General features: G+C 38.2%; 12 protein-coding genes, 1 long non-coding RNA gene, 1 other non-coding gene and 2 pseudogenes across 17 annotated transcripts; 9 read left to right on the top strand and 7 right to left on the bottom strand.

The window, feature by feature from the left end:
• Positions 1–6,950: 6,950 nt before the first annotated feature.
• Positions 6,951–9,899, top strand: LOC131792491 (zinc finger protein ZIC 4). Its single transcript, XM_059109861.2, has one exon. It carries the CDS (start codon positions 7,419–7,421, stop codon positions 8,739–8,741), a length of 1,323 nt encoding a protein of 440 aa, XP_058965844.1. The 5' UTR covers positions 6,951–7,418; the 3' UTR covers positions 8,742–9,899.
• Positions 9,900–23,014: 13,115 nt separating this feature from the next.
• Positions 23,015–23,122, bottom strand: LOC131792551 (U6 spliceosomal RNA). The gene has a single exon (XR_009340857.2). It is a non-coding gene; the product is annotated as a U6 spliceosomal RNA (small nuclear RNA).
• A 12,362-nt stretch (positions 23,123–35,484) lies between these two features.
• Positions 35,485–38,115, top strand: LOC131799700 (zinc finger protein ZIC 4). The gene has a single exon (XM_059117401.2). It carries the CDS (start codon positions 35,983–35,985, stop codon positions 37,357–37,359), a length of 1,377 nt encoding a protein of 458 aa, XP_058973384.1. The 5' UTR covers positions 35,485–35,982; the 3' UTR covers positions 37,360–38,115.
• A 4,464-nt stretch (positions 38,116–42,579) lies between these two features.
• LOC131799697 (probable ethanolamine kinase) lies at positions 42,580–48,569 on the top strand. Its single transcript, XM_059117397.2, has 7 exons — positions 42,580–43,172; positions 43,784–43,926; positions 44,502–44,585; positions 45,457–45,549; positions 46,146–46,216; positions 47,027–47,100; positions 47,376–48,569. Exons 1-7 carry the CDS (start codon positions 42,646–42,648, stop codon positions 47,443–47,445), a joined length of 1,062 nt encoding a protein of 353 aa, XP_058973380.1. The 5' UTR covers positions 42,580–42,645; the 3' UTR covers positions 47,446–48,569.
• Positions 47,706–52,408, bottom strand: LOC131799696 (ER membrane protein complex subunit 10-like). Its single transcript, XM_059117396.2, has 10 exons — positions 52,323–52,408; positions 52,124–52,187; positions 51,934–51,958; positions 51,554–51,644; positions 50,886–50,987; positions 50,588–50,645; positions 50,305–50,369; positions 49,629–49,696; positions 49,332–49,428; positions 47,706–48,674 (listed from the first exon to the last, which is right to left on the bottom strand). Exons 1-10 carry the CDS (start codon positions 52,389–52,391, stop codon positions 48,591–48,593), a joined length of 723 nt encoding a protein of 240 aa, XP_058973379.2. The 5' UTR covers positions 52,392–52,408; the 3' UTR covers positions 47,706–48,590.
• A 45-nt stretch (positions 52,409–52,453) lies between these two features.
• On the top strand, positions 52,454–54,952 carry LOC131799703 (uncharacterized). Its single transcript, XM_059117405.2, has one exon. It carries the CDS (start codon positions 52,598–52,600, stop codon positions 53,714–53,716), a length of 1,119 nt encoding a protein of 372 aa, XP_058973388.2. The 5' UTR covers positions 52,454–52,597; the 3' UTR covers positions 53,717–54,952.
• A 350-nt stretch (positions 54,953–55,302) lies between these two features.
• Positions 55,303–59,480, bottom strand: LOC131799709 (melatonin receptor type 1B-B). The gene is made up of 2 exons (XM_059117410.2): positions 59,430–59,480; positions 55,303–57,187 (listed from the first exon to the last, which is right to left on the bottom strand). The coding sequence occupies exon 2, from the start codon at positions 57,183–57,185 to the stop codon at positions 55,971–55,973; it is 1,215 nt and encodes a 404-aa protein (XP_058973393.2). The 5' UTR covers positions 57,186–57,187; positions 59,430–59,480; the 3' UTR covers positions 55,303–55,970.
• A 2,566-nt stretch (positions 59,481–62,046) lies between these two features.
• Positions 62,047–88,198, bottom strand: LOC131799693 (uncharacterized). 4 transcript variants are annotated; one of them, XM_059117391.2, is made up of 43 exons: positions 88,135–88,198; positions 86,935–87,012; positions 86,282–86,459; positions 85,553–85,791; positions 85,044–85,238; positions 84,521–84,930; positions 83,906–84,065; positions 83,489–83,674; positions 82,565–82,974; positions 81,858–82,017; positions 81,490–81,695; positions 80,798–80,938; positions 79,940–80,081; positions 79,027–79,370; positions 78,205–78,346; positions 77,786–77,902; positions 77,255–77,371; positions 76,529–76,912; positions 76,082–76,192; positions 75,466–75,582; positions 75,138–75,254; positions 74,823–74,942; positions 73,923–74,306; positions 73,187–73,297; positions 72,449–72,562; positions 71,831–71,947; positions 71,624–71,743; positions 70,960–71,343; positions 70,575–70,685; positions 69,516–69,629; positions 69,004–69,120; positions 68,785–68,904; positions 68,127–68,510; positions 67,461–67,574; positions 66,879–67,034; positions 66,436–66,549; positions 66,092–66,208; positions 65,478–65,861; positions 64,833–65,260; positions 64,369–64,531; positions 63,393–63,817; positions 62,714–62,884; positions 62,047–62,155 (listed from the first exon to the last, which is right to left on the bottom strand). In XM_059117391.2, the coding sequence occupies exons 2-42, from the start codon at positions 86,990–86,992 to the stop codon at positions 62,717–62,719; spliced, it is 8,199 nt and encodes a 2,732-aa protein (XP_058973374.2). In that variant the 5' UTR covers positions 86,993–87,012; positions 88,135–88,198; the 3' UTR covers positions 62,047–62,155; positions 62,714–62,716. The 4 variants fall into 4 exon arrangements, with proteins under 4 accessions (XP_058973374.2, XP_058973375.2, XP_066027150.1 ...); XM_059117392.2 differs by having other exon boundaries at positions 86,282–86,456; positions 88,135–88,193; XM_066171053.1 differs by having other exon boundaries at positions 86,935–87,031; positions 88,135–88,178.
• A 3,746-nt stretch (positions 88,199–91,944) lies between these two features.
• Positions 91,945–93,650, top strand: LOC131799705 (adenosine receptor A3-like). The gene has a single exon (XM_066171089.1). The coding sequence runs from the start codon at positions 92,237–92,239 to the stop codon at positions 93,185–93,187; it is 951 nt and encodes a 316-aa protein (XP_066027186.1). The 5' UTR covers positions 91,945–92,236; the 3' UTR covers positions 93,188–93,650.
• Positions 93,651–98,289: 4,639 nt separating this feature from the next.
• On the top strand, positions 98,290–99,937 carry LOC136283061 (adrenocorticotropic hormone receptor-like; annotated as a pseudogene).
• Positions 99,938–102,024: 2,087 nt separating this feature from the next.
• On the bottom strand, positions 102,025–103,047 carry LOC131799692 (beta-2 adrenergic receptor-like). The gene has a single exon (XM_059117390.2). The coding sequence runs from the start codon at positions 103,045–103,047 to the stop codon at positions 102,025–102,027; it is 1,023 nt and encodes a 340-aa protein (XP_058973373.2).
• Positions 103,048–107,467: 4,420 nt separating this feature from the next.
• On the top strand, positions 107,468–118,052 carry LOC131799694 (hexosaminidase D). Its single transcript, XM_059117394.2, has 16 exons — positions 107,468–107,699; positions 108,312–108,483; positions 109,018–109,087; positions 109,541–109,650; positions 110,425–110,512; positions 110,988–111,066; positions 111,187–111,272; positions 111,722–111,887; positions 112,282–112,350; positions 112,817–112,876; positions 113,288–113,420; positions 114,282–114,364; positions 114,968–115,058; positions 115,621–115,719; positions 116,409–116,495; positions 116,841–118,052. The coding sequence occupies exons 1-16, from the start codon at positions 107,549–107,551 to the stop codon at positions 117,052–117,054; spliced, it is 1,758 nt and encodes a 585-aa protein (XP_058973377.2). The 5' UTR covers positions 107,468–107,548; the 3' UTR covers positions 117,055–118,052.
• Positions 118,053–118,798: 746 nt separating this feature from the next.
• LOC131799695 (uncharacterized) lies at positions 118,799–120,348 on the bottom strand (annotated as a pseudogene).
• A 1,849-nt stretch (positions 120,349–122,197) lies between these two features.
• On the bottom strand, positions 122,198–126,411 carry LOC131799699 (ELMO domain-containing protein 3-like). The gene is made up of 5 exons (XM_059117400.2): positions 126,081–126,411; positions 124,974–125,203; positions 123,869–124,207; positions 123,301–123,508; positions 122,198–122,935 (listed from the first exon to the last, which is right to left on the bottom strand). The coding sequence occupies exons 1-5, from the start codon at positions 126,356–126,358 to the stop codon at positions 122,611–122,613; spliced, it is 1,380 nt and encodes a 459-aa protein (XP_058973383.1). The 5' UTR covers positions 126,359–126,411; the 3' UTR covers positions 122,198–122,610.
• Positions 126,412–126,722: 311 nt separating this feature from the next.
• LOC131799701 (uncharacterized) lies at positions 126,723–134,389 on the top strand. The gene is made up of 5 exons (XM_059117403.2): positions 126,723–127,170; positions 129,705–129,828; positions 130,641–130,883; positions 131,470–131,619; positions 132,537–134,389. The coding sequence occupies exons 1-5, from the start codon at positions 126,791–126,793 to the stop codon at positions 132,765–132,767; spliced, it is 1,128 nt and encodes a 375-aa protein (XP_058973386.2). The 5' UTR covers positions 126,723–126,790; the 3' UTR covers positions 132,768–134,389.
• Positions 134,390–135,119: 730 nt separating this feature from the next.
• Positions 135,120–139,991, top strand: LOC136283187 (uncharacterized). Its single transcript, XR_010718613.1, has 4 exons — positions 135,120–135,152; positions 136,670–136,759; positions 137,425–137,718; positions 138,885–139,991. It is a non-coding gene; the product is annotated as an uncharacterized lncRNA (long non-coding RNA).
• Positions 139,992–142,382: the final 2,391 nt, after the last annotated feature.

Below are 142,382 nucleotides of genomic sequence, written 5' to 3'. Positions count from 1 at the left end.
GAGTGTCCAGCAACAAGATTGTTCAGAAAAATACGAAACTCGCAATTCAAAATATACGAATTTAGGACACTCACAATTGCAAATAATAGGAAAATTATTGAAAAAGTTGGAAAATGGGAACTTTATTCCCAAAACTAGGATAACATAGGAAACCAATACCACTATGAAGGACAAAGATTAGATATTTACACCTTTTCTTTGAAAGACGACTTGGAATTCCATATTAAATTAATCAATGCAAATTCCCTGGTTTTAAAAAATACCCGCTGAACTACTCCAGTTTCAAATTATGTGCTGTCTTTTCAATCTTTTAACATCAAACCAGCAGACAACACTGAGCAAACATAATAGATCCTCGATGAAGTTTTAAAGCCACATTTCACTCTAAACTTGACATAAAACGACCAAAGTTCACTCTTAATTGAACTTGGAAACGATAATTCCCCTTTAGCATGACTTAGCGACGACACTTTACCCTTTATTTGGCTTTCTTTTCTTTGATGAGGAAGCATAAACACTCGTTGACAGGGCTTTTTCCAGTGGTTTCTGATTCTTTGTGTAATTGACTTCCTTATAATCCTGATCGTCATAGTAGCTTACTGCTGTAGGAACTTGGCTTTCTTGACTTTGATGAAGAGGAAGCACAAACACTAGTTGATAGAGCTTTTTCCAGTGGTTTCATGTTCTTTGTGTAATTGATTTCCTTTTGCTCTTCTCTCACTGTTTCAAGCTTCCTCTTTGCCTTTTCTTCATTTGATTTCGCTCTACCAATCATGAGACGCCCATATGTTAGGAGAACGTACCGCAGCTAAAAGGCCATCCGTAAGGGGAATTTTCTCTTGTTTGCAATTCCTTGGATCGTCAAACTCCCGAGCGTCTTTAACAACTCTTAGGCCAATGATGGTCCTCTCTTCAAAGAGTGTCCTTCCTTGTGTCACAACGCAGGCATTGCGAAAGACTCCTTCCTGATTCAGCATTTGTCCGTGCAAGAATAAGCTTCACTTTGACAATATATGCTCCACATACTATTAGGAGACTTAAGATTGAATACGAAGGGCCATAAATGGTCAACTGACTGATCTATTTAACTGCTCAACATCTTCATCGACAGAATAAGCCTACCACTCATCTTGAAGAATGCGGACATCCAACTGAAGCTGCTATGTTTTTGCCAGACTTGCAATTGCCCTCACACCACTTGCACTTTCCTTCTTCAGGGGTTTTTAACATGGGAGGTAAGACTGCAGATATGCAATTGATTTGCTATATAACGTACGCATGCCGCGAAGTAGAGCCTTTCGATGCTCTGATTTATCCCTACAGTCAATACTTACAAGGCCACTTACAAACTTTTTGCATGGGCCTCTTTCTTTAAAAATCCAGTTACAACCCAACGTAAGATTTTACTACACTTTGAAAAGCCTGCAGACAGCTTACTTTTTACATAACAACCAACTTTCGATGAACTCTTGCAGAGTATTTTCCTTCTGCTGACTTCAACAGTCACATGAAGTACAATATCATATAACTTTTCTAGGGACAAAAGATGCAGTGGGAAATCTTTGAGAAAAAATTTGGAAACAATACATCGTAAGCTAGGAACAGAAGTACCGGCAACAGTGAACAAATAAATAATTGCAGCAACTTCACCTAACTTTTAGATTCATTTAAAAAATCATGGTCATGAAACAGCTTGCTTTATGCTACATCTACACCTTAGACTATAAAATAAATTTTCAATTCTGTAACGCATGTTGCTCAATCAGCTAAAATATTGAGAGAAAAGTGTGTAACAGGAGAAAGGAATCTGTTGATAAAATAAGAAAAAATAAGACCAGAGAAATTGGACACTAAATCCTTCTCTGCTTAGCTAAATGATCATAAAACATCAGGGCTCAAATTACCTTTACCAGTCTACTCGTCTAGAATTTGTTCAACCCATGAGATTGAATGAATCACATCTACCTGTGTCTGAAATAGTCTCTCCACTGCGATTCTACTCAACGTTATCTAATGTTCCTTTATCTTACGTAAACTCGCATTTTATACCCTATTCACACCAGCAAAACACGTTTTGTTAAATTGACTTTTACCGAATGAAAATCACAAAGAGAGAACTGGAAAAATTTAATTTTGCGTAGGATTCAAGTACTTGCTAACTTGCATTTCCAATGTGCTATATTTTAAGTAGGAAATATTAGGTAAAGATGGCCCTACTAGTATAACAAAACAACTTTAAAACATGTTTAAGCTTTGGTGTGAATGGGGTATTAGAGAAAATTGGCAGTTTATATCATTTGTAAGAGAGCTCCCTTAATTCGCTTTTCCGACGCCCCTTTCCATCCATGCACTGGGAAATGACACACCATTCGTTTTAAAGAAAGTTACTGCTGACTTGATTGATCACCCAACTTATTACAAGAAAACAAAATTTACCGCTGTGAATTTAACCCCTCGCAGTGCTGCGTCATTTTCTTTACAAACTTGCCCTCTCAGTACCTTAATCATGCTTGCTATTATGGGCTCGAGGAACAAGTAGAACTTTTCCATGAAGAAGGCCGTGTCACATTTTCGTGTTGTGGGACACTTCGTCAAAAAGAAAACAGAAAGTTTAGCTTTTTGATAACTGATCCCTACTTTATTACTTACAGAACTTTATTACTTACAGAGAGACAAAAAAAAGTTGTCCTCACATGGCTTTGGCCTGAGGTGGCCTAGTAAAATTGCAGAGAAGAAATACTGAAAGCAATGTGACAGGTTTACATTCACCAAAAAAGCACAACGGTTAACCACCAACAAGGCGTGTAAAGAGCGTTGTCAATTGGGTTCCGTGACTATTGTGAAGGTAGTGTTCACGAAGGCTTGATATCACAAGTACTTTCACTATTCGATTGAAAATTGTTCAATGGACAAACTTTGCAAGTTTATCGTAATAGAATGAGAGCTCTAAATCTCTTTATCGTGAGAAAAGCGAATATATGTTGTGCAATGTACAGGATTCAATGATTTTGTTATTACTTGGGGAGGGGAGAGGTTTAACCCTTTCTTTTTTTCTTTCATTGCGATAGCACGCTTGTTTCCTGTATTTCATTAAGTTTTATTTGCCACTGTTACTGATTGTTGTTTAGCTTGCCTTTGTATGCCTCGGCTATAATAGCAACAAAGAACCTGAGTAACGCTTTGTACAGCCTAAAATTTTCCGCTCAATTTTCCGGTTTGTTTTTCGCAATCTCCATCCTCAGCCAACGTTATTTCGTAATAGTCTGCCCATAAGCTCTTTTGAGTATTTCCATCCGACAGAACTAACACTTGATAGTCTCCTGCTAGCTGAAGGTAGTTTGGCACATTATAAATAATGACATACGCACGAAACTCCTTTAAAAGGTCCTCGAAAGGAGATTAATAAATACAACGATATTAAGACACCGAAGGCGAAACTCTTGATAATAGTTAACGTTACCTAGATCTCCTGCTGGGAGAAAAGTGGAAGATACACTTTCTACCGACAACTTGAGTAAATGCTGCAATCACATTAGAATAAACATTGCATCGATCATGTCGATGGAAAGAATAAATGAAAGCTTTGGTACTGTGATTTCCTGTAAACGCTATCCAATCTTGGCGGGATATATCAGTAAATTTACAACGAAAGAGATGGACATCTCTCTCGACAAATCTTACCATTAAAAACGACAAAGTATTGTAAAATTGATGCCTGCCATTTAGTTTACATTTGAATACTCTTGAAAAGTAAAAAGAAAACAGAAAAAAACGAATCAAGCTTTTCGACAAGACATATGCATGACTTGGTAAATAGGTCTAATACCTATTATACAGTTAATGCATCATTTACGATTCTGCCACACAATGCCTCATAAAAGAGTCTTTCAAGAAACTATTAAAAGGAACTGAAGCACGCAACCCATTGGAAAAGAAAACACTTATGGTTTTCTATGTTTTTTAATTATGGGTTTCAACCCGTCGTAACTCAACAATGTCGGTCCAAAATAAGCAGATGGGTATTCTTTCTAGATTCCTCAAGGCTGCTTTAAAAACTGTTCAGACACCGCTTAAATTTCTGTCTCCATGTGAAATTACGTCACCCACCGTGAAACAGTAGTTGACCACTGAGAGATATAGAGACACCTGGTCAGGTGTGGCTATGAATGCAGTATGAAGCGAAAGGGAATTCTGGCCTTGGCCCCCATGCGCCAGTCAATGTCTTCTATTTCTATTGTTACGTGTATTTTTGGCCATTACTCCAAATTTCGCCTTTTAAATAATGCGGTGTATTCAATAAATGTCGGCATTTAATCACAACACAAGAGGAATCGGTTGAAGGCGTGTAATGTTCCGGTAAATCTATTTTCTTTGTGGTGAACCGACTACAGTATTTTTTCCGTTGCGGTCTATGTGAACTTTAATTACTAAAAATAGAAATTTAACTCTGCACGGATCCGTGATTTCCATAAAATGAGGAGATTTGAAAAACAACACTTAAGAGCGTGACTGAAAATGAAGCAAGTTAATGGTTTCATAAAAAGGAAAGGAACCTCGAGATTCGTCGAGACAGTGAAGTCTACAAGTTTATTAGACAAACATTCGGCTTTGTTTTCCTAATTTTTAACATAAGTATTATTTCTTTTGTTTTCTCTTTTCAATTCTGAGACTCCTGATGGCAAACTTCGGTAACTTTACATAAAAGTCGTTGCGTTATTTTTTTTTTTTTAAAAGGATGGTCGTGGGTCATGTTTGTTTTGAAGTTTAGCATAGATTTAGGTCTAAGAGAAAAAGCATATTTTACGATGAATGCAAACAATAAACACAGCAAATCAAGACACGTGTGTATTATCAGTCACGACATGCCTGTCATGTATGATCGATTAGAAATCAAAAACAAAAAACACAATTCAGGATCCACCGTCCCTTGTGTTTTACATAATGGTCGAAGAGTTTAAAATGTCGTTGATTTTTTGAGTTGACACTCATTAACCTTGAGAAAGATTAAAGGGATTTCCCAAAGAAAGGTTCGGCTGTGAAATGGCGCCGGCACAAAACTCAACCTCACTTGTTTATTTTGTAGCTCGGATCTAAACATCCCTGTGAGACTAATTCCTTTCAACGACTAAATTACCTGCCGTAATCGAGAGGAAATTGTATCACAAAATTGATGAGGCTGTACAAGGAATAACGCATATGAACAGGTGAACGAACCTTTATTCAACTGGATATTTTGCGCAACAAAAGTTGCAGTGCAAGGCATTAAAAAAGGAAAAACGTCATTTCCCAACCGCAAATCAATCAGACACGTTGAAGTGTCATTTGGTTGGTGTTTGACCAGGCTTAGACAGGTCCTTCACCCTTAGACAAGGGATTAGCGATGTAAGTAATCCCCAACACCACTGTGCTCCCGCCGAGATTCTGTCGTCGTAATCAAACAGATGAACGATTAAACGCGAAAAAACTCTTTTAAGTTTCTCGCACCTGTCGCTCTTTTTCCCAAAGAAAGTATTTTGCTTCGTCTATGTTTAGAAAAGGGATAACAGCTTCCGTGCATCGATTGTGAGTAATGGTAAGCATCAATAACTAAGAGCTCTTTACGGATTTATCTGATCGGTAATGGGATTAATACTCGTGCATTTTGATCTGTGTCATCACACCAAAACCTAAGAAAGCTCACCAAATTTCACCACTAAAACCCAGCTCAAGTGAAGCAATTAAAAACAAACCCACAATACCATACAAATTGGCTTTACCTTTCTCGCATAAAGCTCTCTATGTTTATATACAATTTGCGATTTTTTGATAAATGGAAAGACCCTAAAAATTTCATAGGTCTTTGTAACCTCAGCATTACCGGAAATGGAAAGTCTGGCCAGAGAGAAAAATGTCCGGAAGTATTAAAATTTAGTGAACGGGAAAAGACGGACAGATGGCTAGCAGATTGGGCAAACTTGTATTTACACAAGCAGTTTTAGTGCGTTAATATCTTCATTTGGCATAAAACGCAATAAAATCTTGACCCCAGGTAATGAGAATTGACAGAGCTTTCAAAAACTTTTCGGACTTAGTTGTTGCGGTCTTAATTTCTAAGGCGGATTCCATATTTTGATTTCCGAACACTACGAATAATTCAATAGACTGGGCGAGCAGATTGCTTATTAAATCAAACTTTCTCGTTAAACTGTTGTTTTTTTTATTAAATCAATTTTGAGGACGAAAACTGCAGGCTTAAAGTACTTAAATGGTTATCACGACCTCAGGAAGATATTTGAGATTGATTTCGTTGTTAGCCCAAAACAAACATTTCCCACAGCGACTGAAGATACGTCGAGTGGGTACTGAATTGACGCGGTTTCTGTTCGGAAAAGCGTTCAACATACCTTCCAAATAGTTTACATTCAACGAAAATTGCGGGTTCGTCTTGATTGAATGTTGAACACATCTTTCGTGACATACGAGATAAGATCTTAATGAGGGCGGGGCGCACCAATTAGTCACTTTAACGTGCCTGTCAGCACTTTCTCGGAAGCCTTGCATGAGTATCGAAATAAATAAGACGGGCACGAAAAAAGGGATTCCATTAAAAAACAAAGCATTGAAAAGAAAATAAGACTATAACAACAGACGGGAATCTTAAAAACTATTAAGGTATAGTTAATCACCGAATAAAATAAATAGCCCGTGGAAATGAAAAGCGATCGATATCTCGTTATCTCGCGACCCTGATCCGCTTAAGTCCAGTTTGGGATTTACAGTACAAACCAGAGAGCTCCTTAGAGAGACATAACGAAGAATAGCAGGAAGATAATTGATGATCTTATATAGCTGAATTATAAGATGACCTAAGGTGAGGTAGAATAAAGGTTTAACGCCCCCTAGAACGCTTGTCAATGAATCCAATACACCACATACCCGTGCGTAAGAGCTGCCACCACTGCGATACGACGCGGTGTGGTTACCCCTTAAAAGAAGCAAAAGCACTAAATTGAGTCTAATTCACACTAATGGATTTTAGAGAGTCTGTTGATGTGTTTTGCATTGGACTGAAATATTCTAGGGTAATCTCCGAACGTCAACAAAAGCGAGTCTGACCACAGCAGTCGACAACGACAACTGACGCCTACGGGATCAGTGTCGGAGCATGCGTGTGAAAAGCCTGTTCGATGAATGATTGGCCCGTAAAGCTGCTTCGAAAACAAATTATGCAAGGACCAATCGATTGATAATGCAAGCATCAAGCTGTGATTGAACTCAAAAACACAGATGCAGACGGCCCAGTCAACAGCGTTGGGGCAAATAATCATTTACCATCAATCTAGTCTGGATAGTCTCGTCAAAGAAACCACCACAATCTCGGAAGCAAAATATTTTACGAGGTATAGGGAAACAGCAAATTCTTACCCGACATTGATGTTATGGACAATCTTTCGATGTTTAGTCAGAGCGCTTCTGTTGGCCATCCGACCGTAGCTGACTTCATCGAGCCCGGTAAAGATTCTCCATATGTTGGCAATTCGTTCATGGAGCCCAGCCACGGTATGCTCGCGCGAACAGCCTTCAGCTTGGCTCATAGAATTCCCGAACCTATCGCCGACACCAAGGCAGTGTTTAGCTCTCAAACCACCGGCTATCCATTTACCCCACACACCAGTCAAGTAAGAGCTGCGTGTGCCGCTCAAAATCTGAGTAACAGAGATTACCCGATTCATCGTCAAGACCATCTGCCCGGTTCTAGCTCTTTAGCTCACGGTCCCCACGGACATCCTCTCTACGATCCTGTAGCACCGGGAACGGGTAGATTTCCTCAATGCCAAGGTCCTTCGATACATTCCAATTTCAGCCCTCTGGCACTGCATCAGGCAAGACCAGACGTTAAACGACACAACTTCTATCCAACAATGAACGGTCCGCCAGATCCTGAGACTTCTCAAAGGCCAGCCTTCGCTTTTCCACCGCCAGGCGACATGTACTCGCGAGTAGACATGTACTCGCAGTCACCGTACAGTTACGACCATCACCGCCCTCTCAATTATGCTCAGGTTCACTTCACTCAATTCATGAGCCAGCCACCTAACAAAATCATGACTTGTGAATGGATTGATCCTCAAAACTACCCCAAGAACAAGATCTGTGGCAAGCAATACACCAGTATCCATGAAATAGTAAGGCATATTAATGACGAACATGTTAGCCAAAACGACTCTCCACTACATGTTTGCTTTTGGAGAAACTGTGGACGTAACGGACTTCCGTTTAAAGCTAAGTACAAGCTGGTAAACCACATCAGAGTGCATACGGGAGAAAAGCCATTCCCTTGTCCTTTCCCTGGATGTGGCAAGCTTTTCGCAAGGTCTGAGAATTTGAAAATTCACAAACGAACTCATACTGGCGAAAAGCCTTTTGTATGCGAGTTCCCCGGGTGCGATCGCCGTTTCGCCAACTCAAGCGATAGGAAAAAGCACTCCCATGTCCATACGTCAGATAAGCCATACAACTGTAAATATCAAGGCTGCAACAAAAGCTACACACATCCAAGCTCTCTTCGTAAACACATGAAGTTGCACGGAATATCGCCTTCACCGCCGCCATTAATCGACTCAAGCGGACAAGACAGGAGTCATTTAAGTACCCCCTCACCGTCGGAACACATTCGTCTCTCGATCAGTTCGTCAAATAGCCAAAGCTGCTCGAGTTCACAAAGCGAACGTGAAGTCAACACCAACTGGTACTCGTGTTAGAGGTGGAAGAAAAAAGAGACAACTTATACACAACAACTTCCCTCAAGGTCAGTCCTGTTGTCAGTAAACCACAATGAGACAAACAAAGCGGTTACATTTTAAGGCCACGGTCGATCTCGACAAAGTAACGGACATTCTGTATGTAGAATAATGAGTTGTAGGTTTGATATTGTAGCTCTGTTAGAGATTCTATCAATAGTAGGCGTCATGGCTTGAATACATGACAATAATAATGTACCGATTGAGAATATCCATATGACTTAAGTTCCTGTGGTGTAGAGTGAGTTAAGCTACCTCAGTTAGCTGTGATTCGGCTAACTACAGGAATCATCGCAAAACAAAATTATCTGAAAGTCATTCAGATATGGGAACTTTCTTTAGGTGGGGCAAAAATTGAAACAAAAAAACGATCATTCATGTTTGTTCGTTCCTTTAATTATGACCGTTAAACGTTTTGTAAGGGACGTCAAAATTATTCACCTAATATTCTAATCTGTTTTTGCAAATGTAGCTCCTCTTCAAGAATGACTAGTTTTTGCTTTGTTTTTCTTCTATGTGTAAAAAAGGAAGGATAATAATTAAAATCCACCATTGTTTTCAATGCGACATACAGATGCTCAAAGACAAACCAATACTTTTAACTTACGCTAAATTAATATACCAAAACTACTTGCAGTCAACCTTCAACTATACAGAGATCCAAGAAATTATTGCACTCGCTACTCAATGTTTCTTTACCAAAGTGTATGCTCAGAAAAAGCAGTGCTTGCTCTAGAAGATCAGCATGCACCCATGCGAACTGGCAAACTCTACCCGCTTCCTCAACACAAAATTTTTTGTACTTAACGGAGCAATGTTTCCAGTTTTTCTTTCAGTGGAACTTATGTGGTTAAACACGACATTTTGTTTCTTAGGGTTCGTTTTTAATTAAGCAACGAGAGCCTTTCGCTGATTTATTTCATTCGCTATTCTATTCCAGTCTTATTCTCTGATGCTAACTTATCAATGTATCGATACATTGTCAACTTTAACTCCGTTTGTTAAACTTTACTACACTATTTGCTCTTCTCAAAACACTGTTAGCTGCAGAACAAACTGTTAAGGAAATTAGAACTACTGATAAAAAAAAAAAAGACAAATAAAACAATTGTGAATGGAGCCGTGGGATAGTGTGTCAACCTCACTTGAAGCGATCCATCACGGATTTAAAGAATTACAGTCGTGTGGGAGAAAGTGTGATGGTAAGCCACCAATATGTTTTCCTCAGAGGAATATAACGAATATTTTGTTATTTTTGTGTGTCTGTGTGTGTTCACAAGACGCTAAGCGTTGTCCTTGTGAGTAAGAAAAATACATCTAGCACATTGAACAGGGAGGTCGAACTCAATAGGAACGGAAATTCCCTACGCGCTCCATTGATTGAAACAAAGGCTCTTCATTTTCAACTTTTGTTCGGTTAAAACTAGGATTATAAAATACCTGAATCCCTAAACATTATAGATTACAGCTTAAATGGATGTTTGATTTCGGTATATTTTTGACTGAACTTGTTATCAAGTTAGATAACTTGTTAGTTTCTTTGAAATGAGGTCGGATCACAACGCCCGGCTCTGTTATGTGTAGGTGGGGTCAATTCAAAGCCTGCCGCATAGAATTCATCGCTAACTCCTTAGCAATTCAGTCGGAAAAACGACGCTATGTTTTCCCACTGACAAGCACACGTTGCTATGCAAGATAACAGGTTACCTCTTGAATGACCAAATCGATCAAACCATTTGATTTATTGTCAAACGACTAGGCACATTCAACCTCCTGAAACTGTCATTGGACGTAGCACATTCAGAAACTTCTCGTCTCGCAAATCACGTTGAGAAACCTAAAAGTAATTTAAAGATTTTTATCTCTCAAATAGGGCACGCACTGATACGAAAAAACTATTTAATGACTGTGATGATAATCATCTCTAGGCCTAAGGCCGCAAAATCTCGTGGAGACTGTCAACTCGAGTGCCTTGTTTGGGTACTTCTAAACATCCTTGATCTCCCTTCTTGTGATTCTCGTCCAACGTTCGTAAGGAAGCAGTTATCCACGTAATCCAAAGTCAAACTGAAGGACCATTATAACCAAACGTTCGAAGCTCGAAAGACACAGCAGTATTTTTTAGAGGTCAGTATGTACAATAAAATAGTTCGGACTGCTATCGGACTGCTTCCTTCAACAACAGGCAGAATAATGCTCTATGCAGATTGGTAATTTGAGGGGCTACAATGAACGCCCTGCCTTTCCTTTAGACCGGTTTAAAGAGGAAACCCTTCTTTTTACAATCACAAACACTACTCTCCTAAAATAACGGGCTAACAGACGTTATGATAAGCTTTACAACTACGCCGCGACTTTCTTTTGCCGCATGGAGCCAGACAGGTTTTGTTTTCTTTTTTCCCAAGACGTAATGTTTGGCACTTACCAAGTATGTGCGTACGCTAAGCTAAGGGCAAAACTCATTCCGGTAACGATTTGGATCTGAACTGGTGACTTGTTTTCTGAGAACTATTCTATAAAATAACACGAGAGGGACACGTAAGAGTTAACATCTTAGACCAGACAGGCTGTTTTTTTCGAAGATCATAGCAGTACAACTACGTTTAAAAAACGATCGCATTTCTACTTCATACGAAGTGTCAACACACAATTTTGGAGTTAAAGCCTTAGTCTTTTATAAAACTGAATATTTTTAGAATTTTTTAGCGTACTAATGAACGCTTTCTCGTTTGATACCACTGACAGTGACAACATTCGCTCAACAGTTCACGGTGGGAATTTATTAAGCACATTCTCAAACCAGCAGTTTTTTGCATTGTCTTTTCCCTTTGACTTTACCGTTTTCTTTGTACAGAAGGACAAATCTCACAGCGTTGGCTTAAAAAGAGCATGTGACTTATTGTCCTGTAGATGAATGCAAAACGGAAGGCAAGGTTTGTTAGAATAATCCCTTTTTTTGGATCTGTCGTTTGCGGTCAAATGAATTTTTAATATGCCCAACGCCTCTTGAAGGAACGCCATGATACAAACTTAATCACTTCATTTCCGAGAGGAATTACATCTCGAACACTAAGATCTGTACACCGATTTTATTGTTGTAGCTTACCAGAATACAACCAGCGAGAAGTGCGCGCAAATTTAAGAAAGCTTGCTTCGTGTACTCGCCGTTTAAATCGCCGCAGGATTTCAAGTGTCTCACAGAAAGATGGAATATAAATACAGGAAGCGGTTGACAATTGAGGCACGATCCAGCCTGCGACTAAACAGAGCTTCCTTCTAAGAGGATTAGTCCCTTTATTTTAAGAAACTTATTTTGATCCGATTTCTAGACCTTTATAACATTACTGATATACATGTTGGAGAAAAAACTATATATCACTCTCTATCTGTTCTCGAAAAAAAAAAATGAACTTTCTAATTCCAATGCCGTCAACGCCGCAGGTTAGGATTGCATCTTGGCCTTCACAACGATTCAGATGTCTTTGATTCAATTTTCAGACATGGCCCTGGCTTTACACGTGAAGTTGTTCTTTTTAATTTCAATCATAAGGCAAAAGCACGAAAGAAGGAATGAAAAGGCCACCGGGATATGCTACAAAATAACTCTCTTTGCGCTTATTAGACTTAAACTTGAAACAAATTTAGTTTGACCTGGTTAAGAAGAAATTATGGCTGCCCTTTTCATCCGTATTATAACGCTATTGCTAAAAGGATGGCAATCAGAAACGTTTTAATCCGACCATGTGAAAATAATTACTCTCAAGGCAACAACACCCTTTATTAGGAAACTAACATGCAACCCTTTCAAAGCTATGAAATTCTCCATCAAGTTTCAAAGTGGTTATTTTTCCTTAGTGAGTTTTCTATTTTGGGTCTTACTAAGTGGATAAACTGTCTGGGTCTTTGCAAGACAAGTGCTGGGGGTTTGTCATCATGTGGCTTGACGGCCTCGTTGAACCACGAGAAAGAGCAGAGTACAATAAAGAACTTTCAAACTAAAAGGTTTCATCGGTTTGGGCCACTTTTAATTGCAATTGATAAACCTCTGAGCAGAAAATACTGATAAGAGAATCGCTAAAAGTGGTTGAACATGATGGCGAATGATTCCGTGAGTTAAATTTAAATCCTGTGTAGAAAGAAAAGGCGCGAGGAACGAGAGAAACGATTGTTATTTTCGCCTGCGCGGCTGTTTGTGGCCTTTAGCTTTTTTCCGATTTGAATTCACGGAACGCCGTTTGAAAAGGAACAATGGCAAATTGTCGACCCTTCCAAGTGGCTTATAATAGAAATCACAGCATGTAGTAACGGGCTAAATGCAAAACCGTGTTGTTTAGACGTAATTTCAATCCATGGCCTTTGGACCTTAGCCGCTTTGTGAAGGTATCGAGATTAAACAACTCGAGCGAAACAAAGGAAGTGGGAGATGATTTTTAATTAATTTTTGTAAAAGAGGTTATGCTTGAGGGAAGAGTGTTGTAAACCTTTCCCACAACAAAACAACATGTCGACGATTTTCAAAACGTGAAGTGCAACAAAGCTGATAAAATCATTTGGCTAGGAAAAAAAATGGGCTCTGTTGAACGGTTTCTTGTATTTTTCGTGATAGCGCAAGCAGAGTTGCAGTTAACTAGCCTACGCATTCGTGATCCATCGTTTCACAACCCTTTGAACTTATTTCCTATGAGGGGAAATTAGCCCCTTAAAGATCCATCCTGAACTGTCTCATTAATCGAATCATGCCTGGAGAGGTCCTCTAACCTAATTACTGACCATACTTTGATACATCTTTTTTAGTGAGACAATGGTGAAAGAAATAAAACTATTATTTCGTATTTCTGATCATACAACCAACGTCATCACAAGTTTTCTATTGTGCGATCTACAAATATCATTATAGAAAGGAAGCGGCCACTAACGCTTTGGTAAAATGTACCCTTGGAAAATAATGCCACTTTTGACGAAGAACCTCTTCTAAACAAGGAAATATACTTCTTTTTTTTTTTCCCAGTCAAGAGGAAATAGATTTCGTGGTTTACATACATATATAACCTCGCTAACTCGGTGCTCTCGAGTTCGAGATAACCGATGATGTAAGTCTGACCATATTGTTTGAGTGTAAAAGCCTTAAGAACTACAATAATCTATGAATGCTTTCTAATTTACAAGGATTAATTTAACTAGGTTATTTATATTTTTTTTAGTCCTTGATTGTTTAAATGCATCTGCTCTCGGCTTCGTTTCAACTCAAAGCCGTTGTACCTCGCGATTGTTTACGCGAGACAATGACTACAAGCTGCTACCCAAAGGCCATTTCGACTCTGACCATGATGTAACAAACATCCATGGAATAATGACTGTAATAACCAATCGATCGTTAATTCTTCATCATCATTAAGTGTAAATAAATTGGATAGTGGTGAACTAGAATGAAGAAAACTCCGTCCCAAGCCCATTTTTTCGCCGTAAACTGTCCAATAAGAAGCGAGCTTAACCAAGTCTGATCATAAATGATCCACACTTCCGTAGTTCTCGGTTTGAAGGCAAGAATATTTCAAGGTTTTGTATTTCAACTGGGTCCAGAAGAGATTTTATAAGAAGGAAGATAAAATCAAATAGAGAGGTTTGCTTCAAGCTGATACCTCCTGAAAACTGAACAGGAATTAAATCCATCCAGAAGTATAGTAAAAAACATTGAAAAAATCTACGAAATCCTCAATTCAGAGTCCGTATTCAACTTTAGATACGGGAACTGTAGACCTAAACTTGGCTATATTATTATCAGAAACTTTCTCTATGGTGATCATATTTTTTGGAGTATGGGCTAAACTGCACGTCATACTACTGTCAAAGGATATAAGACATAAGAAACACTTTGAAAGTAGATCAGTAGCCAGTGATTTTTGAAGCAATTTTCTTACTTCTCCTGAACGTTTTTAAATTCTCTTTAAATCTGAGAGTCCGATGGTAAAACAGGTCAGACGTGCCATTCAACCGGCGGCGAGAGCTCTCAGTATCTCTCATTTTCAAAGGCTTTATGCTAATGCACGATAGTGATAATAACTTACAGGATTAAGTTACGATACAAACATCGGAGCATAAGGTAACTACAAGACCTCCTTATTTGTCTACTGACAAACCATCTGTAGTGCAATCTCGTAGGATGTTTGTAAAACTTTTTTTCTTTAAAACCTTTAGCTACCTACTTGAGAAGCTTTTGTTGGACATTATTAGATGCTATTTTTCGTTAGACAGAAACAAACTGTAGTGTCACACTTTAATAGGAACAGAAGTTAAAGAAGAGAGCAGGCATTAACAAAAAATAAACCGAGGGTGGTCTAGGCTTAGGAAAAGAGAGCACAAAATGCTGACCGCATCAGACCTACCTGAAAGAAAATGATCGCTTGTTCCACTCTAAGACTTTTGAGACGGATCTCCTTACATGTAGGAGTAACTACATTGCATTCTATACAAGTCAATTCCTCTTAAAGGAAAAGAAAAACAATTTTCGATTCCTATTCATGCTTGTCATCAGACAGGCATGATGAAAGGCAAAACACTCGGCTAGAATTTGACAAGCTAAAAAAGTTGAAATGTAAGCTGCATACTTTCCGAGTGCTGCAAAGTGACAACGCAATTAGGGAACCTTGGGACACCATGGGAAGATGACGGATCTACTCTACAGATACGTTGATTTAACTGATGGCCACAATTTACTAACTCAAATACAGGGATTCGAAACGAAAAGAAGGAATTCACCTCTTATTCGTCCTATAACAATGAAAAAACCTGATTGTTTTCACTATACTTTACTCCATAAGACAACTAATAAGCTGTGATAAATTCTGATTTTGTAAAATCCTCAATAAGATCGTAGACAAAACAATTATTCACACATCTTTCCCTGGCTGACAAAAGATTGCGTTCAGTTACCGCCAACAGAACATGGCGAATATCAGGTCAAAAAAAAGAACACACGCCGGATATTTTGAAAAACAATAGGCTTAAATAGCGAGCGGTTTATCCGTCCTAGTAAATCTGTACAAACTAAACACAAACGCCGCCACACGTTAAAATTATATAAACATTATAACTAGACTTCATCTAACTGAAGTCGTGTTTCGCCGCACGACAATGTCAGAACCTGACTAACACTGGGATCTAAATGAACAATGCGATTTTATAAGCAAAAACAATGCAGATTTGTAGTTGTGTTTTCTCACTTCACTCATCGTTCATTAGTTTTTTTTTTCCCTTAGTATTCGTCTCTACAATTTAGATTGTTCAGTTGGAGATCTGTTGAACTTCTCCCCCTTGGTGCATAAAATGTTATGATTAAAGCTGACGAACATGACACGTTATATTGAAAAGAGAATCTTCCTTCAAATGAATGTTGTCAAACAGCTCAATGAACGATTTAGAGTTTTAGGTAGATACAAGAACTAGACTAAAATATCTTGAGCTGTTTTGCTGCGAAAAGCAAAACCCGGGCGAGCCTGCGGGGGGGGGGGGGGGGGCGGAGGGCATTACCCCGAGAAAGCTATTTAAGTATGTCCCCCACCCTCTTCCCCCCCCCCCCAAAAAAAAAGGTAAATGACGGAGAAAGAAAGTAATCAAAACATATCAGTTGCGCTGAATTCTCGAGTTCAGCAATATGTGAACTTATCTAAGAGAAGGGAGAGGATTCGCAATTTCTGAACAACTTTAAAAAGCCGGGTCTGAAATCAAGTGTGGATTAAGTAAAAGAAGCCTCTCGTGAAGAAGTGTGGAAGAGATGCTGTTATTATGGACCTGCCCTTCCCAAGGGTCATAACGACCTTGGCACACGAGGGCAAGTCCAAAAATGTCACATGGGTGAGTTAAAAAGCAAGAATATGAAAACTGATGAAAACAGCCGAAAGTATCACCTGAAAGGTGTCGTCAAGACAAAACACCAATTTCTCACGGCTAGTTTAAAAGGAAATGTATGGAAGCGAAAAGTGAAATTTCCATGATGTTTTGAGAGTTAAAGGGTTACTTGAATGAAACTTGAATGCCACCGTGAGGACATTCATTTTTACATCAAGATAGAGCTTCTATCTCATAGTATCCACCAAAAGATTGCTCTTTTACATAAGTGCGTCAATATGGGTTATTTTATGATAAAAGTCGGCTCAAGAAAGAAGCTGTATCACCTGAGAACATTTGGAATACTTTCAAACTGAAACTCCATAACAAAGATAACAATGTTTTCCATACAAGATTATCATCACACGGAAAGAGAACGCACTAGGAGGATGGCTAGATGTTTTCATGCGCGCCACGGATGACAAAGCCCGCAAGCTTACCCCTTAGAAATCTCCGATTTACAGCCTCTTATTCCTTACAAAAACCACTTCGTCAAGCTATAAAATGAAAACCAAACTGAGTTTGGACACAACAGCAAAAAAACGTCCGGCAAAGTACAAGCTTTGGTGTAAGGGTGCAAAGGCGCGAGTAATATTACACAAAGCAACGTTTCTCCTCACTCGTCTGCCAAATGACAGAAAGCTGGCTGCTCTTTTGTCAGAAGATAATTAGAGTAAACCAGACCAACTAAGCAATCTAGGATTACTTTCGACACTCTATTAAATATCTCATCATATACCTGCACAGCTTTCATCCACAGACGACTCCATCCTGGTGTTGCTCAATAAAGCTTTTCTCGCCTTTGATTATGTTCAGACTAACCTTCAGAGACAGACGGCTGTTTTGATGTCCTCTATTATGTTCGGGGGGGATTCAGAAACGGAGGCGCCAAGGTGACACGATCGTCTTCTCAGACGACTTTTTTTTTCCTTTAAGTCTTATCTGTGAACAAGAAAACAAAACAAAGAAAAACTTAACCCAAACATAGTTCGTTGTCTGATGCTAATCAAATTACTAGAATTCTAATTGAAGGTCAAACAGATTAAAATAACGAGGTCATTTTTCTGCCGTTAGGTTCATTCCCAGACAAATGATACGAGACAAATGTTGTGCTAACTACCTGATCCTTGCAAGGGAATAAAGAAAGTAGGGAACGGAGAAAGCTTAGGTACACGTTTGAGGGTTAAGGAAAAATTAACTTTAATTAGTGAGGTTTAATTGCCTCTCTAGACCTGAGCGTTTGTAGATGCTAAGCAATGCCGTGAATGTTTCATGTTACCTTTAAAGCCAATTATTCAACAAAAGTCTGTAACACTCAAGCGTCGGCTCCATAGGAATTATGTAGCAGTGAAACACTCTTTCCATGTACATGGTTTGTGAGACACACTGACAATGATGCACACAAAAAAGGGTAGAATCGGATAACTTGATGAGAAAATTGCTGGTTCGATGAAGGAGGTAATCCTCTTTTTTCACGCAAAGACATTTAGCTGCAACTTATCTCGATTCACGCATTTTAACCCCTCATTAAGCTTAGAAAAATTGTACTGGCAGAATTTCGTACACAATTCCCTAAAAAGCCGCATTCCACTATGAGAGTTCTGGCCTCACATTCGAAAAATAATTTGAGATTTTAAAAATTGAGTTGGTTGAAAAGTTAAAACTAACCTCTAGGATGCCCCGCGATAACCTTATGATTTAAACATCGGATCTTTGAGCATAAGCTAGGTAAGCTTACAGCCTTTATCATAATCTTAGCAGAATTACTTTCTCAGTGTAAAGGCAAGCACGTGGTACAGCCTGTTGCGCTACAAGGGAAAACTTTCCATAAAGCATATACAATTATTGATGGAGAGCTCTACCGAGCAGAAGTGGCGAAGGATTCTCAGCAGAAAAAGAGGTTTCACAAAAAGGGGTCGGATGTCGTTTGAGTCTAACCCGTTCACAATAGAACACATTATCCCTTAGTTTTGCCTTTAATATCACGAGCGTTTCGCGAGGTGATATCTAATGAACATTGACACCTTCTCCTTCTGACTCGAGCTCGTTGGAGAGATACATAGTCACATTCTCGATTCAAAGTAAGTAAGGCGACTAATGATCATCATTATTCATATTTTCTTTTTTTCAAATTTATTAAGTATTTTTTCAACAGATCCATTTTGTTACATCGTTGGCTGATATTTATGGAATTTATCTTTTTGGCCGATAACCTTCATGGTGAAATGCTCTAATCTGGGTATGTTATGTCTCTCCACAAAAACTCCTGATATAAGTAAAAAAAAAGAATTTCAACTCATACATGTATGTTTCGATGTGTCTTAGAACTTGAAATGAAACATAAGTGTTGTCCATTTAGATATCAGCTGTCTCAAATGAACCAAGGTAAATAAAAAACAATTTTGTGAAAGGATGTCCTTTTAAAGTGACTACTCAACTGAGCCTTTCTCATTGCTATCTATTTCCATCAGTATCCAATCTGATAATATCAGACGAGTATAAATTTCAGTATAAAAATCACCATTAGCTTAAGTAATTTAGATTTATCTTTAATAGTGTGAGGTTTCATGCATAAAAGAGGCCCTGGCTGGTTAAACTGCAGACCTTCACCCAACAGATGTTAGGGTGTAAAGAGTTTAAAGACAGACGTGGGCTAATTTCTCAAACATCTGCTGCTTTCAACTCCTACCCTCCTCCCTTTTCACAACTGACCTTCATAATTAGCTACACCCCTTGTTAAATCTCCCTCAATACAAATCCCACTGAAAAATACAAATCCTTGTCAAGATTTGAGCAATCATACAATTTTGAGGGTGAATGACCACACCTCTTATTTTCCTGAATTCCACTCATTCCAAAACAGTTATCTCCCCCAAAACTTTTCAGAAACTAGAAGAAGCAAACTTCAAATGATGTCAAAATGAATTTGATAACTAAATTATATCTTTGAAACTAAACCACTTGAAAACTGTCCAGTTTCACCAAATTTAGTTTAATTAGCCTCCAGGAATACCTTAAATGAGACCTCTCACATCAACATTTCTGTTACTAACTAGGAATGTCTTTCTGGCTTCTCTTGAAAATAATCTGAAAAATAGTCTAATTGAAGAGATACATGTCTAAGTAATTGTAAAGTAGCATTCTATTTATTAAAATGTTTGGGTTTAAATCCAAATTGTAATAAGTGAACCCTCAAAGAGATATGAGTTTGTTTATTATCATTATCACAATCATTATTATCATGGTAATCATCGCTGTTATCACCATCATCACAATGGTCATTTTCAATTCCACCATCACTGTAATCAACTGCTGTGCATGTCTCTATTACCATTATTGCAAGAATCATCAGTTAAGGAAAGTAGTCCATCGGGCTATCATTATGCATTTACCCACCATTCTCACAAATGAGAGTTGTGATTCATAGATACATAAATAATTAGCTGATGAAGTACACCATATAATTGTGTGATAGTTTTCACAAACTTTTTTGAGAATTGGGAGTACAGTGCTTTCATTTAGATGATCATTAATCTCCTTTACTTACCAGAAGTTTATTGGGTTCAGATCTTTATGAATTTGTTGTACAGATACATCCTCAAAAGAAAATGTTAATTACTATGTTGAGCAAAACCCATGAGTCTTCTTCTCTCTCCACTCCAGCTCTGTACAGGACCTTCTCCCTTCATAACTCAACATTGATTTCAGTTTCTAGCTATGATCCAATAACAAAAACCTTTTAGGACTCATGATTCCCAGAAAGCAACTTACTAACACATTACAGCTCTACGCTCTACGTTGCGTGACGCCCGACAAGTGTGTGACATGTCAGTCACGAAAGCATCCCGTGGTGTGATACACCTTTGAGGCCGGACTTTCGACTGTCTTCTCTAGAATTACCGCCAAAATAATGCGTAAAATCCGTTTGCCTCAGCTGCATAACCGTTTCCTTTTTCCTACGTACATAATTCTAACCAGACAAAATAGCAAGTATAAAGATGGACCGCGTGAGTACACGTATAGTAAGTGGAAGGCAAGAAAGTTTCCCAATATCGTGTTTTGGGCCAGAACCCTACATTTGTAAAGTAGAAAAAAAAACCTATTTCCTTTCCTCTCCTTCTTTGTACCGTTTTCCAGCCCTCGAAATCGCAAGAAACCCAGAAAATGTTTTGACTTCGACAACTTGGCAACATTAACCTTACAATGCTTTGCAATTAATCTGAATGAATGACTTCTTCGCCGGCAGAAACAAATCATCGAAATACACAGCAGGCCTTATCACGTCGTACAAACAATAAATGCTATGTTCTAAAATCATATTTAAATTTAAAGTACCTCTTCTGAAAACATCAACTTGAATAAAACACTTCAACTTCGTGCATAAAGCAAGCGTATTTTATGAAATCGTAAAATCATCTCACGTGACCCAACAACAATCGCTTACCACTGACCAGTTCACGTACTCACCATTCGAAAATTTGTCACGCAGTTTTTAAAAACCCACGCGAAAGTGCTTACGAACCTTGAGAGCATAATGGATCATCTCTATGATTTAAAGCAATCCTTAATGACAGGTTTTTATATCCTTAAAGGACTTCATGAACAGCAAACCTCATCACATGCGGACGCATAAAACCTACTTAGAAATAGCTGTCAAATGTCTGTCAACTTTGTGTGACGTACACTTCCTTTAAAGGTTAGGAATAATTCGGGCGACACCACGCGGAGCCACGTGGAGTAGGTGGCTTTGCGTTGCAATTCAAGGCTGATCTCATAAAATTACAAGTCTTCTCTTTTCCATCGACAATTGCTCCAACGATGTAGAACGACCATTTCTGTGTCAGAATGTTTGAGTTGCCTGCGTAGCTGGCGGTTTTGTTTGTACCAGAAACAATAAGTGGCAAAGCTGCGAGAAGTTTAGGACTGATGCAGATTGGAGCTTATAACTTTACGCATTCACAAAACCTTAGAGCAGAAAACTGCCAACTACGTAGTTTATAGGTTGGCGAGAGAGGAAAATTTCTACGGAAAGGTCTGTCGATCGGCCTGCTTTCAACCCAACTTTCCACGACTCCTTTTCCCGCCTCTTTTACCTAAGTCAACCCCGGCGGCCTGGCAGACGATTGCAAGCTATTTCAAAGACCAATGAACAAAGGGGGTAAGTTTCTAAAGAAACTGCGCTGCCGCGTCGGTGGGATTATATAACAGGTAATTTAGTGTTATCAATTGAGTTGAAAACGTAATTTAGCCACCGTAAAGAGTTTGAAGGCTGACGTTTCACGCTTTAGCCCCCCCTCACAGCGATAGATGCATTGCTCTGACGAAGGGCTAACACTCGAAACGTCAGCCTTTAAACTCTCTACGGTGGCTAATTTACGTTTTCAACTCAGTTGTTAACACTTAATTATCTCATATGTTGTTTAAAAAACAACTAACTTAAAAAGGTAAGAGGTCCGTCATGATTGCATGGCCAACAGCCTTTTGTTGGTCCGGCCAATGAGATGGATGAAAGTTTGCCAAAGTACGCACCACCTGACCATTGTTGTAATTCAGTTTGTCGGAGGAACTTCACAACCCTACATTTCTTGATATTATTTTAATTTTTCCATGAAAAACTGCCGTGGGAACAATTTACTAACAACTAGAGAGGAGGGCCTCACGAGCATGTGATGGTGCAGATAACGACTCGTCCGAGTTCGCCGCAGTACCTCCTTAGGCAGCGCATAAAAATTTCAAGGAGGTACGGCTAGTACAGGAAACCTGAATTAAGTGGGAACTAGCAGACACTGAAATAAAACAGCAGAGCTTATGTTCACGGGAATGAATCTGTTTTAGGCCCGACCCAGAGTGATTTTATCTCGAGCCATCAGGCGAGAATCGAGAAGTAAAATTATTCTAACTGAGGGCCCTTACAACAGCCTGAACAATCACACGAGCGTGCAAGCGTGCTAAAATAGCCCACCAAATGTGCTGCAATACCTGCCAAAGTGATAATAATCCTTAGTTTCACACAATTAATAATATGCTAGATCGAGAGTCCCTTGGTTTTCCATGCGTTTATCACAACCAAAGCCTCCTGTTGTGATTAGAGCCTTTGTTACCCTTGGCCATAATCACCATAACACACTAGCCAACGAGAGGTCCTCTGGGAGTCGAGTTCTCCATCAAACACCTGTGGAAACAAACATGAGTAACTTCTGAAAGCAAACTGAAGTGAAATAGGCCATTATAAATATCGAATTTAGTTTGGAATGAAGTTGGGCCGAGTTCTGCACTTATTTGGAAAGAAATTGGAACTACGAGCTGACCAGCAGGTGTTTCGAGGGAATACTAGATAATTACAAATTTAAAAAAATTTGGAACGCTTCACGAATTTGCGTGTCATCCTTGCGCAGGGGCCATGCTAATCTTCTCTGTATCGTTCCAATTTTAGATATGTGCTGCCGTTAAGCGAGCACGTTTACAAGAGAGCTATCGCCACCTATATATTCGCATTGACCCTTTAGAGCGTTAACTTGTGGTCCGGTTCAAAGTAGCTCAATGAATATTCATGCATCTTTAATTGTACCCTACGCATGCTCTAGGGCCGGTCTTGAACCCTCCACAGAAACGAAATATATATGTCGTTCAACGTCGTAAAGAAATGACCAAAAGATAGTTTAAAAATCATGGCCGAAGTATTGAAAAATTGAAAGGGTTGATATCAATATTTGTTTACAAAGCAGTCCCTGAGTCGAGGGAGACCAAAGAATCTTTTAAGCTTCGATTTTGCGTGGCGTCGTTTGATAGGATTTCCACTTGGGAGACTTGGACGTTCAAAGCCATGACCTCAAAACAAAAATAAGCAACGTTTTGGCCCCAAACATTTTGAAAAATCCGCCATCTGCCGTTATATCTGCAAAAGGACTGAAAACTAATGCTTAGTCTCCCCAAAACCTCAAACCCAACACTCTCGCAACTTCTTATGACTAAAGATGGCGGAGAAGTTGTTTGATTCCACGATGTGAAGGACGAGAATGCAGCCGAACGTCAAGGGAAATCTGCTTTCAGGTTCGAAATCTGTATTTGAGATCTTACTCCCACTTATCTTGGGTTCAGAACAGTTAGAATTCCCACGATTGCCCGTTAAATCGCGCCATTGCGTGACATGGCCTTCTTAAATTTAGTCAGCTTCAACGATCGACGACGTTATAATCTCTGATTTTGCAACACATCCCACCATCTTTAAATACATCCTGTAAAAAGATCGCGGTAAAATTTCCGCACAGCCCCATACTATTTTTAAACAAATATGTTTTCTCAATGGCAATGTATTGTTTTTGTCATTTTTTTCTCTATTCAAGAACTGAATGCATAATGTAGTATGGGGCTGAGCGGAAATTTTACCGATATATATATATTTCTCTCTCATTATAGTCATATCGTTCCACTGAAAATGTGAATGGACATTAAGATGCAAGGGTGTAGCCAGCCCTTCGACTTGTTGTAGGCTTGTTCCCTAACAAAGTTCAATTTTTGTCGTTACATATTTTGTAAAAGTCGTATTATAAAGTGCAAGCGGGCGGAAAGAATATTAAAGGTCCGGGCTTACAGGCTTGGAAGCTGGCTACATCCATCAAGTTGAATGCTTATACATGCTTACATGTTATCAGTGGTTCAATTTTATTCTTGGATTAACCTTTCTTATCATTTTTGCCATTTTTGGTATATTACTGTGGAAAGAAATTGAAGCATTGAGAAATAGATTTTGAACCTTGGATTGGATTGAATCACAACACATGTGCCACTTCCCAAGTGTGGTCCGAGAATTTTCAGTACTTGGGTCTGTTGGCAAAGTGCATGTTATGTATAACAACTGGTAATGAAATATAAATTTCCTTACAAGCAGGCTGCAATTTTAGCAATTAAAGTTAGGTAAAAGAACCTGAAAAATTTAGGCTTCAACAGATTTTGAATCTGTGCCTCCCTGATAGTAGTTGGGCACTACTAGAAACTGAGTAACAAAACCACATTTTGAGAGCAAGGCAAATTTTAGAGGGTCAATTTAAATAGAATTTTCTCAGGCATTTCTTTATAGTTCTTAAAGTTGCTGTCCACCTGCTAGGATTTTTCTTTGCTTGATAGTAATATATTTTAGAAGGCCTTCACTTGTGTAATCAGGTCCCACAAGAGTTTTAATTGTTGTTGGTGTCAATATCTTTCATCAATGATGATAATGTTAGCATAATTACCAAGGGAGGTATATCAACTGAGATTCCACTACTGTACAGGTAACTTAACCTCATTTTAATCATGCTATTTGCAAATTTAAACTCTAATCTCAGGTCAGTTTTCCCTTCCCAGTTTCTAGTTAATGTTTTGATCCCAAGAGTATCATTAATTGTAAATATAATAAAAATAATAATTTATAATAAGGGAACCCAACTCGCCAAAGTGGTTTTTCAATGGGGCTCTCAAATTTTGTAGTCTGATTTTCCAGGAAATCCTGCATAAACTGGAAGATGATAATGAATTTTGTTAAGGTTGTCTGACCATCAGTCAACAATAATACGAACTGTCCTTGTGAAGGTAGAGTAGAGAACAGCTTTTTTTATAGAGAATCCCTGACTTTTTGAGAAGTCATTAACATAGTTTTCTTGAAATTTGTAATTATTTATGTTTTTTATTTGAAAAAAAATCCAAGAACAGTTAACATGGAATGAAAATGATTGCTATTATATAATTTAATTCTTGTTTGTGTCAACAAATTTAATGAAGTATTGAATTCACTCTATTTGGTAAAGAATGTCACCTGATTTTGATAGTGCCATAAAGTTACTACTCCTTTTTTTCAAAAGGAAGAAAGGTTCTATTGTTTCTGATGCATGCAAAGGATGCTACAAGAAATGGGCTTTTGCAGAGTAGGTTATTTCTGCAAGATAAAGTGCAAACCTACAAGTAGGGGTTAAGGTGTATTTCTGCTTTTCAAATAATGGTGCTCCCTCAAAATTGAGTAAAAAATTTTAGGGGAGTACCTGCCTTGGACCCATAGATTGTTGTTGTGCCCATAGTTTGAATTGTCCTTTATTTGTGATCATTTGGGGATTTTCAGAGGTATCATTTCGTGATGATGACTGACTCTCCTACATAACGGCAGGATATGACAAGAAGTAAGGATTTAAATCACTTTTTCAAAGGTTTAGTCACTGCAGGTGATGAAGGTGGTAAGTGGAATGATGGAGCTCACAGAAAACATTTAAATCAGGGGAAAATTCATACTGAATGAAAGCACATGAATAAGATCATGAATACTAATGTTTTGCTGTATTTAATTTTAAGCAAGGATAGATTGACATTACAGGGTGTGAAATTGCACCCAATACAGGCACCAATGTGACTAAATTTTTCACTTTGGCAACCAAAGCCTGAAAATTAGCAGCCAAATTGGCAACTAGAATGTTCCATCAAAACTTTACTTAGAGATATAGTGAATTAAAGATAATTGCAAAGATAAATCTGCAGCAAACTTCCTCATTAAGTTTGTTTCCAAAACATAGCACATGCATCTCGATCGATAACTTGACGCTATCTTGGATTTAGAGTGTAGGTGAGCTTGAAAGTTGTATATCCTCCATCCTAGTGTCCACATTGTAGCAGGTTAGAGATCTTTTTCCTAACTTAATTTTGGAGAGTCCATCTAGAGCACTGACAGCATAAAAAAAGGGTTTTTTTTGTCTTTGAAAATGGTGACCAACCCTTTTTTGAATTGGCTACCACTTTGAAGAATTTAGGAGCCAAGTGGCTATCAGAAAAAACAAATTAATTTCATGCCCTGCATCATTCTTCATAATCATCCTGTATTTGATTATTTGTAAGTCTGCTTATGTATATATGTGATGAATGTGAATTTACAAAAAAGTACCTTATTCCATGTTACATTTTTTTATTTAGGTAGAGCGAAAGACTAAAAGAGAAAATCCTTTCAGTGAGTCTGCCCAAACTGGTAGTTATGGAGTCAAGGAAATCTTTGCCTTCAGCACAGAGCCTGCTTTCAAAGCTGCACTACTCAACAACCAATGAGTACCAATCCAGTCAGAAGCCACACCCTGTAGGTAAACAGAACTAGCAGCAAAAAGCATACAACAACCCCTCCAAAATTAATTTCAATACTCACATCAACCCACTGTAGTCAGGTGGATGGTGCAGCCAATTCTACCTCTGACCCTGGAAAGAGTGTTAACACTTCCAAGCCAAGCTTAAGTGTCAGCAAAGGCTGCTACCCACTGTTAACAGTTGGCAACAGGCAGGCATGATATGTGGGGGAATATTGACATTTTTCATCTGAAAGTGGAGACCAAAGAATTCTCAAGTAAAGAACACTTGAAAAGGAAAATGCCAAAACTATACAATTCTGTATTTATATATTTGTTTGTCAAGCAATAAAAACATGCTAAAGTTATTTAAACAAGAAAAAGAAGTGACTGATGTGGAAAATAAGGACAAATTAAAATAAATCAAGCAGGATTCTCCTTTGAGAATTTTTTTTGAACAGGAATTTTTCAGGGTTACCTAAACTTAGGAATTCATTTTCATCTTCTGAATTGGATTTTCCCATTCATGTCCACTGAAGCTTCTCTCCATTTCCTCTTAGTTTCCCAAGGCAGTTTTGACTATTAACCCTTAAAATCCCAAGATCTCATGAGTAATTCTCCTTACTGTCTGCCAAATGATTCTCATTTTGTAAGTTTAGAGAATTTGGTATCGGATCAATTAGCAATCCTATTATTGACATTTTTCTTTATTCTCATCACGTGTCTGCATGATATTGTATAGATATAGTAAGGAGAAATTCTGTCTTGATCACTCACGGGAATTAAAGGGTTTACCCGTGATTTTGTGGTGATACATTGCAAGTTAATCGCAAATCTAATAAGATAAGTTTTTCTACAGCTCTTCCATTGCTGAATTTCCATGATTTCCTATTCTTGACCCGTTAAGTTTTATTTTAAAAATGACATTACAACTTAACTATTTTTTTCTGATAATTTTAAAAACGCTTTCTATTAATACATTTTCCTTTCCTCTCTGCAACTGTCCTTTCGAAGCAATGGTTGGATTGATGTCCTTTGGAATTTCCATTACATTGGTGTAAGACACAGCCTTTATTGACTCAGAGAGAATTTCACAGTTTTTCATCACTCATGGCCGTATGGAGTTTTGGTAAGCCAACTCAGATGATACCAGAAAAATTTTTGACTATCTTCACAATCCCCATGTCTGGGTCAATGCACTGCTGGAGTTATCCTTTGGCTCTCCCAATAAGTGTGAAAATGAAAGGGAAATTTTGAGGAAGAAAGTTGGAAAATGAAGGGAGAGTAAGGTACATTATTGCATATCGAAACTCAACGAAAATGGAAAAGACTAAATGAGATTTTAAAATTAGATTAAAACCTTTTCACTGCAAAATTATTTAAGAGACGAGATACCTCAACTATAGACTGAAATAACTCGAGAGAATTTTCTTATGGAATGAACCTTTTATGAGGTGGTCCTTCTCCAAGGTTGATTCTCTCCCGTTGGAAATCGAGTTTATGTTGGCGGTAGCTTCAGGTTCCACTGTCCTTCACTGCCTAAAAGAGATCTCTAGCAGTAAGTTCTAACAAAGTTCCTTGGGCCTCTTCTATTTTTGCCACAAAAAGCTTTTAGATTACCAAGGTCATGCAGTTTGACATGAGCACACGAGGACCTGCACCCGCAAGTCTGAGTACCTGCGTTGCTGGGATGATATGGTCCTACAGTTGTTGTGGCCATGATTTAAGTCTACGTTTCGTCTTTTGTTCCGCAAAGAAAAAAAAAGAGCTTTTGTCCTTGCTAAGAGACAAAAAAACAGCGGAAAGGTAAACACTTTGATTACTGAGCACTGACATAAAAGAAATCCCTCTGCGATAGGGAAAGCTAAGAATGCACCCTTGATTCACCAATGGTACGAAAAATTTCATTTAAAAAGATTTTATTCATTTTTCACAACCACTGGACAGATATATTATTATGCGTCTAAACGGGAGAATTTTTACTTGCATTTGATCTATTTAAGGACGATGAGAATAGTCATCGATATTACAGGTAAACTTTTTCGTCTTCGTTTGCAGTTAAAATGTGCTTGATAAAAATGAAAGTATAGATTTTCTGCTCTTCCCCTGCACATGCATTTGTATTTAATGAAAAATAAAGCTTTGCAACACTGAGAGGTACATGTAACTCCATTGCGATTTTCCTGCACAAATATCGCGTGTGTTCATTGCCGGTAGATTTTCTCGTTATTCTTTTCAGGGACACTCTTTGAGTCAATTTTCGTGTTTTCACAAATAGTATTGTCTGAAGCCGCAGGAGTCTTACTACAACCCGCTGTCGCGGAATACTTGTTTTGAAATTATCTTCTCATTTAAGAGTTAAAAAATATTTGGGGTCTCTCCTCAACTGACAAGTTACGGGCATTTGAAATTACAAACAAATACGTAAAAACCATTCAAACAAGCATCATTGAAGAGCTTCCTGAAAATTGACGAAGAACAGAAAGCGTGGTTGGTACCCTGTGTGACGGAAACGGTTAAACTCACGTATAGTGCGCCTTCGCATGGGTCACTCTAATGCGTATATTCAGTAATGAAATAAAAACTATTGGTCCCTGAGTGGTACACACTACACTACTTTCCTTTTCTTTTTTTTTTTTTTTTTTTTAATCTTATATTGTTCTTTTAAATCTGGTTTTTGTTTGTTTTGCTTTTTTCAGATACAAGTTCCTTACAATCTCACTGGGGGTGCCTCTTTCAACGATAAACCGAAAAACAACGAAAATAAAATTTATACACTCAACCATTATCTTTAAAATGTTTGAACAAAGCGCCTTTCGAATATTAAAATTCCGTAAAGATATAAATTAATTTAAGTATATGGTTTTGGTAAGTCTTCAATGTGTTTCAAGAGGACAGATGTGATAAAACTCAATTATTAAGTGCGAAATGTTTACCATTCTCTGATTTCTTCGTTTGAGTGACGCGATAAAAAACATAAGATTTTTCGCAAGTATTCATTTTTATTCATTTTTATTTAAGTGTTGGAGGTTTTAGTTTTGGTTATGTACATGTATTCGGCTCTCGGATATTTATTGGTGTTCACACTACCCTTAATTACATAATCGCTGAAGACGTTTTTCAGTTGTGCTGCGTGGGTGGGAGAGTATAGCAGGTAATTTGGCGTTAACAACGGAGTTGAAAACGTAAATTAGCCACTGTAAAGGGTAAAAAAGCTGAAGTTTCGAGCGTTAGCCCTTCGTCAGAGCGATTGCGAAGGGCTAACGCTCGAAACGTCAGCTTTTTATCCTTTACAGTGGCTAATTTACGTTTTCAACTAAGTTGTTAACACTAAATTACCTGCTATACTCTCCCACCCACGCAGCACAACAGTTTCTTTAGAAACTTACCCCTTTATTCTTGCCAAGGGCAAGACAGTAACATAAAGGATAGAACCATTTTTAAAATACGCAAACAACAGGTTTTTTAGGGCGGTTCTCGTGGAATATGGTTGTCCTATTATGAGTTTTACCTTCTGTTTTTTTGAGTGAAATAGCTTCTTTATCTTGTAGCGTACACTTAATTCTTCCCACATTTGCGAGTTTTTTTACGCTAGGCTGTATGTGTGGACTTAACTTACAGATAGTAGTGATGGCTGCCCTAAATTTTTACTGGAAAGGTACCCGCATGGATATCATTAACACGAATTCAAACTGAAGGTTAAAAAAAATTAACTGTTTGTATCAGCCTAACTCGGTGAACTGCCTTCTTCTCTCGAAATTCAGTAACTACATTCCTTTTTCTTGCTGCGATAAGAAGAAACGTTTTTTCTCTTTTTTACCTGAGCTGTTTTTTTTTATCCAGTTCAAAAAATTTTAAATCAGCTGTATAATTCAGGCCCGCTTTCTAAATAATCTCGTATAGAGATAACTAAAAGATTTTTTCCACATGGGGTGTTTCTCAGCGTGCCTCTCTAGTCGCTGTCACGAAACGTAGTCCCGCGAGATCCTATGCTTTTTAGATGTTTTAGGACCAACGTTAAACTCAGTGCTACTTATACAGTATAGGTTTACGCCAAGAAGGCTTTGCACAATATCTGCATACTTATACATTAATTTTTGGAAATTTTTTTCTACCAGTGTTACTTTTTAAAGACCTCTTAAAGTAGTTTTTAGTTATGAAGAATGTGTGCGAGAGAAATTGGCAGTGTTTTTCACAATTATTCTATGAAAAACCACCGGAGTGCTGGACCTAACAACGCTAACTACATAGTGATCATGTTTAAATATGTGTTAATCATTTGGTGATGAAATAGTGTTCGTTTTTCCTAAAGGGAAGAACTATCGGATCTTTGGACTATTAATCTTTATGGACAGTCTAAGCTTAAGGGTTACGCCTCTAACTTATATACTTGCTCTAATGGCATTTTGAGGTTTTATTTAGGCAAAGATCTTTGTAGGGGAGGAATAGATGGCTAATTTAATAACCCTAATGTGGTCTATTTTCTGTTGCTATCGAGGAAGAGAGTCACACCAGATACCGAGGTAACTGTTGCTACTGATCGCTTTCCTCAAACAAGGGCACTGCCAGCTGTAGCTCATGTACTTGTAAAAGTGTTTAATTGAGTTTATCACGATCGTGTTCTGATTTTTAAGATAAGGCCATGAAAGTTCTTTATTTCTAATCAGAGAAAGAAAAACAGTCGCAGCTATCATCAGAGATAGTTTTACATCTGCAGAAGAGATTGCAATCTCGTCAGAATCAGTAGCTATTTCTTGAGATAACTATCTGTGTATGGCAATGTAAACGTCCGTACAACTTTCAGCCCAAACGTACCTTTGGAGAAAAAGTTGAATTTCGGATGTTTTCTGTGTACGTACTTCTTTTTTATCACAACACATTGTAAAGATATGAGAAAAAGCAATCTTAAGTTTACACATGATCATGGTATACAATGCATGAGGTGCGATGCAACATTTGCAGATTAGCTGGGCTCTTGAAGGACGGCTTGATATTGAACTAAAGGCTCTTAAATTTCCGTCATTTGAACAGATATCGCAAAGTGCTGGTTTATATCAATTTTTGTCTCAAGTATTTAAGTTGAAATAGGACTGATTTCGAACACACACCTTTCAAGAGAGCTCTGTGAAGGACCTCGATACATCCTATAGTTTCGCGTCTACTTGCTACTTTAAGCTTTTGATGAGCATATACTGGTTTTGCTCGACTAAACCTCTTTGAGAGGGCTGCTTTTGGCTATTTTTAGAGTTGTTAACGTGCCAAAAGAGCGAATGATAATAAAAGCACTCTTAATGTCCTCCAAACCAAGGGAGGTACAGTCTTTAAATTTTAACAAAAAGAGCTTTATCTAAAGGGGCCAAAATAGAATAGAAAGATTAAAGTGTAATCATTTATACTTCGGTTTTAATTGTACCACTGTCATCGTCCATTGCCTCAAGCAGAGTATAGCGCAAATCACAACGGCGTGAAGTGCTACATTGGAAGCATGTTGCGCCAAGTTATAAACTCAAGTTTATTAAAAAAAAACCTGAAGAATAGAGGGATTAAATAAGCCATGTTTTATGCTATTGAATTTATTTTCACGACACGCTATCCAGGCATGTATTCAGTCGTACCTGACAAGTCTTACAAGCGTAACGAGTATTTGAGTGAAAAAAACAAGCGTCTCTTGTTGCGAAGGACAGAGAGGGAGATAGTAAATGTAGAAGACTTATATGAGTCACTGCCAAGTTTTCGGGAAAAAAATGAAAGAAGGTATGAGTAGCTTCATTGGACTAAATTGGATTACTACTGGATAAGACAAAAGCTTTGAGATTTAACATGTAATTAAACTTTGTGTGTCCGTCAGTTGAAACGTGGAGTGTCTAGTACATGTGTTGTGCGTCAGGTGATCAATTCAGAACTAATTTTCAACGCACTGAGAAGGTAAGAGGCAAATTGCTTGCGAGTTTAGTTTACAAGGAAACCACCAATAAATAGCATTTTTTAAAATAGTTTTACTCTAAGAAAATATTTAGAACATTCAAAGATTTTGTCCGGGCATAAATACCAGTTGCTCACTACAGCTGCAGTTGGGGTGAAATCTTTTGAAATAATATTCGATTTAATACGCGTCAAACTTAATTGTAAGGTTTGGAAGCATCCTCTCGAAGTAGTTATTTCAGGCATTGGTAATGCAATAAAACTTAAGGCTGAACTCAAAATGAAAGTAAAGTAACTACAATACCTAACAAGTGTAAAAATTTGTCTTACTTCAGACACCATGCATTCAAACGATTAATCCATAATTACTTCACTAAAGTTTCCGTAACAATGCACCTTCATGTACTTGTATGAAATATTTATTTTCGCTCATTAACTTTCTCTCAAGGCTTTTCATCCATCGTTAGCTATATGACTTATTTATTTCAGAGGTGGACTAATTTATAAAAGGCGTCAAATTTACGAGTATCTACAGTAAACTCTTAGCCTCAGTGAAGAAGGTAAGCACTTTAGAAAGAACCTCAGAGATATTGACTCAACGCTAATGTAGCTTTAGACAAGCAATTAATCATAAAACTACCGCATTTGCGCTTCTTCGTGAATTTCACTTTACCATGTAAAGGAAAAGTACTTAAGTGCTTAATAGGTTCCAAACGATCGAAGCGTAAAGCCAGCATCCATCGGTGAGCAGTATTTGTCCTTCAGTGTATTTGACCTTCACACTCAAGTACATTTGATGAGCTGTAGCAATGAATAATAATAAAAAATAATTACCGTAGGTTATCTCAGTTACGTTTCAGTTACTACAGTTCTCAGACTTTCAACTTTCTTTCTTTCAGAGATTTGTGTCAGGTAAGAAATATCGAACATCGTTTTCCGGTATGTAATTGCAGTCTCTGACATGGCTTTCACATTTCATGTAAGACTGAAGATTTCAGGAGCAATCAACTGTGTGATTCAAATAGAGTTGTAGCATAAATTCACCGAATGATCTGTGTACAGTTGAGTTTGTTCTAGTAGCGTTAATGTTGATAAAGATTCGTAGAAGGTGTCCTTCTTAGCTGATCTCTTCCGAAGCGGCCTTTGAGCCGGAAGAGAAGAAAGAATAACTAAATCTTGAAGAGATTTCAGTTGTTTTCATTGTTCAGGTTTTGAACCTCTTAAACAAACAAGAGTTTATATTCTGAGAAAATATTCAAGTTATGAATATTGGGTCATTATACGCCTCATTTAATAAAATCTGTATTTTGTTCACCTAGCCTCAGAGTTATGCATCTCTACCTCCATGTTGCCGGTCCGGATAATAGAGACAGACAGCAACTTTGATTTCCACATTTCGAACGAGGACAATTCTCCTCAGGTTATGTCCACGATTCACAAAAAATTTCTGGTTCTATAGGAATAGGCAAATCCGTTCCTCTTGAAAGGTTGTTAAATTACAGAGACCTACATAGTTAGACTGTGCTTCTACTCGCGTGAGAGCCTTTGACAAGATCCGGCCTTGAATTACAAAAAAATGTTTATTACGCAAAGGTCGTTTATCGTTCTAGTTCCCCTACTTTTTATCTGATATCTCATACATCTGCCAAAGAGATCATGCAGTTCTTTACATGGAAATCTGTCTATTCACATCTTCAAATTCAATTAAAGCGCGCAGTAATGCTCGCTGGCTTTTATTTACGGAGGTATACCGTCCACAAATTCATTCAAATAGTAATTGTATCCTAAGAAACATTCGTTCTAAACATCTGTCGTGGTTGACTACTTTTCTTACGAGACCTATTTTGGGGTAAGTAGTCTCGGATTTGGTGTCTTTCGTCCATGAAATGATTTGAGAGAAACAAAGGTCTTTTTGGTTTATTTTCCTGAAAGGATTAAGCTCATATATTAAAAATGCATCGTGTTTTTTTATGTTTCCTCTTGAGGGCGGAAAGCTTTGAACGAGGTGCTGTTATTTTTACTCATAACAAGGCTTAAAATGTAGATCGTTGAACTGGTAATTTCTCCTACAAGCAAAATTTCCACTTTCTCGGCGATCAATGAAACACCATGAATATCAACGTCGTGGCTTCAAAAATTTCACTAGAAAATGAATGTGAAACCAGCGATTTTAAAAACACGTTTGTTCAGCGCTGCACAAACCCTTTCCCATGCTCTTCATTGCTTATTCTTGGATTTCAAATCAACTTGTCTCTCGTAAAAGAATTACATATCAGAGAAAAACGCGCAATTTTATTTGAAAGGGTAGAGTCGCGTGCACGCGTGGCTGAAAGCCGTCGTTGCGCGCGCGATATTCTATGATGCACACAGCACAAACCTCGATTATTGACTTTGCGTCACTCCTGGGAGTCAATGCTTATTATCGTCTTTTCTTTGTCAAGGTCGAGCACCACCGTCACGCAATGAATTTCTCGTCCATAGCCGTCCAAGAAATTGCTCAATTAATATCAGAACACTTTGGCTTGAGTCTCTGTTACATGTTGGAGCGTTTAGGAGGACTAACAGTGCCAATGGAAGTTTCCTAATGTTCGATATTTAATCCCGTCTCCTGCGTGTTAGGCGCTCAAATAATTTCCGTGTGTTTTCTGTGGGAGATAAACTTCTGGTATTCCTGGAGGGCGGTCTTCTCAGTAAAAGCAAGGCGCATAGCGAGGGAACTCAGCTGGTCATAGAAAAACGATAAAATTGGAAAACGCTGTGCTGTGCTTGCATCTTCTTCTGTTCATTTATTAACGAATTGGACCAAACGCCTCTGAAATTACATCTTATTTTCACCGCCCAAGATCCTCGACACCCCAAACAAAAGAGCTTGCGGTGTGAACCCAACTTCCGCAGATTTCGGACCTAATTTTCCACCCAGATTACGAGCTTTGGGGAGTTTATAGCACCAATGAGAAGAAACGCTAATTTCATGTGACCCAGATGTTCTCATGGGTGTCAACCTCTCCTACGATGGCTTGCTGCGACTAAAATTGTTTGAATACAAGTTTTATTGAAACAGCCGCAAAGATTGAAAGCGCTCTGTGGGGCGCTCTGACGGTGGGGGCAAAAATACGATGTGATGAATGAGACACCCAGCGAGGTGGCATAGAGCATGCGCGTGCTACACCAGCCTCTGTCGTAAGGAACACATAACAGCCACTAGTGACAACATTCAGAACAGTGCAACGACGGCAGGGAGTGGGACGCGTCTCCTTCCTCTTACAACTATTTAGATTTTTTACCCCTACGCGCTCCCTGACGAACTGGAAATATATTTAGATACGATGGGGAGTGAGGAGTTCAGCCACTTTCGTCCTTCTATCGTCGTGAAAACAGAGCCCCTCGAAAGCACCGCGTTTGAATACACCAGTCTGTCTGAAACCGAGTCTAGGGTCGTATTTCGAAATTATTACGAGGTGCATACAGACAGACACCTGATGGAGAGGACAAGCTCTGTAGAATCTTTGCAGAGTGGAAGCGAGAGTGAACAAGACATGAGGGTGCGAATGGACACCACTGAGCGCTCGATCGAACTACGTCCGCGAGAGGAGGTGAGCCGGAGTGAATATTTTTCCTTCCCGGCCTATCGAGCAGATTGGAAGACGGGCTCGCCTGGCCCAGAAGAGGAGAATTCGGAACAAGGCGAAAATAACTGCGATCGCATCGAGGAGGAAAGTACCACTTCGGAAGAAGCTCGCAGATCACCGCACAATAATGATTCGTTAAAAATTTACTCAACAAGTCCTGCGCTTCGCGATCACAACTCGAGCGCGGCTGTTAGCCAAGCACAACATGACATTGTTATCCCTGGAATACCCTCAAACACACACAATGGGATTAACATAGTCTTTCACAAGCAATGTAAGCTCAATATGGACGCACCTGGCAAATTGTACAGCAGAGAAGCGTATTCTCCCAACGAAAGCTATATTCCGCGCGCGGAGAGGTACGCGCCAGACCTTCCTCCCTCGCTCGTGTACCCCACGCTAACGGAGCAACACAGTTTGAACGCCGTTCGTAACTCACGAGAGAGTCAAGATCCTCACTCATCAAGTTACGATGCAAAATGCCCGTCAGCACGTTCACCAGTATTAATTTGCGAGTGGATCCAGCTCGAGAAGATGGTGAACCAAATATGTGGGATAGGATTTTATCGCATAGAGGACCTTGTAACGCATATCACCGACGTTCATCTTGTCTCTGCCACGCCTGTTGGTTTCGTCTGTTGTTGGAAAGAATGCATGCGAAATGGACTGCCATTCAAGGCTAAGTACAAGCTAATCAACCACATTAGAGTTCACACGGGCGAGAAGCCTTTCATGTGCAATCAGCCGGGCTGTAGGAAGAGCTTCGCACGCGCAGAGAATTTGAAAATACATGTTCGTACGCATACGGGCGAGAGGCCGTTCGCGTGCGAATTCAAAGGCTGTGATAAACGATTTGCGAACTCAAGTGATCGCCGCAAACACATTCACGTTCACACATTGGAAAAACCATATCGGTGTAAGTACATTGGTTGCGACAAAAGTTACACACATCCTAGCTCTTTAAGAAAACACATGAAGGTTCATGGCTTAAGATCTGAAGAACACTTTAAGATGGTTCATGGAATTGCGCTGGGTAGTCCACCAGGCCTGTTCCGACAACGAACCGATATATAAACACAGGAAACTACTTTTAAAATACACTCCATTGCCAAGAGACATTTGGAAATAGCGAGATATCATAAATCAATAATTTTCTCGTTCTTGTTTCGTTAAGGAAATACAAAAGGAATTTTTTTTTAGATCCGGAAGTCCGTCGGCGGGTATTGCTGTTGTCAAACATATCTCTTCAATGTGAAAAATTCAAAACACTTGGTACAGGTTACATTTGTTTTCCCTTTGAACAAGTTAGGATATGAAACTCTAGAACTACTTGTTTGTGCTTTAAGCCTTTGAAATCTTAGTGACTACGAAGCTGCAGAATCTGCCTGATTCAATGCAGCTTTGATTTGTAAATGCGACTCAGGTTAATACAAACTCCTTCTTTCACAGAGGCAGGTCATGTTGTCAAATTTTTGCAAGAAATTCATTTTATCTTTCAGCTGTTTTGAACCCGATCGTCTAAGAGGATGTTTTGAATTTAATTTCAAAATTTCTTTTTTTTTTAGTCGTCACAAGGTGTATCTTCACTAAGCTAGTGTCATGTTTTTCATTTCCTTTCAGGAACCTTTACATCATCGTTCCTCTCGGGACAAAAATTATGATTGAACATATTTTCGGATAAAATTCTTGAGAAATTAAGCGCTGAGCCGACTATGTGTAGGCTGATTCTTTGACAATTTTCTGTAATTTTCTAGCGGGACGAGAATAAGAACACAAATTTTAAAATTACTTTTAAAGTTTGAAGTGTACAGTAAATGAATCAATTCCAAAGTTCCTCTTTCATTGTGTGATTTATTTACCCTGAAAATAACGCTATAAAATCGCATTTTGATATTTTTTTCTACAAACCTTCCCTTTAAGATGTAACAAGTAAAACAAACTTTATTTGCTATCTGTGATTTATTCAAGACATTCACGAATATGTGGACACGGGAATATCGCAAAAATTTTATCGGTCTATTGGATGATTCTTCGAGAACCTCTCTGTCAAATTGAACGAACTTATTTTCTGCTATTCCACAAGAGCCCTTTTTGCACGAGTAAGGCTTCGCTGACTGATATGGCGAAGAAAAATCGAACCTGTAAGACTTGAACTCCATCGCGGTTTATCTCACTTGTGAATGGACGATAAATAAGCAGACTCGGAGGCTGGTCTAGGAGGGAACATGGACCAACAAATCCAGCTCGATTTAATTCTAGTTTCACAGAGTTCTTTGTTTAACTGGTTCGGGTACTTCAATTTTACAATTTGGCCTGTAAATACTTGATTATGAATATTTCTATAATCAAGAATTTACAGGCCAAATTGTCTGAAGGAAAGAAGCAAATAGCGACTTAAGACATAACCACCACTATTTTGTCCTTTTAGAGAGAAATAAAATACGGCCTGTCCTATTAAATAGTATTCGCCCTTTTTTGACCTTTTCATTACCAACGTATTCTGGGTATAATCGAGTTTAACAATTAAATTACAAGAAAACTGAGATAATTTTAAACATATCGGTGAAGCAAAGAGAAATGAACCGATAAGCAATGCGCGCGCGTTCATTGCAGGTTATCACGCGCGTTCGTTGCGGCTTGTGCTTTGCCAAAAACTAAACGAAAATTCCAGCGGAAGATGGTAGAAACAATGTTCTATGATATTTAGCGGTAAAAAGTTAGATATCACTTGTTCGTATCCACGAAATGATCGCGTGACTCGCGAGTAATTGTCGCGACACACGCAACATATTTGACCAACGGGGGTGCATTTTAGAGCAATTCGATATCACTCCTTTCGGCTTCCGGGCCTCACCGCCCACCAAATGCGCGACGGGCAACCTTTTTGTATTTGTCGTCGCGGCGAGATTTTATCACAAATCCATCTATCACGGCCCGTGTTTAAAGACCTTTTAGCCGCAAATTGCTTCGAATTAAACACAATAACGCTGAGAGCTCGACAGGCATATTCAAAATCTTTCTCTCACTCTGGGAGATATTGCGTTTTGTTTACAACGAACCTTGAGAATAAATTATCGCCCCGGGAGGCTAGCTGTCAACTGCTGAGCATTCAGTCAACACAAAGTTATTAATTTGGCGGGAGGTAGGCTGGCCGAGCCAATGGTTTCAAAGCATTGCGGCTTCTCGGAAGTGCTGTTGCGATCTTCTTACACATGTAAAAAAAACAAACTGTTCTTTAGCTCATCGGCGCGTTGCTAGATGTATATCAAATGCGACAGGTATAAATTTTTCTGCTTGACAGCAGTAAGAGACCGAATATTAAAAATTTTCCCATTTCCTGTCTTGGTTTGACGACCACCTGGGAACAAGCGCGCAGAAATGTATATCACCAGAGTTTCACTTGCAGGTTGTTCACCGGTCCTTTCTAACCGGTTTAAGAAAGAGTCGGATTTTTTCTGCTCTCTTCCCATCCAGAGTGCCATTATTGTGTGATCGTGGCAGAACTAACGCACGGTGTATTTTGGATGAACAAAGCTCAAAGGCAAAAGTATCTTCTCTCCATTATAGCAACGAGCAAGTTAGATCCCCTCAGTTATCGAGTTCTATGAGATAAAACATGAACGTCTCCTCTGCCACGCAGTTTTCACATTTTTGTGCGTTCTTTGTTTGATTTAAACTCCTCATCCGACAGATTGATATTAAAGTATCTTTGTTTTGTTTTAAAACAAAAGAAATTCATCGATAAAAGGAACTTTAAAAATGCCGTCCTCGATAGCCGCACTTTTAAATATTTCATAACTGGTGCGTTTTTCAAGCTCAATTATTGTTCTCAGCTAAACCAGAAACGTGATATGTGAGGAGTGCGCGAAGCATGACGGCTTGCCCCTCGCTGTGACACAGTGTTGGCGACGGCGTTATCGCACGATTGGCAAAGAATTTGACTTAATAGTGACTTTATCTATTTTGCAGGCTCAATGTTCCATATCCTTTCCATGCTTAGTTTTACAAATTGTTTACAGTGAACTTTAAAACCGATATTGTTACGCTAAACTTAAAGTTCAGCCTACATATAGGAAACGGAAATTAAAAAAAAGAATGAAAACAAAACACTTTCCGGCCGGTTAACAGTTTTGGCATTTTATAAGACAAGGATGTCGAAAATAAAACTGTCGTCTTTGCGAACTTTTTAATGTTTTCAACGTTGACAGATTTTTAAATTTTTTTTTTTTTTTACATTCACCTGACTGCCTCGAATTATTATGGAAACGTGAGGGGATTGTAGCTTACACTTTTTTAACCTTTTGATGTGTAAATGAAATCAAGGCCTGACGTAAATTCAATTCTGCTTAGTACACGAGCCAAAATCCAGCTTTTCAACTCTCTGATTAACAAGTACAGTCGAACCTGTATTAAGCAGCTCCGCATTAAGCGGTCGCCTTATATTAAGCAGTTAGTTATCAAAGTCCCAAATTTGATTTCTATAATAATTGACATTTTCACCTTTATAAAGCGGTCGCAGTTACCCTTCACGAAGTCCCAACGGGCTTCATATTTGTTTTCCGCCTGTCTAGAACGGTCATTGACAACAGAACCACTCAAATATTACTAAAAATAATCTTTCAAGTAATTTTGAATCCATGTTTCTCTCCCAAAAACTGAGTAAGTAGTTCTATGCGCGATGTACATTAAGTGGTCAATTATGGTATAAGGTGGCGTTGTAAATATTTTTTTTAATAATACCCCTAATCTGTGAAAACTTTAACAAACGGTCAACCTGTTTTAAACGTTCACCGCGCCATTTCCCGTAGTGAGCGCTTAATAAAGGTTCGATTGTAATTTCTCCACGCAATCTTCATCCAGCTATAGGGCTTTATCTTGATATAATATCAAGGTTTTTTTACCAAATTTTTAAGGGTCAACAGAGCTAAATGTTCTATTTTCGAATTCTTTATCCCTTCTTGTCCATAAACCTTTAACTTCCAGGATATCCCAGGGATGACCGGTATGTCATTTCTCTTTACAATATCAAAACAGTGTCAAGCAAACAGGTGACGAGGAGAGTGGTGAGAAATATCAAGTAGAGAACATTGTTTCAAGTCGTTTTTTTTTATTATTATTATTTTTTTTATTAGATTCATGCAAATTAGTAAATATATATGACTAGCTGACACAATAGCCTGACCAAGACAATCAATAAACTGAATTATACATGCATTTGATTGGTTCTAGTGACGATCTACTGGAGGCCAGACGTCACTGTGTGCAACACTTTGCTTCTCAATGCCGCACAGTAGCCTGGGATCTATTTGTTAAATATAATGAATGAGCAGAAGTCCTCAATGGTGACGCCATCTAGGTGTCTGTACTCCAATGGATCATAGTTGAGAACCAATCATACTGCTTGTACAATGGGGTAATTTAGTATTATCAGAGTTGATAGCGGAAATTGACAACCGTAAGGAGTTTAATGGCTGATATTTCGGGCGTTAGCCCTTCGTCAGAGCGATTGACGAAGGGCTAACAACGTTTACTATCGCGTTTCGTTTTAGTTACTGAACGTCCAAGATTAGAAGGAATGTGATTTACTCGACGCAAGTGGCGAAGACAATAAATTAAACATGTTGAAATTTCAATCAGAGATTTAATGTTCCTCAGTGTTTTGAATCAGAGAACTCAAACTTCCTCCGTTCCTGTCATTAATTTTCATGAATAGAAAAAATAACAAACCTTTAACCCGCATGGGGATCCAGTAAACAAATGGTTTTTGTAAAGGAAAACAGATTCAGTTGCGGAAATACGCTGTTGGAATCAAGAATGTGTAGTCAGAGACAACAATTTGAACTGTGGGCAGTGGCTAAAATAGTCCGGCTAGGAGGTTTAAAAACGTTCTTTGAGTCCGTTTGTTAATTTTTATGGACTAAGCTTTCATTATATACAATTAGTGATGAAACAAACCGTTTAAAGGAAGACAAACAAGAACATACAAACACACTAAAACCACGAGGCACAGTATTGGAGGAGGGGGGGGGGAGGGGGGAGGAAAGTGGGGCACTTTGAAATCTCACAGAAACTCAAGGTTTACTAAATCACTGTGAACTTTAAGGTTTTAAAAGAAATTTATCAAATTTTAAAGTTCACCTTTAGCAATATGTATTTGTATATTACTTTAAGGTCTTCATAAATGTTAATCAACATTTGAAAACTGTACTTTATGTGTAAGCAAGCATGATATACAAATCCTGCGCACAGGCAAAAGACTTTAATTGGTCAGCGGTTCTGCCTGAGAAAGGTAAAACTACGGTATTTATACAAGGTATAAACTGAAATTGGGAAATCTTTTAAAGGCAGAAGTTATTCGTCATGGAAATTGCTCATTTCAAGCACAAATTAGATGCAGAAAGTATCGAAGAAAGCATCAAGCCCATTCTAAGGCAGTTGAGACCAGATTGGAACATCAACGAAGTCAAATTCAAACAGTTCAATGATGGAATCAGTAACATGCTCGTGGGCTGCAATATGCCGAGTCTTGCTCCCGGCGAGATGATCCTTTTCCGATTGTTCGGGAATAAAACCGAGCTTTTTATAGATCGGGAAAAAGAGCTGGAAACCTTTCAGATTTTGCACTCTAAGGGCTACGGACCCCCTGTCTACGGGACTTTGGAGAATGGTCTGTCGTACGGATTTTTGGAGGGGGATGTTCTCGACACCGATATGATTGCGGACCCGCATATATCTTCACTATGTGCTCGTCACGCAGCTCAGTTACACGCAATCAAAATTGATCACGAGAATTCCAAACATAGAGCAGAACCAATGCTTTTCAATGGAATGATGAAATACTTGAATCTTCTTCCCGAAAAGTTTGAAGACCCGGAGAAAAACGAAAGGTAAGGGGAAGGGAGGGAAGAGGGTCCTGTGTGGGGGTAGTACAGGAGAAAGTTTTCTCCCTGTCTCTCTCTCTCTGTCTGTCTCTCTCTCCACCACCTGATAGCCGTGAAAATCAAATCATCTCGTATTTTAAGTGAATTCTTACAAGCTATAGAAATATTCAATTCCAAAGTGAAAGATTATTAAACAGGGTAATTAGATGATATTTGATTGTCACCCAATGATTTAACAATCAGTTTTGGAAAAAACCATTCCTCCTCTTGTGCTGATCAGGGTTCCAAAAAACCATTGTTCCTCCTTCTGTGCTGATCAGGGTTCCAAACAAAATATTGTTCCTCTTGCTGTGGTGATCAGGGTTCTAAAAAAGCATCATTCCTTCTTGTGTCTACCATAGTTCCAAAAACACATCATTCCTCCTCTTGTGCTGATCAAGGTTTCCAAACACCTGACGTCCAAATGCCTCACTTAGTCTTCATTGGATAATCTAATGTTCAAACCCAGTCGAAATTCATTATCAACATAAGGAGATAAAATTTGCATCCACACATGGTCATGCAATATCTCTTTTATTTCCTTTGTTATATATATTTCAATATGTTTCTCTGTAAAGGTTTGAACAGCAAGCTCCCAGCAAAGCTAAGTTAAAGGAGGAGATTGAAAGCCTCAAGAGTGTTTTACTAAAACACAAATGTCCTGTGGTGTTCTGTCATAATGACATGCTCTGTAAAAATTTACTTTACAATAAAGATAAAGGTGGGTCAAAATTAAACTGTTGGATTTTTTATGGTTTATAAATTAACACTGTCTTGATTGTACTTATTTTCATGAAGGCTCTTTGTCAGAAGGAAAAGTGCAAATTAGATATGCTTGGTAACCATGCATGCTTAAAATGGTTAGAAAGAACACAATTTTCAAGGAACATAAGAATATTCAAGGTTACATACCTGTAGCTTCATCTAAACCAGAGGGGGGCTGAAAGCATTTTTGGACAGTTACGTAAACTCAAGATACAGCAGAGGGTTCGTATAATTTTGGAGAATTCTCCCAACTCCCTAAGTGTTAAGACGAGGCTATGACAAAAGATCTCTTTTACTTTTACAAAGTATTGCAAAAAAATAAGTGTAATGGAAGTACAGGGTTGAAGTGAAGAAGTTAGGCAGCTGGCTGAAATTTCAAGTGAGGTGGCAAAGATAGCATTTTCAATTTTGAACAGTTTTGTAATACCTCAGAAGTGATTGTTCTACTTTATCAAGTGATCGCCAGCCAAAATCCATTTTGGACTTTGATTTTATATTTATTTATATGTAATTTAATTTTACTTATTGCAGATATTATTCTTAGTATTGATTATGAGTATGCCAGCATGAACTTCTTGCCTTTCGACATAGGAAATCACTTCTGTGAATATGCAGGTATGTTACATGTGACCTCCACAACAGGGTATTTCAAAACATGCCAGTGACCACCAGAATTCCTCTGGCCACTTGATGGTGTGTTGCTGGTTACTCTGGTCAAAATAATCACCTTTTGGCCCTCAATGAACTTCTCACAGCCACCTACTTTTGCCCAGTCTGACACCTACTTCTGCAATCAAAACATTTTGAAACCCCTGTGTAACCAGTATTTAACCATAGGGATCTGATGTATAATTCCCCTTTTGTAATTGCTATGCATTTTCCTGTAAAGTACCGTAAACATCCATGTATAAGCCGCACTTTTTTCACAAAATTGAAGCCAAAAATCAAGGGTGCAGCTTATCCATGGCTACATCTGTGTTTGGAGTTCTCAAAAACCTAATTAATATTCATAAAACTTCTTATGTCACTTTCTATAGACTTGATAAATGTGAAAGATAGCCATAACTTCTATGTTGGTGTTTCGAAACCTTGATTGTTTGTAGCAATACAACTCTACTGAAATTTCCAACTGTATTGTTTTTATTTTTTTCCAAATGCTACGCTTCCAAATCGGGGGTGCGGCTCATCTAAGGATGCGGCTTATACATGGACATTTATGGTAGTTGTTTTCCAATTTGTTTTTGACAAATCTTCACCATACAATATATTTTTATTAATTCAGTGGCAATGTATTTCTCCAGTGAAGGACCCTTCGCTCATAGTGGCTAATTTCTCCTTACAAAATAAAGCCCTTGCTTGTTAAACAAATTCTCCTTCTTAGAAGCTTAGGAAATGTATAAAGAACAGTATGAAGGATATGCATACTGATGTTGGTGTAAAGGGTTAATGAAAACTCTGACATTGTAATTTTTTTAATCTTCACAAGGAGTGGATGAGGTTGATTACAATTTATATCCCAAAAGAGAACATCAGTTAAAATGGATTGCTGTTTATCTTGAAGAAGCTGCAAGATTAAGAGGTATGAATAACTTGTAGCAAACTCAGTGTAGATGTTCTTAAGAATTTAATTTATTTATCTTTTCCACATTTTTTTAATGCCAAATTTTTAAATAATTCTTTGGATGTTAGTTCAAGATGCAAGATGTGTTTAGTGTAGGTATGATAAATTATACCTTTCTTGTTACTGGTCACAATTAATGCGCACACATTCTGTAGGTATTAATTATTCCATATTTAAAAATATGATCATTTTATTCAATGTGTTTTGTTGCCCTGGCAGCCAAGCTTTATTATCATAATGACAATTCTTAGGATTAATATTTGTGAACTGTTTGCAATATTCACATATAATTTGGGTGTTACGTTCCACATCTTGCCTTTCTTAAATAAGTATTATTAATATCACTTGGGGTGTTAAAATTATATTTTCTCCCAAGTTAAATCAGCTGGATGAGTTTGGAACAGTAACAGCACTTTTAAATGCACTTCACCACATCATTGTTTGTCTAAGTATTGTGGACGATAATCTTATGAAAAAGTAACAATTAAGAATTACAGAAAGTGTTGGGGTTCTTTTATATACTCAACAATTTTCCTCTTTTTGTTTCAAATTAGGTGAGACAAATCCTAAAATTTCTGATGCAGAAATAGAAAAGCTGTATGTGCAAGCCAATCACTTTGCTCTGGTAGGTTAAATTACTGTAGTCAAATGACTTACGTGTCTCTTTTGTGAGTTACAGGGGCAAGTTTCTAAGTAAAAGAAACTATGGTGCTGCATCAGAGGGGGTAACACAAGACAACTATCACCTTTAGAAACCCTTTAACTGTGTCCAATCCACGTGATCAGCTAAGTTGATACAACCAAATTATATTTTGTGGTAAGGGGGGTAAGTTTCTAAAGAAACTGTGGTGCTGGGTGGGTGGGAGAGTATAGCAAGGTAATTTGGTGTTAACAACTGAGCTGAAAACATAAATTAGCCACTGTGAAGTGTTTGAAGGTTAATGTTTCAAGCATTAGCCCTTCGTCAGAGTGATTGGAAGAATTGTGGGTTGTATGTGGGTTTATATGCAGAAAATGGAGCTACGCTTTTGGTGGGAATACAATGACAAGAATAAATAAGATGAATGAAAAGTGCTAATTATTGATACTGTGGTGAAAATTAAATTTTGTGGTAAGTTTCCAACACATCATTGCAAGGCTTTGAATGGATTAACACTTGATTTCTGTTTGAGAAAGTCTTTTTTAGAGTGGAAATTATTATTAAATGAAATATTTAATAAAAGTGCACTTAAAATATATTAAAGTTCACATGACAACCAGGTGGACAATCAGACATGGTTTTATGCTACTCTGGTTTACATATTTAGTGAATGTAACTGAAGAATTTACAATTCATAGACCCTATCCTTATTAGGATACATGTGAGAGCTTAGTTGTTTTTTTGATCAATGTTCTAGCAGTATTTCCTCACCTTCTCTTCTTGGTTGCTTTGCAGGCAGCTCATTTCTATTGGTCATTGTGGGCCTTGGTGCAAGCACACTTCTCAGCTATTGACTTTGATTTCTTAGGGTAAGTTACATTTTAGAAAATTAGGAGTGAGAAACTTAGCAATCAAAACATAAAAAAATTTTCACTTGACAACTTAGCTAAGTATGCATCAACTCTGGCCCTGGAATCAAGCAAGGGGCCAGAAGACTTGTGTTACCCTTACAATTTGAATTTATCTACTCAGCCTTAGTTTCCTTCAAGAACCATGCTGGAATGAGCACAATGTCTTGACTTTCACTGATTTGCCTTGTATTGCCACATTTTTCACATTAACCCCTTTCTTTTGTTTTGTGTAGGTATGGAATAACTCGCTTTAATGAGTATTTCAGAAGAAAAGAGGAGTTCTTGGCATTGTCTTATGATTAGTGACCAAGATCAACAGATGTCTCTTGATAAAGTAGCAATATTGTTAGTAAATTAGTTTAATTTTAGGAAGCACAACTTTTAAGGCTCTGTTGTATTAGTGGTCAATCCTTGGCTGTAAGAAAAATCCTTGTAATAAGCATGAATTTATCATAAATGGTTTAGTACTATCTTACAATATGAGCAACATTTGATCAAAGATTCTGATTCTTATCATCTCAAGGGAATAAGACATACATATTTATAAGTAATATGCTACAAAATAAAAGTGGATATTTTTTTATTATCAGGTAACATCTGCACCAAACCAGGATAACTAACTAATAACTATAGGCATTTCCTGAGTAACAACTGTGTTAAGTTGATACCAAGCAGTTTTACTTTCATGTGCTGGTCACAACATACAAATCATTACCAAACGTTTTTGTTGTTAATAAATTAAGGGTATGATTATAGTAAGTACTTTGTCAGAAAGAGGAAGAAGTGGATCAAATCTAAGATAAAACTTGTCCGTGAAAGCTTAGATCTGTGGTACTAATACGGTCTGAATAAAAAAAATTATAAACTCAAACAATTGGCTTTTGCTTCCTCGTACCATTAATTTGTTGATAAATGTTGATAAAGTAGAAAGGAAAAAAATTAATAGAAAGAAAAAATAAGACATGGCCTATCTTCTTTGTAATGAGCCAGTGATAGCCCCCAAAATTAATGTGTTCATGAAATACATACTTACTGGGTATAAAATGTAATGCCAGACATTTTTTTTTCTTTCAATCCCACATGATGTGCTGCACCACTGACCACTTCACTTGTCGTAGAAGTAAGCAATATAGCTAGCAATCATTTTTATTGGGGTTTGTGTTATATCTTAAGGCCTAACAATCAGAAAACCAAGTTGTTATCATGAAAAGAAAAGGACAGAGAATTTAATAACATTTCACTTCAACTTTAAACCTTAAAAAGCAAGGATACTAACGAAATGTTGGAGCTAGCTACTTGACTACCCAACACAGGTTGCCAGTTTGTTGTCAATCACTTCAGATTTAGTTGATAAAAAAAATAAATTTCTCCACTAGCCATGGCAACCAAAACAGTTGTGAATTGGAGCTCAGTGTTCTTTTAGGTGTTACTGTTCACTCTAAGTGTGTTTATTGACTGCCTCCCTCTCCTTGTTGCTCTGGCTGCTGGGATGTGAGCATCATTAACACAACAACAGGTACTATGTACATCCACTGCAATAAAAAGGGATTTGAATATTTAGGTGAACAAATATTTCCGACCAGGGTTCCTGGTACTTGTAACTCCTCAAAAGATTCCAAAATCAAATGACTTGCGATGAGTTATCTGATATTTCCATGTCTTCTTAATTGTCTGTCACTGCTCACAACAAAACTACTTGCACAAACATGTAGCTTGATTCCCCCAAAGATTTAAGTGGATTGGAGAGACCATGCTTATCTATCAGTAGTATCCTGATATAACCTTAAAACAAACCTTTCTTACATAAAATAAGATGTTCATATGTAAGAACAAGAAATATTAGTGTATGTACCACACAGGTGAATAGCTCTTCAGCTGGTTCTGATTGACTAGTTCAGAAGTGATTACCAATGCACTTCTGACCAGCTCATGTCATGAGGATGGGAAATAAAAAAAGATTCTGTGTTTTCATATGGAATCCTACCTCAAACCTTCAGATTAGCACTCCGACACTACCACTAACCTACAAAGACTCTATACTACTAGGATCAGCAGCATCAAAAGTGTCATTTTTATATATAGAATACAATACATAGTAGAATTCTTTGTATGTCAGAGCTTAATTCATAATGAAAAAGAGATGTTTTGTGCATTGTCAAAAACATTGTGCAAAAAAAAAAAAAACTTACATATTTTGCCAGAAAAGATCTGTTGTCCTGTGTCTGTCCCGCTGCTTTGTCTCGTTTTTCCTTCTCTAGTTTCTGAATGTAGGTCGCTGTTTCAGGACTAGTAAACAAATGAAACATTATTACACATGTACAACTGAGCAATTCTTTCCAGCTTCTCTGGGAACTTTCTAATTGTATGTTAAACACTTTTGCCCCAAGTAGTATTGGGGGATAAAACACAGCATAGCACTGTTACAGTGTAACAATAATTACAAATGCCCTCTTAACTCATTTCTAGAGTTTTAACTTCACACTTACAGTTGTCCTGTTCCCTGGAGCATGACTACAACAGATGTGTTAAAGCTAGATGGCAGGCTCATTCCATCCTTTAAGGACAAACAAACACAAAAAGAATGTATTATTGGTAAAACATATGGTATGTAACATAACAAACCCAAATGAATAAAAACACTAGAGTTTCTCCAAGGGAGGAGGGAAAGGAGGAAGAAGAATCAAAGAGATGAGGGTGGGGTTGGGTTATTAACCCTTTAACTCCCAGATCAAATTTGTAATTCTCCTTAAAGTCAACCTTACAATTTGTATAATGTTAGTTCAGAGAATTTAGTATTGGATCAACTGATTATCCTCAAATTGATATTTTTCTTTATTCTCATCACCTATCTGGTTGATTTTGTTTTAATATCATAAGGAGAAATTCTATGTTGGTCACTCAAGGGAGTTGAAGGGTTAAAGAAGGGGCCTACAAAAGAGGGAGGCTTCTTAGAACCTTCAAGAACAGGGCTGCATTGGCTCATCATTGCATTTATGGTAGTTTTGGATGAGGATGACAACAGTTCATGGACAAGTTACTAAATATATGGCCTCCAACCTTGCTTGTTCCGATTTGTAATAAAATTAATGTTCATAATGTTAAACTTAAAGTACATATAAAAAAACTACATTGGGTAATGGGACAAAAAAACTGAAGACAAACCAAGTTGAGTGTCTTTGCTTCACAGCCACCATCAGGGACAATTAATCCAACCCCATACAAGTGTCCTGTAACAAAAACAAAAAATTGTGTTAAGTCTGAGTTCAAGAGGTTCTAATCTGGTTTATGTGCAGTTTCCTTTGATGGTGGGATCTTTTACAATAGTTACTGCATGTTCTTTATGTACTTTTTCTATTTGGTTATTTTGAGAATTTTCACTGTCTTCACATGAGAATTTTCACTATCTTTATGAATTTCAATATTGTGATGGCTGTGATCTACCCACCTGCATTGTCAAGAGACAGAGTTATAGTCTCTGTGAGTCTTGATGTAAACAGCGCACACTGCAGTTGAAAGGTAGAGAAACAACACCCAATCAGAGGTAGTTTTAAAAGTTGGATTACTTGATCATGTTTGCTAATATAACCAAGAAGATAAATGTAAAAACCTTGTTGTCTTGCCTACAACAAACTTTCACTTGGTGAATACAAATAAATATCAACCACATCAATTTACAGATCAATGCCAAAATTCAAGGCCATTATCAGCACTGGTTAAGCACTGGTCCCTAAATTAAGACTTACAGCTTTGACAAATGTTGTAACACTGTTTTCTACATCATCACTGCTTTCTGCAGACTTGGGCCGTAACCGTATTCTATAATAACCATTAGTTGATGCTAAATCCTGCATTACAAGGGAGAGAAAAACAATGAAAAGTTACAGTAAAAGTTGATCTCAGTTTCTCATTCAAACTAAAAGCTACCTAAGTCAAGCCTTTCAAAACTGTAAATCTCAAGACAAGCCTAACTGGCATAGCTACTAAAAATGAAATGAATATATTAAGTGACTGCATAAATGCAACTGCTTTTTGATGTGACGCTACTGTAAGTAAATTAAAGGCAAACCTGAGACAAAAAGCCAAATCAGTTCTCTTTAGCAGTTTACTGGTTCTGTGCTCATTTATTTTTGAGGGTGTGGGGGAAAGAGGGTATGGGAATGGAGAAGGCACTGTAAATGAAAATAAAGTGACGTGGCCAAGAATGCAATTGCTCAAGAATCTACCACAGTCTATTCTGGGGTTGTATTACCTTTCAAAAGCTGCACTTTAACACTACAGTTGAGACTTTTCATGTTCCTATGCATGGGTCTGCATGCGCACATAAGTTGACTTTAGTTAATAAAGCTAACAGCCAGCATTCATAGTAAACGACCATAACCCTAACCACTTGAAAATAATTATCATTGGATACCCTTAGGTTGTTCACATCTTCAAATGAGAGTGTTTCCTGCTCTGAAAATATTCCACTGGAACTCTTAAGACTCTTGACGTGAATGGTTCCCCTACAGACAAAATAGAATACATGAAGTTTTGAAGCCAGAAAGCTGAAGCTTACGCTTAAGGGACAAAAAAATACTCAATTTGCAAGAATAAATGTAATATAATATGATTGAACAAGAATCTTTGGGATGACCTGGACTAAATGCAGCCTGGATTGGCCGCATGGGGTCTTGTATCCTCTCCTGCCTCAGGACTATTCAGAGTAACACATAACAGCTGTATTTCTCTAACTTTATGGAAGTAATGGCACATGAATTAAAACATGCATGGCTTCTTGGAATATTTGCTTACCTTGGCTTAAAAACTGCATTTGTTCCTGAGGAATGAAAGAAAATGTCAATTACTTGATAATCCAGTCATGCTAAAAAAAAAAAACGCATGCACATGCACACTCACGCCGATCATGTGGATACACCGTACCAATCATGATGCATTATAAAAATGTTGAAGAACCACTTGAAGCAATTTTTGAAGTATTTACCTTCGGTCAGACAGTGCTCTAAGGTGAAAACCAACTCGTCTCCACGAGACTCCACACATACCACCTTCAAAACATTAAACAAGGTTACAGCTGTTCGGTTAATATGGGAATACAATTTATCATAGTTTTTCCTCGTTCATCCTTGAAATAGCCTCATCTCAGACCGATTTTATATGAAAAATTTTGAAGAATTCATTACCATTTTAAAGGATATTTGAAGAAACAGTAAAAGAGGAGAGAGGAAAAAATTCTGTTTTCTGTCCGCCATCTTGAAACTCTCGTAAGGGATTATGGTAACCGCAGTGGAGCAAGACTGGGGTATAACTTCAATTTAAGATGGCGGACGCACCAAGTAAGCGTGTGCCTAACCTTTGTTGTTCAATGCAAGTAACTTGTTACTTCGGCAAGTGGAGCCCCTACTCTTTTTAGTAGCTAATGCTGTTAAGTAGTGCTCATACCGTACAGGCATAAGAGATGGAAAAAGAAAGTAGCGTCCTTAAACGCGAGATAAAACGCGCCAAGTTGTTCGAAGTGCAACGACTCGTGCGAAGAATGAGGCAATTAGGAAATAAGAAGGGAACGGAAGCTCAGTTAAAAAAGAACCGACGAAAGATCGAAAGGTTTGAAAAGGAGCTAGATTTTCTGAAGGACACTACGGTGGCTGAAGTAATCCGTCGAGTCACCAACGATAAGAGTGAAGCTGAGCGTGTTGCTGATCGTGTGCTCGAAGACCATGTTGCAGATTCACTTACAGACATTGATCTTCAGAGAAGAGCCATGGACAGGATCGTTAACTCCACGAAACTTCACAAATCTCTAGAAGGAGTATCTGCTAATAAACAACAGTCAGTACGATTTGAAAAAAGAAGTAACAAAAACAAAAAGAAACCTAAGACTGTTGGAGAAAAAGTTGCTGTCACATGGAATGAAAAGTCAGTTTCTGGTGAAACTCAAGCGAAAGAATACGAAGGTAATGAAAACAGCGATACAGAAACAGAAAAAGCAATGATACAAAAAAGACTGAAAGCTTTAAAGAAAAAACCAACAACAAATAAACTTGTTCCAGCTAAAAAGCCTCAGCTTAAAGAAATTTTAGATCAAGATGACTCCTTTGTATCTGGCTCAGACGTAAGTGGAAGTGACTCCGGAGAGGATACTGATGGTATTTCTTATCCAGACTTGAAACCTAAAGGTTTAGGGTCCTGTTTCGTTCAATCTATGTCGGGTGTGAAGGATGATGAGAAGGTACTCTTGAAGGAAAAAAGCACCTCAGGAAATAAGAAAGTAAGAAAAGCTGAGAAGACAGTTAAGAGGAACCGCAAAGGACAGCGTGCACGGCAGCAAATGTGGGAAAAGGTACATGGAAAGAGTGCTAAGCATTTGGTAAAGAGACCAAAAGAATACACTTCAAAGGATAATAATGAAATAAAGAAGTTGAAATCAAATAATGTGAAATTGCAACAGCCTACCAAACAGACAAAGAAGGAAGAAATTCTGCATCCATCATGGCAAGCTATGAAAAGAAGGAGGTTACAAGAAACTATGAAGGTAGAATTTAAAGGAGAGAAGATAAGATTTGACGATTCAGAGTGAACTTAATTAACAAATGCTTGTATGTTGCACTTAGATTTTTTCTTTGATTCTTGATGTTTAATAACAGATATTAAAGCAAAGGGAAAAAACTGAATCAATGAGAGATTGTCACGACATCATTCAACGATAGTTGTAAGTCATGACTTTTGTAACTTGAAAAAAATAGCCTAAATTTCACAAGTTTTTCAGCTGGAGCCTACTTGTGACACAAATTGTCCTCATCATTACCACAGGAAATGGAGAGAGACCAGTGTGGAGAATTTTAGGGTTTAAAGGGGTAAATGTTCCATGTTCTGCTTTTTCACTTTTTGAGTCACTTTTTTGTTTTCTTTTTTTTCTGCTGAATAGCATCATTCTCAAAGTTTGCATTGAGTTAAAGGTTGTTTTGCATGTTGCAAATATAACCAGAAATATTCTGACATACATTGAAGATACCAAACATTAGCACCAACTCTTTACCTCAAAACACTTTCTTGATAGTGTAATGATTAGTTATTTGGTACACTAGAACCCAGCCTTTGGACAACAATGCACTTCTTTTTGTTAGAGCCGTTAATTTGGTGTTTTATTAAGGCTATCTCCCGAATCAAATAATTTTGTTTTTACTTGTGAAAAATCAATTTAATATGCTGATCATAGGTGAAATTGAAACATGAAAAAATCAATATGCTTCAATATTGACAGTTGTTGTCAAGGCATCAGGATGTGATTTCTCCAGTATAAAAATTTGAAGGACTGGAGAAGGAAGAAGAACTTGATTTCCAGAGGCAGTTATCAGTTAATTTATGACCTCTGGTCCAATACAACAGAAGAATGTTATTTCAACCAAATGCACCTTGAGCATGGCAAACAAACAATGATTATTTTTTTTATGTGGATCACTAGAAATTGTATGGCAGTCTTGCATTGCATCACTACCAAAGGTGTAGTCAAGTTGGAGAGAGATCCTTATCTGTATGTAACCCCTAACTACCGTTTGTTTAGAAAAAAGTATTGATGTAATATATAATGAGGAAAGAATCTAGTTTAGGACCTCCTGACAAGAATTTCAGCTCATGCCATTGATAATATTCTTAAGGTCATGACCTGAAGGTTAAATGCCTTTCAGCTAAGTGAGCCGGACAAAAACCGCTTGTATCGCCTCATGAATCAAGCTGGATAAACGGCTAATGAAATTCCTTTGTAACGGAACTGTAAAACACAAGCTGCTGTACTTACACTTGATTATTGCGTATCATGTCGTCTTGTGAGTCACAAGTAACGATAAAATTTGATTTAAAAGAAAACAAGTCGAAGGCGTCATGAGATTTATTGTTGAAGGGGTACGACCCGAGTAGTCTATTTCGGCACTACGTGAAGCAGAAGACGATCCAATTTAAATTAAAATGTGCGGAGAAACAAATGAAAAAAAATTGGAAAAAGCCCATGAAACTGAAGGAACCACTACTAACTGGACATTAGGAGAAATTTCCCACCTTTCAATGCATACGCGCAAGGAAAAAGCGCGGGAAGATGTTTGTAGCCGCGTTTCGCCTTACTTATTGTGCTCTGTTGTGCTGCAGAGCTTAGAAAAAGCAGGAAAAATGTTTCAGGTAAGTCAAGCTCTTTTTAATATATTTCATGTAAAAGTTATGGTACATAAATGTTTCGCTGTTACATACTTCTCAGTGTCAGAAGGCTACATTCTCCTATTTAGTTAATTAATAAGTTTTCTTGGTTCAGTTACCTTGCTAAAGGACGCTGCGGTTCAGTGTGCAACCAGGCTGTCTCTTGACGCACTTGTGATTTATATCTTAAGAATAAAGTTCAGGCAATCAGTGAGTTAAGACTGAAAAATAGTGAGATCGTGATTATTATGAGGTTCGAGAGTTTGTCCACGAAAATGCTTATTCGTGGGTAATATTCCTATTACTGTCCTATTCCTCGTTTATTTACTTGCCCCCCTTAATTTAGTTATTAGCAATAAGTGATCGTTGATATTTTGTTCGAGAAAAAATTCGTTTGCAACGAGATGGTTGTTCAAGCTCTCATGAACTTCTTCAATGATATTTCACAAAAGTGAGAATGAACTAAACCCTAAAAGTCGCTTACATTAGTAAAAAATTATTACAATAGACGAGCCGCCCTGGTATGTCAGCTACTAAATTACGGCTAATGGCCAACTGACTGGAAATGGTTCTTTGTCTTTATGCCTGTTTCTGAATCCAAGTAGAAAAGAAAAAACTAAAAACTCTGTCAGTTTTATTGTAATAGGTCATTTTTGCCAAGCCTGGCCATTTTTCCTTATAAATGACTTTCCAGGCACATTAGACTGTTCTTCAGCTTCAGCTACAACGTTCACAAACACACCTGTGTCACTTGCATTGTGATTTTGATCACGAAACAAAGGTACTAAAGTTATGGACGTGCTTGGCATATCATCTACTAAAACCACCTTACTGCCTAACATGGTATTCTTTGTTTCTTTGAAATCTGTGCGGCTCGAGATGGGCTGCACATCGTTCTCACGTATACGAAACATCTTTTTGAAGGTTCGTTGGAACTGCGGGTTCATGACACCGTATATGAAGGGATTCGTGAGGCTACTGCAGAACACGAAGTAGTAGGCAAATAAGTGGGCCCATCGTGGACTCTCTCCTCCAAACACTTCAATGAAACCCATGACGGAGAGAGGCGTCCAACAGGTCATGTAAACACAAACCACCACAAATGAAGTCTTGAGGACTTTATTCTCCGTTTTCTCACCAGATTTGTGGGCAAGGTCGCTTTTCATGTTACTCTTGGCTGCGTGTCCCTGCATTCTCTCCCCACTTGCTTTTACTGTTTTGTAGATGGTGTAATAACACCACGTTATAACCGCAGCTGCCAAGAAAATGGTTATAACGCAAAGGGTTATAATAAAAGAAACATCGGGTAGGTTCCAAACACACGTGCAGTCGGCGAACAAAGCGTGATAGTCAATCTTTCCCCATCCGTACAGCTGTGGTGTTGTGGCGATAATGGGGCCCAGCCACGTAAGAAAAATAATGATGTAGGTGATTTTTTTCGTAGAAAAGTACTTTATATAAAGGTTCCGCCTAACTATGTTGAAGTAACGGTTAAAAGCGATGCCTGTCATGGTAAACAGCGACGCGATTCCAAATATCAGCTGTGTCAGTCCCACAAGCTGGCAAAGAGCGTCACTGAATATCCAGCGTCCATTGCGGAGACTGATAATCCAAAAGGGCATGTGCAGGGCTGCCATGAAGATGTCGGTAAAAGCCAAGTTTTCGACCAGTATATTGGTAATTGTGTTGAGCCTTTGATCATAGTGGATGGCAATCACCACCAAAATGTTTCCTGTAACAGCCACTAGGCACATTAATATCCCTAGGGACACTTCGAACCATACTTGCAGTTGAGAGCGGCCAAAAATATCTTCTTCCAAGTTTTTTGCGTCGGAGTGGAATAGAGTGAGGTTATTAATCATTTCTAAGAGAAGAAAAAAGTTTATAAAGGAACTTGAATTGAATAAACCAGCAGGAAAGGATAAAATGCGGTTCCATGCAATGAATATGTCTAAAATCCCTAACAAAAGGGATCGAGGTTGAGTTCAGAATTCATTTCCTCGACTAAACTTTGTAAATAGCGAAGTAATTAGCCTCCGGTTAATTGTTTTTTATACCTTATTTCTTTATTGTTCAATATTTCTGAGTCTTACCAGTATCCATGTTTGGACAGAGGTTTAAAGCGGAATACAGTTGATGCTACACTACGAGGAAATCCTTGAGTTTGCTTGTCAACCATAAAAACCCTAGTAGAGCCCTGTCTGATACATATTTGTTTAACACGATGATTTTTAACCTGGTTTTTTTTTACTTAAATAACTAATGGATTAAGCTATTACGAGACAGCTCAAAATGGCTCTTTCAATGGCGATGACGACGAGCTCAGTAAGTGTATGTTATATTCAGTTTCAGCAACTGAGTTGTCTTTTGTAGAAAAGTAAGCTGTGTTACTGTTGAGAATAAAAGAGATATTTATTGCTTATGAATCAATATTTCATCGTTAAATAAACGATTCTCACAATTTAGTAAAATCAAACAAACATAAAGGATGACAAGACCTGTCAGTCGGTTATTCCAAAGTCTCATTAAATATCCCTGCGGCCGCATTGGGTTAAGAAAACAAAATCTAATTGCAATGTCAAAATTAGCCGCAAAACAAAATTTGATATCTTCACTTGACTGCCATTCTTGTTTCATTTTTTCAATTATTCTGGTGGCTCTGAAAAACCCTCAAAGAGAACATTCTTCCTTTCATCTTTCCGACCGCAGTAATCATGAAAACTCATTACTTTTGCTTGCGTCCGTAAGGGAAAGAAAACTAATTAATTTAGGCCTTTATTTGTTTTAGCTAAGTAAAATTTGTCAGAATCGTCAGTTCGATCCATAAAATTTAGCGAGATTGTTCATTGAATTGCGATTTCATCAAATAAAACACACCACTTAAAATTTTCAGGAGGTAAAATGGTTCAAGATAAACATTAATAAGATAGATGGGTTTTTAAGCACTGAGGCCACCGACGGCAAAGAAACGTTTTAGGGCATTAGGTAGATAAAATGAATCTTATTCTGGCAACGATTCAAAATAGGTTAGAAAGGGCATTTCTTACAAGCAAGTGAAGCATTTCTTGTTTGATAATAAGGGCATTTTATGTTTGATAATAAAGCTGTATAAACATGACGAAAGAAACTTAACTTGCAACTTCGAGGATTTTCAGCGTGCAAGTCATCTATTGGTGCGGTGTCTCCTTCGTTTTGACATGGTTCATTTACACACTCCTACTTCGAATTTCTTTCCTTTTCTTCAACTCTTCACCTTCAACCACTTGGCGCATTCTGGATTCTCTCGATGGCCAAATCAAATCCAAAACTATCAACATTAGCCAGCGTTGATTAGTTTTTTTCTTGTTTTTTTTTTTGGTTTTTTTTTGCCGTTTGGTTTATTTCCCACAGTGGTTTACTCAGAAGAAAATGTAATTTCCAAGACAAAGTGTGAATTTAGGTGTACGTCAAGCAAATAATCGACTGTTTAAATGTTTCTAACAGTGTGGTGTAACCAAAAATATTCCTTTACTTGCCAAAAACGAAAGTTTCGTTTTTAATTTTTGTTTCAATTTATTTCATTTCTTTTTTGATAAATTTCTATATCTCGTTTCTGAGAAATCATGAGTTTTAAGCTAAATTGAACACAGTTGAATGGATGTATTTCAGCGACATTTTATGTTAAGGTGCGTCTAGACTATTTTCTGCCAATTATCTCAGACATCATAAAGAACTCTAAAAAACCTGGCCCTCCTAGAGAAAGAGAAATTTTGGCCTCTAGCCAGAATGTAAAGGAAAGAATCAGGCATAATCACACTTTTTGCAATACAAGAGATGTTAAACAAGGCCATATCATAATTTCAGATGAAACAAAAATTTAGTAATCTTAACCTGTTGCCTCCAAGATGTTGATGTGAAATTCAAGCGAAAAGGAAATAATGAATAAAATAAATGATTTCGTGAGTCATATCAGGAGAAACTGCTGTGTGTAACAAAAAGGTAATTTCAACGGAGTTTAAGGTTTAATATCAAATGTCTTCATTGAAAACTTTCGATAATTTAACCTAAGGAAAAGGCCAGTCTTCAATCGAAGAGGTGTACTCTCTTCTTTACGATCCTTTCCTTACCTGTTGAAATTATTTTGTCCCAAAATAGATCTTGACTATGACACGGTAAGGTTCAACGAAAGAACATAAATGTCTTCTATGTCAGCTAGGAATTTCAGTGCATTTAAAATCAATTTATGGGCGAAATTAAGAACGTTGTTTGGTTGACATGTCGAAGAAGGCTGAATATTAATTGCTCAAGGCCTAAAGAGCCATTGGTTACAACACACCGCTTTGGCATTTTCGGACGTATTGTCAGTCAAATTCCATGCTAGTAGGCTTCGTCGCTGGGTTAAATTATCACATTCTCTCTGCACTCTGCAAATAAAGTATTGTACAGGTGGCACTTTCACAGAATCTTCCAATGAATTTTCTAGCCTTTCTAAAGATTGCAAGTATTTCTGAAGTGATTTGACATTACGTAGGTCGTAAAGAACAGAGTAGCGAATGTTTTCAAATTAGTGGGTCGGATTTAAATTTTCTTTGTTGTCTTTGTCACTTTTGTGAAAGTTATTTGCCCGCTGCTAAAATTGTTAATTGGAGAAGAGTTACTAGGGACTGTTCCAGACATAGAATGAGTTGCTCGGAATCAGATGACTCGGTATCAAAATAAACCAATGTGACACACGTTTTGTGGGTTGTCATTCGAATATTTTTCAAAATTTAAGCAGTGTGTGACCAGGACACTTTTTCTCAAGAAATTAAGACCTGCTTTTTCTTGTTTAATTATTCATACTACTTTACGCCTCCTTTATGTGATGATTTCACGTTCCTGGATAAATGCCATTTTTGCGACTTACTTAATCGTTTTGCATTTGAGGACAATGGGTTCATTTTCTTGATTGTACGTCAAGAGCTTAGAAAAACTTTAATTTAAAATGTTTAGTCACTAAATCTATGGTTGTGTCGAGAAAAGGGGAATTACTCAAGAAATATAATCCTACAATTCAGCCCAAAACGAGTCGGAACATAAACCCAACAAACACTTTGCTGAGAGATCTAGATATTCAAAATTATGCCAGTTCAGTGTTGAATTACCGGAATCAAAAAGAGATGTTTCTTAACTTACAAGTTATGATGAGGAGGTGAAGAATTCGCTTAACTGGGTCAAGTGTTTAACTTTCTGAAACAAGTTTTCTTTCAGCAAGAAGAAAATTGCAAAGTATTCCGGCAATCAGCAAAGATGAAAGAGAATTAAGAATGAAACTATAAAAAATATCTGTTCTATGGCTTATAAATGTGTCATTAGAATAAATTGATGAAAGAAAACAGCACGCCGGGGAATAGGATATGATGAGTTAAAACGAAAAAAGATTCCAGTGTAGATACTACCTACAATATAACTCATCTTTTTATTGTTTAATACTACATCAATAGGAAGGACACGTACCATTCCTTGCGTCCATGGTAGATATTAATTTTCCGATGTTTCCTTCTTAGTCACTCTCCATAACCATCTTATAAAGCATACTGAAGCAATGTACATAATAATATTGCTGCAAGGTAGATGGATTGGTCAGCGACGGATTCTCGAACCAAACCTCAGACTGTGCTAGCTGATACTGACTCTAAGAGATCTAGAAAAAATTTTCCCATAGAGTTTTTAATTGTTCTAAAACGGAGTAAAAAAATAGCCTAATTTCTCGGTTTTCTGATTGTTCATCACAATTGTTTGCATTGTAGACCTAAATTATGGTGCCTTTTCGGCTTTATTTTATGTATTACTTAGACTACCAGATAATCTTTGCAAAACTCCTCAAAAAAAAAAAGGTCTTGAGGTTAGTGTTTGGATTATTGTTAAATCTTCCTTAAACTCTAGGAATCACTTGTCAGATCAAAGTTTTCCTGTTTCGAAATATCTCATACTTCGTTTAAACCGCCACTGCAGCTTTGTTATTAATATTTGCACATCTCCGTAACAATATCCTGGAACTAATATCCGCAAGTATGCTCAGGTGCACCTAACATTCATTGACTTCTATTCAATCTGATTGTTCTGCTGAGATGTTAATTGCAATCAATTGGCAACGTTTTCGACAAGAATGATTTTCTAGCTTTTTCTTGCGTGGAATATAATTAATAGGAGATGAAAATACAACAGAGATACAAGGAATATTAACTACCATTGACGCTTTAATTTCTCTGGAGAACAAAGATGTCCAAATGTACGTCCGCAATCTCAAGGAAATTCTTGATACAAAGGAAAAAAAAAACCGAATGTAGTGCCACTATTTGTCAATACCATGCCAATTACTGGAGAAAATCTCGCGTAGCATGGGATATGTATTTATTTACTGAACCTCGCAATGAAAGACGATCTCTAAACCGACATTTGTTTATTCTGTAAAAATTTTGTGTTAGTTCAGTGGCTGAGAGAGTCTCAACCAGACTCTGGAACAACATATATCTCAACTGCATTTCCTAACATTGATAACACGGCTAAATGATCCACTGAACGATCCAAATTTGGGAAAACTGAATAAACTTCACAGATAGAAACAGTAAGATAGTGGCATTCTTTGAGGAAATATCGCTAAAAATTTACCGATTTCAGTCACATCTTAAAGTTATCTTTGTGAAAACGATAACTAGGAGTTCATGGGAAAGATAATTCAAACAGTGACATCAGAGACACTCATTTTTATCTGCCTGAAGAACATTTATTGAAACTTTTTGACATGAATATTATCCATTGCGTTGTGTCTTCATTCTTTTGTTGAGTGATTAAACTATCTAGTGGCGGTAATCTGTAAACAAAGAGAGAGAGAGAGGGAGTATCAAACTAACTAAATTAAGGAATACAAAAAAATTATTCAAGATCTATCTTAGGTTGCTTACTTTTGATTATTTAGGGTGTTTTTTAGCGTCTTTACATTGACAATGACAAAGTGAGTGGGGGTGTAGGAGTATTTAGACTCAGGCGACACAGTTTTTTTTGGACAAATTATGACCTAACTTTTCCCTGTCACATGTTGCTGTTTTCATTATAAGTAGTATACGAAGAAAAGGGGGCAATTACTGGGTAATGTATTGTTCTCACGAATCCAGTATAATTTGATAAAATGTAAAGGATGATTAGCGGGTACTGACTGTCAGACGTCCCCCTGAATTTAGATAAATATATCAGCTAAGAAATCAGTCAATGAACTTAACCATCAACGTATTTCTGTAAGTATTCCTATCATAATCTACTCTACCGGTATGCAATTCCGTTCTTTTCTCATGTGAAATGTCACATCTGAGTTTAAAGAAAAATATGGCCACGAGGAGAAACTTATTCTAGACGAACATAAACATAAACTTACTTCTTAGTCAGCTTCACATGAAGCTCGAAGTACGTTGTTCAGTCGCACAAAGAGATCCTCGAACTTGTCAACATGGATAACATTTGCCGTTTTTCCATTAGCAATCTCATTGAGTTCACTGTAGTCGATGCCGGAGCCAACTCCAACGGCAATCATTTTTACCTTACTATCCTATGACGTAAATAAACACACAATTTGGTAAGAATTTCGTTTTTGCATAAGCGTTATACAATTTTCTCTCCTTTCCAAGAAAATTTATAAAAATTCTTTATAACTGCAGCACTATGAAGAGGTAATTTGTATTTTTTCATGCTTATCGTTGCACGCCTGATGAAAGTAAGACAAGTTTAAAATCAACTGTTGATTTTTGAAGAACAGGTAACGATAAACTGAAAAAAAAAATAAGGTGTGCGTTTGAGCCATTTAGTTTTGCCCTTCGTCGCTTTGCGTCACCTATAATCACTCGCGCTACACTCAACCAATCAAATGCGACACCAAAACTGATCGCAAATTGGTCATCCACGTTTTCTCGTGCTTCAGTAACTGGAATGCAGAGCAAAAAACAAGCGTGTGTTTTGCGCAATCGATCATCTTGAATAATTTTTTTTCTTAGCCTTGCAACACTCAATCGATATGCGTACACCCAAACAATGACAACATACACCCTAACTACACTTACAATAAGCGGTGCTAAAACGGTCTGATAAGCCTTGCTACCAGAATTGGTTTTTCCGTCAGTAATTACTACAAGCACGTTAGGTTTATCTGTTCGGTCTCCACCCGCTGAACTGAACAGTCCTGTATTGGCCATCTCAAGTGCAATGTCGGTCCTTGTACCCCCGCCGGTGTAGGCGATGTTGTCGATAATGGTTGTCATGGCAGCTGGATTCTGAGAATTAGCATCGCTAAACTTCACAGCCAAGTGCGAATTCGACTGGTAAGCTATAATTCCGACACGTGTTCCATGGAAAGAGATTTGGAAACGGTGTACCAGAGTTTTAACGAAGCTTTTCGATTTAAGGAAGTCAGCAGACCCAACTGAACCGGATCGATCCATAATGATACCCACGTCCATGGCATGATGACAACCTGGACCTGGAGAGTCTGACGCAAGTAAAATATACATTCATATACAAACAATTTAATTACCATCAAAACTGTTGAACAGTCAAAAGCGTTTACTTCTCTGTCTACCCCCGGGTGCAATCCTGTAAAAACCTTCAAAGTGCGTGATTATTCAGTTCTCAATTAACATTAAACCTTTATACCCTCACATCAGTATGAAAATTTTGCAAACTGTTCTCAATACATATCCTAATGTGCTGACATGGGGAATTTGTTTAACTACCGAGAGCTTCTTAAGTTAGTGATTATTTCTTATCTCATGACCTCAAAGTGGGTCATTATAGGATATCGTAAAGGAAAATTAGACGCTAGTTATTATTATTAGACGTTATTTAGACGTCAAAAGATTAAAAGCAAGGGGGAATACTTCATGAAAACTCAAACCTATTTGAACAAAACACTAAGAGAAGCTGGAGTTTAAGAAGCAATAGGGCAAATGATGTTTTCGTGGTTGTGGGTTGTTAGGATTTATCAGTTGAAGCACAGAGGTCATTACAAAAAAATAGATTGCCACGTCACTGCTCAGTTACCTGGTTCGCAAGATGCAAACAGAACATTATTCTCATTGCTGACAAGGTCGTCAAACTTGTCCACGTGAATAACATTTTCCCGCTTTCCGTCGGCGATTTGTTTCAACTCATCATCATTTATACTTGATCCTACACCAACAGCGATCATTCTCACATTCTTTTGCTGTGTGACGAATAAAAGCGGTCATTGTTTTGGCGGTATATACTTTCTTTGAATGCTCTCAAAGAAACTGTTGTCAACTTATCTTAGCAATCATAATGTACTAACTCCTTGCCAACCAAGTGCCAGAACCATACTGGAAAATATTGGCCCGAGGTCGTGGCAGCAAGGACCGAGCACAGCCGGTTTTCAAAGTTCCGAAATTTTCCAGTGGATAAAAAGATAACTTGACAGGTATTCTGCTGAATTAAAAAGCAATTCAGCTCTATGACCAGGTTGAAGCATTCAATTAAGGCTAACTTACCTTTAAAGGAGCAAGAACTTGGCTGTATGATTTACTTCCAGGATTTGTGTTTCCGTCGGTCATCACAATCAACACATTAGGTTTGTCAATACGGCGTCCTCCCGAGTTGCTAAACAGTTGGCTATTGGCCAGTTCAATAGCTATGTCGGTTCGCGTCAAACCATGGGTGTAAGGGATACCCTTTATCAACCTGGTCATAGCATCTGGCGTCTGATATGCCACATCTGCGAATTTTACCGCCACTTCCGCATTAGAGTGGTAGGGGATGATTCCGATTCGAGTGCCGTGTGACGATATTTGGAGCTTGTGTACGAGAGATATGACGAACTGTTTAGCCTTTTCAAAGTTGTTTCCTCCGACTGAGCCAGAGCGGTCCATAATTACACCGATGTCCATCGGTCGTCTGCAGGATGAGGGTGCCCCAGGAGCTGAGAGAAAAAGGAAAGACCTTATATTCTTTTCTCGTCTTTTCGGTGTTTCACTTAGAAAAAAAAAACAATTCACATATTTCTTGAAGTACTTTTTAAATGCTACAAATATGTTCGCTAATTCTTCTGTGTTTTTACAAGCAACTATATTATTGTGAGAAATTATAAAAAAGTAATCGAAACTGCCTATGTTTGTTGAAAAATGACAATAACTCACTTGTTTTCTTCGCGCAATAGCGGAGATTGCAGACAGGTGTTTTGGGCAACTGGTAGACGTAATATTCCCCGCAACTTCTGACTTTGATGTTTACACTCCATCTACAACAGTCGCCACTCCAGTGGAAGCAAACCTTTCTCGTAACAACACCCTGGTCCTCAGATGGGTGATCCCCCGAGAGCCAACCAGGAGCATGCGTACCACAACGGTGTATCGGCACACAGGAGGTAGGCATGGCATTTCCCGCCGCACCCATGAAGCGGTGCCATTTGCCGACCGTAGGAAGGTTCCGCTGATCGCAACTAATGGGTGCACCAGTGTGTTCCATCGAACGACTTTCATGACTTATAACCACTGGATTTTTGCATTCAGGAGGAACATAAACTGGGGCAAGTATGATAAGTGGTGGTGTTAGAAAGGCAAGCAAACAATCCCAACTAAGTGAGATAAGGGGTTTTCAGGGAATGGAAACGTTTACGACTTGAAATCATTATACACTGCCTCTTAGGACGTTTTCTTCCCTTAGGAAGGTCAGATTCATAATAAAGGACATAACAAATTGACACAGCATCTAAAACTGATTCGTCACACGAAAAATTAGGAAAGCCACGTACTCTGGTCGCAATTTTTGCCAGTGAATCTTTGAGCACAAGCACAACTGTATCCTCCTCTGGTGTTTTGGCAACTTGCTCCATTTCTACATGGCTTAAGGGTTGCACACTCGTCAACGTCTGAAAATCATAGTAAAAAATTACACCTGCATCAATAGAAATGATCATTTGCGAGAAGTGTCCGGATGAATTAGTCAATTACCCTCTTGTACTCCATTATGTAAATTACTTTTAACCAAAATAATTGCGAAACGCCAATAAGGCTTTTTTAATTACAAATGGATCTCGTTGGTTCATAAATTGTGCTCTTGAGGTATAACGCGAATCTTAGGCATGCAAGCATTTACCTTTTTCGCAATTGATTCCTTGGAATCCGCTCTTACACTGACACTGGTAGGTATCCACCCCTGTGTTTTTGCAGGTTCCTCCGTTCTGGCATGGTTTCTTGTCACAAGGATATACTGCAGAAAAAGAGAATCATCACAACTGTAATTGATTTCTAATTCGATGTTTAGCTGAGAGTCGGTATCCCCATTTCTTTAAGAATTTCCCTCAGGTTAATTTTAGAGTAAGGAAATTGGTCTCCCGATATAAATATTCCATGAAGTTTGCATGTTGTTTGAGAGTTTTGATGGAAATTAAATGGGATGTCCTCATACCCTCAAAATGAGTTCTATATATACATAAGGCGAAGGGGGGGGGGGGGGGACAGCGGATGACCTGATCGTCGGTTGATCTATTGATTACTTTAACTAAGTCAAAAGAGCTTTTGTTCAGTCACTCATCTTACCGCAATTGGCCCATTTTCCATTATAGTCACGATCAAGTGAACACCATAATCTGTCGTGTTTGTAGGTAGTGCAGGAGTTGTAAGTTTTGCCTTTGTATGTAAAAGGGAAAACACAACAGCGACCATCTTTGCTGTCCGTCCTTTGTCTGCAGATCGCTATATAAGTTAAAAAATAGCTAGAATCAATTACAGGACACAAAGTACACCTCCAGACCGTCACACGGCAAAGTTAAGTCAGTGACCTACAGTAATTAATAAGTAAGTTCTCGTAATACATTATGCAGCAAAACTATGTCGAGCATAGAGATTGTCTTGATGTACCACCGAATACTCTCATTTAATTAAAAGGAAATATATAGTAGCCAGAAGGGAGAATTATAAATAAGATCTGAGATCTGAGGAGGATCTATGAACGCCAAGCTGATTCGTCCTTATCGTAAGTATGTCTTTTGTCTTTGCTGACCCTGGCAGTATGGAGGACGTGTGTCACATCTGTCACATGTCCTACAGTTTCACAGGTCAAACGCTGAAGAATGGTTTTACATCACTTACAACATTACAAAAAAATTCATCAAGTGTTACCTTGTTCACAGTTTCGTCCTTTGTACCATGCTGGACATGCGCACTGATAGTCCTCCTCTCCAACTTTTTTACAAGTTCCTCCGTTCAGACAAGGATTCTTGACAAGACATCTGTCTTTATAATCACCACATTTCGTTTAATTCGCATTGTTAATGTCATGTTGGAAGTTGTTTATAGAGTGCCGATAGTAATTGACAACGGACAGGAGAAGTCTCACAAAAAACTGACGTTCTCTATAAACATCGCTACGAATCAAACTTATACAGCAATTATCGCCTTACTGATCGTGATGGGATTCTTACTGCTCATTTCTTATAACTATACCATGATGAAGTGTGTGCTCCTTTGATTGGGAATACGCCCTATGCATAATTTCGAACAACATTAGGTGTACCGGGATTGCATTTCTTTAACTTTACCTCGTTCAGTTGTGATTGACCTCGAAAACTCACGTCCCTTACCAACCGTAGCACGCATCACTTATATCTATTGCAGCTTAGTAAATCGGGTTTACCACCCTTCATTCAGTTCTCTTGTTTTTCCTTTCACCTTCGAGGCTTGTTGTAATATCATTCTTTCCTTCAACAAGCCACCTTTACAAGTGTGCTTTTGGTCTCACAACAGTCAATAGACCTGCCCTCTAATGTAGAGGAAATGTAAACTTACCATAACCTTTGTTTCCACAATAACGTAAAGAGCATCCTGGTGTCCTTCCTAAATGATACACGAAGAAGTTTCCACAGTTACGGACACTGACAAACACGTGCCATGTACAAAGGTTATTGCCCCAGTTGAAGCAAACCTTTCGCGAAACAAGCCCATCCTCCTTCTTCGGATGTTGACCATTCAGCCAGCCCGGTGCATGGGTTCCACAATGATGTATGGCAACAGGCGAAGTTGGCATCCTTGTTCCTGCGGCACCTGTGAAGCGGTACCATTTAGCTTGGGAAGGGAGGTCGTTTTTGTCACACTTCACCAACCCACTCCTTTGGAAACCAGAGGCACGATCGGCAGTATTCAGCTCAGTGTAGCTTGAACATTCCGAAGGATCTGAAGCAAAGAAGAATTGTTCGACAGATTACTTAAGACCAAAGGAATCGTCCATGCCCGCTTCAGCAAATAAACATTTAAAGTATATCCCCACTGAGTTTGTCTAGCATTCTAACCTTTCTGACAGAAGACAGAAGGATGGTCAATCATTTTTTACAAATGAAGGAGAGTATGTTAACCAACTTGAAGAGAAGTAAAGTGTTTTTCTTTGGAAGTAAATTTGCACACATTTGACCTTCATTAATGTGATCTGTGAACGTTTCAATAACTCTACCTTGGTCGCAGTGTTTCCCCGTGAACCACTTTCCTACACAAGTACATTTGTATCCACCGCGGGTGTTTTCACATTTTGCACCGTTTTTACATGGTTTCTTGGAAATGCACTCATCTACATCTATGGAGTAGAAAGAAAGCTCTTTAAATCGCGCACTAATCACAACAAAATAGGACAGCTACAAACAAATATTTCTAAGAAAAAAATAAAGATTTTCACCTTCATCACAGTGTTTTCCTTTGTAGTTTCCAGGGCACTGACAGCTGTAACCACCAACGGAGTTCACACAAGAGGCTCCATTTTTGCAGGGATTGCGCACTTTACACTCATTCACGTCTAAGAAAAAATAAAATGTACTATGACGTGAGTTGACGTAGAAAACTGTCATTCATAGCAACTAGCCACGATCTTTTGATGACCATTTTAATTCAAAAATACGATACTGATGTCGTGTAACATTAGTAGACTGGAGCTGCGTGCGAAGGTGAAACTTAAAAAAAAAAAGCAAAAACAAAACAAAATATTAAAATACTCTACAAACACCATAATCAAATAGTAGAGTATAACAAATAAATGATCCAAATTTGACACAACGTTCTTTGAAGCTTTTGGCCATGGAGAGATAACTAGCACTATAGAAGGAACAACGCATTTAAAATTGAAAAATCGATGGATCCGCTGAGTGATAAATAAACATTTCCTTGAAGTTTACAGATCAGTAATTTCCTTACCCACGTCACAGTTCTTTCCAGTGAAAGCACTGCTGCACGTGCATTTATAGTCTCCGTGTGTATTGGTACATTTTGCACCGTTCTTACATGGGTTCTTAGCGCATTCATCCACATCTGAATAAAAAAAAACAAACAAACAAACAATTCACGCTTAGAAACCCTGAATAAACGGGGAGTGAATAGGGACTCCTCTTTGAAAAGAAAGTTGGTAAACCATTTATGTCAGACAAAAATGACCTTGGTTTCTTCAAAATCCTCTTAGACCCCTCCCTTCTCACTGAAATTGAAATTCACTGAAGATAATCATGATAACTATTCTTCCAATTAGAGAAGTGCATAAAGCCGTCGGCATTTCTAGTTATGTCTTTCAAGGGCGAAACCTCAAATGTCATAGTATCTGAATTGCTGGCGAGAAAGTAAATTTCTGGTTTCCACGTGATCTCTCATTTGGATGGTCGTTTTTAGTAACTATCTGAGTTGGAAAGATCCGACAATGCAGCAAAACGACAGCATGAGGTCATCTAGGCATTGGATGCTACTTATCTAAATCAGCAGAATGCGTTGCACATCTAACATATGAACCTGCAGTGGGTGGCAAAAGTCTTGACACGTTTCACTACTTTTTGAATTTTTTTCCCTTAACTTTCCTTTATCTCCCCCTCTCCTCCTATTCAACGTTCAACTTGCCTGCAGTTAACAAAATGGTCCTTGATGTATTGCAAAATTAACAAAATTGTCACTTATTTATTTATTTATCTATTAATTTTTTGAGGGGGGAGGAGGGAATTTCAAGTTACTGAATAGGCATAAATTAAAATACTCTTTTACTTATTATGGTGAGTGGAAAGGGGGGAGGGGTTTAGACCACCTACCAAGGGGAGGCGTACCAACTACTTTTGCCACTCATTGTAACTCTACAACGAGTTTTTCTATCAACTAGTGGAGCGTCAATTGCGAAGTTGGGTTTCGTTCGTGTTTGAATCCTTACAGCAACCTATTCTATGCTTTTTACATAACCTTAATTGTTTTCCGATTTATAAGCAGCAGACAGATTTTAACCTTTATCGCAGAATTCTCCTTGGAAGTTGGCTGGGCACTGGCATGTCTGACCGTCACCGTTGGGTTGGCAAGTTGCTCCATTCTTACATGGGTTGCGAGCTTTACATACATCTAAAGAGAGATTTCGGTAATGATTTAGTAATTTTTACGGAGTCGCAATGCAAATCTGTTGCCAGACAACGGGATTTATAATGAAAATAAAATTCTTCTCATTTATTAATAGGAACTTATCCACACTTCACATCGTTAGCTTTTTTCTCCTTCAAGTTGTTATTGGCTTCCTACGACAGTCTCTTTTTTTCTAAAAGGCCGCTATGAATACTTTGGTTTTGTTTCATAACAATCAATGGACCTGCCCCTTAGATCGGGGTTATTAAAAACTCACCATGCCCTTTGTTTCCACAATAACGTAAATAACATGCTGGTGTCCTTCCTAGATGATACACGAGGAAGTTTCCACAGTTACGGACACTGACAAACACGTGCCATGTACAAAGGTTATTGCCCCAGTTGAAGCAAACCTTCCGCGAAACAAGCCCATCCTCCTTCTTCGGATGTTGACCATTCAGCCAGCCCGGTGCATGGGTTCCACAATGATGTTTGGCAACAGGCGAAGTAGGCATCCTTGTTCCCGCGTCACCTGTGAAGCGGTACCACTTAGCTTGAGAAGGGAGGTCATTTCTGTCACACTTCACCGACCCACCCCTTTGCAAACCAGAGGCACGATCGGCAGTGTTCAGCTCAGTGTAGCTTGAACATTCAGAAGGATCTGAAACAAAGAAGAATTGTTCAACAGATTACTTAAGGCAGCGAAAGAAAGACCGAAGGAATCGTCCATGCCCGATTCAGCAAACAAACGTTGTAAGTATATTCGCTCTGAGTTTGTATAGCATTCTAACCTTTCTAATCGAAAACAGAAGGATCGCGATTGTCAGTCATTTTTATGAAAGAAACAAAGCAAATTAACTTGCAAGATTTCTGTGGGAGTGGAGACATTGCACACATTTGACCTCCATTCATGCGATGTGTGAACGTTTCAATAACTCTACCTTGGTCGCAGTGTTTACCCGTGAACCACTTTCCTACACAAGTACATTTGTATCCACCGCGGGTGTTTTCACATTTTGCACCGTTTTTACAAGGTTTCTTGGAAATGCACTCATCCACATCTATAAAATGGAAAGAAAAGTAACTTCAAAAGGCTGCTTTTAATAACAGAACGAAAAGTAATGAAAGTATTATTATAGATATTTTACCTTCATCACAGTATTTTCCTTTGTAGTTTTCAGGGCACTGACAGCTGTAACTACCAACTGAGTTCACACAAGTGGCTCCATTTTTGCACGGATTGCGCACTTTGCACTCATTCACGTCTGAAAATAGATTAAAAACAAAAAGAAAAGAGAAAAGACCAAGTTGCACCCTTGCGTTAAAGATCGTGCAGGCTGACTAATACATCTATGATTCATAGCAGCTACGCAACCACACTGATTTTGCTGTGCGTTAAGGAAAGCCTGAGTTCATAAGGAAGAGTAACATTAAAAAATTGTTGGATATGCCCTATGGGCACCATAATCAAATCTTGAGTGTAACAAATAGATAATACATATCAATTCGACACAATATGATTTAAAAGATTCCTGTCATGGGCAGACTTCTAGTATTATAAATAGAACAACACCTGTACAGCTTAAGAATCAATGAATTCTACCTGATCATTCTAAATATGTGACAAAACAAAGGCTATAAGACAGATTGTTATGTATAGAACTACACCCCTCCTGCGGAAGAACCATCGAACCTCATGTGCTCATTCTAGATGAGTGAAATAAACCAAGGCTACTATGCAGCCTAAATATCAGTAATTTCCTTACCCACATCACAGTTCTTTCCAGTGAAAGCACTGCTGCACGCGCACTTATAGTCTCCATGTGTATTGGTGCACTTTGCACCGTTCTTACATGGATTCTTAGCACATTCATTCACATCTGAAAAAGAGAGTTATGTTGGCAAATCTAAATGACATTACTGATTTCTCTCTGGCTAAATTATTGTGTTTGTTAAATGACCTTATGGCTTAAGTGACACTATCCACCCCTAAGGTGAAAACTTCAGAGCAGCAAAGCAGAGCAACAAGTGGCTTCCGCAAAGTTAACGAAAATGGATAGTTCATACAAAGGGTAAATGACCTGGCCTGCTCCCGACACCCCAAGTAACTCTTAACTAGAAATCCCAGCTATGCCCTTGATGATTATCGTCACGTTTATTGGAACCGAGCGGAGTATGAGGTCATAATTAGCTGGTAAAAAAAAGGGGGGAAAAGATAAACGACTGCGGTTTTCTTGGATAGCGATAATTTACCTCGAAATCAAGTCATTTCTCTTACGATGTTTAGGGGAAATTCTGAAAAAGAATCATGTATACCCTTAAGACACTGGTAAGCATGACTCTTCGAACAAATCAACCATGAAAAGTACGACTCTTCGACGAGTTTTCGGCAGCACGGATGGAGAAGCATGGGACTAAAAAATTATGATTAGCTTGGATTCGAATCCTAACAACTTTGATTTTGCTCAGCCGGACTTGTTCTCGTAATGGCAAACAAAGTTAACCTTGATCGCAGAATTCTCCTTGGAAGTTGGCTGGGCACTGACATGTTTGACCATCACCGTTGGGTTGGCAAGTTGCTCCATTCTTACATGGGTTGCGAGCTTTACACACATCTAAAAATATTTCAAAAGTGTTATTGTCATTTTCTCAAAAAAAAAAAAAAACCACCACTGTGACTAGTGCCGAAACAGTCACGTTAGAAATCAAGGTCTTTGAGCAGGGTTTTCATAGCTGGTCTCGAAACTCACACCCCTTTAGATCCATAAGATGCCCAACAAAACCTGATTACAGCTTGGTGACAAATTGCAAAATTTCGTACACTTTGTTTTTTTTCCCAGATTTCATTTGCCTATTGCGATTTCTGTTTTTTCTTTGACTGGCCATTGTGGTTACATTGATTTTAGATTTACAACACTAAGAGCAATTTTCAAGTGAGTGTCGAAAGTAATCCGGAATAGCTTTGTTTTTGCATTACTTCGCTTTGTGCTTGGTCCACAAAACCCGCATCACTCTCTAAACCAATCGGATGAAAACTAAAATCAATCACGATCTGGACACCCGCGTTTTCGCGCACTTTAGGCAATTTAGTGGAATTCATTATGAGTTCGCATTGGCTCTCAAAGATGTTCTCATTTCTTCTGATTGGCCTTTTGTAAACTTTAGGTTTACTTTTACTGCACTCAATCACGAAGCATTTCCATAAAACTGCTCTACAAACAGCAGGGGATGAAAACTTACTATGCCCGTTGTTTCCGCAATAACGGAAAGAGCATCCAGGTGTCCTTCCTAAATGATACACGAGGAAGTTCCCACAGTTACGGACACTGACAAACACGTGCCATCTACAAAGGTTATTGCCCCAGTTGAAGCAAACCTTTCGCGAAACAAGCCCATCCTCCTTCTTCGGATGTTGGCCATTCAGCCAGCCCGGTGCATGAGTTCCACAATGATGTATGGCAACAGGCGAAGTAGGCATCCTTGTTCCTGCGGCACCTGTGAAGCGGTACCACTTGGCTTGGGATGGGAAGTCGTTCTTGTCACACTTCAACAACCTACCTCTATGAGACCCAGAGGCACGATCAGCGGTGTTAAGCTCAGTGTAGCTAGAACATTCCGAAGGATCTGAAACAGAGAGCAATCACTTACGAGGCCATAAAGACACATAAGACACCCAACGAGCATTGGACAATGTAGTACGCTGCAATAACTCACTTGACTGAATCACGATATTTCGAGTCATTATTGCGACCTGTGAGACTTGAAGGATACCACACTGATTAGCTCGAAAAGTGGAACTAATTAATCAAGAAAACGAACATGGATGGCAAAGCATAGAGAGACGCCACACAAACTGAAAGTGCCGTGACCTTGCTCTTAAACTTTGAGTTAAGATGCAGGTCAGGCTTTACAAATGGCGTTGTCGCTGAGCCTTTTAGTAAGGCTTTACATTTACAATGTGTTTTGTTTTCCTTTTTTGGTGAAAAGCAGACAATGGGTGCCGACGGTAATCTACGGAAAGTTTGGCTATTTAAGAGCAGAAAAGCACACAACAGTATAAACGAAGTCCTCATGCTAGATATTGTGTTCATTTATCAATTTAGTTTTCTTTTTTTAGGGCCTGATTTCCCAAATTCTTACCTTCGTCGCAGTGCTTTCCAGTGAACCAGCCACCAACACATGTGCACTTGTAACTTCCAACAGTATTGGCGCATTTCGCTCCATTCTTGCAGGGTTTAATGTCGCTACACTCATCAACATCTTGAAAATAAGAAAACAAGAACCCAAATGATTTCAGTAACTATCTACGCCTCACAGTGTCGAGCAGAAGTCTCGAAGGTTTCGATTCCCTTGAAAGTTGAATTACTTTAAGTAACTACCACTGTTTGTCTTGCATATGTAATACACGGTAACAAAACCATCCTTGAGCTAAATCAAGACAGTACATAAATGTACCTTCATCGCAGTGTTTTCCTTTGAAGTTATTCGGGCACTTGCAGCTGTATCCACCAACAGAGTTTATACAGGTACCTCCGTTTTTACAAGGCTTGTGTACTGTGCACTCGTTAACATCTACGTGAAAAGATAATTAAACAAAATACAAGGCCTAAATCTTGAAGCCTCCTTGCTAGTTCTTCATTAGGGCCTTCTCATCTTTTGTCATCAAAAACGCAAAAAGGTTATCAAAGCATGACTTACCTACGTACTGTGTAATTTATGACTGATAAAAATAAAATCTGAAGTTTTGTAAAAAGGAAGAATCTACACTCGAGATATCACGTACCCGTTTCGCAGTTTCTTCCGGTGTACTTTGCTCCGCATGCGCATTTGTAGCTTCCAGCGGTGTTAGTGCACGTTCCTCCATTCTTACATGGATTGTTGACAGCACATTCATCGATATCTAACAAAGAAGACATCGAGATAAACGCTTTCACACGGTGCAGGGTACTACGTTTGGTTCACGGAGACAGTCATTATTCGAACAAAACCTTACTGGCGAGCAGTTTTAAGATATTGAGCAGCACTGTGATAGAGTACAGAACTCATGATTCCGTCTTTAGCAACCGCGATTTTTCTACCAAATTTCATGTGTGGATGAAATTAAACATAAAGGACAATTTTCATCTTACATATAATGCAGACTATTAAAAAGAATTCTTCCAGTGGGTGAAAAAAGGTGGGTTTAGTTGTTAACTGTACATACATTCATACACTAAAATGACCTTAGCAGTTACTCTTGAGGAAGTGGATGCCAACTCGTGATCGTTTGTTTGACTTACCGAACACTCGTTTGTCAAGTTTGAAACCTGAAAATTTTTGGTTAATCTCGTAATATGGATACGGAAATCTGACGAATTAAAAGAGCGTAAAAGGGAATTTGTACAACATGCATGGCATACCTTTATCGCAGTTCTTTCCTTGGTAACCGGATTTACACTGGCAATAGTAGCCATCACCTTGAGGTTTACAAACCCCGCCATTTTGGCACGGATTCTTTGGTTCACAAACATCTAAGGGTAAATAAAACAGTAAAGGGAAAGGATTATTCATTTTCTTGCACCTAGAGTAGTTCTTTGTATTCATGGGAAACAGATCAAGTCAATCTTGACCACGAAACGACACCTAATTGTGACGTCTTTTTCATGAACACTTGAAAAAAATCAATTGACTTAGCGATACACCACATTTTCTTCCATTTTACCAGCGTAACAACACACACAGTTTGTTGGGAGAACACAAGAAAAGTTTTAACAAATTTTTTGAGTGTTGTTGCTGCACATTTTGCTTCTCCTTGAAAAAAATTAAACCGACTAGGTTTCTCAAATGAGCTATCATTTTGTACTTACTATGTCCTTTATCGCCACAAAATCGTAAATAACACGCCGGCGGCTTCACCAGCTTGTACACGTAATGGCTTCCACAGTTCCTGACGTCGATATCGACACTCCATCGACAACAGTTGCCGCTCCAGTGGAAGCAGATCTTCCTCTTAACCACTCCATCTTCCTTCTTAGGGTGCGCGTCCTTCATCCAGCCAGGGGCATGGGTTCCGCAGCGTTGCGTAGGAACGCAGGAGTTTGGTATCTTAGTGCCAGCTTCTCCAACAAATTGATGCCATTTTCCTATCGTTTTTAGATTTCTTACGTCGCATTCCAGAAAGCTCTTTCTTAAGTTGCCTGAAGCTCGGTTTGCTTCACTGAGTTTGACGTTTACGATGCACTCAGCGGGAGCTATAATGCAGAGAAGGAGATGCGTTAATTTAACCTGCTTTAAGACAAATAGTCCTAAGGATGGCTCTTGAAAGAGACCCTTTTGGTTATGTGTGGCAAGTGATTAGTTCACTGTGTCAAAAGTAGACGGAAATCAGGACTTTTCTAAATATAGCATCGCCGTTTTAAATTACACTACGTTTATTCAAGATACTTAAGAAACTCTAGATAACTGAACATAATCGCAGGGATTCCCTTAGCAGAGCTTAGGTGATTACAAAAATGAAAACTCCATAAATCGTGTTCGTAATCTTATGATATGCAGTACTAACACGTCTGAAAAGCCTCTAGAGAAATATCTACCTTCATCACAGTTCTTTCCTGTAAACCAACCACCAACACAAGTGCATTTGTAACCTCCTGGTTTATTTTCGCACTTGCCGCCATTCTTGCATGGTTTGCTGGCGCATTCATCGACATCTGTGTTGTAACAAGCACGCAAAAACATTCCAACATGAGGTTCAGTTTAGGTTTCATATTTTATGTTACTTCTAATGAATTTAGAGAGGGAAGGAAGTCATAGATTGACAAAGGAAGGAAGGAACTTATACAGAACTTATTATTTTCGCTCTATATCCCTGAAAGAATCATAAATATGTAGCGCGTCTAGCTAAACCACTATTGAGGTTCGTAAACGAGTTTCGACAAAACATAAAATTACAAGAGGTAAACTCAACCCTAGTCCGATCAGTCTCAAAGACAAAAACAACATAACAACTTACCCTCTATGGACGTAACACAAGCAAATTGGAGTTCTTTCTTTATCAAGTAAGCAATATCAGTTCCTTCACACTCAATATGAAAATCGTTTTCATCATAACCACAGTAACTTACCTTCGTCACAGTTTTTGCCTTTAAATCCAGGTGGGCATTTACATTGATAGCCACCCACAACATTTGTGCACTGGGCGCCATTTTGGCAAGGCTTATGCACACTGCAAATGTCACCATCTACACAGAAATATAAACAGAAAACAATTAAATTAGAGAGCAATACTTTCACCAAAATATTAATTCAATAAAGTTCATATGATAAGGTAGCTAACCAAAGTGCTTCTCGATTGAATGTCGTATAACATGAAGTCGTGATTGGTTTTAGTCTTGTCGTGTTGCCTTCACTGGTTGAGAAAGTAGCCCGCGGAATTTTTTGAACCAATCGAAAAGAATAGTGGAGCAAAACAACTGAATTCCTGAATTACTTTCGAAACTAAATCGAAAAATTGTCTTTTCTGGATATGGGCGGAGCGCCATACCTTCAGTACATCCGTAGAACTCCACTCTCATAGAAATGGTTCCATGCCAGCTCTTAGGTTTGATCCGTATATACTGAGCAATGATTGGTGGATCAACAAACTCAGCTGCTACAGTGTAACGATCGTTGTTTCCTTGGAAGACCTAGGAATTTAAACACACATCGTTTTTTTGATATTGATTGGACGCGTCATTCCGTGATAAGATTATTTCAAATGGTCAATCTTTTCTATTCTTAACGTTTTTGAGCAGTTTTCAATTGAGCGTTGAGAAAAGTAATCAGCAGCCGATCAAAACGATGAATCACTCCTTCGTTAGCCAATAAGAATTAAAAGTAAAACTAGGCAAACTACAAAAAGTGCGGGAAGACGCAGGAAGACACGGATGACCAAGTCGCGATTGGTTTGCGTTTTGCGTAAGCGAAGTAAAGTAAAACAATATTAATCTCGGACATCTTTCGACATTCAATTGAAAATTTCTGTCCGTATTTTCCTATCATAACGAAAAGATGTTTTTCTAGTCTGTTTCTAGCCTAGAATAGTTTTGGAGCGCAAACAAGGGAAGAGGATACCCATACATAAAGAAATTTTTAATACTATTACGAGAAGATTAGAACTAGGTTTCTGAATTAATACTGGGTGACCTTTCAAAATTGTTTAGCGATCCAAAGCCTTTTTTTAAACCTGTTGTTGTCACCATGCTCTCATATCTTTCATACTTAATATCAAACTCAGAAAGCCGTAACACAATGTCTTGTGAGATTCGTCACACCGCAGCAGACATATTCCAAACACGTCAACAACAGCACAGATTTGAGAACGTACCGTAACTATATTATTGAGCTTGTAATCTTTCCACGTCTTTCCATCGAAGCTGTAAGCCAAAGTGTATGTCTTTACCCACTGGTCAGCGTCCATTCGTCCCTGAGTAGCAACGCGACGTACCTTAGCAACCACGTCAAACTTGGCTTGAATATATTGGTTACCATCTGCTGTCTTGGCAGACCATGCACCGATTCTTGAACCTGTTTTCTGGAAGTGGAGCCTACCATTATCTACTCCGTGGTTAGCATCGTATTGTGAAGAAGCTTGTAGGGCATCTGGTTTGATACGCCCGCTTTGCATGCCGAGTGCTTCCATGCACAGTGGGGGACTGGGAGGGACAAAGCCTGATTGTGCAAGAAAATGGCGGGCATTCAATAATTTCATGGGGGAATCTTTTGATCTCAAATAACTGTTGATTTTTCGATCATGTGTTTCATTTGGAAAATTAAGCTCTCTAATTGAAACAATTATCAATTCCACGTTGCGCCATCGGAAGCTAGAAACGCCAACTGCCTCACAGCCCTCGGATAGACTTTTTTTTTCCAAAAATGCCAACATAAAATTTGGAATAATTGCCTCTTACCCTGGAGGGTACTGAATCTGGTCGAATATAGAAAAAGAAGTGAAGTAAATTTGGCAGCAGCACGTTTACTAAAAGTTTTTCATCCAACAGTACCGAGAACTTTAAATTTGGGGTATTGCTTTTTGTGGTGAGGGGAAAACAGAGAACCTTCAGAAGATACCTCAGAGCAAGGAAAACAGCAGCTTAGATACGACGCCAGGTCAGTAGGGGGAATCAAACGCGGAACAAATGGCAATTCGCCATCCATGCATCTCTTTAGCGGTAGATTCATGTGGTCAGTGATAACTCTGGGTAAAATTTTCAGTTGAGATAACATAACTTTGAGCTAACCTGTTTGACAGCCAAATAATTCAAGTCTCAAGGAGATATGTCCATGGAACGTTTTTGGATGAAGACGAAAGAAACGAGTGTAGATGGGCACTTCCAACTTGTTTTCTTTGATTGTATTCCTGTCAGAGTTCCCTGTAAAGATCTGAGAAAATGACAAAACAAGCAAAGAGTGACACAAGATTCACAAAAAGCGGGTTCCACATGAAACAAAAAGTTCCCTTTTATCGCGACAAATCCAAGCGCAACGAAAGGAAAGGTCTTCAAGCTGAAATTAAGCAGCTAAGAACACTACTGGAACGAGTAGTTGAAAATAGGACCTGAAAAAAATTCAGGCCCGTACGGGATTTGAACCCATGACCTCTGCGATACCGGTGCAGCGCTCTACCAACTGAGCTACCAAGCCAACTGGGAGCTGGTCAATGTGTTGGGTCCAAATAAACCATCCAAGTAATGAATGATGATTTTAGATATATGAAATTCATATATTTGCACTGCGGTGAATAGATGAAATTAAGAGATCCTCGCAGCTTCAAGCTGCTAGTCGCCGTCTAAGCTGCCGCCCAGAACAAAGGAAAACTTTTCTTGAATTTTGACGCGAGTGGCGAGTTACAGGAAGAGCAAAATTTTCCAATTAATGGAGTCACCAAGACTTCAAGAGACCTCCAAGAAAAATAGAACGCTTTGGAGGGAAATTCCCAAAAATGATTAACTGAAGATATTCCTGCACAAATCTTTACACCTACGCTACCTGACACGATTGGATCATTTATTAAATATATTTTTGGGTCAATCTCTCGTTATAACTCCGACAACCATAGCAAAAGGTTCAGGCTCACATAAGCGGCACGTTAAACTTACAATTGGACCATTTTCACCGTAGACGTCGTAGAAACCATTATTGAGGCTGTAGGATATCCAGTATGACGTCACCCATTGATCATAATCACTTCTACCTTGGGTAAACACCCGTGTTATCTTGACAATCTTTCCGAAGTCGACCTGCGAAGTAAATATAAAGACAGAAATACAATTTATAATTAAACAAAGAGTAAATCATTTTTCGGTAGGAGATGCATGGGCACAATGGTTAGGGCGCTGAAATTTGGATCGAATGATCTAGGAGCCGGTAACCTTACCGACCACAGCTATTTGTAAAACATTAAGCTCAAAAACCAGTCCACTGTGTTTGGTTTTCTGATATTTTTGTATATCTGATATCAATCATCTCGACTGTAAATGTGAACATGTCAAACCAAGATAGAATTTTTTTGGGACCGATAACAAACGTCAGGTTCGAGAGAGGAGGGCCTAGGTTCGAGCCCTGACCAGATCACTGAGTTGTTTTATTGGGCAATATGACGCCCATCCAGGAACACAGATTAGCACTGTAAGGTGTCAGGACACCTCACAGTACTCGCCCTAGTTGTTAAGTATTTAGAAAACCGCAAATACTCCAGTGGTATGGGCTACTTGGCTCGTGTGCAAACTTACTCTAAGGAACAGTTCACGGACAAGAGAGAGTCAAGCATCGGTAAAAAGACAACACATACCTGAATCCATTGCCCTAAGTCGTTATATTTTGCAGACCAAGCTCCTGTCTTCGCTCCCGAACGTGCCGAATTTAGTCGCACACGGATTGGACCATGGTTTCCATCCCACTGGCTGGAGGCCGTGATTGCATCGTCAGGAATGTCACCGCTCTGAAGACCTAGTTCTCCTTCTTTACATCGAGGGCTAGGCGTAGATGGCGGTGCACCTAAGACAGAAAATGAAAAATACTAAAGTCCATAAATTTTCGAATAATCAGCATGCAGGGATTCAGTCTTCATTTTTTCGGCAGTCAGGGGAATGCAAAACGAAAACCGGCTAGTTGCTACAATTTCCAGGTTCGTTTTTAGGTGCGATTGTACGAGCTTACCTTGACAGGACTCATCTAGAATCATCTGTAGTTTATCCTTCAAGGCATCAAAGTCATCCACCTGTATAACATACTGATCATCGTTCATAGCAATCTGACGCAACTCTCGCTGGTTGATACCGTGACCAATACCCACTGCAACGGTTCTGACTCCTTTTTCCTACCAAATTAAATAAGTAAGAATGATGAAAGGGAATATTTCTTGTTCCCTTTTGATTTTCTAGGTTGGTAAGGAAGTTTCAAAGCTTCAAAACAATCGCCTGATGACTACTAAATATTGGGTTAACAGAAGCTTTCTATCCAGTCATTATCTATAAATGCTCAAGTAAGTGAAGAATAAAATTGCACGAAATATAATAGATGCATGGTGATGCATAATTAATCATAGCGGAATATGAATTATGTCAATTTCACACTTCTTCCTCGTTGATTTTTGAATAGCTATTGCACTGTAAGATATTTACAATCAGTGCTGGAAGAAGTTGTATCCGTCAGTTCTTTCTTCGTCATAAAATGTGGTAGAGGAATCCCGAAATAAATTTATTTCATCAGTTGAGTTAATAACGTAAGTTGGCCACCATAAAGAGCGTTAGCCCTCCGTCGGAGCGAATGGAGGAATCCTTAGTCGTGCTGTACTTAACGCGAAATCAAACTCGGCCAATCATCAGACAAGTGTCACTATACTTTCCTTACATGACGGTACTAACCTGGAGTGGTTGTAGTACTTCAGGATATGGCTTACTTCCTCGGTTTGTTTTACCATCGGTGAACACAATCAAAATGTTTGCTTTGTCGTTACGATCTCCTCCGGCGCTAGTGAATAGCTTTTGAGCAGCCATTTCCAAAGCCCTATCAGTGCGAGTCCACTGCCCAGGGTACCTAATTTCCATCACACGTTTCTTAAGTTCGACCACGTTGTGATATTTTGGGTTTGCTAAGTCAAATTCCAAATTGGAATTTGTACTATATGTAATTACGCCAAAGTGCGTTGCTTTGGTGGAGACTGAGAAGTGAGACATCAAGGACTGGACGAACTCTTTGGCTATTTTGAAGTTGTTTTTACCCACACTGCCTGAGCCATCCAGGATGATGCCAACGTCTAAGGCCTTGGTACAAGCTAAATTCAATTGCAAAATCAAAACATACTTGAATCAATTTTCTGCCACAGGTGCATGTTACTAATTTAGTTTCATATATAACTATGGTTTCGCCGTCAATTTTTTCAAATGGCAGTCTATAATGTTAAGGCAACTTTCAATTTGATGTCAAGTGTGGATAGGAATTGAAGGCGTTTTCCTTCACTGCGCTCTGTTGTTGGCTTAGCACGGCTTTATAACTTGGTTTCTTGCGCTTAAGACATTTTACATTTATGTAATTGACACCTCATAGCCTCTTTGTTGCATTCACCGATTTCCCAATTGGCCACGGCGAAGACTGTAGGTTCGGTTTTACGACACTCCATTCGAAAAACACTCTAGACGGAAAATTGCTCGATACACTTGGACAATCAAGGAAGTAAATCATAATTTACCCCGTGACAAACTCACTGCTATGTAAAAGATAAGTATCTTGTGAAAGCTACGGTTGAGAAAATTCATCCTTTGAGAAAAAAAATCTTAATTACTACTCACGTTTGGGACATGGATTCTCAGAACACGCTCCAGTCTCTTCCAACTCTCCAGCGCAACTCTTGCCGTTGCCTTTTGGTGGGGGATTGGTACACGATCTCTCGCGAACTTTTACTCCTCCACCACAAGACTTAGAGCACTGCGTCCAGCTAGACCACTCGGACCAGGCCCCATCGACATCACCAGCCCCTGATGAAAGATTCTAGTCAATGAATGACAAACACAAAAGTATGACACATGTACCGACATTCTTTTGCTAAGGGGTGTATAACATTCACGTACCCCTGGTCAGGATTATGAACAATCTTTTCGACAGCATGAGTTGAGTTGACTTAATTCCCTTACGGTAAATCTGTCATTTCGCTGCCCATGTGAAGCAGGGTCTCTATCGAAGGTCGAAAATCGCTGCTTGTTACTAACCTTGACAAGATTCCATGAGGATTTGCTTCAAGTTGTTTTTAAGCTCATCAAAATCGTTTACATGTGTGACGTAGTCAGGGTTTCCCGCAGCGATCATAAGCAGTTCATCGTCACCGATGCTGTTCCCAATTCCCACAGCAACTGTGCGGACTCCCTTGTTCTAAAACAGAAAAAAAAATGGAACAAGTTCAGCCTTTATTTTCCACTGAACATTTTTTCACTCACAAGCAATTAGTTTAAACGCATCAAGTGACCCAAACGCGACGGCTAAAACTGCGGAATATCAGGCGATATTCGCCAATCGATCCTTCCCAGTTTTTAAACTGGGAAGGATCGTTCTTAAGGGTCTGAAAAGGAGAATTTGTTTGACAGTCAAGAGTTCTTTAGTTGTTGGTCAAATCTCTTATTCTCGTGTCCTTAATGTTTAATTCAGGACTGATATTGTCAGGAGAAATTAGATGCCAGTCACTCTTAGGGGTTAAAGGGTTGATGTTAATCTTGTCTGTTCTGAATCATCCTGATAGTCCTTTGTGAATAATTTCCTCTTCCTTAGCATATTTCTATCCTAGCAGGCGATAATTTTTAAAGTTTAGTGCATATTTCCTTGTCGCTAACCTGCAGAGGCTTCAAAACATCCACATATGGTGCACTCCTGCTACTTGTTTTGCCATCGCTGAGGATCACCAGAACATTTGCGGCATCTGCCCTGTCGCCATCAGCGGCGCTAAAGATCTGATCAGCAGCCATCTTCAGGGCCAGATCTGTCCTGGTTCCTCCACCAGTATATTTCAGGCCCTTGATGGCTTCCTGCAGCTTGGAAAGGCTGTGGTATTCCGATTTCGCCAGGTTGAATTCTAATCTGGCTACTGAATTATAAACGATGGCACCGACATGGGTTCCTTGTGGTGATACTGACAAGTGGCCGACAAGATCAGAGAGGAACTTCAAAGCCTTGGCAAAGTTTCCACTTCCAACGCTGCCCGAAGCATCTATTATCAGGCCAACGTCCAGTGATTTCTTGCAGGCTGTTTAAATGAAATTGACGTAAAAGAATAGTAACTGATGATGTTCGCACGTTGGTTGCGCATGGCTGTAGCAAGCGCGAGATTCGAGCAGTGATTTGTTTAAGACCACTTACGATCAGGGCACGGATCTTCATTGCATTTCTGATTCTCCTCTGGTTCACCTAGATGATCGCAGCCCTTTCCATTCCCCACAGGGGCAGGGTCGGTACAGGTTCTTTCACGGGCTCGTGTTCCGCCTCCACAGGTTTTAGTACATTCAGTCCACTCTGACCACAATGAGTAACCACCATTCACATCCTTAGGTTTTACTTTAGAGAAAGAACCTCACAATATTAGAATACACCAACTTTTTCTTAAAATACAGGCCTCTCGGAACTCGAGAGAACAATCAGTTGAATTCTTGAAGGAAGCAAACTAAATCACTATAGCCTGCCATAAAACACTCGACCACAAATGACTGAACCCAGTCAAAGTTAACAAAATTGAAACAGTTAGTTCAATCTGCCAAGATGAAACCAAATTTAAATGAAAGCTCATGTAAAATCGAGAATATGTAAGGCTCCCACATTTTAAAATTATAAGCACAACAAAATATTCTCTTTTGACAAGAGAATTCACTCACAGTCTTTCAACCGATAGATGTAGTTAGTGCTTTGAGTTCCTACGCATTCCATATCCTTGCTTTTATCACAAGGAGGAAATGGCTCTACAAGTTCCTGGATGCACTTTTTGGGATCAGCTTCACCATATTTGTTAAATGCCGTCTCCCCATTCTCTCCACTCCAGCACTCCCCGTAGAACTGCAACCCAAATACTTTCCAACCATTTTCACGGGTTTTATTTGCACAGCGGCAGGCAAGACTGAAAAATAGCCATGTGAAAATGTTATTATCCAATCCCAGTTGCATTAGCACTGCAAAGGTTTTAATCAGGGGTTGGGCAATAAAGGTTTAAAAGTTGGCCTATCAATTAGTTATCTCATGAGTGCTCAGCTGCCATGTGAGTGATCAAGGGTTCAAGTCCCAGACCCAACTGACAGTCAGGGTCTTAAAATCACTGAGGACAACGTGCTGCCTTTGCTATAACATCCACATGTGGTAAGACATTCTTATCTTTTCCAATAAGAAGTATAAAACATAGCCCTGTCTCCTGCATCTTCTCTGCACTGGTTGGCAGAGAATGTTATTAACAACCCTTGCTCTTCTCTCAAAGAGTAGGGAATGTAGATCCAGTTTCAGTTTGTGGTCTGGCTTTGTTATTGTCCTCATTTAAACCAGCTTTAAAGCTGAACTAGACCAGCCTGTCAAACATCCCCAAATAAATAAATTTAAAAAAAGAGAAGCTGAGTTACCTGAGCATTGACTCTTCCCACGCATGCCAATCAATCTGATGACCATCATGGGCATCACTTGATTTGTCTCTATCGTTCACTAAGAGATCTGGCAGAGTTCTCATCCCTCTCTTGGTATTGTCCTTGAAACAACCAACCTTTTCGAAAGTCCGCTCGCATTTCGTATGAGGAAGGGCTGCTGTTATGAAGAAGAAATATTAGTAAATTTAGCAAATACTACGACACAAGCATAAAATTTCACTATATAAAGTGAGCCCCCTTGTCACAAAGACTTTGAGGTCCTATAAATCAATAAAGACAGCCTACATGAGTAACATATGTTCCCCCAGCTCATACTATTAGAAACACATTTGTACCTTCCTCTGATAGAGTTGTATTCTTTTGGTTTTGGGAAAAATCTCATGGACACTTTTTGCAAGTAATTCAAAGAGTCCATTCTCACGCTTTCTTTTTTTCTCTTGCACAAAGGCTAATTCTCAAAATGGATAATCAATAACCACTGCACAACCATGGCTCGTCAGCCGCCATTTTGTTTAATCAAAGTAAAGAGTAACCAAGCCTTTGAAACTAGGACTGGACTCGTGGATTCGGATTAATATGTAAGGAGAGTTTTGAAGATGGGCACTTTCACATAAAAGAGACGAAAACCAAACCTTTCTTCCCATGAACAAAGAGCAAGTTTACAGCCAGCACGAGAAGAGGAATCCACATCTCTGATAAAGATAAGCACGCTGCGAAAAACAATTCCCACTAATGTCTAATTAGTTTATGTAGAGAAAAAAAAAAGATATTATGGGAAAAATAAAGAGACCGAGAAAAATTAATTCATTAAAGAGGTGTAAAAATTCATATATTAGATAAATTAAATCCAGGGTAATTAAAAATTTTCTCATTGATTATCTTCTTTGAAAACAAGCTTATGTTTTGGTGGTAAAACGATATTAAAATCACCGATGTATGTAACCTATTGACTCAAGCTATAGATTGTTAATTATGCCTGCTTTCAAAAGACTCGAAAAATTGACTTAAATAGTTGTAATTTGTTTCTCTCTTAAAAATCATATCATTTTTTCGATTTATCTCTATTAGCTCTCTTTGTTTGCGAATGGGCAAAAGGATCTTAGAACACCTGAGCCTGCTTTTGGATCGCAACCGCATAATGTTAGTAGTTTCTTAGCAGAATGTTCAGAGTACGAAAAACTCATTACCTGCAGATACATAGCAGGCCAGATTACTACTGTAATGAGTAAAGTGAATTCTCAGAATTATTGTTTTGACAATGAAGAACTCATTCAAGACGTTCTTGATTCTAATCAAAGGATAATCCTTTGCCATATGATAAATCTTTCATAACCAAGCTTGTTCGGTCACAATGGCTCAAGACATTTGCCTCGTTCTTTTTTTTTTTTTTTGCGGAACTTTGTATCCAGCAATCTTGACCTCATGATTGGTTATTAACGCATATACATGCGTGCAAGTTTTCTGATTGAAAGTATTTTCCGAAAAAATGTTCATTATTTTTCTAAAATTAAAAACGATATCTGACTTCGACAAGTTAACTCGCCATTAAACTTGTTTAAATTCTGAAACAATCTACGACTCGATGTAGACGAATTTCCTTTAACCTTAGGACGAGCTTTCTTAAACGAAGTTTCTTTCCCCTTTCTGAAAAAAATCTCTTACACCTCTTTAGCCAAGAACAGAAAACTGGGTTATGGTCCGCCTTGGTTCAAGGCGGGAGCTTATGACTCAAAATCTTTATCTTTATCTTCAACTAAAAAGAAGAATATGTAACAGAAAGCTATAAATTGAGTTATTAGATTCTCACTAAAGAAAAGAAAAGAATTACTTACCTCAGCTTTTCTTTTATTGTTTTAAGAGGGCTTCCGTTATTTTCCCTCTATTGCCCAGAGGCCCACTCGGAAAGTGGCCTCTGTATAGTCCCATTCTCTTTTTTAAACAAGGCTCTATTTACACAGGAGACCGTACCTGTTTTTACGACACATACAATTGTTATTAAAGACACTTAAAATCGATTAGGTTGAAAAAAATATCTAAGAACAAAATTAAAAAACTAAGTTGAAACGCGTTATACAGTTTAAATTTTCCAATTTCTGCGTAAATAGTTTGTTTTTAATTTCGATTTAAGGATTGCCGAGCCGATTTGTTTGCGCTGAAAGAAAATGTTCTTCTCGAAAACGTTACGTAATGTTTGCTTTTAATAAGATCAGAATCAATACAGATGTTTTAAGAGAGGCTGTAAGATATAGAAACTAAATTCACACTTTTATACCATCCACTAAGCTACCGTGTTCACAGTCAATTTCTTGCTTCCGAAGAACTGGCTTGTCATTCAACAGAAAAATCTCGGGATAAATTTGTGGATTTGTTAATTTCTCATGGCTTATTCAGGTTTTCAAGTTTTGCAATGTATTTAAAGCCGATTGAAGAGTTTGCCTCGGTTTTTGAAAGATTTACTGCAAAATCAAGATGATGTACTATGCTTGAAATTTTTGTCAGGCTTCAAAGAAAAGAAAGCATTATATTTCAAACTTTTGCCACTTGAACCTGTCTTATTCCGAGACATGAACAACCATTCAGGAAACATTTTTCATCATAATTGGTTATAAAGGTACAAATTGTTAACAGTTGTTTATTCGTAATACTGATCAATTTTTAGTATTATACATCTTAAGATATTACACGTGAGGTATTTTAAACCGGGAGAAATTATAGCTGACATGACCCACAATTTTGCAACCTTAGTTACATCAGTTCGAGATACATTCCTGTTCCTCACAATTGTATTCGTCAATTTAAAATTGAAAACAAGATAAGCTAAATCAACATCAAGATTCTTACAGCCATGAAAAATGAGAAAAAAATATCTAGAAAAGCTCCTTTTACAAATCGTATTGTGACTAATTGAGTATTATCATTATTCCGTTCGTTTTTCTTCCACCAATACAAAGCTCTCGTAATCTTAATTAAAATTTAAGTGCCTTGATAACGCTATAATAATCATCATCCACTGATTCAACACTTTCTGTAAACATCACCTCTTAAATTTGACCTAATGAGACGTGATCCAATTAAGGAGAAAATATTACGAAACCCGTTTATGACGGACGAGAATTAGCGTAAAGCGACATTAAAACGTTCTTTTTAATATAGGATTTTGTTAAGCTTCCTAGAATTAAACGGCTAATGCCCAGTTTGATTGTTTCTTTTCTCTCTTTTTCCTCAAAATAGTACTATCGCACTTCTCATACCAAATTTCCCTAGTTTGGAGCAATATACGGGAAACGTGAATCCTTACTGTTTTCACCAATATTCCCATATCCAAAGTCCACTTTCCTAGGATTTTTATTCAAGAAAGTTTTTTTAAATCGAAAAATCTCATGTGAGGATCAAATAAAATAAAAAAATTGAAATAAGTATTCTTAACTTCATAGAAATTTTTTTTTCTTCGGAAAAACTGACGCTCCTGATTACTTCCTCAGCTACAACTGCAACAACGAATTGTTCATGTGCCCACCGATTGAAGAACAAACGCACCATTAACCAAACCGAGGGCAAGATAATTGGATTTTGGTTGTTTTCTTCATTTTTTGCATTACCAACTGTAAACTGGAGCTTGATGGTAGGACAGAACGTAAAAATTAACGTGGCGGAAATGTTAAGGGGTGTCGTGTGACTTGGTGTTCGTCTTTTCCGCTCTGACTAAATTACTTTCTTATCTTTCTCGTTCAATCACTACACGCATTCTTTTCCCCTCAATTTTTGCCTCTTCTATCTCAAAATACTCTTTTTTGGTTTCGCTCAAGTTTTAAACTAACAATTAATTTGCGTTTTTCAATTTGAATAGCGTTTTACTAGGAGTCTATCGTGGACCTTTGATAACGAACGGACTTCCGCTTATTAACTCCACTTACCCATGAGGTGCGGGAGGGAGAATGGTGAACGCGGTTGTTTAAGGTTCGAGATGATCTGGGTTCCAACCCTAAGCAAAACATTGAGTTGTGTGTGCGTGTGTGTGTGTGTGTGTGTTTTTTTTTTCAGCGAGACTTTTAGCTCTCAAATAGGAGATGATACTGAGGATACAGGTTAAACTCTTTAACTGCAATCCAGAGGGAGCATCAGTACTCCTGGTCGCCATGGAAGCCGTGATAAGTCCTTATAGAATGGGTCGCTTATTTTTTGTGCGGGCTGAGCCAAAGGGATTGAACCAGATTAAAAGTAAAAAGAGGCCCGTTGATAAGCGTATGTCAATTCCGAGTTGATGGCCATGCCAGCGCCACTAAAGAATGTAAACAAACAATATTTATTTTTGCATTAAAAATTCATTAGTACTTCCGCTTTGGATCTTTAATTCTGTTCCAATTTTAAAAGTTGTCGACCAAGATGTCAAGTGCGCAACACAGTCAAGCTAGAAAGGCGGAATTAATCAAGACTTCTACTCACTTTAAAACACATTCCACGCTTAAAAACTGTGACAAACGTCGCGGCTCGATTAAACATGCATGCCGGACTCAAAATGGAATAAATGGAAACGACACATTTAAATGAGTTAAATCCTTTGACACGGTAGCGTTATGTTCTTTCCGAAAATAGTCTAAAGAGAGAAATGGAGGGACTCGGGAGAGCGAGGAGAAATGCCATATTGTCTTACTATCAATTGTAACATTTCATCGAAAGCGTAGTTGCCATATATAAAATTTAATCCATGCACTTCGTGTTCTTGTCTGGAAAACAATCTCCATATTAAAATAAAGGGGTTGAATTCGCTTAACATGCACATTGGTAGACACTGAGCTAGGAGAAAATATTGAATGTTGGACCTGTTTGTTTTTCGACATCTCTTTATGATTGAAATCTTTTTTGCATTCACCGCTGTGTCCCTATACTTAGGAAAACAGGAAGAAACGCGGGCATCTGATAATCATCTTTAATGTCTTTAAAAGCAAGCAATATTTGTCGTAGCAAACATGTTCAGTTTTTCTTCTCAGTCCATTGGGTGCATGTATGAATTATTATTTTACAGTCAAAGGAATGTTGCCATCAAATTGACTGGGTTCTGCAATCCAATTGTGACCGTCAAATGTATGGAAAAGTCTAACTTAATTTTATTTTATAATAATGGCGGAATAAAATATTAGGGCCGGTTATTTACTCGATGTTTAATTTAAAGCACGGTTTTACGCAATCAGGGGGCCTCAGGCATCTTCTATAGGAGGGTTGATTTAATCAAATAAATGTCCTTCTACTGCTTGCTTTCGGCCCTCTTGACGCTGTTCACAAAAATAATTGTTTAGGTAAAAGGTTCAGCTAAATTGAGGATTGTTTGGGACGCGGTTTTGTTAAACAACGGTTAAACTTTGTTCAAATATTCAGACATCAAACTGAACTAAGCACTTTTAAGAAGTGTCGCATCGGTGCCTTCTAAGGTTTTAACGATAATGAATTATTCTGAAATTCTAGAACAAATGTTAAACATGTCAATTAAACATCGTTTATTGTTCAGCGCCTGAAGGACTTCACGAATTATCTGTGCAGCCTTTAAGGTACCAGAATCCTCCACTGAGGATTTTTCTTCACTGGTACATGCCTGAAAGAACCACTAGAAATCATTTAACTTTGAATCTTAGAAATAATTAATTACTAAGCTAAACAAATTTTAATGACAGGTTTTCATCTGTAGGTTATTGGATGAATTCCAAGTTTTTTGTTTTCTCCTGTTTTAATACTCTTACACTTCCCCTTGTCAAATAATTTTGTGAATTCTGGTGTGTCTACAACTTCCAACTTCCAACTTTTTATCGTTAGGACAACGCGTTGGAAAAGTGTTATATGATATCCTCCTGTCGAAGTATTGATTGCCGAGTCGATTGTTGGGGAGGCCCTGAAGATAACTCTCGCCATAACTTTCTTCAACCTTAATAGACATCTTGAAATATGATGACCTTAAACAACACAACAGAAGATTTAGGGAGCTCAGCGACAATTTCAGAGTCTCCATTTTGCATGCTAAGTCCAAAGTGGCAAAACCTGAAGATTTTTTTTATAGCACTGAATATTCCTCTCTCCATCACGGCGTTTTTGGGCAATCTTCTGGTTATTACTGTACTTTGGAAGGTCCGCAGCTCCATGTGCCTTCATCCTTCCTCAAAGCTTCTGTACAGTTGCCTTGTGTTCACTGATCTGTGCACGGGTGTTATTACACAGCCTCTGTTAGTCGCCTTCATATTCTCCCCAAAACACTCCAAAGGTTGTCTCTATCTACAAATCCCGTATGTCCTCACGAGCACAATTTTACGAGGAGTCTCGGTGCTAACAGTGACTGCGATCAGTGTGGACAGATATTTGGCTTTGGTACTGAGAATGAGATACAGAAACATGGTCACACTTACAAGAATACGGACTCTTCTGGCTGTTTTTACCCTTTACACCGTTATCGGTTCAATGTTGTGGCTGTACAAATTTCGCATTGCCGCAGCCTTGACTGCTGTAACATTATTGTTGTGCCTTTTGACAGCAAGTTTCTGTTACTTGAGAATTTATCTAACCTTACGCAACCACCAAATTCAAGTTCAAAAGCGTGTCTTCCAGCCACGAGAACAAAAATTCCAAATGAATATGGCTTGGTACAGTAGAACAGTGACTAGCGCGTTATGGATACAGTTCACATTACTTTTTTGTTATCTTCCATTTTCTACAGTCATAGCATTACGTGCAGTCATTGATGATAGTAATAGCCCTCATGCATCGGCGATTGATCTGGCATGGTACATCACAGGAGTTCTGTTTTTGTCAAACTCATCAATAAACCCGATACTTTACTGCTGGAAGATTAGAGGAGTGAGAGCTGGAGTGAAGGACATAATCAGACAATTTTGTCGTTTCTGAAGTTTGAGGGGATAGTTTCCTCAGTTTTAGGTAATAATAGAAGTACTGACTGTCAGTACGACGTAGTAGCTTAAATCTCAGTGAGCTGAAAGGAAACGAAGAGAAAAAATATATTAAACATTATCGCCACATTTTTTATGACAACTCATTATCCAAAAGCAGTTTTTTTTTAAAAACGTTTGCATCAATTTTTAATCATGCTTAGATCTCCCCTAGTATAGCGTCTTTTTAGTAGTCATGAACCTTGTGTCAATAAAGAAAAACTAAGCTTGGTAAAGCAATACAAGGAAGTCAGCGTAGTAGGGAAAGGATAGAAAAATTCAATAAGTTGTCTTCGTTAAGCGTTCGCTAAAATAATTCTCTTTTAACATGTTGTGATGTTTTCTTTGTCGCTGTTTGTCGGCAATAAATTATTCACTTCCAGAAACACGTCGAAGCCTTTTGTTCTTCGATAAGAAATTGTCGCCTGTAGTTCCCTTCTCCTATACTGAGAAAAATGAATAGAAGTGAAATATTCTGATACAGTCTGCGGGTGTAATTAAACAATCGGAACCGTTTGCTAACCCAATACTCCCGTGAGCCTTGGTTCAGACATGAAATTTAAGGTCGCCTCCCAAGGACTCGCCTCAAACAAACGACAAGTGAAAGGGAAGACCATTTGCATTCGCTCTGATGAAGGGCCAATGATCGACACGCCGGCTCTTGAAACCTTTATGGTGGCAAATTTACATTAGCAACTAGGATAAAACAAAATTCTCTGGTAATACCCTCCACCGAGGCAGCACCACAGTTTATTTGGAAACTTACTCCTTTATTCATTTACAAAACTACTTGTCGCCGACTGGTAGGTTAGGTCGCTTCACGCGCTGAAAACGTTCAGACGGTCTGAGATCGCAAATAGAAATCTGCGGATGTCTTCACGAATTTTTCTGTGATATGTTTGCTGTGGTTGATTCCCCAAGAGGAGAGCGTCAGTCTATAGAGGAAAAGACGAATGTCAGCTGCGTCTTAGTAGGCAAGCAGGTCCCTATTATTACATGATTATTAGCGCTGCAGGACGCGCGTTTCTCCTCCCGCGGAGAGATCTTAGAAGAGCCAAGAAGTAGTTACCGGGAGTCTGATACCTCAATATTACCTGTGTTAAACCCCTTGCAGACTTCTCGCCTGCCCGTAAGCTAGCTGCGACTAAAATTGTTAGATCATTAAATCATACTTGCGACGACGCAATTCTTTGCGAGACGGAGTGCATATCACCAATTTGACTGTTTGGCGCTTGTGAATAATTAATAAAGGTCATAATATGCTAATTTATTTTTGATCAATTCAACGTAAATTTTCCTATCTGCAAGCTTCAAGGAATAGTTACGCTTACTTAGAAACTGAACATGGTATAGACAAAGTTAAGTTCGACCCAAATGGTCAGTAAAAATGTCAAGAAGAGTAAAAACTTTTTCCAATCTATACAACGGTGTGTCGTCGAATTTGGCATATGTCTGATAGTGACTGGTAGTGACGGGTGACATAAACCTGTATACTTGCATAAAAACCTGACATTAAAACTTGGTTCCTGTGAAAAATACTATCAGAGCTACGTTGATGTTTCAAAATTATATGTTGCGGCCACAGAATGCGCCTTAAAGCGATAATTTTGAGACACTGAATTATTGTTTCTTTTTTCTTAAGGAGATTAAGAACTGAAGTAAACCATGAACAGCTGTTTCGGTCTCATTAGACCTCAATTAGACCTCATCAGCGTAATATCTTCAAACAAATAATTCATTCACTGCTTCTAAAGAGTTTTTTTTTTCCCCAAAGAGGACTTCGAAACGTATGGTTGAAAACATTTATTAAAAGTCCCGATTACGAACTGGGAAATATTTATCAGAAGAGAGGCACTCAAAAAAAAAGGAAAGACACAAAGAATTAGTTGGTGCCCCCCCCCTTCCCCCTTCCCCCTTCCCCCTTCCCCCTTCCCCCTTCCCCCTTCCCCCTTCCCCCTTCCCCCTTCCCCCTTCCCCCTTCCCCCTTCCCCTTCCCCCTTCCCCCTTCCCCCTTCCCCCTTCCCCCTTCCCCCTTCCCCTCCATTAACAACGGTAAGTTGAACTCTTACCTCAATCGGACGCCCCCCAAAAGTTATTCCACCCCACCCCTCTCTACGTAGTTCATAATTATGTTTAACAAGGCCGCCCCACATCCGATCCGTCTGAGTCTGAGTACCTTATGATAATCATTTATTTTTTCATTTAAAATGTCTATTTTTTGGCATATGCAATACGCCCTACAAACAAAGAGAAAATTATTGTCGTTTATTAATTAAAAAATAACGGAATATGAAAGGTGATTGTAGGGCTTTTCACAAAGAGTCTCTCTCTCAATCAACAACAGGTAATGTTACATCGCCGAAATGATCAAACTTGTTGTAAAAAAGGCACTTTGAAGTGGCCTTTATATTTCTTTTTCTTGGTTTCTTAAAGGCTTGTATCCACAACTTCCACATCGAACCTAACATCACCTTCTAATATTCTAAGCGGTGTCACTTTCGTCGAAGCAGCTCTTTTATCAACCCTTATTTCAATGTTTTCAACTTTCACTGTAGCTCGCCGCCTTACAAATGATCGAGCCAACGCCTGTCGAAACTCTGGTATTCTAAATGCGTATATAATTGGATTTATAAATGCGCTCGAATAGTTGACAAAAATAATAGCCACCGAATATCTCTGAGGTATGTTGAGATCAGTTAGAATTGCTAAGGTGTTTGAAATAATATATGGAAGCCCTGAAAGCAAGGCAAGAATAGAAACAAACAGCAAAGTCGTCGCCAGACGCTTTTTTTGTAAGTCCCTATTTTGATGTTGTGTTCCAGGGACAGTTCCGCGTCGAAATTTTCTCCATATGGCGATGTTACAACCACACATGATAGCAATTGATATCGTACGGAAAGTCAACCAATAATAATTATAATGTTTAAGAAAACGAAGGTGGAATGAAAGAAAAAAGAGGGCGGTATCAAGGGTGGAAATTGTCCACAGCATTAGAATTATAATAAGGTATGTTCGCTTCGTGAGGGATCGGTGTTTAAACGGCCGATATAAGGCGTAAAACCTTTCACAGGATATGGAGGTCGCACATACTAGTGAAGCTACTGTCGGGACGTTATCAGCAATTGTACTTATATATGCGAGATAAATGTCCATTGATGCTGTCCATAGGTGGTAGACGACCTCGCCAATTCGGTAAATATAGAAAGGAAGAGACACAGCCCCTAACATCAGATCTGCAACCGCCATATTGATGACGAGAAACAGACTTTTCTTGCGAAGTTTCTTGTTACCAACAAAGAGAACGATAGTGGGTATGTTTCCAATGACAATCAAGGCAGATGCCAGCACAAAAACACAGCACCAAACGATACTTTCAGCTTTAGAAGGAATATTACCTGATAACCCAGATCTGTTGTCTCTGTTGATGTTTACTGCTGTTGTTTTATTCATCGCTGAGTTTTGTCAGAATGAATGAAACCGTTTAGTTTTAAAGAGGGGTAGAGGATAGCTCTGCGTTGATAAGGATGGGTCGCGGTCGAAGTCAAACTGCGGATATTTCGGTTAGCCTTTTATTTCCTTAAAGTGCATTTAAGCTTCAGCTTTAGTGGAATCGATATTCCCCTGGATTGTTCTGAAATTCTAGAACGGATGTTAAACATGTCAATTGCAATTGTTTTTCATAAATTTTTGAGCTTCAGCTTCAGCGGAACCAATACCCCCTTGGATTGTTCGGAAATTCTAGGACGGATGTCAAACATGTCAAGTCAACATTGTTTAATACTCAGTGCCCGAAGGATTTCAGAAATTTATCTGTGTAGCCTTTAAGGTGTCAGAAAAGTCCTCCTCCGAGGATTTTTTTTTTAGCCAGTGCATGCCTGAAAGACTAGTTAAAATCATTTAACTTTGAATTTTAGAAAAAATTACTAAGCTAAACAAATTTTGATGGCAGGTTTTCATATCTGATTATTATTGGATGACCTAAGTTGTTTGCTTTCTGCTGCATTTTAATATTCTTACACTTCCTCGGTCAAATACTTTTTTTAATTCTGGTGAGTCTACAACTTCCGCGTTCGTTATGAGCTGAAAAAACAATTTTCACAGTCAGGTAAAAGGTCAGAGCTAAAAGTATAAAATATAGATATAACAGATGTACCAAAAATTTATGTTCAAACTGTTTCACGTTCTCGGTTACATGAAGCACAGTAACAATTCAACATAGGGAAGGAGACTCCAGTAGATTATCTCCAGTTTATAACTTTTTAAGCTTCAACCTTAGCGGAACCAATACCCCCCTGGATTAGACGTTCTCCTTCCAATAAGCACCCCTCTTTTCGGCCGAAATTTTAAATAGGATTCTGAACTTGAATTTAAGTTTGTTTACTTCGGTGGGTTAAGGGGATAGTTCATCTTTCACTATATATCGATATCCTTAGCTTATTTCACATATATTTTGCACTTATTTGGCAAATTTCACTTCATTTGTTAATCATTTTTCTAATTCATTGCCTTGTATGCGTTTCATATTCGGGCTTTTGGCTCAGGTCGCAGAGAAAAGCGTCATCCAAGGTTGATGACTTACGGTATACGTTGATTCTCATGTTGTATTTTGGCTATTTACTATTCAGACATGTCTTACAGACGTTGTCAACCGATGTGTTCGTTGATTACTTAGGCAATTGAAAATATCTCACTGATTTTCACAACGAAGTATAAAAGCCCTTATCAAGAAACATAACAAGGATTGAAAAAGCCATGTGAGATTTATATTTTATAAGTCATAGGAGCGTGCTATAGTTAAGTTTTGATTCCTTCTCCATTCGCGAATCTTTATGATTCACATGATAAGAGATGATAATCTCTGTAAGAGTTGACGCTGACCCGAAATAACTGCGGGCCTTAGTCAGCATAGGCAGCTGTTAGTAGCCAAAGTTCTTAGAAGCGCCAGTATACCAACGAGCTCGATCAGCAATCGAAAAAGCTGGCTCTTTAAAATGGGTATGCTACTCCACTATTTTTTCCGTGAATTAAATTCACCTTACGAAAAAAAAGGCACAAAATAAAATGAGGTTTGTTAATAATGGTCAGATTCTCTAGATAAGCCTTTCTCTGATCTCTTAAGAACTCATGCACACGGTTAGATTACAAAGGACTGAAGCAATTTTAAAATGACTTATTTAAAGAGAATATATAGCTTATATTCTCTTGCACATTTTAACTCTGTTTTTAATTTTTGGTTGATCACACTTTGGTTTCCATAATCTCCTCATTCTTCAGTGGTTGCAGGTCACGTCCAGACTCAGTTTGTAATGTTATAAGTGATATCGGCGCCCTTGAGGACGCTTCATCCCCCTGGCCAGTTGCAGAATTTTCGCTGTTCACCACAACTCGCTTGACCAAACAGCACCGAGATAAAGCTTGTCGAAACTGTGGTATTCTCAGTGTATACACAGCTGGATTTACAAATGCGTTGGCATAATTAACAAAGTCGATTATAACAAGACATCTCCACGATATCATAAAGTTGAAATCTAATAATAAAATTAAACTGGTAACAATAATATAAGGAAGCCAAAATAGTAATGCAAGGACAGAAACAAACAATAGAATCTTTGTCAGGCGTTCATTTTGTAAGTCCCTGTTTTGATGTTGCGAGCCTGCGACAATTCCTTGAAGTTGAAACTTTCTCCAGATAGCGATGTTACAACCGCATATGATAATCGCTGAGGTCGAACCGAGTGACAACAAAATATAGGGAAAAAGTTTTCGCAGGCTGGACATTTGAAATATGCAAGTATTAAGGAGAGCTAAAGTCCAGACTATGAAAATTACCATATAGTATGTTCGAGTCGTTAATGTTCGGTGTTTAAACGGCCAATATATAGCGTAAAACCTCTCACAAGAAATGAAGGTTGCAGATATTAATGACGCTTTCGTTGCAAGGATATCAGCGATTAAAAAGGGAACATTCAGGTCCAGAGTTTCAGTCCAAAGCTGATAATCCGATATACCAACCAAGTAAATGTAAAGGGGTCTGTTAGTTGCCTTCATATTCTCCCCAAAACACTCCAAAGGTTGTCTCTATCTACAAATCCCGTTTGTCCTCACGAGCACAATTTTACGAGGAGTCTCGGTGCTAACAGTGACTGCGATCAGTGTGGACAGATATTTGGCTTTGGTACTAAGAATGAGATACAGAAACATGGTCACACTTACAAGAATACGGACTCTTCTGGCTGTTTTTACCCTTTACACCGTTATCGGTTCAATGTTGTGGCTGTACAAATTTCGCATTGCCGCAGCCTTGACTGCTGTAACATTATTGTTGTGCCTTTTGACAGCAAGTTTCTGTTACTTGAGAATTTATCTAACCTTACGCAACCACCAAATTCAAGTTCAAAAGCGTGTCTTCCAGCCACGAGAACAAAAATTCCAAATGAATATGGCTTGGTAAAGTAGAACAGTGACTAGCGCGTTATGGATACAGTTCACATTACTTTTTTGTTATCTTCCATTTTCTACAGTCATAGCATTACGTGCAGTCATTGATGTTAGTAATAACCCTCATGCATCGGCGATTGATCTGGCATGGTACATCACAGGAGTTCTGTTTTTGTCAAACTCATCAATAAACCCGATACTTTACTGCTAGAAGATTAGAGGGGTGAGAGCTGGAGTGAAGGACATAATCAGACAATTTCGTCGTTTCTGAATTTTAAGGGAATAGTTTCCTCAGTTTTAGGCAATAATAGAAGTACTGACTGTCAGTACGACGTAGTAGCTTAAATCTCAGTGAGCTGAAAGGAAACGAGGAGAAAAAATATATTAAACATTATCGCCACATTTTTTATGACAACTCATCATCCAAAAGCAGTTTTTTTAAAAAACGTTTGCATCAATTTTTAATCATGCTTAGATCTCCCCTAGTATAGCGTCTTTTTAGTAGTCATGAACCTGAGGCAGCACCACAGTTTATTTGGAAACTTACTCCTTTATTCATTTACAAAACTACTTGTCGCCGACTGGTAGGTTAGGTCGCTTCACGCGCTGAAAACATTCAGACGGTCTGAGATCGCAAATAGAAAGCTGCGGATGTCTTCACGAATTTTTCTGTGATATGTTTGCTGTGGTTGATTCCCCAAGAGGAGAGCGTCAGTCTATAGAGGAAAAGACGAATGTCAGCTGCATCTTAGTAGGCAAGCAGGTCCCTATTATTACATGATTATTAGCGCTGCAGGACGCGCGTTTCTCCTCCCGCGGAGAGATCTTAGAAGAGCCAGAAAGTAGTTACCGGGAGTCTGATACCTCAATATTACCTGTGTTAAACCCCTTGCAGACTTCTCGCCTACCCGTAAGCTAGCTGCGACTAAAATTGTTAGATCATTAAATCATACTTGCGACGACGCAATTCTTTGCGAGACGGAGTGCATATCACCAATTTGACTGTTTGGCGCTTGTGAATAATTAATAAAGGTCATAATATGCTAATTGATTTTTGATCAATTCAACATAAATTTTCCTATCTCCAAGCTTCAAGGAATAGTTACGCTTACTTAGAAACTGAACATGGTATAGACAAAGTTAAGTTCGACCCAAATGGTCAGTAAAAATGTCAAGAAGAGTAAAAACTTTTTCCAATCTATACAACGGTGTGTCGCCGAATTTGGCATATGTCTGATAGTGACTGGTAGTGACGGGTGACATAAACCTGTATACTTGCATAAAAACCTGACATTAAAACTTGGTTCCTGTGAAAAATACGATCAGAGCTACGTTGATGTTTCAAAATTATATGTTGCGGCCACAGAATGCGCCTTAAAGCGATAATTTTGAGACACTGAATCATTGTTTCTTTTTTCTTAAGGAGATTAAGAACTGAAGTAAACCATGAACAGCTGTTTCGGTCTCATTAGACCTCAATGAGACCTCATCAGCGTAGTATCTTCAAACAAATAATTCATTCACTGCCTCTAAAGAGTTTCTTTTTTCCCAAAGAGGACTTCGAAACGTATGGTTGAAAACATTTATTAAAAACGCAAGTCCCGATTACGAACTGGGAAATATTTATCAGAAGAGAGGCACCCAAAAAAATAGGAAAGAAACAAAAAATTAGTTGGTGCTCCCCCCCCCCTTCCCCCTTCCCCTCCATTAACAAAGGTAAGTTGAACTCTTAGCTCAATCGGACGCCCCCCAAAAGTTATTCCACCCCACCCCTCTCTACGTAGTTCATAATTATGTTTAACAAGGCCGCCCCACATCCGATCCGTCTGAGTCTGAATCGCTGGATTGCGGCTGCAAGTCCGGCACTATATTTGTCATTACCTTCGGTTTCCATGATATTTTAAACAGCTTGAATGCAAGCCAGAACTTGGCTTATTAATTTTTCTTTCCTATCCACTAAGCTATACATGGCTGAGTCTGCCTCAGGTTGTCTTAATTTTTTTTCTCATCACAGAGATGGCTTAGGGTCAGTCACCCCCCCCCCACCCGTCTAATTTTTTTCAACTCCCCCGGTCCACTTTTACTCCTGATAATTATTGCAAAGTACCTTATGATAATCATTTATTTTTCTATTTAAAATGTCTATTTTTTGGCATATGCAATACGCCCAACAAATAAAGAGAAAATTATTGTCGTTTATTAATTAAAAAATAACGGAATATGAAAGGTGATTGTAGGGCTTTTCACAAAGAGTCTCTCTCTTAATTAACAACAGGTAATGTTACATCGCCGAAATGATCAAACTTGTTGTAAAAAAGGCACTTTGAAGTGGCCTTTATATTTCTTTTTCTTGGTTTCTTAAAGGCTTGTATCCACAACTTCCACATCGAACCTAACATCACCTTCTAATATTCTAAGCGGTGTCACTTTCGTCGAAGCAGCTCTTTTATCAACCCTTATTTCAATGTTTTCAACTTTCACAGTAGCTCGCCGCCTTACAAAGGATCGAGCCAACGCCTGTCGAAACTCTGGTATTTTAAATGCGTATATAATTGGATTTATAAATGCGCTCGAATAGTTGACAAAATTAATAGCCACCAAATATCTCTGAGGTATGTTGAGATCAGTTAGAAATACTAAGGTGTTTGAAATAATATATGGAAGCCAAGAAAGCAAGGCAAGAATAGAAACAAACAGCAAAGTCGTCGTCAGACGCTTTTTTTGTAAGTCCCTATTTTGATGTTGTGTTCCAGGGACAGTTCCGCGTCGAAATTTTCTCCATATGGCGATGTTACAACCACACATGATAGCAATTGATATCGAACCCAAAGTCAACCAATAATAATGATAATGTTTAGGAAAACGAAGGTGGAATGAAAGAAAAAAGAGGGCGGTATCAAGGGCGGAAATTGTCCACAGCATTAGAATTATAATGAGGTATGTTCGCTTCGTGAGGGATCGGTGTTTAAACGGCCGATATAAGGCGTAAAACCTTTCACAGGATATGGAGGTCGCAGATACTAGTGAAGCTACTGTAGGAACGTTATCAGCAATAACACTGAACGATTCGAGATAAATGTCCATTGATGCTGTCCATAGGTGGTAACCGACCTGGCCAATTCGGTAAATATAGAAAGGAAGAGATACAGCCCCTAACATCAGATCTGCAACCGCCATATTGATGACGAGAAACAGACTTTTCTTGCGAAGTCTCTTGTTACCAACAAAGAGAACGATAGTGGGTATGTTTCCAATGACAATCAAGGCAGATGCCAGTACGAGAACACTGCACCAAACGATACTTTCAGCTTTAGAAGGAATATCACCTGATAACCCAGATCCGTTGTCTCTGCTGATGTTCACTGCTGTTGTTTTATTCATCGCTGACTTTTGTCAGAATGTATGTAACCGTTTTAGTTTCAAAGAGAGGTAGAGGATAGCTCGGCGTTGATAAGGATGGGTCGCGGTCGAAGTCAAACTGCGGATATTTCGGTTAGCCTTTTATTTCCTTAAAAAGCATTTAAGCTTCAGCTTTAGCGGAATCGATATTCCCCTGGATTGTTCTGAAATTCTAGAACGGATATTAAACATGTCAATTGCAACTGTTTTTCATAAATTTTTGAGCTTCAGCTTCAGCAGAACCAGTACTCCCTTGGATTGTTCTGAAAGTTTAGAACGGATGTCAAAAATGTCAATTAAACATAGTTTATTGCTACGTGCCCGAAGGACTTCAGAAATTTATCTGCGTAGCCTTTAAGGTGACAGAAAAGTCCTCCTCTGATGACTTTTTTTAGCTAGTACATGCCTGAAAGACTAGTTAAAATCATTAACTTTGAATTTTAAGAAAGAATTATTAGGCTAAACAAATTTTGATGGCAAGTTTTCATATGTGAAGATTGTTGGATGACCTAAGTTGTTTGCTTTCTGCCACATTAATATTCTTACACTTCCTCCGTCAAATAATTTTGTGAATTCTGGTGAGTCTACAACTTCCGCGTTCGTTATGAGCTGAAAAAACAATTTTCACAGCCAGGAAAAAGGTCAGAGCTAAAAGTATAAAATATAGATATAGCAGATGTACCAAAAATTTATGTTCAAACTGTTTCAGCGTTTTCTGTTACATGAAGCGCAGTAACGATTCAACATAGGGAAGGAGACTCCAGTACATTATCTCCAGTTTATAACTTTTTAAGCTTCAACTTTAGCGGAACCAATACCCCCCTGGATTAGACGTTCTCCTTCCAATAAGCACCCCTCTTTTCGGCCGAAATTTTAAATAGGATTCTGAACTTGAATTTAAGTTTGTTTACTTCGGTGGGTTAAGGGGATAGTTCATCTTTCACTATATATCGATATCCTTAGCATATTTCACACATTTTGCACTTATTTGGTAAATTTCACTTCATTTGTTAATCATTTTCTAATTCATTGCCTTGTATGCGTTTCATATTCGGGCTTTTGGTTCAGGTCGCAGAGAAAAGCGCCATCCAAGGTTGATGACTTACGGTATACGTCGATTCTCATGTTGTATTTTGGCTATTTATTATTCAGACATGTCTTACAGACGTTGTCAACCGATGTGTTCGTTGATTACTTAGGCAATTGAAAATATCTCACTAATTTTCACTACGAAGTATAAAAGCCCTTATCAAAAAACATAACAAGGATTGAAAAAGCCATGTGAGATTTATATTTTATAAGTCATAGGAGCGTGCTGTAGTTCAGTTTTGATTCCTTCTCCATTCGCGAATCTTTATGATTCACATGATAAGAGATGATAATCTCTGTAAGAGTTGACGCTGACCCCAAATAACTGCGGGCCTTAGTCAGCATAGGCAGCTGCTAGTAGCCAAAGTTCTTAGAAGCGCCAGTATACCAACGAGCTCGATCAGCAATCGAAAAAGCTGGCTCTTTATAATGAGTATGCTACTCCACTATTTTTTCCGTGAATTAAATTCACCTTACGAAAAAAAGGCACAAAATAAAATGAGGTTTGTTAATAATGGTCAGATTCTCTAGATAAGCCTTTCTCTGATCTCTTAAGAACTCATGCACATGGTTAGATTACAAAGGACTGAGGCAATTTTAAAATGACTTATTTAAAGAGAATATATAGCTTATATTCTCTTGCACATTTTAACTCTGTTTTTAATTTTTGGTTGATCACACTTTGGTTTCCATAATCTCCTCATTCTTCAGTGGTTGCAGGTCACGTCCAGACTCAGTTTGTAATGTTATAAGTGATATCGGCGCCCTTGAGGACGCTTCATCCCCCTGGCCAGTTGCAGAATTTTCGCTGTTCACCACAACTCGCTTGACCAAACAGCACCGAGATAAAGCTTGTCGAAACTGTGGTATTCTCAGTGTATACACAGCTGGATTTACAAATGCGTTGGCATAATTAACAAAGTCGATTATAACAAGACATCTCCACGATATCATAAAGTTGAAATCTAATAATAAAATTAAACTGGTAACAATAATATAAGGAAGCCAATATAGTAATGCAAGGACAGAAACAAACAATAGAATCTTTGTCAGGCGTTCATTTTGTAAGTCCCTGTTTTGATGTTGCGAGCCTGCGACAATTCCTTGAAGTTGAAACTTTCTCCAGATAGCGATGTTACAACTGCATATGATAATCGCTGAGGTCGAACCGAGTGACAACAAAATATAGGGAAAAAGTTTTCGCAGGCTGGACATTTGAAATATGCAAGTATTAAGGAGAGCTAAAGTCCAGACTATGAAAATCACAATATAGTATGTTTGAGTCGTTAATGTTCGGTGTTTAAACGGCCAATATATAGCGTAAAACCTCTCACAAGAAATGAAGGTTGCAGATATTAATGACGCTTTCGTTGCAAGGATATCAGCGATTAAAAAGGGAACATTCAGGTCCAGAGTTTCAGTCCAAAGCTGATAATCGGATACACCAACCAAGTAAATGTAAAGGGGTAGAGATATAGCTCCCAACATCAGATCAGAAACCGCCATGTTGATGACAAGGATCAAACTTTTCTTACGAAGTCTTTTGTTTACTGTAAAGAGGATAATAGTCAATAGATTTCCAATTACAATCAAGGCGGATGCTAATGTAAAAATACTGCACCAAACGATGCCTTCAGCCTCAGAGGGAAAAGCCATCGATGACCCACACTTCTTGATGTTATTTGCCGATATGTAATTTCTTGCTGACTTTGAACAAAACGATGAAAACGATTCACTTCGTTATCTGAAGTGAGCTTGTAAGCTTTGGGTTCACTCAAGACAGAGGGAGGCTTGCACTGTGGAAAATAAAACAAAATCTTCGTAACTGAAGCACGGTGAAGTTATTCCCTTTGTTGCAACAAAAGCTTCAGTCTATAGACCTTCGCGTATTAAATGGCTGCGACTCCTCACAACGCTCGCAATTTAATGATTTTCCCTGTGATAGTATTTTGATTATTTCCTCTCTTTCTCTCTCATTCCGTTCGTTGGCTGGATCCTCGACGGCAGATTTCCATTCATGCATTCTAAGGTGGATTCCAACTGAAGAGGAGTCATATCGGTTGACTTCGTTCAGCTACATGGTTACACGATAAAATTATGGAAGAAAATGAATTTCTCGTCTCGGGAAGATATAATTTATTTTAAAATATAATTTCTCAATCTTGAAGTTTATTGTATACTCAGATGTTTTACAGGGTCATTCCGAGTCTTCAGCCACTTTGGAGTTATGGATAAATCCCTCCTTCCCGCTCTCCATCTCGGTGTAACAAAACGTGCGTTTCGTGACTCTTAAATATTTTTTAACGAAACAGATCATATTAAGTTTCATCGACGGGCTTAGCACAAAGAAGTCATACACTGAACGACGATTTTTTCAGTCTATCAATAAATGAAATTAATTACGCAAATATTTCAACTGATAGAAAGCGTATTCATGAAAAGATATACAACTTTGCCATAAATTCAAAGTGAGAGAATAAAACCCGTTACCTTTGTGGACCAAAAAAGTTCCAAACAGTTCCACTGCAAAATAAATGGCACTGAATTGTGAGTCCAATAGATCCATGTGAATAAATAGTGTAATGGCCCAGGTGCTTTAAAAAAACTGAGTTGAGTAAACATACACTGCGTGGGCCAAATGAAGTGCGATTATACGCTGAGTTTTCATGGATGTACATCAGCTCACAGATAAAATTTTCGTAGATCGAGACTCAGCTATCGCACTACTGCGCTGCAGTGTTTGTTTCACTACACAAAGTTGCTGTTGTTAAAACTGACCTCGAAATTAATTAGCTATTGATTCACGAAGAACTATTAGAAGCACCGTCATTGTTTTTGTTTGTTCAAATGGAACAAAATGACGCTTTTTTCGCATTAGTTAACCTTTCAATTGTTTTAGTTTTTATTTTGAGCTAAAAACGCACGTAATGATGATGTCGAAACGTCAGGTGTTTTCGCCTATTCTTTTCAATTCCTGAATTAATCTCTGAATATACATTGATTAATATAGAGAAAAAATGGTAAAATTTCCGCACAGCTCCATCATACATTCAGTTCTTGGCTAGAGAAAACAATGACAAAAGCAATACATTTCCATTGGAAAAACAGATTTGTGCCAGTGCGGAAATTTTACCGAAAAAATAATCAAGCGATATAAACTAACGCTCCACCCTTTGCTTAATTTTGTCCCATGCCCTCGCGCGTCCATAGCTTCAACGGCTAACATGATCAGTCTATATGATCCATACATGATAGGACTAACTTTGTTTCATTTTACTGCTGATTGTAAAGAACAGCGGGCTCTAGGTAAGATTGGTCCCAGATCGGGAGACAGTTCGGAATGAAATCATCCGTACTCTGAAAGTTCGATCGTTCATTTTAACAGCTGGCTTTCATGAATATAATGCGAATCAACTACACTAACGTTGGAATAATTTTTTCGCTCGTGGTTGTGCTTTATATCTTTTACAAACTATCGCACTACTCTTCAGAAAGAAACCTGCCTGCAAGTGTCACCCCACGGACCAGCAACAAGCTTCCTACAGGTGGGCTAAGTTCTCAGCTTAATCTGAACAGTCCATGATAATTTTTGTTACTTCCACTGAGGTATATTGCACGGGCCAAAAATTTCTTTCGTCTCCCGAGAGTGGTTACATTAACATTTTTCTCACCATAATTGAAGCTCAGTTGTAAATGGCGCTGTTCCGTCGTCAACTTCACCGAAGTGCGTCGCGAAATCGAAGAAAACTTTTCGGTTTTTTAAGAAAATTAATTTTTTAGACACCAAACCTTCACCCAATGTAAGTTATTATGTTCACTTGTGATTAATGCTGTGCAAATTTGCATCAGAAGCACTTTTACACCCAGGAGTTTCATAGCCATAAGTACCCCACCCAGCTGTGAACAGAACATTGCTACATGCACAGGTTCCCAAAAAGCTTAAGGATTACAATTCCAGTAAGAATCTAGCTTTACTTCCCAGTACATCAGTGGAAGTAAAATAATATTAAAAACGAATCATATTTGAACATTTTGATTTGTTTTTGATTTAATTATTATTTTAGTTTGAAGCCCAATGGTTCTAGCATATGAAAGGCATTATTATACAATTATTATGGTAGATGTTCTATCAGACTGCATTTTCAATTTCTCCTTAGAATCTTCAATAGATTTAAAATCACTAGCCAGTGTTGCAAAAGCTGGATTGTTTGATGTCAGTCTGAGGCAAGCTCAAGAAACTATAGAGGCTCTTAAAAAGCAGCTTGCAGAAGCAGAAGTATCAAGACTGGACACAGTCCAGAAAAAAGACATGGAACCTGTCAAAAGAAAGTTAGTTCTCATCCCTTTCTTCAGACTGTATCAAATATGTTCAGTGAGAGAAATTTAAACTGAGTTCTTTTTGCAAATTATGATATAAATATAGGCAGCCTGTGAAAACAATATTTCCAGTGGCATATTTGCTCATGCATTGAATTTAGACTAGTTGTTTGTTAGTGGCAGGAAATTTTTGTTATTTAATAAGTTCTCTTGACTAAATTTTGACCTTCATTGTTTAAGTGTATTGCTGAACCTCTTTCACTTCCATGATATCATTAGCAATTCTCCCTACTGTCTGCCATACAATTGTTATGTTTACTTATTAAATTACTGTAATGGAGAATTTGGTATTGGGTCAATTAATAATCCCCTAATCCTCTAATTGACATATTTTTTTATATTCTTATTACTTATTTGCATGATATTGTATTGATATTGTAAGAAGAAGTTGCGTCTAGTTCACTCATGACAATTAAAGGGTCAATTATCAATTATGCAGTTTGATGACCATAAAAGTGATATTTGTTATCAATTTTGAATCTTCAGATTTAGTGGTCACAAACTTGTTCATTTGGATTTGAAAGGAGCACCAACAAAAATGACTTTTCTGATACAGGTATCATATACTGATTGAAGCAACTTCATGCACCTTACATATAAAAAGAGAAATCTATATGTAATAATTACAGATGAGAAATTTATGTGTTATTATCCAGTAATATGCTTGAAAACATGTTTGGAAACAGGTTTGCCAATTATGGCCTATTCAGTTCTATCCATTTGGTACCTGCCCCTCTCTCCCTGTATGGAATCAGGATACTATACTTGCAGAATGTAAATTTACATTTACCAGGTTCACAAAAAATGTTTTACAACGGTTAAATCAACACTGCTGACCTGCTGAATTATACCTACAAAATTAATTAGTTAATTCTAATTATAAAATAACTGATATTTTTTTACAAGATTTAATAATTACTTGCCAGTAACAATATATCATAAAATGTGATATCTGTCATTAATTTTGATAATTATAAATTGAATATTATCAATTTTTAAACCTGTGTAGGTGCTGCCATATTTTAAGAAGTGGGGAGCAACTGGTTTGCTGGTTGAGTATGAAGATATGTTTCCCTACAAGGCAAAATATGAAGTCTTACAGGCTAAAAACTCATACAGGTAAATGCTATTTATAACTGTAAGAAAAAGATGTGTAGTAAATTCCTATTTAGAATACCTTATCATTTAGACATGTGCATTTGAAGATTCCTTGCTGTTGATATCAAACCAGAAGAAAGTTTATGGGTACTATGGTTTTGCACATTGTGATTAATCATCAGTTCAGATCGCGACTGCAAAAAAAGAACTTCCAAAATTTTATCGCATTATTTAATTTTTCATGCTGCTGTTGTTTTAGGTTAGACTTATACTTAATTTCATAAATATTTGTTTAAGCTATATCAAAAGTAAATATCCAAAGAAATGTAGCATTTTTGAGACCTGTATGTTTACTTGTGATTATCTTTTAATTGAAAAGAACTTTGTAAACACGCCAACCATAAACTAAATTAATGTTAATAGTATTGTAATACATGTATCGTAATGTAGTGTATGCATAATTAGTGTAAGTATAAGTATCAGTAGTGTAAGTAGCAAGTACAATGTAAGTGTAATTAATACTGTAAGTAGTGTAAGTGATCATCTTGTAAATAAAATTGTTTAAAAAAAAAAAAAAAAAAAGTTCTCTCCTCTAGCTGCTTACTCATTTTCTTGGAAATTGGTTGCAAAAAATTTGGTGTTAGACCAAGATATCAACTTCTTCCTGATATGGGACTGTGTTCTCACAACCTGTTTGCTGGATATTGTATGGATGTTATAGTGAGAATTTGCATGTTAATCACCTCTGGGAGTTAAAGGATTAAAAGAAATTATAATTTGATTTTGTATTTGCAGTGAAGCTGAAATTAAACAGTTGCTGGAGACAGCAGCAGCAAATGATCTTATTGTAATTCCACTGGTACAGACATTTGGTCATCTGGAGGTAAAGTCGATATAAATATTCAAATAAATACTTTTTCCTAGCAATTTCAGTTAATTCTTTTAGCAGCCAGTGAAGCTCTGATGATTGCAATAAGTATCTCAATACTTTAGGGTGGATGAGTGGTCCTCAGCAACTTGGTAATTTTAAGTTTACAATTATGATAGTTTTAATATATATGCATTATAGCCTCTACTTGGTTTAAAAATTTGTTTTGATATTTGTGTGCAGACATTATCTGTTCCAGGAAGCAAACAATTTTTTAAAAGCAAAAAAACCAGGACCAATTTTCTGAATCTTTTTAAATTTAATCTATGCACTTGTACATCATGCAGTAGTTACTTTTTTTCAATAGTTAATTTTTTCATTTTTATAAAAAAATTAACTATTTTTATTCTTGCTTTTTTTTAAGTAAACCATGCATGTGTAATTTATATGTACATAATCTGTTGTAAAATTTACCTTCCTTTCCATTCAGTTTGTCTTGAAGCACAAGGAGTTTGCCTATCTTCGTGAAACAGAACACTACACTAATTCATTATGCCCAAACAACAAAGGTTAGTAATACAAATTGGGAAAATAAAACCAAATGGTATGTTCGTGTGAATTGCCACCAACTTGAAGAATTAACAAATAAGTACAAAATATTGGTTAATTTTGTATAACATCTGTTCTAGACTCTGTTCCAATGGTTATAGAACTCATTGATCAAGTTCTAGCTCTCCATCCTGGTTTGCAGTGGTTTCATATTGGAGGAGATGAGGTGATTTGATATCTACTGTTGCTATATATTGAGTAACTTTTCAGGGCACAGAAGGTCATTACACATGGCTGTACTGTTAAAATTTTTATATTTAAAGTTGGCTTTCTGCTTGACGCAATGTTACAACTTCCCTTAAATCAAATCCAAATACAGAACAATAAGAACTTCCATTATTCACAAAGAGTGCCAGAGCAGGGCAAAATAGCAGACTGAAATTTTAATGCCAGGCTATTTGGCTCTGGAAATGGCATGCAGTGTTACAAACGACTTTGAATGTACTCAGTTCCGAGGGCTCTGCATGGAGACAGGCAAATTACACGTAGCAAGTTGAGGGCATTTGATAGTAGTCACCAACCTAATTTGAAAACTTAGCACAGGAAACTTTTCATAACAAGAATTAAAACTGCTGCATTTTCATATTGGTCTTTTTTTTTTTATTTTTCAATCAGGTGTGGAATCTCAAGACATGCCCTGTCTGTCTTAAAGATGCACGGAATAAATCTGAATTGTTTGTGCATCACATGAAACCCATTCTCAAACACTTGCAAGGCAAGAAGGTAACACCAATCATGTGGGATGACATGATGAGGTACTGGCCTCTGGAATACTTGAAAGGTAAAGAACTATTGGATGGATTTACACTAATGGGAGGTTTGGAATAAACCTTACTGCCCAACTTTTCAGTTGTCCTTTTTGTTTTGACTGTGATAAATGATGACTTTTTATTTGCCACAGTGGTGAATAGTGCTCTCTGCATGCGGTGATTGCAAAGACTATTCCCCTCCAAGCAGACGAAAAGAGAAAATTGCACATTAAGGGTTAAATTTCTGTCCGTTGTTTATTGACAACAAGAAATAGATGTAAACTAAACATGGTTCTGTGTGGTATATTCTGAAACTGTTATTCACCTCAGTGTTGCTGAAAGTGGTGGTTATTTACCTCCACTTTGGTGAATAATTTTATGTTATTGTCTTTTGAATTAATATTTTCTTCTCATTTTGTTTGACAGAGCTTGGTCCTCTCGTTGAGCCAATGGTCTGGGCCTACAGATCTGATCTCACTGGCTATTTTCCTCCTGGTAAAACTTTAAGTAGAATTTGTTGTTGTTATTGTTACATCAGAGCAGACCTGCCTTTTCAAAGGCCATATTGTTACAACTGTTTTGTCCCAGCTGATGGATCATATGTTCACTTTTATTGAAGCTCTACTCAGCTACCAAGGTGCATCCTCAATGCCAAGTCAAACCCTTGGGAATGGCTAAGTTTTGTGGAATCAAAAGAGCTTGTTCAAGTTACCAGCCTTAACATTGCACTTATAGACAATTTGGCCAGAATATTTTTTGGTTGTAGACAATCTGAGCATAAACATGCCTACTTCACAAAATTCATTTTCCTTGGCCAATCCATCATCATGACATTCTTTCAACCAATTGAAATCTATTTGAGTCATGTTGATCAAGTTTGGAGGGTGCTCTATGTGTAGAAGTAAATTATGTTTTGCTGGTACTGTGAGCTTTCTAAGTCTTTGCCTTTGATATTCTTAAGATATGTGGCAGAGATATGGTAAAGCCTTTAAGAAGATTTGGGCTGCAAGTGCCTTTAAAGGTAACATGAATTTGACTTATGCACTAACTTGAATCAGATAACTTTATCCTGTATGAAGACAACTTTTTATTATAAAAATGGACAAATTTTGGAGAATCATCAATTTCTTTTTGAAGACTTAGTCTTTAGAATTATATATGAAAATTTGTGACTTAATTCCACAGTTTTAGATTACAAAGAGTTCATAAAACATAAAAAATTTTCTTCAGATTTGCTCAAAATGCAGCTACAGACCCTGCCAGGTTGAAAGAAGCTTAGTAACTAAGTCACTTGTGAATTAAGTTACAGAGTTCAATGCTTATGTATTTTATTACATCCTGTGAACATATTACCTCCTGTAAGCAAGCAAAGAGATATTGAGTTGTAGGTGTTATTTAATTGTTACTTCTGCTAAAAATTTTCTTCCTTAAGGAGCCACTCACCCATGGAGCAACTTTGTTCCAATTGGATTTCATGTTCAAAACAATTTATACTGGTTGGATATCATTTCCAAGTTACCATCCACTCTAGAAGTAAATGGTGTAGCCCTGACTGGCTGGAGCAGGTATGTAATGCAGTATGATTGTGCAATGTCATTATTCAATTATTGTTTTATCCCTTTAACTCCCAAGATCTGATTGTAAATTCTCCCCTCTAGCTGCTACACATTTCCTTGTAAATTGGTTAGAAGAATTTGATGTTTGATCAAAGGTAATAACTTGTATCTGATGAGTTTAAGTATTCTCACTATCTGTTTGCTGGATAATGGTGGATATTGTAGAGAGAGGTTACATGTTAATCACTTCTGGGAATTAAAGGGTTAAGTGTGTCAACGGGTGGTTAATGCCAACTCTGTTCTGTTAACCCTTGGCAATCTAATATCAGTAAGATAATTCTTCATACTGTTCTCTGTACATTTCCTAAGGTGCTGACAAGGAGAATTTGCTTAACAATCAAGAGATTCTTTAGTTGTTGATCATTTCCTTTATTCTTGAGAGCTTGATGTGTGATTCAAGGGTGATACTATAGGAGAAATTAGATGCTGTCACTTGTAGGGCTCAAAGGGTCAACAATATTGCATTATTGCAAGTTTGTATATTTTATTTTTAAATCTTACTGTATAATCATCCTGTTTTAGGGCCATCATAATAACATAGTTATATCCCTCTGCTAAGGAATTAGCAATTCTGAGTCAGTTACACCCACAGGCCCACAATCCTGTCAGCAGGTTTAAGAAATGCCAGCCTGGCAAAACTTATTACATGCCAAGAGACCAATTCCTGGTTAAGAATATCTTACAAACTTTCTTAAATTGAAGTCTTAAAAACTCTTGAGAGGCATAATCACTTGAGAACGGCTGTTAGAGCAGCTGGATTGGTATGCTATAAAAGTGATAATGTTTTTTTTTTTCACTCTCTTTTTGTAGATATGATCACTATGCCACTTTATGCGAGCTTCTTCCAGCAGCTCTTCCTTCATTGGCATTCTGCCTTGGAGCATTGAGTGAAGGTACATGTTGTAATCATTTCCTAAATTTACACATCTTAGAGCACTGGTGTGTCTAAAGTAATCCAAAATTGGATTAGTTTTAATAAACTTTGCTCAATGATTGAATAAGTAAATGGCACCACCTTATCTGATCAACTAATCAGGTTCAAAATTAAAACCTTTTTTCTCATTGGCTGTTTTTACCTTGCGTTCTCATTTGCTGTTTTTACTTTGGTTCTCATTGGTTGTTTTACCTTATCTTCTCATCGGCCTCTTGTGATATTTTTCTTTCTCCTGATTGCCGTTGATATTAGATTGGTTTTGGTTTTATGACGCTAAATTGAAAAACGCTCTAACAACCCTTGACCAAGTATCACTACCCTTGTCCTCAGCAGATAGTCTATGTTTTTACATTGAGTGTTCATTGCCTTGTGATATTTTTCTTGTGTTCTTCTTGGCCTCAATGATTGCTTTGGGTTCGGTTTTACAACATTCAGTGATTGCTCGAAGTCTCTATTCAGAGGATTGCTCAGGATTTTGTTTCGAGGATAAATTAGTGAAGTATTGACTTCCTTCAAACGAACCAGGCCTGAAACATATCGCCTCCGTCTTTTAACAATTGAGGTTATATGGATGAGGAACTCAGAAAAGTGTTAGCAAAAGGACTGGGGCTTCCTGAAACATTCCCTCTCAATGTGGAGAGATTTAATAACAGGTAAGATGAAATGTTTCATAAACGAGGACGAGTGTTTCATCAGGGTTTCCAAACACGAGAAAACTGATGAAAGCACGAGGCCGAAGGCCGAATGCTTTTATTGTTTCTGAGTGTTTGGAAATCCTGATGAAACACGAAGCTTGAGTTTATGAAATGGCTTCTCAAAAGGGCCTAATTTATTAACAATAAACACAAAAACAGAAAGACCACTAAAATAGTCAGTTTTTGTTTTCTTTTGTTTCATTATCCCATGTGCATAGTTGTTAGTCTGCGTCATGAAAGGTGTTGTGTTTTTTCACATCTTCGCCTCTAAAAGTGTTTTGCTTTTCCATGTTGCGGTGGTCTGCTCAGAAATAGATCACAGATGACGTCAAAATGTGGTATGGACATCACTGCCATATTTTTGTTCTTACCACTTTTAAACTTTATCTTAAATCTATTACTAAACAGATGCAAGGCAAAATGTAACCTATTTATTAAATAGTCAACGTTGTACGGGTGCCTTGCAGAGGATTTGGGCGAGGATACGGCAGACCACCTTAACTTCCGGTTCTGTCCATAGGTTTCATCCGGCGGAAGGAACGTTTCCAGGTCATGAACTATACACACTTGTTTCCCACCTGGAGAAGGCAGTGTTCTTTACAAGAGGTGTTGGGAACATGTAAGTTTAAAACTTTATGGAAGCGTTCTTGAGTTGGAGTTGAGCGTACCTATTCGGTCTTCAGGGCTCACAAAAATATAATGATAATAACGATTTGCTCGTCGCAGAAAAGTAGATTCCGCTGAAAAAAAGAGCTTCTTTCCGTGTTCCTGTGGGACACGCCATATGTCAATCAAATACAAACGAGAAAGCGGGATATCAGATAATTTGGTCAGTGTCTGAGAAACTGCGTACCTGCTCCTCCCTTAACCCAACATTAACCCTTACTTGTTATCAGGGGATTGTTGTTGTGTTACGAGAGGGGTAGGTGTGCAATTGCTCAGGTGCTGAAATTGATCCGATTGTTTCAGCTATGATAGGGCCAAAACGCGAGAAAATTATTTTGCCTCTCTCAACAGAGATGACAGCTCAAGAATAGTAGTTACAGTACTAGCGTGGTGTCAAAACAGCTCGACGGCGTTACTCATAGAGCATTTTGATATTGGGGCCGGAAACTGAGACCCCAGAAAACCAACTTAGCACTTCACAACATCTCAGCCACGTTGCAGCTGAGTCCCTGATTACAATCGCTTTCGTTTTCCTATTCTGTTCTTTTAAATAAGCCAACATAAAACAAACAAAACACACACAAACAAGGAAACAAACTAACAAAATGCTTGATGCATTGATCTTATCTTCATATATTGTAGAGAGCAAAGCTGGTTGCTAGACCGTGAAGTACAAAACAAGTTTCTAAGTTATTTTCAAGTGGAGATGGCGTATAACAGAACAATGAAGTAAGAAGCCTTTTATGCTGCTTAACTTTAGAATGGTATTTTCTTTCTTCAATTGATATAAACTATCATTGATTGGGTGATTATTTAATTTAGCAAGTTTTTTTTATCAGCTGTGGGCTGTCTCTACATTGGCTAGCGCTAGACACAGTGAGGCATTGGCTTACTGGTCAGCGTACTGGACACTCTTAGGAGAGGTCTGGGTTCGAGCCTTAAAGAGCCTTGTCATGTTTTGTTCTTCAGCGAGATCCTTTTCACTCTCCTTGTCCCTCCTCTCCCAAGGGCCACTACTCCTTCTAAAACTGATATTATTAGAACTGGCTTTAAATTTCTATTTTGTATCTCCAGAGCGTTACAGATTCTAAGATCGGTGCAGTCCAAGGTACCAAAAGTTTTTAATCCAGTCTACGACGATAGTGTGGTGAAAGAATGGACCAAGGACAAAATAGATGATGGCATCAATCATTTGAACGGCGTTAAACCCAGATTAGAAGAGTTGAGAAAAATAGCTTCTGGGAAAGAAGAAAAACAAGAAAAATCCACAGTGAAAGAAAAAAGCTAAGAAGCAGCACTATATTTTACACAAGAGTTACAAAAAAGAAAGACTGGACCTAAGAGAGGGAGTATCATGTAGGAAGAGAGAGGGGCTTTTAGTTGGTGTCCAATCCCTCTTTCTGAACATATAGAGTGATAACTCACCAAAACAACCTACAATGGATAAGGGGGGGGGTACTTTCTAAAGAAATTAGCGTTGTATCGGTGGGGGGGGGGGTATGAGGAGATAATTTGGTTTTTTCAACTTAGTTGATTATGTTAATTGGCCACCTTAAAGAGTTTCTGGAGCTGACGTTTCAATCTTTAGCCATTCGTCAGAGCGAAGAGAGGAATTTTGGATCGTGTGTGATATATATGCAGAACTGGAGCTACGCTTTTGGTGTTTTAAAGTTCACTTGAATCCTTCTCCCCCTCCCCCACCCCACCCCCCCCCTCACTCTTCCAACAAAGTTGAATTTTGTGCGCTTTGTACACTTAACTAAGACGTGGTGACTATAGGGGGAAGGGAGGTTCAGTTTCTGCGCCTGAATTGGAAAAAAGTGGTCTTTTGTAATATATTTGGATATAGGACGTGTTCTCAGTAATTTTCCCAAAGAGATTTGCCAGTTAGACGCTAAGGGAGGACCCTACCCAAGGTTCTGCCGCGAAAGTCAAGCTAAGGGTGAATATAGAAAAAGAAACTTACTGCTACTGTATTTAAAACAAACAAACAAAAGGCATTTTCTTCACGTTGTCTAGGAATAGTGCTTAGCAAGGTGACTTGGTAGTTTTGATGTCAGTAGATTATTCAGTCTTCTGTTCAACCCGGCTTAATTGATTCAGTCTATGAAAAGGGTTTGTTACGTGCTCATTTGAAGGTTTGTAACGTTTTAGAGAAAAACTTTCAGTCGCAGATATAGCCTTGAAAGGTTCAGTTTTAAATTTTATTTGCGAGTGTTGTAAATAATTAAAGGAAATAGATTTTTCTTAACGAGGCTGTTGTCATTTTTATTGTTGTGATAGGGTAGTCGGATGGTCCGGGTGGGTGTTGAAGTCTGGTTCGTATAAACTCATTGGTTTGTTTTGCTACGATGTTATTGGCTGTAAGACTCAAATAGCATAAGTCTGTCGTAATTGATCTGTTTCGATCCAGGTCGTTCGGACCACATCCACTTAGACGATCAGACTACACTATCACGTCAGGGGATAAACCGTTGCGTTTTTGTAGTTGTTTGTGGTTATTGTTGTTGGTTTTTATTGAATGCTATGCTTCGCAGCTTTAAAATGTCACGCTTCGAGAGAAAGTTGCGTTACATCACTAAAAACGGCTTTAAAGGAAACTTGTATACTACTGTACTACATCAATCGGTAGAACACAGCACAGGGACCCAACAGCTATGATTCAAGCTTTAAAGTGATCGAAGATCAGTCGGTCAAACGATACAGACATTACGCCACGAAGTGACTTATAACTTTGCATTTGTACAAGGAGAGAAATTTGAATTTGGTGTAAGGCAAATGGAAACTGAATATTTCGCGGGGTTAATAAGCTATTTTGATGAGATGATCTTTGCAATGTGAACTGCGTTGGAGTGGCCAGGAATCTAAGATCATTGGTTATGCTCTGTTGCAGCGTGAGTCAAGTCTAGTTTCTCGACTCGCAATTACGCTGAGCGGTTTTGACCCTTCTAAGCAATAACAACATGTATCTTCCTTACAATATCGATTCAACTACTAAGAAGTAGGTGACGAGAAAAGAGAAAATGATCAGCTAGAGGAGGTACCCTTGTCGTGATATCGCATCAAATTCTCTTAACTTGCCCGCGACAAAACGTACAGCAGTAAGAAGATAGAATTGCTAAACAATAATTAGGATTTTTAAACGTCAATCAATCAAATAAGCATGGTCTTCCCATAAAGAATCCATCTCTGAGAGGGAGGTCGCATCACATCAGAAAATCTCTTCTTCTCCATCTCAACACTTTCTTTTTCGTCATCTGACTCCGATTCAGAAGTTTCTTGCGGTCGCCGTCTGTTGGGCCTCTTCTTCCAGTACTTGTATTTGTACTTTCCATTCTTGGGTCCCACGTATGGGCGTGGCGGGGGAGGGGTGACTTGTGGGGTCTCTAGCACATTGTAATTTAACACCCTACAAGTAAGTAAAGCAAAGGAGTAATCTTAGGTCATATATTTTAACTCATTATTTCGGTCCAGATAGAATATTCAAAACTTTAGTAGACTATTGAAGATACTACGCATTACCTTTCTAGTTTTCTGAGGGCTAGGGAATTAAGAAAAGAGGACTGGTCCCACTTGCATATGAGTGTGAAAACGTACAGTAACATTACCTCATTGTAATTCAACCTGCATTAGAGGCGCGATTTTTGTAAAAATGTCGCAGTGGATGATTACTTCTTGCCAACTTACAAATTTGCTATAGACTTTAGTCTCTCTCGGTTTGGAAATATAAATATTTTCGAATTGTTGTGCACCCCTAATTACTGAGTATCTCAATTCATGGCAAAATTAAATCGCAGCGTCACGATCGTCTTGATTCAAAGACCTTTCCGCGGAATTCTATGAAGAGAAGCAACGCTGATAAAGTCTACAAAATATGGGGAAATATTTTCGAAGAAATTTTCAGATTGTCTCAATTTACATGTAAAGAAATTGCAAAAAGGAAAAAACATTTGATTTAATTTATTCACAACGTGAGACAATAGGAAGAGAGAGCCGAAAGAAAAAGGCAAACGAAATTTAACAAAACAACTTGTCATCTGAATTTTCGAATCAAGCAGTTATAATATGACAAATCTTGAAGGAGAGAAACAAATGCCTATGGGATTAACTGAAGAAGAGTTGAAACGAAAAACCATTGTAAAAGTTTAGACGAAAATGTCTTACCCGAGATTTCGGTATAGAAAATCGCGGTCGGGATTTTCTTCTCTTTCCCACGGATCTCCTTCGTTTTTGTGGCTTTGGAAGCGACTCAAACGATATGCCGAACTAACCACAATAAAAACTGACATGTAGAGAAATGTGGTGCGAAGATTCATGCCGACGAAGTGCTAAGGCTCGAGGAAACTCTCACTTAGAACTGATTGACATAATAGAACCAAAAGATTCCATTTACATGCTCTTTAAGGTAGCTTCATAGAAAATTCTTTCTTTGAAATTTCAAGTGGGCTCTTAAGTAACAATGCTAAGTGATATTCAGTGTCGCAGAAGGTTCTTTATGCTCGTATTGATGACTAAGCACCTCTTAATTACCATATAGTTGGCGTTTTTGGAAAGATCAGATTTTATCACAGGACAAGAATGCAGCACAGTTCAACGAATACAGAAAAGGGCGGAAGGATTGACATGAATATTGGGCATGGTTTGCTGACACGGCGCTAATTCTTTCATATTCTGCCTCTATACAAAGGATTACATTTATCTCGCACTGCGTTCGAGGCGGAGAGATAACACCAATTAGTAACACTGATATTACAAATATTCGCCCTTTTTAGTGCACAGAAGGTAAAACATCATTCTCGAAAATGCAAACCATTTGAACACAGAATAAGGGAATTGGAATATCATATCACCCAACTGCTAGGGTCAAAAGCTGAGTTACTCTACAGAAAGCGGCATAGAACGTTACATAATGTGTGTGAATTTGGAAGTTTCTCATATTTTAGAGACCATCTCTTTAAGGTTAACGGTATTTATCGGAATATTGCTTCAGAAAATGTTGCATGGTAAATTCAAACTTGAGAATATTGTGTCTATCAGCGAATAGAAACAGAAACCGCGAAAGAAACCAAAGAGGATGGCGATAAATTTTAAGTCCGACTTCCTTTGTAAATTCTTAGCAACCCCATAAGTTTATTCTTGCATCAGTCTCAACTTTATAATTAGAAACTGCGCATGTCACTAGGTATTTCTCACTTCAGTTATTTATCGGAGCAATTTTTGACATCAAAGTGTTATGTAACAGACTCGCTATATTCGTGTATTTTCGTTTATTTTCCAAGGAATTAATTTGTAACTATGGTAATGAATTTGCGACAATCAGTGTTTTCTCGAATTGTTCCAGACAACCACTACATAAACATTTTTATAAAAACTAACATAAAACTCCTGCAGGGGAAATGCTCTCCTTGATTCAATATAAAACGCCCAATAGAAGAAACTTCACAGTTCAAACGATCGAAACCCCGATTTCATAGAAAGTGAAGTTAAACGTAATTTATGTTATGACATGATAACTACAATTTGCTTAATATCCAAAAACTTTTAATTTCAAAGTGATATTCAGAACTCTAGTTAAGGAATTACGGTTGAAGGTCTGATGAGTCCAAGAAAAACACACGCGATATAATATTGCCAAAATTTCAAATTCAATTTTTCCGTATTCATCGCCGTAAATCGACATAAGCAGAGGCTTGATATAGCCTCAATCCAGCAGCTACACTCAAATCTAAGTTTGATTGCTCATAATGACTCAGTCATTATAAGCAATCAAACTTAGATTTGAGTCCGAGTCGGCTACCATGTTAGGAGTGAATGTATCTGACTTAATTAAAAGATAACATATTGCGCCATAAAAATACTTCCTTCAGTTACCAGATAAAGATGTTTTCAGTGTGTCTATTTTTACGGTAACATCGTACAGTTCCACACTTAACTTTGAGAGAAGGCTTTGATATTCGTTCTCCTTCAAGAGTTATTGATCAGAATCAACTGATATCAATGTCGCCATTAATTTCAAAACTCCTGTGTTCGAGGGACTGAAGAGAGTTTTTGTTCAGATAATGGTTCAGCTGATATTGCCACGGAATCGTGCCCCTAAAAATTCAGAGAAAAAAAAAAACAAGCAAAGTCTGCTCCAAAATGTGCTTTGATATAAAGTTCTCAATTACACAATTTAATCCAACATGGCCTGGTTACGGTCTTACTGTACTGTGCAAAAAGCGATGGCTAACGGCATTGGGCAAGAAAAGTGTTGAAGTTTTCATTCTTTGAACAACTCCCCATTTCGACCAAACTTGCTGACACAAAAATATATTAAGCAAAAAGATAAAGAGAAGAACCACCAAAACGAAAACACAAAAACGAACAAAAACAAATACAAAGCAAAACCAAACATACACAAAGTGGAAATAAAAAAAGCAGAGTTCCTTGTGTGGGGTGACTTTAATAGTACTCGATTTCTATACATATTGCAGCTGTACAGCTAGCACTACCTGGTTTATATAAATATTATAATTCTCTTTAGGAACTTGAGCGTTCAGTAGAGGGCAAACACTGCTCGTCAGGAGTCCCATGACCAGATGAGAATTCTGAATTCGAACACTTTGTCGATAAAAGCTCCTTGAGCAGTGGACACTTGAATGTTGAAAGAAATCCACAATTTCTATTTGCTATGTTTCACTGCGCACTGTGATTGGTTGAGAGGACTCACACCATTCCTTCGACCAATCGCGTCTCAGCCATTCGCGTTTTCTCGTTTACATACTTTTCCTTCTAACTTCTCATTGGCTGCTCTCGTTATTTACTAATACTATGATCTCATAATTTTGTTCTTAATTCTCAAACACTACACCAGATGAACTTCCTCCTCTTCATCTACTTGTAGATCGCAAACTCCAGCGAACTTATCAAGTATGTCGGGCTGTTTCGCCTTCGGAGAAAAGTTGTCTTCGTCGACTTTGATCAAACCCTGACGATCGGCTAATGCTCGTTCCAGGTTTCTATGCAGGTCACGCGGTCGCTTTTTGGCGAGTTTCTCTGCTTCCCTGAGCACAAACCCTGAGTCACTGATAGTCTTATGTTGATGTTTCCAGACCTGGTAGACGTGGACAAAAATAGCGGCGTAGAATTCAACAAAAACGTTCAGAACCTGACGGCGGCGGTTGCATGGCCTGTAAAAGAAAAACTGGAATCATTCAAAAGTGGCACAATAATGGCGTTGGTCTCTTACAAGTGATAAAACGTAAAAAGGATGCCCTTCTGTTCCCCCGATATAATGTGAATATTTTCAAGATAAAAGCATTTGAACTTACTCTGTCGAGTTGACGAACTAAAACCACCAGCTGATTTCCAAATTACATGTGTCCTAACCGAAACGCAATTTTTCAACACACAAACTCACACAAAACTAAAATCTCCCCGTGCATGTGGCCCATAACATTGCAGTCAGCCAAAACCTAGTAACGCATGTAACTCAACGTAGATAACGCAATTTACAGCATATAAAAACGCTTGATCGGAAGCGGGAGGCACATACTTATTCAGCTTCTCCTCTCTTAGAGTTTGAAGAGCAATCCTGGTAATGTTTATAGACATGATAGAAAATGGGAAGTTCTGTGTTTCATGTTGGGAGAGTTTGTAGATATCCAAAGCCAGAGCATGGGTCCGCTGGTCAGTTACTAAGTACAGTGTTGTCAACAGGCCCAGAAAACCACAACCTCTTAGATCTGTTGCAGGATCAAGACCTATAAAATATAATTGTGAAGTAAAAAGTTACTGTGATAATTCTATAGTCTGTAAAATAGTTCAAAAAACAGTACATCTAATTTACAAGGAGTGATTGAAGAATTTATCCCACATTTTTCTATAACCCTTCACACCCCAACATCAGTAAGCATATTCTCCTTGCAGTCTTCTATACATTTCCTAAGGCACTGACAAGGAGAATTTGTTTGACAATCAAGAGCCTCTCTAGATGGTGATCATTTCCTTTATTCTTAAGACCCTATTGAGGCTTGTCACCTTTAGTACAGAGAATTTGCAAACTGAGGTCAGGGCGTGGAGGGTTAATTCATTTACATGTATCCATAGAAATACAATCACACCTTGAAAACCAATCAGCTCCCAGTGGTTTCCATAGCGAGGACAGTCAAGCTTGGTGCCTGTTAATTTTTTATAAATAGTCTGTAACACTTGATTATGCATGGTTTCGTCATTTTTGAACATACACAAAGCAAGAGCAAAGATGAGATTCCGTTCCAAGTGAAGGCTGCTGTTCATTTGTGGTGGACCAAATAGTTTATGCGTCACAGCTGCCATTCCACGATGCTTGACAGTTGGTTTGATGTGTGACATATGCTGTTCAAGGTAACTAGCTGTTTGAAAGTGACGTATAGCATCCTGGAATGTGATAAGAGGTGAACGGCTACCAGCTTGACCACTTCCTTTTAAGAAATCAATTAAGAGCATTTTATTGAACAAAAACCTGGTGGGAAAAGATGCTCTGATCGGTAAACCTTCTAGATCTTTTAAATCAACAAAACAGACACTGAAGAGGAGACAAGTTCACATGTATTTTACACAATGAATAATTTTGAGACAAGGTTCAGACCTTTACAATGAACACTTTATAATTTCAATAAAAAAACCTTATCAAAACACAAGCAGGCCCAAATTTTATGAACTGAGGAGACAAGCAGGGAGGATGGTATCATTCATATTAATGATAAAGGAGTAGATTTTGGAAACTTGGGTTGACACCTGTATGTACATGCACACCACAAGAACACATACCGGTAAGTGTCTCCTGTCTGAGTTTAAAACCCTTTAATGTCATAATTAAATGTATGGAAAACCCTGTTTTTCAGCAGAAACATTGATCTGACAGCAGATCAATGTGAGACTTGTGGACAGACACTCAAGGCTGAATATAACAATACAGTTTAGATGACATTACATGAAACTGCATTATGAACCAACTTCAGTTTAACCATAAAAATATTTAATCTCAGTTCTATGAACAATTAAAAGAAGACCAGGAGCTATAACTCAAAAGAAAAACCTTATCAGTCCGACACTACCCTCTCATAACCCAGGAGTAAGGAGGTGTTACAGTCCATGTATTTTCACTATTCCACTCTGTGCTAAACACTGTCTGAAAAATTGCTGGCCCATTGGTTTAAGTTACATTTCCCAAACAGAGTACTGTACCTGGCTGAACAGTTTCCACTAAGTCCCACTCCATCTGGGCCTGTTCAAGTGTTGTTGGAGGTGAAGGTAGCTTCCTAATTCCTGGCGGAATATTATCTTTGTCTGATCTCCGTCTTCGTTTACCAGGTCGCATTTGATCTGAGGTAGGACTGGTTGACGCTGATTCCTTTTCAGAATAATTAGTAGTTTCTTTGCGAGGAGAGTATCTGTTCAGTTCTGATGCACTTGATCTGTAAAAATTAAAGTATACAGTTAGGCTTCACAATGAGTAGACAGGCCTGAGTGTAAACTAGAGGGAGGGCATTCTTGAATTCATACGATTCGCTCTTGGCCAAGAAATATAGATAATTGAAAATAATAGAGCAACCAAACCTTGCCCTGGATCTGTGGTTATGAAATCCTGTATACACCCCTGTTGTCAATAAATAACATTTTTTTTCCCACTGAGAATAATTTTTTTATTTTTGCTCCTCACAAGATGTCTTTAGAAGAAGAAGATTAAAGTGCACCGCACATGACAACCTTGGCTAACTTTATCAAGATGCACAAGATTGGCCACAACTCCTTTAAAATACAGCTTGTAAAACATGCACCATGTGAATATAACTGAACAGAGGTAGAAATTTTGCCAATTCAAGTAATTCCATAATTTTCATTCAAGTTATTATTGGTTTTGAAGTTTGGTACTTAAAGCTTATTGAAGCAAATTGAATTTACAGGGAATTACAATGTTCCGTATGTTGTGAAAATAATGATTCATTGATTAAATACTCGATTCGTAACGCCAAAATTAGTAAGATCCACACTTAGTATAATCTAGAAGACCGACAAAATGTCTTGATTTCACGCTGTTTAGAGTGAATCTGTACCATCCTTGAAAAAATATTAAGATTGTAGGCTCTTAAACGACACATGAAGCGATATCAAGCACAAAATGATTAATTTAAGATTAGTATCCACCCATCAGTTAACAGAAACCTCAACATCGGAGGCTAAATATACATAAACTAACCCTTGACAAAAGCCTTAAAAAAAAAAACAAACAAACAAATATTGGTAAGTGTATCTGATCGTGATAAGTTTGCGGTGAATAATTTTCCCTCTCACCCTTGACTAGAAGGCAAACTACTAGGCAGTCCTTCTGTCTTAATGGGAAGCTGAGAAGGACCGTTAGACACCTCTTGACTGACGGCCGACTCCTTAATGGAACTGTCTGACTTCGCGTCAGCTTTACTTGGCGGAAGATTTTGGAAAGCACTTTCAAATTCAAGGTCGAACTCATCATCTTCATTTCGATTTTGCTGAGCAGCAGCCCGCTGAAAAGCCTTTTCTGCTTCTGCTTCAAGATCATCGGGGGCGGCTTTTCGGTTCTTGAGATTTGCCATTGTTAAACGATCGTCAATATCGTTAGGGAAAGTGCTAAGGGCGCCATCTTTGATCGAATACAACTGGTCCATTCTCAGCCCCTCCCGGGTAAATTTTCTTGAACGACATCAGGGGTACTGTTGGGATAATGTTTCATACAGCAGAAGGAAAAAAGAACCGAAAAACTTAAGGAGAGAGAAGAGTTAGATTCATAGGTGGTTAGATAATTTAAATTCTTTCATCGACTGTTGTCGTCATTTTATTCCCCGAAAAAAGCTGAAGATCATTGCTCAATGAATATCTCTATGGGTCCCCTCGGTGTTACCACACGTTTCTCTTCCTCGTTGTCTCGTGGTGGCACGTGACTATTTAGATCCTGTTCAACTTTTCGATTTCCCTCTCGTTGTGTTACATGTAATATATTCTTCCGATTTTCCTTGAAGATTCAGGGAATGGAGTCTTTCCGGACAAGAACTTTATCGTCGGGAGAGGATGTCTCTGAAATCATAAGTAGAACGCCTGAACATACAAATCATAATTCTCACAGTAATCACAAAGGAATCAACAATATTTCTTCGTTATGGAGTGGTTTCACTGTTCACACAAAAGCTGACGATAGCGACGAACATTCAGTGGAGAAAAAGACTCTAAGAGACCACAGCTATATTTACACGTTTTTGTCAACAGTTCTTTTTACTGTCGCCCTAATCGTGGAGAAGATCTTTCATTTTAAGCTCTTTGAAAGTAGCCATGCTTCAATATTCTTCTTCTGGCTTGAAAGTTGTACGATCGCTCTCTTCTTTAGATTCTGGGGAAGAAAGCGAATACGAGGGTAAGTAAAGCATTGAGCGAGAGTTAAATCAACAGCTGGTATAGGTAAATATTTACATAGACGGAAAGTCTCGCTGGAGGAACGATTGTAAGGAGCGTTTTTTATGTCTGAGGACCTTAGTGGACAAACATCGTCCAACGTGCACGCGCGTCACTTTTAAAGAAACCTCAGAAAGCTTTATATCACAGTAAGCTTGAATGTTTAAATTATAGATAATTTTTCTCAGTTTTTGTTTTGATAGCCGCGCGCGAGCCTTAAAACACAAAACTGACTGTGTTTGCTTTACTGAATTACAAGCCTTTGCCGCTTTCCAAACAAACTGGACAGTAACACCCAATAGGTAATGGGCTATCAGTTATTGTGTGCGGCTTTTTCTATATATCTTATTGGTTCCTGGGAAAATCAATTTGAAGTTGGACAAAAGAAAGTATTTAGGTTGTTGTCAGTCACCAGGACTTCAGGAGAGAAATATTTAAAATTTCGTAAAAGCCTCACACACTTTGGTGTGTTAATAGCTGATGAACATTCTGGCAAATTTTCATGAAGATCTTATAAATCTATATAATATATTAATATGTCTTAACAGAGGTAACTTGCATTTAAAAAACCTGAAATTTTTGGCCTCTAAAGAAATTCCCGATTTTTGCACCTCACTTAAGTGCCTGTCAATGCGTTCATGCTACCTACCAATGAAACGCAACATGGAACCCCCTGGCAAGTCATGTAACAGAGGACTTTGAAATTCATAGGAAAGTTCACTTTGCAAAATGGGTAAATCAGATTTACTATGGATTAAACAAACTCCAAAACTTCATCGAAAAATTGAAAGGAAAAGTAGGTAATTGGGATTTCAAGCTACTTCAATTTCTTATGCTCAGGCTCTTGGCAACTTTTCTCTGTTTGACGGTTTGATAAAGACTCTCATTTCTCAGTGTTATGCAAAATGTACCAGAAATTTCCTTTTGTTATGCAATGAAACATGCAATGTAAGCAGAATATGTAAATCAAAGTTGCAATGAAAGCCTGTGGAAAATGTCAACACTCTGTTGGAGGCCAAAAACATTCTTTTAGTGGTATCACATGTTATTTTTAAGATTTTGCAATTATTTTTTCAGCAAACTAGACTGCAATTGCAGTAACTATAAGGACATGACACCACTGATCAAGAAGTCAATAACAGAAAGTGTTTACAAGAATTGTCACTTAGTATTTTGCAATTAATTTGACTGAGTGTGTAAAGTGGGGAATCGGTCAAAAGACTGAGTTTTTTTAAAATAAAATATTTAGGTAATACGTATAGTGTCCTTAGGAGGGATGGGAAAGACTAATTGGGTATCAAAAGTAATTCAGAATATCTGGGATTACACAGGTCTTTTACTTCTCTTCTCTTTCTGAATGGTATAAAAATTCTCTGCATCTTCACAAACAATAACATCTCTTACTTAAACCTGTTGTGACTCAAATTTGTACATGTTTACTTGTATCTACCATGAGTTTTCATTGCCTTCTTGGAATACTTTTTGTTGTTCTGATGGGATCTTTTGCTTCTGTTGGGTTTGGTTTAAACCTTTACACCCCAACATCAGTATACACATTCTCTATACTTATCTCTATACATTTCCAAGGAGAATTTGTTTAACAATCAAGAGCGTCTTTAGTTGATGGTTATTTCCTTTATTCCTGTGACCTTAAAGTGTGATTGAGGGTTAGAAATTGTAAGGAGAAATTAGATGTTAATCACTCTTAGGGGTCAAAAGGTTAAGAATGTTCAAACCAAAAGAACTTTACTAGGATTGGTGGATCTGTTGAAAATAACTATATTCCTACTTAATTTCGTATGTACTTCATTTTGCATTTTGTGGTGTAGAAAAAATCACAAAATTTAAGACTCATGAAGGAAAATCCTTGTGGAATTTTCACGCACAAAATTTAATACCCATGTAGAAAAGTTAAGACATTTTGAAAAAGAAAATGAAGTTGACATTTCTTGTTTCACAAAATTCAAGGCCCTATTTTCATATTTGCCTGTTGAAATTGCAAAAAGTTAAACCCAGTTAAGTACCATTTTGCCAAATTTGCAAAATTGAGCACATGCTAAATTAAGTATGAATAAGGTAAATGATATGAGAAGCTGAAACATGCAAATATTTTGATTGGTTCTTAACTATGATCTTTTGAAGGACAGATAAAGAGATGACATCATCATTATCAATTTTTGCCTCTTCTTTATTAAAAAAAAACAAATAGATTCCATGTCACCATGGGTCTATTAAGTAAAAGATCTCAAAAGTCATCAGAAGGTGATAAGAACATCATTGACACACTTAGGTGCACTCTGTGTGCCATTCACTTGTTCCCACCACATTTGGCATCATCTGTGATCTATTACTGTTCATCTTGTGCAGGGAGCTGTGGTATTAATTTTTTCAAGTTTTCTTTGTCTTTTCTCGCATCAGTTCAATGTTTAGTCTGTAATGATCTGTGTACACTTACTGACGTCAAACTTACAGCTTCTCTATATTGTTTATTTTCAGTTTCAGGAGCCAAGCAAGACATTTTTTCCCCATGCTCTTTTTACATGTAGTTTCCGTGACTGTCTTTTCTGTGGATTTTAATGCATCAAACTTCAGAGTATCTGGAGGTTCTGCAGCATATATGGTATGTATCAGTTCTTGTTGCTAATCGATTGAAAAATATGAACACCATTTCTTGTGGGAAGAGAACAATTTTCCAAGAGTTAAGCTCAAGGAAAACTGTGGGTTTGACTATGCTCTGGAAGGTATCATTAAGATTTTCTCCAGTAGTCCATCTTAGTTGCCAAGCCTTTGAACAGGAGTGAGGCTAAGGGTGACCTGGTTATGTTACAAACATTGCTACTTTTCAAATGTAGATTACTTTGTTATCATGCCAACTAGATACTGGTCCCCATCACAACAAGGTCACCTTCAGCCTCACTCCAAATCGAAGGCTTGGCAACTATGTGTAAGTACACAACTGTAAAATGGCCTATTTTGTATGGGATATTTATGATCAAGTGGCATTTTAAGAATGTAGGAGATGTGGTGAGTGTCTCACATTGTGGAGGTCTGGGCTCAAGACCTGGTCCAATTCAAGTCATTGTGTTTTATGTGTGGGCAAAAATACTTCACTTTCACAGCACCTCTCTCTGCCTAGGAGTATGAATGGGTACTGGTGAATTTTCTGGGAACCCTGATGAAATGCTGAGGGGTAACCTTGCGATAGATTGACATCCCATCCTGGGGGGTGGGGAGGGGGGGGGAGTATTAATCCTCTTAGTAGTTTCATGCCATAGAACCTGGCATAAGCTCCTGCTGGATGGGTCACTTGACTCAAGTACAGATGTTACCTACTTACCTACCTGTGGTAGTGAAACTGTTTGATCTGTTATGGTATGAATTAATGTTTGATCAATTGTTGAATTATAACCAATTTGTATTTATCTGTCCCAGCTATCCCTTGCCCTAACACCAGCGATGGTTCTACTAGCATCATGGTTGACCAGTCGTCAGTGTTATAATGACAGGATTGTCATATTTGTGGTTATTCTATGTTCACTTCTCGTGGTTCTCTTCTGCTCACTTGAGGATTCAACAGCAAAATTCAAAGTGTCATTTAGTGATGGTGTCTTTGCCTTGATAATGAGTGCTTCTTTGGCTTTTTTTACTGTGCATGCAAAACGCTTTCTGCATAAGGTATGTATCTATATGCAGGTCTTAGGCAATTTTTTTTTCTGTACATAGAAAAGTGTATTTGTCCAGGGTATTTATATGTCATTAAACATGTCTGTAATGTAGGTTATTAGTTCAAGCATAGTTTCTTAGAATTAAAAAAAAAAACTATATAAACTGGTAAATTTATGTCAATTAACTAAGGGACTAGTTATTAAGAAAACTTTATTCAAGCCCTACTCTGTACTTGTAATAAATCTTCTTTTATTTGTTAATATTATTAACTTTGCAATTTCTTTTTCAAAGGATCTCTATAGCCTTAATCCTTACAAGTACCACTGGAATGTGTTTATTGTTCACTTAATCCTTTAATTCCCAGATCAAATTTGTCATTCTCCTCACTTTGAACCACACAGTTCTTGTAATGTTAGTTCAGAGAATTTAGTATCGGATCAACTAATTATCCCCAAATTTATATTTTTCTTTATTCTCATCACTTATCTGGTTGATATTGTATTGATATTGTAAGGAGAAATTCTGTCTTGGTCAGTCATGGGATTTAAAGGGTTAATAAATGTGCTTAGTGACTGTGATTTCTTATCTGTTGCAGGCTTCACATCCAGAGCTACTTTATTTGTTAAATTTCAGCTGTGTTGTATGTCTACCATTTATTGCCTTGTTGTTTGGTGAGGTTCCTGCTCTGGAACTGGAGGTGTCACGGAGAGGAATGGTGAATGTCATCTTCAGTGTGTTCTTTCTGGTGAGTCTACTTAACTTGATAGCACTTTGGCATTGTTGATTTTCTATAGTACTTGAAAAATGCGCACAAAAACTTCATCTTTGTCGGGTAATCAAATTATTTCAAGTGCAATTTAGAATAAATAAGCACATTTTTTTTTTTTTTGAAAAAATATATTCTGTCAAAACAACCATTGTTCTTTTCCAAGTTACAAAAAATGTTCGAAGCTCAGGTGCTCAAATTTCTCCCGTTCTAGCTCTGATTAACTTTTCTGCACTGAATTAATTCTCTTGTGCATTGTATTACCAGAAAACTGTACCACTTTTAACCAACCAGATTGAAGAAATTTTAATACTTATTATTAGTTATGATTGGTTTGTGACAGGGTTTTTCTTTTCAATTGATGCATTGTAGACAGGATGAATAAGCACACATAGAATATCATTAATGATGGTGGTACGACTGAGTGGAGTCCAATTCAGTTTGCAATCCTACGAGTGATATAAAAAGTTGGACGACCCCAAGGGGGAGAGTTAAATATGTCAATTTGGAAGCATTGGAAATTGTTAAGCCCTCCCCACTCGGGGCGATTGTTAGGGCATTAAAAGCGTGTTGAGCTTGCGCTTCCTGTGCGTTTGTCTGGAAATCTATTCTACTACACAATCAGCTCCCAGTTGGCTTGTTAGCTCAGTTGGTAGAACGCTGCACCGGTATCGCAGAGGCCATGGGTTCAAATTCCGTACAGGCCTGAATTTTTTTCAGGTCTTATTTCAATTACTAGTTCAGTAGTGTTCATAGCTGCGAGGGTCGCTTATATTCGTTTCTTCACCGCAGTGCACATATATGATTTTCATATATTTACAGTCATTATTCTAACAAAATTGTTACCGTCTCTTATGCAAGGGTGTTTAAACGTTCGTTTGGTTTTTCCCTTTCAGGCTGTCCTTCGTTTAACCAGTCAAGCTGCTCTCCTTTATCAGCTTAAGTTCTCCACTCCTCTTCTCAGCACCAACACTCAAGGTTTTGCGTGGATTTGGATCACAATAGCAATCACGTTTTTAACCAAGTCTGAAAAAGGCGATCTCATGATGCCGGTGTTCGCGGCGTTTTGGTTGTATGGACTATTTATATTTCTACCTTCCTTGTTTTCTGACCTTCGGTGGATATAAACCAAGGGGTAGAATGACGATAGAACAGAAAAAAGACCTGAAATCCTTGGGAACTAACGAAGGAGACGAGTTGTCGATAAACATAGAGCGAGCTTATGATGACATTGCGAGGCCAAGTTAACCTGCTTGAGATCTCCACCCTGTACTTTGGGCTTGGCGAATCTTTGACCGCCTTGAACCTTTGTGAACTAAGGTCTTTTAATGCACGGTCAAGCGAATGAAGGTGATCTTGGTACGTTCGGCTGACGAATTGACACAAACCGACCATTTTTTATGATACTGACGATGCTAGCAGTTGTAGTTGTTGGAAATAGTTATGGACGGCTAAGAATGTGTTAAGTCATATATTTGAACTGTAGATAAAGGCGTGAATATGAAAGTGATCCTCGCAGTAATAAACACTACTTGAACAGTAGTGAAAATAAGGCCTGAAAAAAATTTGGGTCTGTACGGGATTTGAGCCCATGACCTCTGCGATGACCTCTGCACCGGTATCGCGGAGGTCATGGGTTTCAAATCCCGTACAGGCCTGAATTTTTCAGGCCTTATTTTCACTTTCATATTCACGGAAATAGTTATGTCTACGACGTTTCTTCACAATGGATTTGGCAGTTCCTGATCTGAGAGAGCAAACAACTTTTTCAGAATTTTTAATTCACACTCTGTTTAAAAAACGAAAGGACAAAGTGGCATCTACCTTCGCAAGTTACATGTAGATAGTTCCTGATTCGAAATGTCCTCATTCTGAAAAATAATTTTTTATGTCCACGAAGCTTCGTTTTGGAACCAATATTTGTGTTAAGGCTTGGACGCTCAGACAATAAGTCGTTTGACATGTTTCTTCGACAACTAGCAAACTGCTTTCAAAGCAATTTGTTGTTCCTTATCAATTCATCCCTTCGGTGGTCAACCGCATTCAAAAGCATTTTGAACAGACGCTACTTGTTGTGGGACAACATTCTTTTGGGGATTAAGATGTTCTCAAACATTCCCCTGTCACACGAGGTAAATTATGGCTAAGTGTAGCTGCCATCACTTGTCGCCCATTGCGTCCAGGCCTTTCAGAGCGTCTAATTGTCCTCGGCTGCTCGATCAGCCCTTAATTCTGTAATAAATTTGGACTGTTTTTGATACAAGTTTAACACAGAGCGGTCAAACGTCCACGCATGTGCGAACGTTGTAATGCTTTCAGGCTTTCAGAACCCAATTTTGCCTTGTAAATTGGCGCGCGGTGGGTCAGAATTGATCCCCTCGCGCATGTCCGACGTTTTACCGCTGTGTCCAAGTTAAATTACCTTTGAAGTTAGGGAATCGCGAAAGATTTGTTTGGTAAGACGCGATTTTAATTTTTTTACAAAATGCTTTACTTTCTAATTGCCGTGTTATGGCATCGAAATTCTTCACTTTTTGTGAATGTAGGTTTTTGAAAGAGCTAGTTCTAGCCTCTTTCAGTCTTTTGGTCAACGGAAACTCGCGAAAGAGCTGGTGATTGAAAAACGGCGAGAGCCAAGAACTAGCAAAAGGAGTTAGATTTGCTTTTATTGATTCTCTACCAGTTGTGTACCGATTATTTAACGATGGTTTTGGCAACCACGTTGCAGAGAATTTGTTGAAATAAAAGTTTTTTTTAATGTTGTTAGTATTGTTGTTATGATTGTTGGAATACGCTCAGCAAAGTTAGGATTTAAGGGTGATATGATGGTTTCTCTTCTCGACGACCGTAACGAGACAAATTTTCTGTAGAGTGGCAAGAGTATTCTCCATGACGGCATAGGTTTCACTTCACTGCGCTCCACGATTGGCTATAAAAACTCACGTTCCCTTCCCTGTTAATCAAATGCAACACTAAAATTGATCGTGACTTTACTACCTGGGTCTACATCACGTTTTCACTGGCTCCCAAACTTCTGTTCGGATTGACTCGATAAGTTTGCTTTTTTTTCTTTTGTTTTGTTTAGTTTTGCGATTTTATGACACTCTTAAGGAAACTTTGTCTGTCCTCCCACTTCAAGCAATTGTTTCTCCAATCTTCGCTACGGTTTCCAAAGTGTGTGTACGTCGCTCCTCGTTTCTCTCGACCATGGTTCTTTCACTACATTTATGTCTAGAAAGACCCTTGAAACTCTAAGATTACACTCTTAGTGATTGTGTTGATAGTATATTCTCAGAAGTACCGGTGGAGAGGCACTTTCAATACTATGAAACACGGGCCCGTAGGAGAGGAATTTTTATCCATGCCTCGCCCAGTAAATGGCGATGAAACATTTGAGAGATCCTGCACACGAGTTTTAAGATCCACGCTCTTTCATTCAGCGGTTTTTAAATGAGGAGATTTCCAGGCGGCCATTTTCAAAACAACTGCGCGACGTGCGTTCTGACGAAACGGTAAGTGTTTTTGTTATTCTATCGACAACATACTATCCTTCCCTCTTTCACTTGAATTATGCAAAGCATGGAAGAATTTCCGTATTCGGTCAGCTTCTGGTCGTTGGATTAAGTGCTTTTAATTTGCGTTGACAGTCTAGATACCATCACACTTTCCTGACTTCAGTGGATATTTAATGGGTGATGAATGCAACCTCTATAATTTCAGGCTCTTGCCACACTTGTCACCCACTTTAGTCACTCTGTTTAAGAGGTATGAGAAGTGTCTCAGTCATGTTAAAGCTGACAAACTAATATACTCAGTGTGATACCCTACAATGCTTGCTATGTTGGTTGAGATTTAGGGTCAGCATATGACAGCTCCTTAAGCTACGGTCAGTAGTCCATTTTGTCCTACCCAAAACCCTTCTCACTGCTACTCCTTGTGTGTATTTTTTAAAATTCCTGGCTAAATTTGTGATTCCTAGCGAAATTTAGAACCCACAGTGTCTTAGACCTATTTGAGAAGACTACTTCAGAATGTCTTGTCACATCATATGCTGATTGAATTGTAAAGGCAGCACATACCAGTACACCTCTGTTAGTTAACACCCCAATAGTTTACCTGGTGTTAGGCTCAAGCCCTCGACTATTTGCATGGCAGTTGAGCGCTTTGCTGATTTAGTTGTAACTGGTAGGTGGTCTTGCAGCTTTGGTCAGCAAATCTTGGGAAGAAGACTTGTCAAATCAAGTTTTCTCAAACAATCTCAACTATCAGAGTATCTGTGCCTTCTCAGGCTGTGGTCTATTAAACATACTACACAATTTCAACTGATTGGTATTGTATGAAGTGAGCAAGCTTGTGCCACAATGGGTACCATATGTTAACAGCCTCCCTATTTTTCTACAGACCACTTATGGCTTAGTAACAGTGCCACAATACTGACAAATTTTCAATAAGGGGAAACAGAGAATTTATGCCTGTACCCAAATAAGTATCTATTGGTGAGAGGGTTATTTTCCCTTTAAGAATACTTAATTTGAGTGGTTCTGAGTGAAGGGGGGAGACTGCAAGTAAAAAGGTGTCGGTGTGAACCCTGGCTGGGTCTTTGTGCTGTGTTTTTGAGCGAGATGTTCAACTCTCCCCATCTAGGAGTTTAAATGAGTTCTGGCAAACTTTTGAGGAAAGCTGACCAAATGCAGAGGGTCAATAGGAGGGAGGGGGGGGGTGGGGTGGGTGGTAACCATGGACTGGCATTCTGTCCACAGGGAATAAGCAATACACTTAGTCACTTCATGCTACTGAAACTGGGATAAGCTCTGATGAGGTGTGTAAGCTGACTCAACCTTTCATAATTATGAGGGGGTACTGGTCATGGGCTCTGTGCTCATCCTTGGTTTTAGTCTTTTCATCTGTTATTGGAAGTAGCTTGGGGAAGGGATAACTGGTTTCTTTGCTGATCAAGAGAAACCACAGAAAAATTTTTCATCTGACATCGCTAACAGCTTGCTCTCTTTTTCATCTCATACTTTTTTAGATTATTTTAGAGAAAACACTTCAAGTAGTGTTTGTTACTTCAACAAGAAGTTATTCTCCATCTACTTCACTGCACTTCAACCGTTTCAAGGTAACTAGATATATGTGGTATTGGGTGTAAGGTGTTAGTTAAAAAGTAGGGTTTATAGTATTGTCCATCTCTGAATATAATCGAAGTTAAAAGTGACGTATTTAGTCTACGTAATGAAAAATCAGAGACATCAAAACACCCAATTAGGGCAAAGGAAGATACCGTATTTACTCTAATAAGTGCCCTCCTCTGAATAAGCACCCATTCCTACAGGCTATAGTGTCAAACAAACGCCCCCCTAGAGTAAGCGCCTTCCCCTCCCTCACTTTCTTAAATAACAGCGATACAAAGTAAACCTCTTTCTATTTCCACTTTATTTACAACTTTTTAAGCTTCAATAAGAGCGGGATCAGCACAAGAGAAAATTTTCTTTTCTCTTCTACTTTATCTATGTCCATGTGTTTGAACAGTTCCTTTGTATGTGCATTGTCTGTTTTTTTCTTGTTTTAGTTTTTGTCCCATTGCTGCGCCCCCACACCCCCCCTTGATTGAGCACCCTCCCCCCCCCCCCATGCAACGCTGTTCCCTACAGCCCAGGTTTTAATTAAGCAGTACTATAAGAAACCGATTAGAAATAAAATTTAAGACAAACAAACTGCTTGAAACGCGGTAAAACGCGATTGGCTCAGTAGGGATTGGTTTTAATTTCAATGTTATTTTTTTAGGGGATGGCGCCAATTTTCTACACCAATCACTAAACGAATGTACAAAAAAATCGACGGAAAAATACTCATATAAAAATTGCTCTTTTTCCTAATCTTTGGAAAACGTTAACCGTATGGATTGAATCCCAAATGGTAAATGAACAGTTTTCAGCTGGAGAAATGTCGGTTGCGGAGCAAACGTGTCAATGATGTTTTTCAAGGATTGTTAAGTGTAAAAAAAATATTTCAAGAAACGGCGGTTTAGTTGGAATAGATTGGGCTGACGTTTTTTCGGGATATCTGCATCCATTCCGAGTAAGTCTTGTCCAGTTTTTTGTTTTTTTCTGCACTTTCTTCTGGTGCTTTCGGTTTCTTTAGCGTTTGTTTCTTATATCTGCGCTGAAATTATCATTAAGTGTCACTATTTAAATCTCGCTCGTGCAATGTTATCGTCCTTGCGAGGGTCGGTTCATAACAACGACTGTAATCTGCTACCGTGACTGAAATTTTTAGCAATCTGAGCGAGAGCCATCATTAGTTATGCACTTTGAACTGACAACGAGTTTTAATATCCGACATATCCAGTTCACATTGTGGATACCTTCTGTCACAAGAAAACTGTACTAAATTATTCACAGTGACACTAAAATTTCCCGTTATTCTTTTCTAAAATTACTGTGTACATTTACTTGCTCTACTGGTACAAGACCATGTGGGTTTGCTTTGAGGCGTACGTTGCACAATTCGGAGGGGGGGCGTGATGACCTCCGCGGGGACAGCGTGAGTTTGTACTCTTTTCATCTTCAACATCTTATTACGTCTGTTTATTGGTAGATGAAAGATGTTTTTTCATTGCCGTGTAATTTTGATAAACTCTTAGTCTGACTCAGTAGATTGTTCTGATATTATTTTTCTCTAGCATCTCAAAAAATTGGTTCTTTTTAATACGACATGTACTTTTTACACTGATCACGTATTTATTGAAATATAATAATGAAGCCTCAACGAAGCCATAGATTGGGAGAATAACACGTTCAAGTCTGAATATAACATAGTACAGCTTTGAATATTATCCAGACGGATTTCACTCAGCCCGGACATTAGCTTCATAGAAACAATGGTGTAATTTATTCCCACTCAAGTCATCACATTGCGGTTGTCACGCAGTTTGATTTCTTTTGTTTGCTCGCTGCGCTTTTATCAGATGAACGAATAGTCCTGACAACTACACGTGCACAATTTAACTGCTGTCTTTTGTGTCTGTCCGCTATCTTACTAAACTACCCGATACACACAACAGCTAATGTTTGTGGTTTGAATTGTCAAATAAAAGAGGCCTAATTTTATTTCCTGTTTCCGATGAGATAATCAAACGATTCACCTTGCCTATTTACGTGCTATTTGTTTGCTCTTAACATTGCTATGCCTTGAGTCATCACGTTATTATTAGCTAAAATTTATTTTTCCCACGCAATTTCAAGTGGTAGACGAGTACCTGGTACCCCAGCCGATACAATTTGTACTTGGAAGAAATTTGTTTCCTATCTTTTGTGGATACTTTCGCAAGGAAGGGTAAAGCCGGTTCAGTGGAAGAACGAGGTTATAACAGGGAAGCTGAAGTTTGAGTGCCTCTTCTCTCCGAAAATTTTCATCAGATGTTAAAAGTGCTTAATAAAAACGATGTATGGATTGGACGTCTATCTTTTTCTACTTGTATGATATACCAGCAGGTCGAGAAATATTAAGAAACAAGTTGAACGGTGCCTATAATTGTATTTAGGACGACTGAAATTTGTTTCGATGGTATTTTATTGATATTGTTTCACTTCGTGAACTGGAGAGAAATTTTATGGCGAGCCACTGCGATACTGATTTGATCCGCACAAAAAGAATAGACCAGTACCATTCGTCTAAGGATAAATATACAGTGCAGACAATTAACAGGAAGGTGGTCTCTTAGTAACACGACTGAGTTTGATCAATTTTACCTGTGAAAGCAAAACCACGAGCTCTGGAAACGAGATGGGGTGAGCTTTCAACTGCTGTTCAGTAATACACATTTCTGAACTGTTCGGAATTATCACTGAGTTTGGGCATGAGTAATTTGCACCGGGGTGTTAAGGTCTTAAAGGGTTAGGAGATTACGTGTATTTAATACCAGATCATGACAACTGTTATCCCTATTGGAGAAGAGGAAATCCTCAACGAAATAGGACTCGTTATGCGAACTAAAGTAAGCTCGTTTAATTTGTGTTTGTTGTGGTAAAACAGTTCTTAGTTTGTTCAGTTACCTTTATAGGAGGCAACTTTAGCTAGTTCTCCATGTTACTGTGTTAGATTGCAGTTTGGAATTAATAAACTGTAAAATGAATTGGTGTGAAAGGAATCGGAGATGGTTTTCTTAGTTAGGCTGTATTTGTGATGGAATGAAGCCGAATCTATGCTGTGTTATATAACTGTGCAACGAGACACGATAGGTTTAAAACTGAGGAACTTTGATGAAGTTTGGGTCTGTTCCCAAACATTGATTTTAAGTGCGAATTTAATTTAAGTTTGTGAGCCTAAATAATTCTACGTATACACAACAAACTCGGGTACGAAAGCCTTCTTTCAAATAGTCAATAAAGTTTGTAGTGATTGTTTGTTGCGTGGGTTTCATGGTTGATTCTCGGACAGCTATCACGAATGAAGTAAATCAAAGCAGGTGCATGGCTGTGTGATGAGAATTCGATAAACGGTTTTGCTTTAACTGCCGCTTTAAAGATTTTTACCAAAAAGTATTTAATTTTTTTGACGCGATAACAAGGTTATGTTTGAAAATTGATAAAGATAACTGAAATTTCATCGGTTGAAATAAGTCGAATGGACGACATATACGGCAGTACTATTGAGTAGATCATTTCTTGGTCGGATAGCAGAGGTTGACCCTTTCAGATCATACGAATTTCTATTACTTCTGGATACAGAAATAGCAATAATTCGGAAGCAGTATAATGTCCACTGTTGCTGTAAAAAAGCAGAACAAGACGCAGAATTCAGTCTAAATAGTTCTACCATGTCAGATACAGTCACTAAGCTGAGTCGTTATGCTAAGTAAGCATAAAGCCAAAGCAGGCCTTTTGAAAACGCGTGTACCCACAATCTATTCATATATATATATTTTTTTTTTATTTGTAGATGATTAGTACATACTGCAAATTAGTATCTCCAAGCACACGTGGTAAATTAACACTATATTCTTCTTAATTTTTCACCACACCCTGGCGATTTAAGTCGATCGTGATGGTATGTAAGACAAAATTTTTCCGGTATGAAAGTTCTAAAAATATTTTCCACGCGATGCTCACCCCCTGCGGTGAAAGTCCACGACAATCCAATTTCTTTTCTTCCTCGTCACGCAATCCCCTCTTGTTTCGTGAGTGCCCCTAAGTAGATGGCGTGACCTTGGCACACGCCATGAGTTCAGAAGACAGCAGTCATTCGTGTGATTACAGCATATTAGCGCTTCAGATAAAACTGCGTGGAAAACGAAGTTATGCGTTGAATTATCTTCTCAGTTAAATTTTGATTTAATATTCTCATTTTGGCGCTTTTATGTCTTACCAAAAAATTATAATATCCCTCGCGCAGAATGAAATTTTGCACGTCGAATCAATCAATATAATGTCGTGACATACGGCACTTGCACTTTAAACGTGAATAAGAATGTATGTTTTGACACTTTCTTATCAATGTTGCAGGTGATTTGAATGCGGTGTAAGGTCCTTTTGTTAGGTTAACTAGACTTTTTTCAGGTGGCCTTAATAATCTTAAGAACCTCACGTACATAGCTCAGCGGCCATCTTTGTCTCTTGTCTGCTTTCTGACCTTTGTACGCGATGAAGAACAATAATGAACAATTTCGGTTTCTGTCGTCAAATAAAGTAAGTTATGTAGAATTCCGGTTTTCGATGTAATTTTCGAAGACGTCACTGAGCTAATTTTCATGTTTATTGTTTGTTCTTAACATAGCTATGCCGTGAGTCATCTCCAATTTGGTAACTGTTATGTCTTTTCCCACACCCTTCATTGAAAACCGGCTTACAACTTGTTCAATTTTATTTTTAGAAGGAATACCTTGTTTCCAATTTTCTTTTTAGGAAAATGACACTAAGTAGGGACGTGATGGAAGTTTAATCAACTAATTTTTTTGTTTCATGTTGTTGTTGTTGGTTTTTTTTTCGCATCATTTGCAAAAACGGTACATCGTGAATCAACAGTTCCTGTAGGTACCCAGGTGATTGAACCAGCGTGGTGGAAGTATAATCAAATAAATTGTTTTGTATAGTTTTCCATTTTTTAGCATCATTCGCAAAAACGGTAAATTGTGAGTTAATTTTTCTTGTGGGTACCGCGATGCAGGTGATTAAGCCAGCGTGGAAACACTTCTAAGTCCTTATCATCGATATCTCTATTTACTCCTTTCTTAAACACTTTTAAACAATGGAACTTAAAAACTTTTAGTTTTATGCTTTGACATTGACGTAAAAGAAATTGTTTTTTCTCTCAACACGGTCAGAATTTATTCCTACAATGATACTAGAAAAAGAAAGTTTTTCATATTGTATTACTGCATAAAAAATATACATATTCCAAACATTGCATCACCGTTTGAAACATAGCTCAAGTTAGTATATCTGGTGGGAGAACTCTGTTTCTCTTTATCTGTAATAAATTTCAGGAACATCAGCTTGTCAGGACCAACGTGCACGGTATTTCAGTTAACATTGTATGGGTGACTGCTCTCAATTGAGGGGTATCACGCAACTTTTGAGGTTTGCATGTACTCCACGTGGCCAGTTGACACACAAAAGACACCTCAAGAAATTTAGTTTGAAACGTTTAAATCCCTAGTGATACAATAATAATCCTCACAGGCCATTCCCCACGTTGAATTTTTCAATGTAAAAAGGTGATCAGGTGAAGATTCACTGAGAAGA

Source organism: Pocillopora verrucosa, chromosome 8 (assembly GCF_036669915.1).
Source record: "Pocillopora verrucosa isolate sample1 chromosome 8, ASM3666991v2, whole genome shotgun sequence".
Classification (NCBI taxonomy): domain Eukaryota; kingdom Metazoa; phylum Cnidaria; class Anthozoa; order Scleractinia; family Pocilloporidae; genus Pocillopora; species Pocillopora verrucosa.
This window is presented reverse-complemented; position numbering and strand designations above follow the sequence as displayed.

Bases quoted from the DNA above. Each gene is read 5' to 3' on its own strand.
- LOC131792491 (XM_059109861.2), top strand. From the start codon at position 7,419: ATGGACAATCTTTCGATGTTTAGTCAGAGCGCTTCTGTTGGCCATCCG.
- LOC131799697 (XM_059117397.2), top strand. From the start codon at position 42,646: ATGGAAATTGCTCATTTCAAGCACAAATTAGATGCAGAAAGTATCGAA. The intron at 44,586-45,456 runs GTATGTTACATG...AATCTTCACAAG, and splicing joins TCACTTCTGTGAATATGCAG to GAGTGGATGAGGTTGATTAC. The intron at 45,550-46,145 runs GTATGAATAACT...GTTTCAAATTAG, and splicing joins AGAAGCTGCAAGATTAAGAG to GTGAGACAAATCCTAAAATT.
- LOC131799700 (XM_059117401.2), top strand. From the start codon at position 35,983: ATGGGGAGTGAGGAGTTCAGCCACTTTCGTCCTTCTATCGTCGTGAAA.
- LOC131799693 (XM_059117391.2), bottom strand. From the start codon at position 86,992: ATGTGGATTCCTCTTCTCGTGCTGGCTGTAAACTTGCTCTTTGTTCAT. The intron at 85,792-86,281 runs GTAACTCAGCTT...GCTATTTTTCAG, and splicing joins TGGGAAGAGTCAATGCTCAG to TCTTGCCTGCCGCTGTGCAA. The intron at 84,066-84,520 runs GTTAGCGACAAG...TTTCTGTTTTAG, and splicing joins ATGTTTTGAAGCCTCTGCAG to AACAAGGGAGTCCGCACAGT.
- LOC131799694 (XM_059117394.2), top strand. From the start codon at position 107,549: ATGAATATAATGCGAATCAACTACACTAACGTTGGAATAATTTTTTCG. The intron at 110,513-110,987 runs GTAAAGTCGATA...CTTTCCATTCAG, and splicing joins AGACATTTGGTCATCTGGAG to TTTGTCTTGAAGCACAAGGA. The intron at 112,877-113,287 runs GTAACATGAATT...TTCTTCCTTAAG, and splicing joins GGCTGCAAGTGCCTTTAAAG to GAGCCACTCACCCATGGAGC.
- LOC131799696 (XM_059117396.2), bottom strand. From the start codon at position 52,391: ATGGCGGACAGAAAACAGAATTTTTTCCTCTCTCCTCTTTTACTGTTT. The intron at 52,188-52,322 runs GTAATGAATTCT...AATGTTTTGAAG, and splicing joins TTCAAATATCCTTTAAAATG to GTGGTATGTGTGGAGTCTCG. The intron at 51,959-52,123 runs GTAAATACTTCA...TTCATTCCTCAG, and splicing joins AGAGCACTGTCTGACCGAAG to GAACAAATGCAGTTTTTAAG.
- LOC131799705 (XM_066171089.1), top strand. From the start codon at position 92,237: ATGATGACCTTAAACAACACAACAGAAGATTTAGGGAGCTCAGCGACA.
- LOC131799692 (XM_059117390.2), bottom strand. From the start codon at position 103,047: ATGAATAAAACAACAGCAGTGAACATCAGCAGAGACAACGGATCTGGG.
- LOC131799699 (XM_059117400.2), bottom strand. From the start codon at position 126,358: ATGGCAAATCTCAAGAACCGAAAAGCCGCCCCCGATGATCTTGAAGCA. The intron at 123,509-123,868 runs GTGTGATTGTAT...TATATTTTATAG, and splicing joins GGAGCTGATTGGTTTTCAAG to GTCTTGATCCTGCAACAGAT. The intron at 122,936-123,300 runs GTATGTGCCTCC...TTTCTTTTACAG, and splicing joins AGAGAGGAGAAGCTGAATAA to GCCATGCAACCGCCGCCGTC.
- LOC131799701 (XM_059117403.2), top strand. From the start codon at position 126,791: ATGGAGTCTTTCCGGACAAGAACTTTATCGTCGGGAGAGGATGTCTCT. The intron at 129,829-130,640 runs GTATGTATCAGT...TATCTGTCCCAG, and splicing joins GAGGTTCTGCAGCATATATG to CTATCCCTTGCCCTAACACC. The intron at 130,884-131,469 runs GTATGTATCTAT...TATCTGTTGCAG, and splicing joins CAAAACGCTTTCTGCATAAG to GCTTCACATCCAGAGCTACT.
- LOC131799703 (XM_059117405.2), top strand. From the start codon at position 52,598: ATGGAAAAAGAAAGTAGCGTCCTTAAACGCGAGATAAAACGCGCCAAG.
- LOC131799709 (XM_059117410.2), bottom strand. From the start codon at position 57,185: ATGATTAATAACCTCACTCTATTCCACTCCGACGCAAAAAACTTGGAA.